The sequence below is a fragment of the Salmo salar genome, chromosome 12 (assembly GCF_965601325.2).
Source record: "Salmo salar chromosome 12, fSalSal1, whole genome shotgun sequence".
NCBI lineage: Eukaryota > Metazoa > Chordata > Actinopteri > Salmoniformes > Salmonidae > Salmo > Salmo salar.
This window is the reverse complement of record NC_138302.1, coordinates 67,521,017-67,665,195: the sequence shown is the minus strand read 5'-3', so window position 1 is coordinate 67,665,195 and position 144,179 is coordinate 67,521,017. Positions and strand designations below refer to the sequence as shown.

Below are 144,179 nucleotides of genomic sequence, written 5' to 3'. Positions count from 1 at the left end.
CTGCCATGGAGCGGGACTGGACACTGTGCCTGGACTGGGCATTGGCGCAGAGGAAGGCTCCGGCCATGGAGCTGGGTTGGACGCCGTGCCTGGACCGGGCACCGGTGCAAAGGAAGGCCCCAGCCATGGCACCGGCGCAGGAAGCTCCGGGCCGTGGACCGTCACTGGAAGCTCCGGGCCGTTTACCGTCACTGAAGGCTCCGGAACGTTGACCGTCACTGGAGGCTCCGAACCGTTGACCGTCACTGAATGCTCCGGAACGTTGACCGTCACTGGAGGCTCCGAACCGTTTACCGTCACTGAAGGCTCCGGAACGTTGACCGTCACTGGAAGCTCCAGACCGTACACACACACTGGTGGACGAGTGCGTGGAGCCGGCACAGGAAGTACCGGGCTGGGGAGGCGCACTAAAGGCCTGGTGCGTGGAACTGGCACAGGTTTCACCGGACTGATGACACGCTCTTCAGGACGAGTGCGAGGAACCGGTACAGGATGTACCGGGCTGTGGAGGAGCACTGGAGGCCTGGTGCGTGGAGCCGGCACAGGTGGCACCGGACTGATTACACGCTCTTCAAGGCGAGTGCGGGGAGCAGGCACAGGACGTACCGGGCTGGGGAGGCGCACTGGAGGCCTGGTGCGTGGAGCCGGCACAGGTTGCACGGACTGGTGACATGCTCTTCAGGGCGAGTGCAGGGAGCAGGCACAGGACGTATCGGGCTGGGGAGGCACAGTAGAGACCTGATGCCTGGATCCGGCACAGGTTGCGCCGGACTGGTGACACTCTCTTCAGGGCGAGTGCGGGGAGCAGGCACAGGATGTACCGGACTGGGGAGGCACACTGGAAGCCTGGTGCGTGGAGCCGGCACAGGTTGCACCGGACTGGTGACACGCTCTTCAGGGCGAGTGCCATTCAGAATACATCTAACTAACATTTCTCTCCTTTCTCTCTCCTCCAACAGCTGCATCATCTCCCCAGCGGTCTCTGGCTCTCTCCTCGGCTCGACCGACAGCCCCTTGTGCCCCCACCCCAAAAAATTATTGGGGTTTCTGTGGCAGCGGACTGAAGACACGCTAATCAGGGCGAGTGTGAGGAACCGGCACAGAACGTACCGGGCTGAGAAAGCGCACTGGAGGCCTGGTGCGTGGAGCCGGCACAGATGGCACCGGACTGGTGACACGCTCTTCAGCACGCCTGCGCTGCAGCATGCTCCTCGCTAACACCTCTCTCCGGTACCCCTGATTGAACTCCTCCACCGACTCCCATTCGGGCTCTGGCACTCTCCGCTGCTCAGCCGTCTGCCCTATGTGCCCCCCCCCAAAAAAAAAATCTTGGGGTTTCTGTGGCCGCGGACCCCAGAGTCGTCGCTGTCCTTCCATCTTCCTTGGTGTCTCCTTCCAAGGAAGGGTCTCACATCCTCACAGGATTTCTTCCCTTGTCCAACTCACTTTATCCTCCATGGCACGCTGCTTGGTCCTTTCGTGGTGGGATATTCTGTCACGATCGTCCAAAGGAGCAGACCAAGGTGCAGCGTGCGTATAGTTCCACATATTTTATTTCAAAGTAAACCTTAACAAAAACAACAAAGAATAAATGACCGTCCAGTACAGAGCGCACTTAGACACTAACTGAAAACAATATCCGACAACACAGGTGGGAACAATGGGCAACTTAAGTATGATCCCCAATTAGAGACAACGATAAACAGCTGCCTCTAATTGGGAACCATACAAATACCAACATAGAAATAGAAACGCTAGAAACCCCCCTAGTCACTCTCCGACCTATACACCATAGAGAACCCAGAGGGCTGTTTAGGGCATGACAGTGTGTGTGTGTGTGTGTGTGTGTGTGTGTGTGTGGTGTGTGTGTGTGTGTGTGTGTGGTGTGTGTGTGTGTGTGGGGGGGGGGGGGGGGCGTGCTTTTCCCATGCAATGGTAGTGTGGTATTGCAGTGTTTCACTAGTCCTGCACATGAAGAGGGGTGCGTATGTTTCTGCAGAGCTCAATGAGAGATAAAAGCACCCTGCACTCTTAGAAAAAAAGCTTCCAAAAGGGTTCTTCGGTTGTCACCATAGGAGAACCCTTTTTGGTTCCAGGTACTGTAAAAACATTTTTGGTTCCAGATATAACTATTTTGGGTTCCATGTAGAACCCTCTGTGGAAAGGGTTCTATATGGAAACAAACACATTCTACCTGGAACCAAAAAAGTGTTCTCCCAAGGGTTCTACTAGGACAGCCGAAGAACCCTTTTAGGTTAGAGATTTTTGGGCCTGGAGCCACCAAACTACACTCCTACTCTCTTTCTAAACCGGCTGAGGCCTCCCAGGTAGCTCTGGTTCAGACACTCGGACCCGACATCATCTACAAAACAAAGAAAAAAAACACTCCCTGATACTTCCCTTTGGTGAGGTGTCATTCTGTAACGAGTGCGCTGAGAGTCGGGAAGAAAGTTCAGGGAGTGAGTGTTTTTAATAAATAAACACAACATAATACAAAATAAGAAACACGAACAACGCACAGACATGACACAGGAACAGAAACAATGACGCCTGGGAAAGGAACCAAAGGGAGTGACATACAGTTGAAGTCGAAGTTTACATACACCTTAGCCAAATACATTTAAACTCAGTTTTTCACAATTCCTGACTTTTAATCCTAGTAAAAATTCCCTGTTTTAGGTCAGTTAGGATCACCCCTTTATTTTAAGAATATGAAATGTCAGAATAATAGTAGAGAGAATTCTTTATTTCAGCTTTTATTTCTTTCATCACATTCCCTGTGGGTCAGAAGTTTACATACACTCAATTAGTATTTGGTAGCATTGCCTTTAAATTGTTTAACTTGGGTCAAACGTTTCGGGTAGCCTTCGACAAGCTTCCCACAATAAGTTGGGTGAATTTTGGCCCATTCCTCCTGATAGAGCTGGTGTAACTGAGTCAGGTTTGTAGACCTTCTTGCTCGCACACGCTTTTCAAGTTCAGCCCACAAATTGTCAATAGGGTTGAGGTCAGGGCTTTGTGATGGCCATTCCAATACCTTAACTTTGTTGTCCTTAAGCCATTTTGCCACAACTTTGGAAGTATGCTTGGGGTCATTGTCCATTTGGAAGACCCATTTGCGACCAAGCTTTAACTTCCTGACTGATGTCTTGAGATGTTGCTTCTATATATCCATATAATATTCCTGCCTCATGATGCCATCTATTTTGTGAAGTGCACCAGTCCCTCCTGCAGCAAAGCACCCCCACAACATGAGGCTGAAACCCCCGTGCTTCACGGTTGGGATGGTGTTCTTCAGCTTGCAAGTTGCCCCTTTTTCATCCAAACATAATGATGGTCATTATGGACAAACAGTTCTATTTTTGTGTCATCAGACCAGAGGACATTTCTCCAAAAATTACGATCTTTGTCCCCATGTGCAGTTGCAAACTGTAGTCTGGCTTTTTTATGGTGGTTTTGGAGCAGTGGCTTCTTCCTTGCTGAGCGGCCTTTCAGGTTATGTTGATATAGGACTCGTTTTACTGTGGATATAGATACTTTTGTACCTGTTTCCTCCAGCATCTTCACAAGGTCCTTTGCTGTTGTTCTGGGATTGGTTTGCACTTTTCGCACCAAAGTACATTCATCTCTAGGAGACAGAACACGTCTCCTCCCTGAGCGGTATGACGGCTGCGTGGTACCATGGTGTTTATACTTGCGTACTATTGTTTGTACAGATGAACGTGGAAATTGCTCCCAAGGATGAACCAGACTTGTGGAGGTCTTCAAAAAAATTCTGAGGTCTTGGCTGGTTTCTTTTGATTTTCCCATGATGTCAAGCAAAGAGGCACTGAGTTTGAAGGTAGGCCTCCAAATACATCCACAGGTACACCTCCAATTGACTCAAATTATGTCAATTAGCCTATCAGAAGGTTCTAAAGCCATGACTAAATTTTCTGGAATTTTCCAAGCTGTTTAAAGGCACTGTCAACTTAGTGTATGTTAACTTCTGACCCACTGGAATTGTGATACAGTGAAGTATAAGTGAAATAATCTGTCTGTAAACAATTGTTGGAAAAATGACTTGTGTCATGCACAAAGTAGATGTCTTCACCGACTTGCCAAATCTATAGTTTGTTAACAAGAAATTTGTGGAGTGGTTGAAAAACGAGTTTTAATGACTCCAACCTAACTGTATGTAAACTTCTGACTTCACCTGTATACAGGGCAGGTAATCAAGGAGGTGATGGAGTCCAGATGAGTCTGATGAAGCGCATGTGCGTGTAACGATGGTGACAGGCGTGCGCCATAACGAGCAGCTTCGTGACCTAGAGGCCGGAGAGGGAGCACATGTGACAATCCCTCCCTGGCACACATTCACTCTCCCTATCCCTCTGCTCCTTGTATCCATCTGTTCAGATCCCTCAGTCATTCTCTCCTCCTCACCATCACTATTTTCTCTTTATAGTATCCCGCGCTACATTCAGCTGCTCATCTTCTCTATTACTATTCCTTTCCTCCTCCATGATCTCTTTATCCCTTTAGTTTCTTTTCAGTTTCACTTAATATTCAACACACACACACACACACACACACACACACACACACCACACACACACACACACACACACACACACACACACACACACACCACACACACACACACACACACACACACACACACACACACACACACACACACACACACACACACACACACACACACACACAGCCCTGCGTCACTAATGGTCAATATGTTCCTCTCAATGTGGTGATAAAGTCAAGCCTCATCACTTACCTCTTTCACACATACATTCTCTCATACCCTCCCTCCCATGCTCTCCTCCTTCTCTCCCACACTCTCTCTATCATCACAGACACCCTCCTACTCCTCTCTGAGTCTCTCTGCTGCAGTCTGGAAATTTCCAAGTAGAGTGCTGCAGTGTCTAGGCAGGGAACGAGGGAGGGAGAGGAAAAGAGCGAGAGAGAGATAAAGTGGGTGAAGGATGAGACTGCTACCTGACACAGAGCATGGCTAACCTGAGTTGCTCTTGTGAAGGACGCAGTCACGAAGCTTGTGTCTCATCAGCTTCCCCAGCACACAGTGGAAAACTACCCACACAGAGAGAAAGAGAGAGAAAGAGAAAAGGGTAGAGAGAGTCACCTTGTACTACACACAAACACAAACACAATGTCAGACATGCCCACAGAACTCGATATCCACCATTTCTATAAACGGACCCAAACTTATACAGCATGTGTACACAGTGAAATTATACAATCTGAAATGAGAACCAGAACTGAAATGGTAGCCTGAACTGAGCCACTAGAATAGGGAGTTCTCCTCCATGTAAAAAATAAGGTCATGTATTCTAGGCCATCGTTCCCATTCATGTCCCTTACATTCTCTGATCCCACATGATTTTTTTTTGATTAACCTGTATAATACGAGCCTTTCGACATCAACACACGAGGAGCTCATCTCTAGAAATGCCTGGGAGCCAGAATATAATGGAGAGGGATTTCTGCCCACATAACAAAGCTCTCTTCCCAACCTCAACCCACAGTTCCAGCCTCAGCCATAGTCTCAGCCCACAGCCCCAGGCTTAGCCTTAGCCAACAGCCCCAACCCCAGGTTCAGCTCCATGCTCAGCCTCAGCCCTAGTCTCAGCCCACAGCCCACAGCCTCAGCCTTAACCAACAGCCCCAACCCCAGGTTCAGCCCCATGCTCAGCCTCAGCCCTAGTCTCAGCCCACAGCCCACAGCCTCAGCCTTAGCCCATAGCCCCAACCCAGGTTCAGCCCCATGCTCAGCCTCAGCACATTCTCAGCTCTAGCCTCAGTCTCTAGCCAGGGAAACTGAACTGCAGTAAATCCATAGACAGGCTCCCATTTCAGAGCAATAACAATACAACATACTGGCATAAAAACAGCTAATGATGGCTACAGAGCTGTAGTATGCTGTCCAGCACTACATCTAACTGTGTGTGTGTGTGTGTGTGTGTGTGTGTGTGTGTGTGTGTGTGTGTGTGTGTGTGTGTGTGTGTGTGTGTGTGTGTGTGTGTGTGTGTGTGTGTGTGTGTGTGTGTGTGTGTGTGTGTGTGTGTGTGTGTGTGTGTGTGTGTGTGTGTGTGTGTGTGTGTGTGTGTGTGTGTGTGTGTGTGTGTGTGTGAGACTGTCGGTCTGTCTCTCTCTACCCGCCAATGAACATTCAGTCCCCACCAGACCATTTAGGCTATAGTTTCAGCCTGTCTGACTCTATATGTCTGTTGGATTATGGGTAGGTTGCATAACTGTGACCTCTTAGGCTTTGTCCACAACCACCACCAACACAGTTTAATCCCTCAGATTAAGAGAGGGAGTGAACAAAAGGAGGACACAGAGAAAAAGAGAGCGATGTGTAGGAAGAGCAGGCATTTGGACCAGTCGCTCAGAGAACACAGACCGGCTGAGAACAAAAGAGGACAGCAGACTGGGGGCATGCCAACCACAGAAGAGGGAGCTTCTTAACACACATACAGTACACACACACACACACACACGCGCACACACACACACACACACACACACACACACACACACACACACACACACACACACACACGCACGCACGCACGCACGCACGCACGCACGCACACACACACACACACACGCACACACACACGCACAAGCACACACCTTTCTCAATGAGTGTTTGTGTGCTATAGAGTTTGACTCAGTGCAATTGTGCAATGCCATAACAATGTGGATGAATCAAGTATTTAACTAACAAGTCATTTTTGCAACAAAGTGAGATGAAATGTTGTGCCATCCTCCACACTATGCCTCTCCACATTCCCCCAAACAATGCCTTCAGAAAGTATTCAGACCTCTTGACTTATTCCACATTTTGTTAGGTTACAGCCTTATTCTAAAATTGATTAAATAGTTTTTCCCCCTCATCAATATACACACGATACTCCATAATGACAAAGCAAAAACAGGTATTTAGAACTGTTAGCTAATTTATAAAAAATGTAAAACTGAAATATCACACTAACATAAGTAATTCAGACCTTTTGCTCAGTACTTTGTTGAAGCACCTTTGGCAGCGATTGCAGCCTTGAGTCTTCTTGGGTATGACGCTACAATCTTGGCACACCTGTATTTGGGGAGTTTCTCCCATTTATTCTTTGCAGATCCTCTCAAGCTCTGCCAGTTTGAATGGGGAGCATTGCTGCACAGCTATTTTCAGGTCTCTCCAGAGATGTTCGATCGGGTTCAAGTCCGGGCTCTGGCTGGGCTACTCAAGGACATTCAGAGACTTGTCCTGAAGCCACTCCTGTGTTGTCTTGGCTGTGTGCTTAGGGTCGTGGTACTGTTGGAAGGTGAACCTTAGCCCCAGTCTGAGGTCCTGAGCGCTCAGGAGCAGGTTTTCATCAAGGATCTCTCTGTACTTTGCTCCGATCAAGCAAAGAGGCACTGAGTTTGAAAGTAGGCCTTGAAATACATCCACAGGTACATCTCCAATGGACTCAAATGATATCAATTAGCCTAACAAAGCTTCTAAAGCCATGACATCATTTTCGGGAATTTTCCAAGCTGTTTAAAGGCACAGTCAACTTAGTGTATGTAAACTTCTGACCCACTGGAATTGTGATACAGTGAAGTATAAGTGAAACAATCTGTCTGTAAACAATTGTTAGAAAAATTACTTGTGTCATGCACAAAGTAGATGTCTTCACCGACTTGCCAAATCTATAGTTTGTTAACAAGACATTTGTGGAGTGGTTGAAAAACGAGTTTTAATTACTTCAACCTAACTGTATGTAAACTTCCGACTTCAACTGTAGCCATTAAAATATATATATATATTCAAAATCCTGTTTCTTATTTTCCATAATTAGCTATTAATATTTGTAGTAATGTAGGCAGTTTATGCAAATTATTTTTACCTCTCACCAGTCTCGCCATTACCAAAAGTACATTATGGCAAGCAATTATTATTTTAGCAAACAATTATTGTGATATATCCAATATTGTCCCTAACATCTTTCCTCCCTCGCAACAGTTGTGGGATACACACACACTCATACACACTCAACCCCTTTCCTCCACAACAACCATAGACTCAGATTCTCAACAGTTGCATCATCCCAGAGCCCAACTCGAGAAAGGTCTTGATTTTACGAATGCATATGCAGTTGCAGCTGTATGAGAAGGCCTGCAAAATTGAGCAAAAAATGGGCAGAAATGGGGAGATTTGATTAACCATTGTCACATCCTAGGTGATGGAGGTCAGATATATCCCCTTCCCCTGAAACACCCACACATGGTTCCCTGTAGTGACCATATTCCCAAGCATCTCTGTGCAGTCAAACCTTTGATTTTGTGCCACCATGGCTACAATAATATGCCCCCTCTCTGAATGTCCGAGTGTGGCCCCCTCCCCATGGGTTACTGCAGCTAGTGTTGCCAGCACTGCCACTGCCTGGGTGGGGGCACCCCACCGGAATCCCTACTGGCTAGGTACAAGGTCGTCAAGGTTCTCATTAGCAGCTTTGAGAATTTTCTTGTATATTATGCTCTCCCATCAGGAATTTTTAATTGAAATAATAATTATGTCCTTAATAATTATGGCCTTGCAGACCTTTGGCATTCTAGTTGTCAATTTGTTGAGTTCATCTGAAGAGATTTCACCCCATGCATCCTAAAGCACATCCCACAAGTTGGATTGGCTTGATGGGTACTTCTTACATACCATACGGTCAAGCTGCTCCCACAACAGCTGAATAGGGTTGAAATCCAGTGACTGTGCTGGCCACTCCGTTATAGACAGAATACCAGCTGACTGCTTCTTCCCTAAATATTTATTGCATAGTTTGGAGCTGTGCTTTGGGTCATTGTCCTGTTGTAGGAGGAAATTGGCTCCAATTAAGCGCCGTCCACAGGGTATGCCATGGCGTTGCAAAATGGAGTGATAACCTTCCTTCTTACCCCAAAGCACCCTCAGACCATCACATTGCCTCCACCATGCTTGACAGATGGCGTCAAGCAATCCTCCAGCAATCCTCCAGCATGTTCTTCATTGTGATCCAAACACCTCTAACTTCATCTGTCCATAACACTTTTTTCCAATCTTCCTCTGTCCAGTGTCTGTGTTCTTTTGCCCATCTTAATCTTTTATTTTTATTGGCCAGTCTGAGATATGGCTTTTTCTTTGCAACTCTGCCTAGAAGGCCAGCATCCCAGAGTCACCTCTTCACTGTTGACATTGAGACTGGTGTTTTGCGAGTACTATTTAATGAAGCTGCCAGTTGAGGACTTGCTTCTCAAACTAGACACTCTAATGTACTTGTCCTCTTGCTCAGTTGTGCACCGGGGCCTCCCACTCTTTCTATTCTGGTTAGAGGCAGTTTGCGCTGTTCTGTGAAGGGAGTAGTACACAGCGTTGTATGAGATCGTCAGTTTCTTGGCAATTTCTCGCATGGACTAGCCTTCATTTCTCAGAACAAGAATAGACTGATGAGTTTCAGAAGAAAGTTCTTTGTTTCTGGCCATTCTGAGCCTGTAATCTAACCCACAAATGCTGATGCTCCAGATACTCAACTAGTCTAAAGAAGGCCAGTTTTACTGCTTCTTTAATCAGAACAACAGTTTTCAGCTGTGCTAACATAATTGCTAAAGGTTTTCTAATGATCAATTAGCCTTTTAAAATTATAAAGGTTTTCTAATGATCAATTAGCCTTTTAAAATTATAAACTTGGATTAGATAACACAACGTGCCATTGGAACACAGGAGTGACGGTTGCTGACAATGGGCCCCTGTACACCTACAGTCGTGGCCAAAAGTTTTGAGAATGACACAAATATTCATTTTCACAAAGTTTGCTGCTTCAGTGTCTTTAGATATTTTTGTCGGATGTTACTATGGAATACTGAAGTATAATTACAAGCATTTCATAAGTGTCAAAGGCTTTTATTGACAATTACATGAAGTTGATGCAAAGAGTCAATATTTGCAGTGTTGACCCTTCTTTTTCAAGACCTCTGCAATCCGCCCTGGCATGCTGTCAATTAACTTCTGGGCCACATCCTGACTGATGGCAGCCCATTCTTAGATAATCAATGCTTGGAGTTTGTCAGAATTTGTGGTGTTTTGGATGCGTTACAGTTGGCATGACACAGGACTGATGGTAGCGCTCATCTTGTCTTCTCCGGACAAGCTTTTTTCCTGATGCCCCAAACAGTCGGAAAGGGGATTGATCAGCGGAAATGACTTTACCCCAGTCCTCAGCAGTCCAATCCCTGTACCTTTTGCAGAATATCAGTCTGTCCCTGATGTTTTTCCTGGAGAGAAGTGGCTTCTTTGCTGCCCTTCTTGACACCAGGCCATCCTCCAAAAGTCTTCACCTCACTGTGCGGGCAGATGCACTCACACCTGCCTGCTGCCATTCCTGAGCAAGCTCTGTACTGGTGGTGCCCCGATCCCGCAGCTGAATCAACTTTAGGAGACGGTCATGGCACTTCCTGGACTTTCTTGGGCGCCCTGAAGCCTTCTTCACAACAATTGAACTGCTCTCCTTGAAGTTCTTGATGATCCGATAAATGGTTGATTTAGGTGCAATCTTACTGGCAGCAATATCCTTGCCTGTGAAGCCCTTTTTGTGCAAAGCAATGATGACGGCACGTGTTTCCTTGCGGGTAACCATGATTGACAGAGGAAGAACAATGATTCCAAGCACCATCCTCCTTTTGAAGCTTCCAGTCTGTTAATCGAACTCAATCAGCATGACACAGTGATCTCCAGCCTTGTCCTCGTCAACACTCACACCTGTGTAAACGAGAGAATCACTAACATGATGTCAGCTGGTCCTTTTGTGGCAGGGCTGAAATGCAGTGGAAATGTTTTTTTGGGATTCAGTGAATTTGCATGGCAAAGAGGGACTTTGCAGTTAATAGCAATTCATCTGACCACTCTTCATAACATTCTGGAGTATATGCAAATTGCCATCATACAAACTGAGGCAGCAGACTTTGTGAAAATAAATATTTGTGTCATTCTCAAACCTTTTGCCCATGACTGTATGTAGATATTCCATAAATAATCTGCCATTTCAAGCTACAATAGTCATTTACAACATAAACAATGTCTACACTGTATTTCTGATCAATTTGATGTTATTTTAATGGACAACAACTGAGTGAACTGAATACTTTTGGAAGGCACTGTACGTACACTCCGGAGGGACATAGAGATAGAGTAGAAAAGCACAAGAACTGGAACAGCCATCTCCAGACGGGGGGGGGGGGGGGGGGGGGCGGGACAGATGAACTATTAATGAGAAGAGAAACTTTTCAAGATTCTGAAAGAGGGAGGGAGGGTGGACTAAAACCTTCAGTTGGAGTGCTAAAAACAGTTGGAGCGTTTAATAGGAGAGAAAGAGAAGTAGAGGTAGTGCCAGAGAATGAGAGTATGCTGACTGGAAGAGGGCAGCTTAAATATAGCCATGCCACTACCTCCACAGAGAGAGGGGGAGGGAGCGGGAGCAGGAAAGGGAGCGAGCAAAGTAGAATAGGCCACAGTCTTACTGCTGAAAGAGTAGAAATAGTTTCTGTATGTCATCGTCTGATCATGATCTGATCATGATCAGTGACAACCTCCCCTTCTTTCCAGTTACCACAATCCAACAACAACAGTCGCCTCCATCTCTCCCTGTATAAAAGCCCCCCTTCTTCTCTGTACTAATAATAGTCTAGACAGCCTCAATGAGTCATGGTAGTGAGATGTATCTAATCCTCTCTTCTTTTCCCTTTGCTTCTCATCCAGTTCCTGCTCAGTTCCCGCTCCCTCTATCGCCTTACAGCCAGTGCCCAGCAGTGGTGGCGCCACTAGGAATGTGTCATGAGTGTGTATGTCTCTGTGTGTATGGTTATAGCTGTAATGAGTACTGTAATCAGAATGTGAAAATAACATTTGCTGGTGGAGGTCCAGATTTTACCAGCCAATCAAATGTTTTACAAGCCACATTTCTTTTAGAAAAAAATCATAATGAAAATGTATCACACACACACACATTTTTTTTCAGAGTGGCTTTGAATCAGACTTTTCTTGGGCCTTTGTTCTCTGGACTAAAGATCCCGAAGTTTCTGCACATGTGCAGATCACGTTCTGTGCATGTGTTTATGCTCTACATGATGCAGTCTCTGGTTCTACTTGTAGAGGTAAGGCTACTCTGGCTATTGGTGCTTGTTTAAAGTCTGCATGATCACATAATAATAATATTCTACATAACATAACCGAATGTAAAAGCATAGTATTGCATTACTGTAAGACACAAACACCACCGCATTTTTCTCATGTGGCCAAAACTCAACAGCGTGCACCACTAGGCAAAATACACAGGTAGGCTATGCTACAGTTTGTTTACACCATCTGCTCTAAAATGTGCTCACTGTACATCATTCAAAACACTGTAGGCTACTTCAAACAACACTGTATAAAGATCTAAATGCATATATCCCCATGAAACTGATTAAAATCACATTATTGGTATGCAGATGCTCCATGGCCATTTCACCTGTAAAAATTATTATCATTATCATTCACAATTGACAGTGAGAAATGTGAAAGGAAGGAGACCACAAAAATGTGTGAAAAGTAGAGGTAAAGAAAACACGTGCAGAATGTTATCCGCACATGCACAGAGGCTTCGGGATATTTAGTCTTGAGAAAGAAAGGTCTGAGAAAAATAATCTGCGAAATCGGATAAAAAAACAACAACTGTGTGACCACCTGCCAACGTGGCTGGTAAGAATAGACAGTCTACCAGCCAATGCCAAAATCTACCAGCATTTGGTTGGTGGCTGGTGTTGATTTCCCACCCTGCCTGTAATTGCATAAGGGTCACAGATTAATACAGTTTTTCTCAATTGCTAAAACACTAAAACCCATTGGCTGAACAAAGTTCTCAGTTGCCTGGACTCATTTAGCTAATTATGCAGTCTGTTTTCAATACCTTAAACCATTTCACATGGTAAAACACAATTTGCAGATCTCACTTAGACTTTTCAGCAAAACTCTAAACACGTTCTCATTCTCAAAACACATTCTGCACTCTAATGCACATGTCATCCATACTGGTAAACACAAGTGGCAACAATCAAATACAAATAGAGAAAACATGTCATTGATTGAACACAACCACTCAAAATGGATTTAACCTGTTTCAAATGATGTGACACAACCAATATAAGCCAGTTCAGTGAGCAAACAGGTTGTTGAAGGTGGGAAGGAGAAAGTCTGAGAATGGATAGAAGAAACAATGTGAGAGGACGAGTGCGTATGCGAGGTGGGCGACGAGGAGGAAGAGGAGGGCAAGAAAGCAGAAGAGGAGGACGAAGATGAAGACAAAGAGTGGAAATATCTGATGAAATTCGAGCAACAGTTATTGACCATGTTCTTGTCCATGGACTGACAATGAGGGAAGCAGGACTTAGAGTGCAACCCAATTTGAGCCGATTTTCAGTGTTCACCATAGTAAGGACATTCAGAGGATAGAACAGGTACAGTATACTACTGTATTTTTGTAATTACAAATTTACTGTACTACACTATATGCAGCTGTTTCAATAGACATTTGTAAAGTTAATCACTGTATGTATTGTACTGCATGAATATGTTTTGTAACTGCACAACTACCTTTTGAGCGCAACTCACCAAGGGTGAAAGAACTGCGAGCTCAGTATGTGCAAGTAAGTGTATATTCAGAAACATTTACTGTAATCCAGATTGTCTACAGTACTAACACATACTATGTGAATGACATTACTCTTCAGTACATACAATGTATGTGAATCAGAAGTGCATACAGTAGGCCTAATTGTACTCTACAGTATAGCACTGTCTCTGTACGACTTACAAAATCCTACATACAGTATATTGTATTTCTACACAGACAATATTTGACTTGGAATCCTTAGACAGACCCCGTGAGTTCATCTTCGTCGATGAAGCAGGCTTCAATCTAACAAAGAGGAGAAGGAGAGGCCGAAACATGATTGGACAGCGGGCCAGTCCCTGGTCAACGAGGTGGCAATGTCACAATCTGTGCTGCTATCAGCAACCATGGTGTTCTACATCACCATGTTACACTCGGGCCATATAACACCCAGCACCTTCTAACATTTATTGCCAATCTAAGAGATATTTTATTTGAGCAGCAGGTTCAAGAGCAGCAGGGTCAAGAGCTAAATGAGAATCCCATTTCCACCTATGTGATAGTGTGAGACAATGCCAGTTTCCACCGAGCTGCTCAGGTAAGGGAATGGTTTAACATCAATGGGCAGTTTATGAACTTGTACCTCCCTCCATACTCGCCTTTCCTGAATCCGATTGAGGAGTTTTTCTCCTCTTGGAGATGGAAAGTGTATGATAGACAACCCTACACCAGAGTAAATCTGCTGCAAGCCATGGATTTAGCCTGTGGTGATATAGGTGAGGAATCATGTCAGGGCTGGATACGGCACACAAGAGGCTTCTTCCCCTGTTGCCTCAGGAGGGAGAATATTGCTTGTGATGTCGACGAAGTGCTCTGGCCTGACCCAGCCCAAAGACAAGAAGAAGCACATTGATCACTTTACTCCTTTGATTTTTGTCCCTTTTAGTATTGTATACTGTAGTACAGTGCATTGTAGGCTGTATACTGTACAATGGACAAATTGTATGGCCCTGAACATTGTGCTTTCCATTTATTAACAGTACTGACTGCTCAATAGATTTTGACTGGTTGCAGGTTCATATCAACAAAGAACAAGAATTCGGTGAAGTCAGGCTTCCCCCCCTAAAATTCCAAAATAAAATAAAAATCTTTAGTCTCTCTGTGCTTCATAATTTTCATTCAACTCGCAAGAGGCTGAATATATCTCACTCGAGAAAGCATACGAGCAAGTTAAACAGCGCACCTCTGTCTAAGAATGTGTAGCATATCTATCTGATGTTGTCTATTCAGAAGGAATATGACATTGTTGCCGCCCGTAGCATTGAATGCAAGGGAAGCCATAAATTCATACATTGTGCCCCTGGCCTGAGAGAATGGAAGTTCAATATGTAGCTAGATGTAATAGGTTAATGTTAACTAGCTGGCCTGGCACATCGTTGCCCATGAAAGGAAGTTAGGCTAGCGAGCAAGCATTTTAGCAGGTTAGCCTAGGACAACAAAAACTAAAAGCGTGTACTATATAAAAGAGTCATGAAAAAGAGGAAGATGGCATTGGCGTTTCTGGGTGAGTCAATATGTATTTCTCTACTTGCACACACACACACACACACACACACACACACACACACACACACACACACACACACACACACACACACACACACACACACACACACACACACACACACACACACACACACACACACACACACACACACACACACACACACACACACACACCAGTGCCATGGACAGCCATATCATATTAAGCTTACATTGATTGGACTAAATTGTTTTTGTTATCTTAGTTGTCACGGTATTAGACTAAGTACAAGTGATTTGATGATGTTGAAATATTGAATTTGAAATGGTGCTGGAATAGTGGAAGCAGTTCCTGTTCTCTTTGCGACTTGCGGTAGCTCTCCGTGGTTCTAAATCAATAGTTGTTTATTAGTCCGAATATGGCAGAAACATTAACTTGCTTGACCATGCTGTAGTAGGTCATGTAACTGGTTGTTTGTGGACTTCACTGAACAGATGTTGCTCTCGAGTTTTGTGATGAAACAAAGGTGCGGTTGGATTTATTCTGCCACTGTGTCTTCTTATTGTCTCAGCCTTAGGCTTACATATCACGGTGGGAAGGGATATGAACTAACAGGTTATAGAGCAAACAACGCAATTATCACAACACATGGGTTGTAATATGGCTTTTTTTTCTGGACCTCTAGAGAGAATTTGACAATAGATCCTGATAATTAGGACAGCAGCACTACTGGTAATTAGTGCCTTCAGCAGAGGACACGGCTGTCAGAGGGCTAACATTGTGCAATGCTACCAGCGCAACACACATGGATGGACAAACAACCCACAGAACACACACAATCTGTCTCTCTCTCTCTCTCTCTCTCTCTCTCTCTCTCTCTCTGTCTTTCTGCACCCCATTTATCTTTCTGTGTGTTTCTCCTTCCCTGTCTACTGTGTGTCCCTGGCTGAAGGAGATGTTGTCTCTGTGTAAACACATCCCAGAGCCACTGAGTACATATCATTAGGCCTACATAAACACACCGTGGGACCAAGAAGTTGAGCAGGCTTCACCAGACTCGGTTGCCTAGCTCACCTCACCTGCTATTTACCCAACCTCTCATCTGTAGCTTGTAGACGCACAGTCACACACACACACACACACTAAATGTCACCTCACAAAGCCACTGTGACATGTTCACACACTGTAATTCTTCTGGCCTTCTCAGAAATTACACCTCATCCTTGTGTCAGTGAAAACCCATGCATGAATCAGCATAGTGCATTACTGAGGTGTGGTGTGGTTGACAGTGGGACAGCTGTTTAGGATGGGCTAGCTGCCATAGCCTCTATATACTCTATGTCACTGTTACGGTTTGGTTTTGGACACCAGTTATTATCTGTCATCTAGGACTTATGGAGTGGTCACTATAGTCATATGGCCTCCCCACAGAGATTTAGGGGGGCTATAAGAGTTTGAGTTTCTGCTGATGTACACACACATGTACACACACATACACGGATATACTTCACACACTTCTCCCTCTCCACGCCCTGTTCTGTGCCGTCTTCATTCCCCAGCAGACCACGTCCTGTTCTAGTCGGTCTTCATTCCCCAAGAGCTCCAGGAGATATAATATGATCCTAAGGTCACGGCAATAGTAACCCGTGGAGATGTCCAACAGCAGCCTCTAGTGCCTGAGCACACGTAAAGTTCCTTTCCCATGTTATAAATACATGCAGTTTCCAACACAAGGGTCAATGGACAGACAGGAACATTTTTAAGGAAAACGTTGCACCCTGTTGCTCATGGTCCCTGACACCATACCACATTCATGAAAGAATGGCACCGGAGGGGATGGTTGCCGTTTTACTGGCTTCTAAACAACTATTTTGTGTTTTTTTTCGCATTGTTTGTAACTTATTTTGTACATAATGTTGCTGTTACTGTCTCTTATGACCGAAAAGAGCTTCTGGATATCAGAACAGTGATTGCTCACCTCAAACTGGACCAAGATTTTTACTTTAATGAGTCCGAGCGGGACAATAATCCGGACGCTTACAGTGAGGGAAAAAAGTATTTGATCCCCTGCTGATTTTGTATGTTTGCCCACTGACAAAGAAATGAGCACTCTTAAAGGGAGCACTCTTAAAGGGAGTGCTCCTAATCTCAGTTTGTTACCTGTATGAAAGACACCTGTCCACAGAAGCAATCAATCAATCAGATTCCAAACTCTCCACCATGGCCAAGACCAAAGAGCTCTCCAAGGATGTCAGGGACAAGATTGTAGACCTACACAAGGCTGGAATGGGCTACAAGACCATCGCCAAGCAGCTTGGTGAGAAGGTGACAACAGTTGGTGCGCTTATTCGCAAATGGATGAAACACAAAATAACTGTTTGGAGGAGGGGAGGGGAGGATGCTGCCTATGACCCCAAGAACACCATCCCCACCGTCAAACATGGATGTGGAAACATTATGCTTTGGGGGTGTTTTCTGCTAAGGGCACAGGACAACTTCACCGCATCAAAGGGACAATGGACGGGGCCATGTACCGTCAAATCTTGGGTGAGAACCTCCTTCCCTAAGCCAGGGCATTGAAAATGGGTCGTGGATGGGTATTCCAGCATGACAATGACCCAAAACACACGGCCAAGGCAACAAAGGAGTGGCTCAAGAAGAAGCACATTAAGGTCCTGGAGTGGCCTAGCCAGTCTCCAGACCTTAATCCCATAGAAAATCTGTGGAGGGAGCTGAAGGTTCGAGTTGCCAAACGTCAGCCTTGAAACCTTAATGACTTGAAGAAGATCTGCAAAGAGGAGTGGGACAAAATCCCTCCTGAGATGTGTGCAATGTCTGACCTCTGTGATTGCCAACAAGGGTTTTGCCACCAAGAACTAAGTAATGTTTTTCAGAGGGGTCAAATACTTATTTCCCTCATTAAAATGTAAATCAATTTCTAACATTTTTTGCATTCGTTTTTCTGGATTTTTGTTGTTGTTATACTGTCTCTCACTGTTCAAATAGACCTACCATTAAAATTTTAGACTGATCATTTCTTTGTCAGTGGGCAAACGTACAAAATCAGCAGGGGATCAAATACTTTTTTCCCTCACTGTATAAGAAATCCCGCTATGCCCTCAGACGAATCATCAAACAGGCAAAGTGTCAATACAGGATAAAGATTGAATCCTACTACACTGGCACTGACACTCGTCGGATGTGGCAGGGCTTGCAAACTATTACGGACTACAAAAGGAAACCCAGCCACGAGCTGCCCAGGAACGCGAGCCTACCAGATGGGCTAAATACCTTTTATGCTCCCTTCGAGGCAAGCAACACTGAAGCATTCATGAGAGCACCAGCTGTTCTGGATGACTGTGTGATCACACTCTCTGTAGCCAATGTGAGCAAGACCTTTAAACAGGTCAACATTTACAAGGCCGCGGGGCCAGACGGCTTACCAGGACGTATACTCAGAGAATGCGCGGACCAACTGGCAAGTGTCTTCACTGACATTTTCAATCTCTCCCTGATTGAGTCTGTAATAACAACATGTTTCAAGCAGACCACCATAGTCCCTGTGCCCAAGAAAGCGAAGGTAACCTGCCTGAATGACTACCGACCCGAAGCACTCACATCGGTAGCCATGAAGTGCTTTGAAAAGCTGGTCATGGCTCACATCAACCCCATCATCTGGGAAACTCTAGACCCACTCCAATTTGCATACCACCCCAACAGATACACAGATGACACAATTTCAATAGCACTCCACAATGACCTTTCCCACCTGGGCAAAAGGAACACCTATGTGATAATGCTGTTCATTGACTACAGCTCAGCGTTCAACACCATCGTGCCCACAAAGCTCATCACTAAGCTAAGGACCCTGGGACTAAACCCCCAGGTGGTAATGGTAGGCGACAACACATCTGCCACGCTGATCCTCAACACGGGAGCCCCTCAGGGGTGCGTGCTTATTCCCCTCCTGTACATCACCAACAAACTATCATGGTCCAAACACACCAAGACAGTTGTGAAGAGGGTAAGACAATGTCTTTTCCCCCTCAGGACCTCAAAAGGTTATACAGCTGCACCATCAAGAGCATCCTGACAGGTTGCATCACCGCCTGGTATGGCAACTGCTCGGCATCCAACCCTAAGGCACTACAGAAGATAGTGTGTACAGCCCAGTATATCACTGGAGCCAAGCTCTTGCCATCCAGAACCTATATACTAGGCGGTGTCAGAGGAAGGCCCAAACAATTGTCAAAGACTCAAGTCACCCAAGTCATAGATTGTTCTCTCTGCTACCACACAGTAAGTGGTACCTGAGCACCAAGTCTAGGTCCAAAAGGCTCCTTAACAGCTTCTACCCCCAAAGCCATAAGACTCCTGAACAATTAATGAAATGGCCACCCGGACTATTTGCATTGAACCCCCCGCCACCTTTGTTTTTACACTGCTGCTACTCTCTGTTTATTATCTATGCATAGTCACTTTACCCCTACCTACATGTACAAATTACCTTGACTAACCTGTACCCCTGCACATTGACTCGGTATATAGCCTCGTTATTGTTATTTTATTGTGTTACTTTTTTTAACTTTAGTTTATTCAGTAAATATTTTCTTAACTCTATTTCTTGAACTGCATTGTTGGTTAAGGGCTTGTAAGTAAGCATTTCACTGTAAGGTCTACACCTGTTGTATTCGGCGCATGTGAAAAATAAAAACAACATTTGATTTGACACATTGGTATTGGAAGTCCCTCTGAAGGAGAATTACAACCACCAAGTCATGCCACATAGCGTCTCACATTACACCTCCCTACATAAACAACACAAAGCCCTCACATCATCAAAGGAAGGTTGATGAAGGACTCACATGGGCTAGTAATGATGTGAGCCGCTGCTATCAAACGACCATTCAGAACTGATTCCTGTCACAGGCCCCACTCCTCATAAAATTACATCTGTGTTTAAAGTGTTGCATGTCTGTGATAAAAGGCCTGCCAATCAAAAAAATCTCTTGGTTGAGTAGCTAAAGGGGTTTTGGCATTTTCCCAAATATACCATGTAAATCGCCACAACAAAATGCAATCAAAGCTGCTTCTGCTGTGGTGATGGCGCTCATTTAGGAATCCTTTGAACTAAGATTACTATCCCAACCCCCCAGCACCCCTCCCCACCGCAACACAGCTCAGAGAGTATACTTCACAGGGCTCATCTGAGTTTCTCAGTAATGATACTGTTCATTTTATGCTGTTGCTTCCACAGTCAGGTTAAATTACATGCAGAAGTTCAACATTTTCAACATTACTAACCCTGACTCTCTCCACCCAGTTAACCAGGGGTGTCAAACTAATTTTGTCCCGGGGGCCGTATTTGGCCTGCAACAAGGTCCGGAGGGCCACAATGAAAATGTGTTATATTTTCTGTCCATCAAAATTTGCAAATAAGTTTTGATACTCCCTGACTGTCTAGCTTTCACTTGGTTAATTATTAGCGAGCTGGACACAGTCAAGAAACTGTATGAATATAGGTCCATTATCATTTCTACACAGTTTCCATTTGGTTTTAGTCATTTTTAAGTATATTGAGTTTGTTTCCCCAAAATAATGTTTTTTACATTTTTTTATACAAAAATATAGATATTTTTTCATGATTTACTTTAACCACCCGTGGGCCGGATTGGACCCCCATGTGGGACACAGTGGAAAGTTCTCTTGCTGCAGGTTGTGGAGGGACAAAGCATAAAGATATGCACGACACTGTGTACTGAGAACGGCTGTTAGCATAACTTAGCCATAAAGTGACCGAAGGCCACACCAAGTCTAAAGGTACAGATAAACACACACTGATTACCTTAATTGAAAGGAATATGAAAGGTTGACGCCTAGTGCAATGCACTGACTGATACTCATCAAACAGAATAAATCTAAAATGTGCTATCATTCTACGTATTTGTGACCTTTGAACACACACACACACACACACACACACACACACACACACACACACACACACACACACACACACACCCCCCCCCCCCCCCCCCCCCCCCCCCCCTGAGCGAGAAGTCTCAAAGATGTCAGTGTGGGAAAATTTGACTTGGTGCCATTTAAAAAAAATCCCCTTCAACCCCCCTCTCTTTCTCTCTCCCTCAACCCACCCTTTCCACAACAACATGTTGAGAGAATTTCCAGGAATCCCGTTTTTTTGTCTCTCCGTAAAAGAACATGTTGTACATCTGGCGTGTGATTGGCTAAAGTGACAGCTCAACTCTGCAGAGTTCACAAGCAGTGCACATACACTGTACCTGTGTTTGGGTGAGGGCTAAGACACCTAACTAAATAATTGCTTGATGTAGGCTAAGTTAGTTGTTACTGTCTAGCTCTGCAGCATCTTAACATAGACCTCCTTTAGATGTTGTTGTTGTTGTCAATGTTTTTGTATTATGTGTTTAGTCATGGCACCAGAAAATGTCACCTTTATAGTTCCTGGAAGCATAGTCAACCTGTCGTGGTGTGGGTGTCTAGACCTGGTTTTGTGCAGCAGTCCTTGTGTCACCAGGGAGCAAGACTTGCTTTTGTGTGTTTGTCTTCAGGGAGTGGGTTAAATATCTGTTTACAGGCTGCAGAGTGCTCTTGCTGCACTCACAGGACCTGCCCTAGCCACATAAGCAGACGCTGTGAGTTGGGGTCTCAATTTACTGTTGATAGTTAGAATAATAACATACACAAAGTGCAATTTGGTCGAAATTTGGTTGTGCATCAGTAGTTTTTCTCTCATTATGTCTGTCACTGACAGTCACTCAAATAAATACAGTATATCAGCTAAAAATGATTAGATTGGTAAATTATTCTAGCCAGCTATCTAAACTTGTAGTAATCATGGTGGAATACCAACCAGGCATGCAGGGCATGTGCCCAGGGGCCCTGACCACTATGGGTCCCACATTGATTTTGTTAGTCACTCTCACTCAGATATCATATTACCATGGCATAACTCATGGTAAAAGTGTAGATTTGCAGGAAAATAATCTTTAAACCTGCAAAAATATCTCTCCACCCTCTAATTGGGAAATGTAAGATTAATAAAGTTAACATTCAGTTAATAGTAATTAAGACAATGCTTAGCAGATTTATATGTTTTCCTTTTCTGTAATACACATGATTTCCAGTGTTCTATGTGGCACTCATTTATGTACATGTTGACGGTCACTAGACTTGATACAGAATGTTATGGATTGCTCTCATATCTGTTGATAAGGATTGACGCCAGACTGGAGGTACAAGGACCAAGGACACTGGTTGTTATTGTTTTCTGTGACACTGTGATTCTGTAGCAGCTGATGTTGTGACTTCCTACAAGCCTCTCGGCAGGTGTTCACAAAACATCCCCACTCGGCACAGACGTCAGTTCAACGTTTAGTTTTGATTTACATTTGCTTGATTTGTCAAGTAACGTGAATTCAACAAAAATGTCACCATGTCATTGGATTTAGGTTAAAAGTTGGGTGAAAAAAATACAAAATTCCCTTCCCTTAATGACTTTTTTCAAATCCAATCAGTTTTCCACCTTGATTCAACGTCATCACACCAGTTTTTGCCCAGTGGGTTGGTGATGTTAGATTAGAATATAAGGGCCTGCTTAGGCGAGTTAGACATTTTCTGTGCTCTAATGCTGGACGTCGTCTTCCTGTGGCAACTTGTATTCAACCATATTGGTTTTAATTGACTTCATCTGTGACTGCTCTTCTCTTTTATTCACCTTGGAAATCCCTACTACACACTCCTTGGCAAAATAGGTCGAATTTCAGGAATTCAGCTCTAAAACTGCTCTCTTCCCCATGGCAAAATCTGTAGACTTACTTAAAAGCTGCAACATTCTCTCCGCCATCAAAAGGGGGGCCACTAAAATGTTTAGCCCGCGAGGTGGGGGGCCCATAAAAAGCTAGGGCTGGCCCTGTGTGTGTGAGTGTGGGCTGTTGTCTGAGAGTAGGCTCTATTTTGCGAATAAAGATGTGGAATGTCTAGAGTATTGGATAGGAGATACATCACAGAGGTTATGTGTGCATGGCTGTGTATCTGTCTCTCTCTTCCCCTCTCTCCTGTCTAGGAACGTGATTAGCTGATACAGCTTAAACCATTTGACCTAAAGAAACCTCTCCAACTGCGAACCAGAAGTTGCCTCTTAGCTCAGCTCTGAGGCGCCAGCCATCCTGTTTCCTCTCCTGCTCAAGTACAAGGGTGACTTTAGAGTACGTGATTTATTTAGCCTTGTTAGTACAATAGGGTCTACACAAGTTCATTCTACCAGAAGCATGATAAAGGAAGTGTATTCAGATATAGGGTTTATGAGGAGGTGGGCCTATTAAGGGCGTCTGCTAAAGGAAACGAATGGTTCATCCTGTCCTCGCCATCCTGTCCTCGCCACCTACTCAGACTATTGTGTGACATTTAAATCCACTCTGAACATCTCTACACTACTTGACATTTAACAAATGGCTCTGTAGGAATGCAAATACAGGGAGGTTCCAAGAGTGCTTACATAATTCAACAGAATACAGTATCTCTGATCAATCCTCCACACTGCAATACAATGGCTATACACTAAGGGCTGGTCACGCTAGCTGTGTGTGAGCTATTATCCTTGCTTACCAGGGTTATTATAAGAATCATGGAACAGACAGCCATTTCCACTGTTAGTGTTGAGTGACTGTGGAAAAGTGGACATGTAAGCACTGGTTCAGAGTTTAAGCAAGTGACACTGAATTTGCAGCTGTGCTGATAAGGCCTTATCTATCCCTGCTATCTCAGGGCTTTCACACTCAAACTGTCATAGCATTAGTGTATCCCCTCTGATCTCTCTAAGCCCTTCTCCCTGCCCACAGCATGATGTGTACAGTAGCTCCACCACAGTTGAAGGTCAGGAGCTGAGTCTGCACTGAGTCAGCAGGCCGGCGGCATTACTAGTGTTTCTGATGATGGTGGTAGGAGTTGAATACTGGAATTGTACAGTACAGTCTAGCTACTGTAAACACCACTTCAATAGGATGTGTTATTGGCCAAACAAATGTTACATAGTGCACTAGGCTGTTTAAACAAAAAGAAACGTTTAAACAAAAACAAAAACTATAAGTCTGACATATGGCTGGATTCAACTCGCTGATGTCCTTCGAATGGTGTGTATTATACTAGACCACCTAGTTCCATAAGCGTGTATATTATGTGCCGTACTAGACCACCTAGTTCCATAAGCGTGTATATTATGTGCCGTACTAGACCACCTAGTTCCATAAGCGTGTATATTATGTGCCGTACTAGACCACCTACTTCCATAAGCGTGTATATTATGTGCCGTACTAGACCACCTAGTTCCATAAGCGTGTATATTATGTGCCGTACTAGACCACCTACTTCCATAAGCGTGTATATTATGTGCCGTACTAAACCACCTAGTTCCATAAGCGTGTATATTATGTGCCGTACTAGACCACCTAGTTCCATAAGCGTGTATATTATGTGCCGTACTAGACCACCTAGTTCCGTAGGCGTGTATATTATGTGCCGTACTAGACCACCTAGTTCCATAGGCGTGTATATTATGTGCCGTACTAGACCACCTAGTTCCATAAGCGTGTATATTATGTGCCGTACTAAACCACCTAGTTCCATAAGCGTGTATATTATGTGCCGTACTAGACCACCTAGTTCCATAGGCGTGTATATTATGTGCCGTACTAGACCACCTAGTTCCGTAGGCGTGTATATTATGTGCCGTACTAGACCACCTAGTTCCATAGGCGTATATATTATGTGCCGTACTAGACCACCTAGTTCCATAAGCATGTATATTATGTGCCGTACTAAACCACCTAGTTCCATAAGCGTGTATATTATGTGCCGTACTAGACCACCTACTTCCATAAGCGTGTATATTATGTGCCGTACTAGACCACCTACTTCCATAAGCGTGCCTGCAAAATGTTCATTGGCTCAGGGAGCCTCATTTGATTTCAACAGCTGTAGACAGACTTCTGTGTGAGGTAGAGTGAACTGCGAGGTACCATACCATTAAACATGTCTCGCTCGGGGCAAACCAAAGGCATGTATTTAGTCTCTGTAGGACTAGACATCAGCCCCCCCAAACCTCTTAAAATGTCAAATATGATATGGACACAAGTTGTAGCAAAAGAAGCGCCTGGGCCTCCCAAGTGGTATGGTGTATAGTTTGTCCGACAGAGCGGCCAATGCTACAGTCAAATTCATGAAACTAGTACCTCAGTATGTTTTTTTCCTTTTTATTATTACTCATAACTTCATAATGCATTTAAACAGTATAAGACACATACTCCTTCATGTCATGTGATGAACCCTGTGTTAGAAACAATATTTGTAAAGGATTCAAATGGTGAAAAGCCTTATTCATTCACACTAATAATTGATATCATTTTTTATTTGAATGTATTGAGCCTTTGCAATGCCAATTCAGTACATCTCACACACACAAATATGAAGCAGTCCACTGTACTCTACATCTCTCCAGCTTTCTGTGGATATAAGGGTTTACTAGTCTATTCTTCATGGCCCCCTCTATACTGTCTTTTATTCGGGCATAGCTAATATAGTCAAAAAAACGCTACAAGGCTGTCAGCTCAAGAGAATGTTCTTCTTTGGTATCATGGCGTTCACACATTTTGTTGGTGCATACCGCCACCTACTGTGCGGCAGTATGTGTTCAATCACATTACATTTTGTGATACAAAACCAAAAAAAGGAAAGGGGAAAATAAAAAATAAAACAAATGCACCACTAACTAACCCTACACATATAAACATTTAAATAAATAAAAAACACCATCCTATTCCACTACTTTGACACTATCTGCTCCTGCACCATGCCACCAGCCCTGGGAGGACGGGACACCACCACTCAACACACCTTGTAACTCTTCTCTGTAGCTGCCACCACAACATCTATTTTTTGTGATTGTTTTGCTATGAATGCTAAAGAAGCCAATCTTACTGAAGCATGTATCACTCGTTGGCCTATCCCTCTGTGCTGACACAGATCCACTACTTACAGGGATCCTCTCAGGATCCTTCAACCTTGACCCATCCTCTTCTACTTTCTTCACTGCCTCAGCATACGACCGTTCTGCACTACTCTGACTCTGGCCACCTCCATCTGCCTCTCTCGCACCGGACTTCCGATCCGTAGCAACATAGGCACGCCTACAGTTGACACACACAACTTTCTCCTCCAAAACTACACAATCCTTGGTCCCATGCCCTCTTGCACACTTCCCACATCTTGGAATCTCCCTTCCTACACACGGTTGCGACATGACCATAAACGTTGCACCTGAAACACCGCAGTGGATTCGGCACAAAAGCTCTAACAGGATAACTGATATATCTGATATACTATATACTGCTATAGTTAAAAACTCAGACTCAAAAACTCAAAACGACTGACAGGGATTCCTCTGTTTCACCACCGGGTCTGCGTCGCACCAAACGGCGGGCACCACAAACATCAGGAATCCTCAAGCGCAATTGCTCCATCTGTACACTACCCCAGAAATCACTCCTTTCATCAATGGTACCCTACTCCTAAGCGCAAAGCAAGAAACAGATATTGACGCAAGTTGCGTGACATGGAGCACCCGCTCCCTCTGGTCCGAAGAAACACAAACAAATATCATAAATCCACTACAGCTTACCTTCACTGATTCGACTGCACCCAACTCCTTTCCTACCCACCCTGAAACTAGAAATGGATCCGCCAAAAGGCAAGGATATACTTTCTCCAAAAATGTCACTCCTACTGGACCAGATTCTTCTTTATCATGTCCATCGATGCCAGTCTCCGAGCTTTACACCACACCTTCCACCTCACTTAACTCGCCCTCATTCCCTTCCATTTCAACTGCAGAACTCTGGCGCACAGCTCACTCTTTTTGCACTTGACACCAATCTCTTCGACACCCTGTCTCCATTTGTATCGTCATCTTCCTCAAATTCAAATCCAACCTCTGCTTCCTCTTTTTTCCCTCCATTCCTCCTCAGAAATCCACCTTTCTGTGTCCCTGTCCCAATATTCCTCTTCTCCCGACATTGCTTGCCACAGACTGCCTCATTCCCTGACAAATATGGCACTGGTCAATATTTGTGTTACACCAACTAGGAGGTTGACTCTGATGGGAACTCACCCAATAACCAGGAGTGATACAGTAAGTCTTAAGAAACAGGAACAACGGCTTAAGAAACAGGAACAACGGCAGCTAACAGAGTAGTGACAGTTTAAACACACACTGACCATGACCGTGGAGATCAACACTGCCACTGCCAACAGGTGCTCTCAGGTCAGAGGTCAAAAGTAAGATGGTAAGGAGTAGGGTGTCCACACAGCAAATTGACCAGTGTAACCTCGAGTAGATTTTTTTATGTAACATGTCTAGTGTTAACTCTCTAGTAGTGAAATTAACACTCAGTGGTATAAAAGGGAAAGGGGGATACCTAGTCTGTTGTACAACTGAATGCATTCAACTGAAATGTGTCTTCCGCATTTAACCCAACCCCTCTGAATCAAGAACCCCAGTGTTGATGTTAACCAGTGTTGAGTGTCAGGTTGTGATGGTTTCAGTTTTACTCTATCCATCATCATATTTCCCAGCATGCTCTATTGCAGCTAGATTTTTTTGGGGATTGTTTTTAATATCTGTGTTTTTGCATTTACATTGATTGATTAATATAATGCGACACAAAGATAAATAATATACATTTTTATAAACAAATCCAATCAGTTAGTTACAAATGGTTGTTCCAGTTTAAATGGGGTTTTTGACTCGTACCCTACTAGTCCGGAGCCTGCTGGGTTTCTGTTCTACCTGATCATTAAATGCACCCACTTGGTGTCCCAGGTCTAAAACCAGTCCCTGATTAGAGGGGAACAATGAAAAAACACAGTGGAACTGGCTTTGAGGCCAGATTTGAGTTTGAGGGGTTTAGGTCAATGTTCCTAACCCTGACAGGCATTCTGAATACAGGTTGCGAACGAATACAAATTCCAGCTGTTGGATATCTTAACTCTGGCTGGGTTCCAACGGGAATTACACATCACTTTGCAAGTCAGTATAATGTGACTTGCAGGCCGATATGTCGCTTGTAAACCAGGAGGTTGCTAACACCAATGTGTTAGGGTAAAACTTGGCCATGCAGTTGCCTAGAACCACATGTACTGTACACATACTGAGAAGAATAGCAGAAGGCGGTTTGAAATTCGGAATGCAAAAGTCTGGACAAGGAAAAATTATGTGTGTTACGGGTTGGGGAAAGATGCCAACTTAATACTTTCGCAAACCGTGGCTTTGGACAGGGGTTGAGACTGTTACATAATAAGACCCCAGTTATTAGAGGAGACCGATATAGAGTCAGGCTTTGCTTGGATTATGACCAAGATTGGAACTTTACACATGAGCCAGTCAGGGTGATTTTAAAGTAGAGCAACCCACCAAACACCTCTTCACAGTCCACACTAACAGAACACACACACACACACACCACATTTTCTAAGCCTACATCTAACCATTCCCACAAGCACATTCATAGACATAATACAGATGGATAAACATCTCTGTATTACACGCACGCATACAGACAGTCATCATGTCTCATGTCAATTCTAGGGTGCACTGGGTATAGTCTCTTCCTGGAAAGGTATGTATTAATTAACTAATGAGTGGCTCCCTAACACACACTGATAAAGAGACCAATAAGGAGAGAAACAAGCCAGAGAAAGAGAGACAGACAAAGGGAGGTAAAGAAAGTGAGAAAGAGAAAATAAGTCTCCAAGGGGACAAAGGGTGTGGGATAAAGAACAGCACGTGAAATGTGAGGAGAGGAATAAAGAGGGAGTCCCCAGGGACAGAGGTAAGGACATGGGAGAGTTCTGGATACGTTGGATAGCTGCTGGAGGAGGTGGGGTGTAGTCTGGTGATCTACAGTACGGTTGGGGGATAGTAGAGAGTATGGAGTAGTTTGCAGTTGCTGTTATGTAACAGAGTTTGGTCAGTGTGTTTGCGCTACCATGTGCGGACTCTATGAACCAAAGGGTAAACCTACATACAATTACAGTGTATAGTCATACAGACCACCACACATGAACCTACACAGGGTTTAAAAAGACACACACTACACCACAGCGAATTTCATTAACAACAAATAGAGTTAAAACATCACACAGATTCATTCACTAGGGAAGCTACAGTTTTTTCCTGGAAGAGGAGCACAAGTAGATGGCACACTGACATGCACAGACACAGCTATCTTTCTTTCTGTGTATGTCTGATATATAGGCTTATATCCCTCTTTGTCTCCCATCTCTGTCGGTATAGAGACGTATAGAGATGTGGCTGACAGCTTTCAGGACTTGGTTTTAACACCTACATCTGTAGGACAAAGGGGTCATGCAAATACACTTAAGATGTTGGAAATGACAGGCAAAGGTTGGGAGGACAAAACAAGCAAAGTTAAACAAATAATAGACCCAAGGCACTTTGTGTTGTTTAGTCAGTTTGCAAGCGCTGAGTGAGCGTGTGCGTGTGTGTGCGCGAGAGAGAGAGAGAGAGAGAGAGATGTAGATGAGTGGACACAGACACAATGGAGTGATGATCCAACGTGATTCAGCTAAATCTCACATTAAGCCAGACTGAGTGAATGCCCAAAACTCACACACTGATAGACACTAGCATATTAACCCTCTCTAACACAATGAGCAGGTTCAATGAGGGTACAATCAAACCATGAAAGGCACATATTTACTTACATGTAAATGTGGCACAAGAGCTGGACAAAAAAAGAACAGCAAATAAGGTACACCTCTCATAACGTTCTGCTCCCACAAATGATCTTTAATGAAGATTATCAACCAAAACTGTCTTCGTTAGGTTAGGTACAATCATCAACCCACCCACACTCAGAACAACATTCTCCCACAGGAGACTTGACAACAGACTACAGTATACTGCACAGAGGACAACAGACAGAGGTGAAGGTCAAGAGAGACAAAGAGTTAAAATAAATATATTTGAAGGGGTGGGTCTAATCCTGAATGCTGATTGGTTAAAACCGCATTCCAGTCGAAGTCTATTCAACAAGTTACCACTGGCTAAATCTATGACGTTAAAATGACTATTTAATTCACTATCTCATCAGCCCAGCCAAGCAATTTATAAACTTGATCTCCACTATAAAATGCATCTAGACATTATTTCACATTTCTTTTAGACTACCATTTAGTTTTCAACAGTGGAGATTTGTATAAATCTTGATGTCTGTCTCTCTGACATTTGCAACATTGTTTCAATATTCAAATTTGATCTCCAGCTGTCCCAGAGTAATGAATGTGTCAGGATGAGACAGAAAGGCAGGCAGTGTTTCTCAGCAAGTGGAAATCGTGAATCAGCTGGTATCATTTTTATGGATATATACAAAAATGTTAATTAAGAAAAGGTCAAACGAAACCAAGTGCAGTTTTGAAACCAAGTTTTTCCAGCTTCAGTTTGAAGTGATTGTGTTAGTGGTGTTGTTGGCTAGCTCCTCTCTGAACAACAGTGTCCTGATGAGTGAGCACATTTTCTATGCCAGGTGAAATCGCACCTCATTAGCTCATTGTTATGGATGTACCCAAATAAATGTCACTAGAAAACAGCTTAAACAAATGAAAATGCGGCTACTTTGCTGTTATTCTGGCTGCACTTTTTGACGTGAAGGTAAGTTAGCCGTAGTTGGCTAGCTAGCAAGTAAGGGATAAGAAGTTTGGCAATTGAATGTTTAGAACGAACGACTGGGTCGTGTCCATACAGTGCATTCGGAAAGTATTCAGACCCCTTCCCTTTTTCCACATTTTGTTACGTTACAGCCTTATTCTAAAATGGATTAAAGTAAATGTTTTCCTCATCAATCTAGACACAATACCGCATAATGACAAAGGGAAAACTGTTTTTATAAATGTTTGCAAATGTATTAAAATTCAAAAACAGATAAGTTATTTACATAAGTATTCAGAACCTTTGCTTTGAGTCTTGAAATTGAGCTCAGGTGCATCCTTTTTCCATTGATCATCCTTGAGACGTTTCTACAACTTGATTGGACGTGATTTGGAAAGGCACATACACCTGTCTACAGTATATAAGGTCCCACAGCTGACAGTTCATGTCAGAGCTAAAACCAAGTCGTGAGGTGGAAGGAATTGTCCGAGACAGGATTGTGTCGAGGCAGATCTGGGGAAGGGTACCAAAACATTTATGCAGCATTGAAGGTCCCCAAGAACACAGTGGTCTCAATCATTCTTAAATGGAAAAAGTTTAGAATCACCAAGACTCTTCCTAGAGCTGGCCGTCCAGCCAAATGGAGCAATCGGTGGAGAAGGGCCTTGGTCAGGAAGATGACCAAGAACCCGATGGTCACTCTGACAGAGCTCCAGAGTTCCTCTGTGGAGATGGGAGAACGTTCCAGAAGGACAACCATCTCTGCAGTACTCTACCATTCAGGCCTTTATGGTAGAGTGGCCAGACGGAAGTTGGAGTTTGCCAAAAGGCATCTAAAGGACTCTCAGACCATGAGAAACAAGGTTCTCTGGTCTGATGAAAGCAAGATTGAACTCTTTAGCCTGAATGCCAAGCGTCACGTCTGGAGGACACCGTGGCACAATCCCTACGGTGAAGCTTGGTGGTGGCAGCATCATGCTTTGGGGATTTTTTTCAGTGGCAGAGACTGGGAGATTAGTCAGGATCGAGGCAAAGATGAACGGAGCAAAGTACAGAGAGATCCTTGATGAAAACCTACTCCAGAGCGCTCAGGACATCACACTGGGGCGAAGGTTCAACCTTCCAGCAGGACAACAACCCTAAGCACAGCCAAGACAAAGCAGCCAAGACAAAGCAGGAGTGGCTTCGGATCAGGTCTCTGAAGTGGCCCAGCCAGAGGCCAGACTTGAACCCGATGATAGGAAGAATGATAGGAACCATTTCCCTGTTTGACCACTAGGTTTTATGGGTATTATGACTCATACTGTGGTACTCTATGGCCCTGTACATTTTTACATTTACATTTAAGTCATTTAGCAGACGCTCTTATCCAGAGCGACTTACAAATTGGTGTAGGCACTGTAAATATAATGTGCAACAGTAAATTAATAGGTCAAAACTGGTGAAATTGTGTAACTTCATATTTTGAGGCTGCTTTATTGACTACAGAATTTACAAGGGAATTACTACTTGATTAATTACATGATAGGATAGTTATTATGCAATGTAATAGGATTATTCAAAATTCCTAGCAACATTTGCTCCATTAGCTGATAATAGGGTAAATTCTTGAAGTAGGTCTAAATTAAAAACCTGTACTCAAAAACATATATGACCTACTGTGGTTATTACACAAGAGAAACGGGGTGGAAAAGGGTTGACACCGCTCTGCTGCCGAAACCCGGGATCGAACCAGGGACCTTTAGATCTTCAGTCTAACGCTCTCCCAACTGAGCTATTTCGGCGCTCTATATAGTAAGCCATCAGTAAGTATATTAAACGGTCAAATGTACAATACCGGGAGTGGCCACATGGTGCTGCTCAAACTCCAACAATAACCTGGTCGTCAACTTCAGAGCAAGGAAGGACACTTCGTAATATACACTAAACAAAAATAAACCGCAACATTTAAAATTTTGGGCTCATGTTTCACGAGCTGAAATTAAAAAAAAAATACAACATTTCCATACGCACAAAAAGCTTATTTCTCTCGAATTATGTGCACAAATTTGTTTACATCCCTGTTAATGAGCATTTCTCCTTTTCCATCCACCTGACAGGTGTGGCATACCAAGAAACTGATTAAAGAGGATGATCATTACACAGGTGCACCTTGTGCTGGGGGTCAATAAAAGGCCACTTTAAAATGTGCAGTTTTGTCACACAACAAAATGCCACAGATGTCTGAAGTTTTGAGGGAGTGTGCAATTGGCATGCTGACTTGACTGCAGGAATGTCCACCAGAGCTGTTGCCAGAGATGTAATGTTCATTTCTTTATCATAAGCTGCCTCCAACATCATTTTAGAGAATTTGGCAGTACTTCCAACCCGGCCTCACAACCGCAGACCACATGTAACCACCCAGCGCCTCCACATCCAGCTTCTTCACCTGCAGGATCGTCTGAGGGGGGAGCTGAGGAGTATTTGTCTGTAATAAATCCCTTTTGTGTGGAATAACCCATTCCTATTGGCTGAGCCTATCTCCCCAGTGGGTGGGCCTGGCTGCCAAGTGGGTGGGTCCTATGCCCTCTAAGGCTGCACCCCCTGCCCAGTCATGTGAAATCCATAGATTAGGGTCTAATGGATTTATTTAATTGGCTGATTTCCTTATAGGAACTGTAAATCAAAATGCAATTTCATTAATCAAGTGTGTTTGCTAGGGGTGAAGAAAAAGTGTGACACCAATCGGGCCCTAGAGAACTGATTACCCACTCCTGTGCTAAAGGCTTGAGCAGAGACCCCTTTCTGTGTTTGCAAACATTGCCGCACGAGGGCGATGCGCGCAAATTGGTGGCAGAATACGAAGGAGCTCTTATATAACGCCGGCAAAAAAAGAATCCTCTATTTACATGTCGTTTATGAGTGCATTTCACACTACTTTTGGATTATAATTGGATTTTCAGGCTCATTTCAAAATTCTGTTTAATGTCATTTTTTGGGTCATCATCGCAAATCAACTGCATTATACTTAAAAAGAACTTCCAACCAGTAAAATGTATCTTTGGCTAGCTTTTGCACAGCCTATGTCAATGAGCGTTAACATTCTAGCTAACAACTGCTGCATCCAAAATAGTTATTTTGCAAAGATCACAACCAAATATAATATTAGCGACTGTTCAAGCAATATTAAAAACATCATTGTAAGGATATGAGAACCTCAAACATGTATTTTGCTTAGAAGTAATACAAACGAAAATATAGGCTATGTTGAATGGGTGCAGATGGCGATGGCTTTCTTACTGTAGCAAAGAGTCGCGCGCATCTGTCAGTGTTTCGTGTACTGGAAAGGGGTCTAGTGTATTTTATTTACGCACCCTGACAACGGTGAGTCGAGGCTCGGAAATGTCTGGTAGCGACAATCAATGTCGTTCGCTTCCAAGCGTTGCACTCACCAACCAATCAAGAAGCTACCAACAATTGGCCAATCAGACCAGAGCTGTGGAATTGGCCAATTGAGTTAGAGCTAGGGCGGGACCTAGAAGGGGCGCATAGCTCCTCTCTTTCGTAGTGTTCCACAGGTCAGGCACAAATAGTACAATGGGACAGATATTTCACCGGATGTATAAATGTGAAGCATTCACTTGGCGTTTCCACTCACTACCAAATATGTTGGTGAGAGGAAGCCCGGTGGCCGGCAGTGGAAGATGGGATGAAACAAGATGGGATGGGATGGAACAAGATGGATTTTGGCCGACATTCTGCAAATGTTCTCATCGATGCAACATTTGATCTCAATACAGTATACTGTTCCCAAAACTAGAATATGTTACCAAAAGATTGGACTACGTTTTATAGACTTTACCCTTTGCCAAAGTTCCCAAAAATTACGTTGATTAGAAGGAGTGCAAGGGTGAATTGATTTTGCACACGCGCACCTCTGAGTAGACGTTCCCTAACGGAAATATGCAAATACATGCTAGAATGAGCAAATAGGATCTCACTAGCAGGCTAGATCGTTCTTGGCTCTGTCCCCCTCCTTGTTTGTTCTGCCCACTATGACTCATATGTTCCCATTGGAAACGACAGGCTGTGGTCTATCTTAGTTTAGATATAAACGTCTTTGGCTAAAGACAGATTACGCAACAACCAATGGTTGCGTACTACGTCATTGACTGTGTCATCGACTGACAAAATGCTATAACATATGATGTGGTTAGCTGATGATTAAAATACCTATCCAGGCGTTGTAAGATCTTTCACGCTTCAGAAACATCTAAGCCTAGGAACGTGGCTTTCCTGTTTCATGAATGCAATTCATCTTGAAAGTTTAAAACTTTAGCGGCTTATGCTATCTTTTTTTAGCACAATGTTGTATGTGTCTTGCAGGTCTTTACATGTTTGTAGTGTAAAGAGAGAAACAAATAAAACAGGGTAAAATCCTACAAATTGATCGAATACTCATAGAGCCCTCGGAAGATGTTTTGAGTTGGGGTTGCAGGGGTGAGGGACATAAAGTTGAGCACAGGTGTTTTTAGGATTTCCACACATGGGGATTCTTTTGTTGTCGCAGGGTTCCCCCAAAAATTATATTTTATTAACACATTTCATGCAATTCTACATAATTTACATGACAGAAGACATTAGCAGAATATTTTTTTAAATGACAGAAACGAGTGGCTACTCCGCCACTGACAAGCTGAGATCAACAGAAACGACCTGGTCTTGAATGTAAACAATATCCCGATATTGAGGGAATTTATAGGCTTACGAGTGTTTTAGCAATGCATCATTCTTTCAACGGCTGAAGATGTAACATGCGCTTCCCAAAACACCACGCAGAAAGATTGGTAACAGAAAGAACGTTTTCTAAGTGTATTGTTGGAGCATGTATCCATAGTGATAGGATTGAAAGAAAGGCAGCGATGCCCTCGGATCAGATTTCTCCGTTCACATCTTACCGGAACATAATTATTCCACAATACTGATGACGGATCAGCTACTATACTGAACAAAAATTAAAAACGCAACATGCAACAATTTCAAAGATTTTACTGAGTTACAGTTCATATAAGGAAATTAGTCAATTGAAATAAATTAATTGGGCCCTAGTCTATGGATTTTACATGACTGGGGTGCAGCCAAGCCATGTGTGGGCTTCACCTGTGGGATTGTCTGGAGGAGGTGGGGGAGGGTGCTGAGGAATATTTTTTCTGTCTGTAATAAAGTATTTTCGATTGCCTGGGCCTGTCTGCCCAGATGTGGAGGTCCTGGGCTGGCGTGGTTCAATGTGATCTGTGGTTGAGGCCCATTGGACGTACTACCAAATTCTCTAAAATGACATTGGAGGCAGTTTATGGTAGAGAAATTAACATTCAATTCTCTGGCAACAGCTCTGATTGTCAAGGCTCAGGACGAAGACCCATATGCAGACAGTTTCGAAGTAACAAAAGTTTATTACAAAAACGGGGGCAGGCAAACAACAGGTCCAGGGCAGGCAGAGGTCAGTAATCCAGAGCAGAGTCCGAAAGGTACAGAACGGCAGGGTCAGGGCAGGCAGATGTCCGTAATCCAGGGTGGTGTGACAAGGTTTTGAACGGCAGGCAGGCTCAGGGTCAGGGCAGGCAGAACGGTCGAAAACAGGAACCAGACAAGGACAGGCGTAAGGAAAAAAATGCCAGTAGGCTTTACAAGACAAAACGAATTGTCAACAGAGAACATAGGTATAAATACACTGGGGATAATGCGGAAGATGGGCGACACCTGGAGGGGGGTATAGACAAGCACAAAGACAGGTGAAACAAATCAGGGTGTGACACTGATGGAGATTCCTGCAGTCAGCATGCTAATTGCACCTGCCCTCAAAACTTGGTGCATCTGTGATCATGCTGTTTAATCAGCTTCTTGATATGCCACACGTGTTAGGTGGATGGATTATCTTGGAAAAGGTGAAAGGCCCACTAACAGGGTTATAAACAAATTTGAGAGAAATAAGCTTTTTGTGCATATGGAACATTTCTGGAGTTTTTTTTATTTCAGCTCAGAAATATATTATTGCCTATATGGCTACAAATATTGAGGCGGCTTATTCGAATGTTTAGCTTACCCTATAATAATGCACTAAATCGTAGATTTGACATCATTGCGCACGTTGTTACACAACATTAAATATATTGAGGCAAAAATTACAGATAGGAGCCTACAATTAGCTAAATCAAACTCAGTTGAATGAACATGAAATTGATTTCAATATGATTGAAATAGGCCTATCGAGCCTATTGTATTTATCTTTTAATGCAGTCATCTCAGGTTTCATTTCAAGCATAATTTTATTGTTAACTGGTTTGTAACAATTGCAAAGGCATTGGCAACTTTGTATGTATTTGTAGTCAACTTAGTTCTGAAGTGATCTGCTGTCAGAGAGACAGAGATACGTCTTGATTCTATGTCTAGTGGAGTTCTTGTGTGTGCACTACATGAAACAACAGATAGTCCCCTCCAAAAAATCTAAAGGAAGTTTGTTCTATATTGCGTTCGGAAATTATTAAGACCGCTTGACTTTTTCCACATTTTGTAACGTTACAGCCTTATTCTAAAATTGATTAAATAACAAAACATGTATTTAACCCATTATTTTTTACACTAAATAGTCTCCATGTATACTTCCATAGATTATTTCTTCAACTGGTACCACGGGACCGTCAGATGAGTCTTGTGAGGCCTGTGGGCATCCTAGAGAAAAACATGTATGTGTTTGTGAGTCTCACCTGCACACAGAGGGGTCGTATTAGTCTGTAGCCCAAACTGTTCGGACGCTACAGACAGAAGTTGGCAGATCGGCTGTACCAACGTCAGACGAATCCCAAGACGCGTGTGGGGGTCGTAGAGCAAAATGGAGGACACCATCGTGAGAGTCTCATCTTTCCACAGAGGAAAGAGTTTGTAGGCCAAACCGTTTGGACGCTACAGATGATTTTGTGAGGAGACCGATTTTCGGAATGTCTCATGGTCTGACAAACAGAGCTCTAGCTCTGTCACCTTTCACCACAGATGCGGAAGTGTTACATAGGCAGATGCGGTGGATTGAGAAGCATCCAATGTAAAAAAAAACAACAGGTATCTCTAGTTTAAACTGAGAGACTTTGATGGGGATTTTTTATGATGCTAATTAGATTTCCGCGGGGGCGCCGACATCGACTTTAGAGGGTTAACAATACTCCTACAAAGGTTCGTATGACGAACTTAGCCTTAAGATGATTTTGAGAAACCGGGCCCAGGCCAATGAAGAGACACACAGATTGTACAATATTAGGAGGAAATATATCAATTATAGGCTACAGTAGGCTACTAGATAAACTAGGCACTGACTTACCTAATGATGAAGATGAAGTCTAAGCTACTCACCGGTGATGGCCATTGTGCTTGTGCCAATAGCCTATCACAACATAAGCTACTTTGAAAAACAGTGCTGTTCGGTCAAATTGAGGTTGTTGACTGACATCCGCAACAAAACATAAAAGTATAATCCATAGATGGCAGTCCTTATACATGGCATTTTGTTACACAAGCATTTGGAAAGTATTCAGACCCCTTGACTTTTTCCACATTTTGTTACATTACAGCCTTATTGTCACATGTGCTCCTTCTCTGGCCTCTAGGTCACCAGGCTGCTTGTTATGGCGCACACCTGTCATCAGACTCACCTGGACTCCATCACTTCCCTGATTACCTTCCCTATATATGTCACTTCCTTTGGTTCCTTCCCCAGGCGTTATTGTCTCTGTTCCTCTGTCATGTCTGTGCGTTGTTTGTGTTTTCTTGTTTTGTATTATGTTACATTTATTTATTAAAACACTCCCTCCCTGAACTTGCTTCCCAACTCCCAGCACGCTCGTTACATTTATTCTAAATGAATGAATTAAAATGTTTTTCCCTCATCAATCTACACACAATACCCCATAATGACAACTAAAACCGATTTGTCATTTTTACAAATGCATGCATAAAATTAAAATAAACTGAAATAGCTTTTACATAAGTATTCAGACCATTAACTCAGTACTTTGTTGAAGCACCCAGCGATTACAGCCTCGAGTCTTCTTGGGTATGTCGCTACAAGCTTGGCACACCTGTATTTGGGGAGTTTCTCCCATTCTTCTGTGCAGATCCTCTCAAGCTCTGTCAGGTTGGATGGGGAGCGTCGTTGCACAGCAATTTTCAGGTCTCTCCAGAGATGTTCGATCGGGTTCAAGTCCGGCCTCTGGCTGGGTCACTCAAGGACATTCAGAGACTTGTCCCGAAGCCACTCCTGCGTTGTCTTGGCTGTGTGCTTAGGGTCGTTGTCCTGTTGGAAGGGGAACCTTCGTCCCAGTGTGATGTCCTGAACGCTCTGGAGCAGGTTTTCATCAAGGATCTCTCAGTACTTTGCTCTGTTCATCTTTCCCTCGATCCTGACTAGTCTGCCAGTCCCTGCCGCTGAAAAACATCCCCACAGTATGATGTGTCCACCACCAGGCTTCACCGTAGGGATAGTGCCGGGGTTTCTTCCAGACGTGACGCTTGGCATTCAGGCCAAATAGTTCAATCTTGGTTTCATCAGACCAGAGAATCTTGTTTCTCATGGTCTAATAGTCCTTTAGTTGCCTTTTGGCAAACTCCAAGCGAGCTGTCATGTGCCTTTTACTGAGGAGTGGCTTCCGTCTGGCCACTCTACCATAAAGGCCTGATTGGTGGAGTGCTGCAGAGATTGGTTGTCCTTCTGGAAGGTTCTACCATCTCCACAGAGGAACTTCAGTATGCTGTCAGAGTGATCATCGGGTTCTTGGTCACCTCCCTTACCAAGGCCCTTCTCCCCCAATTGCTCAGTTTAGCCAGGAGGCCAGCTCTAGGAAGAGCCTTGGGGGTTCCAAACTTCTTCCGTTTAAGAATGATGGAGGCCACTGTGTTGTTGGTGACCGTCAATGCTGCAGAAATTTTTTGGTACCCTTCCCCAGATCTGTCCCTCGACAAAATCCTGTTTCGGAACTCTACGGACAATTCCTTCAACCTCATGGCTTGGTTTTTGCTCTGACATGCATTATCAACTGTAGGACCTTAGGCACACACCTGTCTATATATCTATATAACAGGTGGACTCCAATCAAGTTGTAGAAACATCTCAAGGATGATCAATGGATACAGGATGCACCCAAACTCAATTTCGAGTCTCATAGCAAAGGATCTGAATACTTATGTAAACAAGGTATTTTTAAAAACCTGTTTTCTCTTTGTCATTATGGGGTATTGTGTGTAGATTGATGAGAAAAAAGATATACCGTAATTTCCGGACTATTAAGCGCACCTGAATATAAGCCGCACCCACTGAATAAAAAAATATATATTATTTTGAACATAAATAAGCCGCACATGTCTATAAGCCGCAGGTGCCTACCGGTACATTGAAACAAATGAACTTTACACAGGCTTTAACGAAACACGGCTTGTAACAAAAATAAAAAAAACAGCAGTAAGCTTTAGTTGTCTTTTTTTGCACTGAGTCAATTCCTCACGCTGCTGTTTCCAACGTCTTATCATCGACTCATTAAGACCAAGCTCCCGTGCAGCAGCTCTATTTCCTTTTCCAACAGCCAGATCAATCGCCTTCAACTTGAAAGCTGCATCATATGCATTTCTCCGTGTCTTTGCCATGATGAGGGTGACAAAATGACTACTTTAATCAGAATGATGGGAAGTTTGAGAGCACTCGATTTAATCTAAACAGTAAACAAAAAAGTTGTTTGACCTTAACCCGTTCGGCAATTTCATTGGTCTAATGAAAGCTTAATGCCGCCAAAAAACTGAGCACGTCACAGAATTAGTTTTTTTTTTTTTTTTAAATTGAAAGCGGGTAAAATCCATATATTAGCCGCGTCATTGTTTAAGCCGCGAGGTTCAAACCCTGGGAAAAAAGTTGCGGCTTATAGTCTGGAATTTACGGTATTCTACATTTTAGAATAAGGCTGTAACGTAACAAAATGTGGAAATAGTCAAGGGGTCTGAATACTTTCCGAATGCACTGTATATCATTTTGGCAAAATTATTTAAATTTATCAGAGGGTGCTGCAGCACCTCCAGCACCCCTACTTCCTGCGGCTATGCCAACATGGTGGTATCTTCTATAGTTAAATGGAATAAATCATCTGCAGATGTTCAACACATCCATGTTTGAGTGTGACAACAGTCAAGATGAAGAGCAGGCCCATCTCATCTTCCTGCTAAAAAAAAAACTATGTTGTTTAGATCTGTGTCATAATCAATGTAATTACCATAAAGATACATTCTATTGCATTCCTTTTCCATTAAAGGAACAGCCTGTAACCTGGTGATGTCATAAGTGGTCTACAAAACTATTTTAGCTATGCAGCTATTGGTCCTTCATTTTTTTTGTTAAGGTAAGACAGTTGTGCTCATATTCTCCCAAAATCAACGGGATGCTACATTAATTGAAATTACCAATGAACGGTTGGAAATCTTAGATTGTGGTTCAAAGAATATATAATTATCAATTGATAATACAGATGTTTGTCCATATCATGTAACTGTTGTTTCTTCACAATGAAAAACATAATTCTGATTAGAATCAAGGCACTGTAAATCATGATTTCCTAGTTTAGCAGCCTATGTGAAAATTGTATTTATGTGAACATTTTATGTATTGAGCACCTAGTCCTGTTTGAAGGCAGCTCTGTCAGGAAATGTCTGCATATGAGGCTGGGGTTGGGCAAGGAAAAACAACAACAAAAAAGAAATCACCAGATCTGTCATTGTGATGCGTTTTCTGCTTTAAAAGGAACATTTTACCATATAATGCTGCAATGTAATCAATCATGCTCACTCCACTCTGTCTCTTTGTCTGTACTCTGTCACCCCGCCCCCCTTAGCTGGATAAGAGTGAGGTGACAACGTTTGACCTGCCCCTCTCAGCCAGCCATGGCGCCACTGACGCCTCTGCCTCTAACATCAGCGTGGATGGAGCAGGGGCTGTGGCCGGGGTGGAAGCTCTGGCCGGGGGGGCTGAAGTGTCAGTGGTCGCCGAGGCCCAGCGGACACGGGCTGCTCTAGAGCAGCTACAGCAGAAGATCCTGAAGAGCATTGAGCAGATTCGGATAGAACAGGAGGCACGAAACGACAACGTGGCAGAGTACTTGAAGCTGGCCCACAATGCCAACAGACATCAGGCTTTTCGTATCAAACAGGTGTTTGAGAAGAAGAACCAGAAGTCTGCACAGACCATCGCCCACCTGCACAAGAAGCTAGATCACTACCACAAGAAGCTGAAGGAGATACAGCAGGTGTGTGTGTGTGTGTGTGTGTGTGTGTGTGTGTGTGTGTGTGTGTGTGTGTGTGTGTGTGTGTGTGTGTGTGTGTGTGTGTGTGTGTGTGTGTGTGTGTGTGTGTGTGTGTGTATGAGTAAAGAGAGAGAGAAAGAAAGAAAATGAAATGAGTCGTCCATGTCTCATTGGTCTACTTTTGCGTTGACACCTTTTCCCCCATCCACATTACCTCCCTCTCCTTATAGCAAGGTCTGGGCCGGCAGCCTAAGGATGTGCTGGGGGATATGCAACAGGGGCTGAAGGATGTAGGGGCTAACGTACGAGCAGGGATCAGTAGCTTTGGTGGAGGAGTGGTGGAGGGTGTCAAAGAGGGCATGTCAGAACTCACCCAGACAGCTGTGGTGTCTAAGCCCCTGGAGTTTGTCAGCTTGATCCGCAACAAATTCGGCAGCACACACTCGCTGGAGGAAGGTGTGGAGGAGCATTCAGATGATGTACCCCTGAGTAGCAGCGTCACCTTGGCCTCCAGCTCAAAGTACAGTAGTGACGACGAGTGCTCCAGTGACTCTGTGACAGGCAGTAATTATTTCGGGACTGGGGGAGGAGGGGGGATGTTGGGGTTGGGGCCGGCCAGGCTGGACGGGAACCACCACCACAGGTCCTGGGACACTCTGCTGGAAGGCCTGCAGGAGATCAAGGCCAGCCAGGCCCACATGGAGGATGCCATCGAGGACATGAAGAGTCAGCTGCAGAGTGACTACTCCTACATGACCCAGTGCCTACAGGAAGAGAAGTACAGGTATGAGCTACTGGAGGATCAGCTGAATGACCTGACAGAGCTGCACCAGAACCAGATGTCCAACCTGATACAGGAGCTGACCAGCATGGAAGAGAAAGTGACCTACCAGTCCTATGAGAGAACCAGAGACTCTCAGGTAAAGAGGCAAAAACCTGGATGTATAAGATATACTGACACACACAAGTATGAGTGCAGAAAGGAGCCTATAGTACCCGTAAAGCTGTTGGAACTTTATGTTTGCCTGTGTTTGTATTTGTATATACATATTATGTTATGTGTGTGTCTGTACAGGAGGCGGTGGAGTCATGCATGAACCGCATCACTAGGTTAGAGCTGCAACAGCAGCAGCAGCAGATGCTCCAATGGGAGGGTGTGGAGAACGCCAATGCCCACGCCCTGCTGGGAAAACTCATCAACATCATCCTGGCTGTCATGGCTGTAGCGCTAGTGTTCGTCTCCACCCCTGTTAACTTTATCACCCCGCTCATAAAGACCAGAGCGCGCGTGGTCGCCACTGTCTTGTTGGCCCTTTTTCTGTTTATCCTCTGGAAGTACTGGGACTTCCGGGAGCTTTGGCTACTGCCAGGCTGACCCCTCCATAGGCCATCACCCACACACATTTTTTGGACTTGACCTACCACCTACACTGAAAAAAATGAAGGTTCTTAAGGTTCCTTGGAGAACTCTTGCCCGATAAATAAACTTGGAGTTAAGAGTGAGGTTCTTGACGTGGCATCTACAGTTCTTCAGAATTCTAAAAGGTTCTTGACGTGGCATCTACAGTTCTTCAGAATTCTAAAAGGTTCTTGACGTGGCATCTACAGTTCTTCAGAATTCTAAAAGGTTCTTGAAATGTATGAAAGCCTGTAGATGTGTCCCTTTCATAGTACACAGCAAATTGGCCAGAGTTTTTCATTGTAACATTTCTAGTGTTGATTCAAGAGTTACATTAACACGGTAAAGAGTTAAATTAACACTAAGTGGTGTAAAATAGACCTAGTGTTAGTGTTAATTACCAGAGTTGAACATAAACCACACCCCAGCATGCTATATTGCAGGTATATTGTTTTAATTGTTTGTTTTAAAATCTAGGTTTTTCCATGTACTTTGATTAATTAATCTTACACTACTCAAATATAAATAGCATTGTGGCCTCCTTAGTGGCGCAGTGGTCTAAGGTACTGCATCGCAGTGCTAGCTGTGCCACTAGAGAGCCTGGTTCAAGTCCAGGTTCTGTTGCAGCCCGCCGTGACCGGGAGACCCATGGGGCAGTGCACAATTGGCCCGGGTTTGGCCGGCAGGAATGTTCTTCTGCTCTAGTGACTCGTGGCGGGCTGAGTGCAATGCATGCTAACACGGTGCCAGATGTATGGCGTTTCCTCTGACACATTGGTGCGGCTGGCTTCCAGGTTAAGCGGGCATTGTGTCAAGAAGCAGTGCGGCTGGGTTGTGTTGTGTTTTGCCTCTCCCGAGTCCGTAGAGATGAGACAAGACTAACTACCAATTGGATACCATGAAAAAGGGATAAACAAAAAATAAAATTATAAGAAAAAATAAATAGCATACAATTTTGTAAACTATTCCAATCTGTTACTTGAACTATTGTACCCGTTACTGAAATGGTTGTTCCAGTTTAGATGTTTAAGGTAGTCTCATATCTTAGTCTTCCCAACCCTGGCAGTCATTCTTAATGCAGGTTGCTGGTGAATAAAAATTGCAAATGTTTATTTGTTGGATTCCAATAGGAATAACACATCACTTTGCAAGCCAGCATAATATCACTTGCAGCAGGCCTGATGTGGCCTGTAAACTATGAGGGCACTGTATTAGGGTATAACTAGGCCCTCAAAAGACAGCCTTATGAAATATGTATTGTTCTGAAACAAATACCTTTGATGACAACTGTCATGAAGCGCATGTCCTTGACCTATAGACAATGGCACAAACATATTATAGCTTTGAGAAATACTCTATTGTATCTCGTCAAGGTATAGCCAAGAATCATGAAATAAAAAAGAATATGTTGGTTAGAGTTTCCGTTTTCCAACAATACTTTGACATAAGGCGCCAAAGTCAAGTGTTTGTTGTGGACTCCAGTAACTAAAACAATGTAACTTGTTAACCATGTTTCTACCGTGTACAGCTGCCCATCCTGCTCTAGCAATGTGAAATATATTATTTGAATAACGATGGAAGAGTTGGTAGAGAATAATCATATACTTTAACCTACCTGATGTGTTTGAAGTGCAGGTGTACATTACGCAAGATGGACATTAGTCTGCTTCTTAAATGGTGTTTAAATGCGGTTGGCATCCAATGTTAATACTGCATTACCTCCAACAGCTGGATGGGTATTGAATCCAAACAAAAACATTCTGGAAAAGGGGAAAAACGACATTGTACAAAATAGAACACGTAAAAAAAAAAACATACTTCTTCAATAGCACAGTCCACTCCAAAATATATCCCTACACAGGTTCAGGGGCCTGTGATGGGGATACATTCCTCCGACAGGATTTCTTGCAACGCCTCGGCTGTGAAATCACGAAGATCCCAAACATTTTCAGTGGCATTCACAATGATTGCAATTTTCTTAGACTTCTTCTCCACTTGTGCTGTACAGTTGATGACCATTGCAAAGAATAATACAAAGTCATCCCTCGGTTGATGAGAAACCTGCACTGGGTCCTCGTGGCTCTACTACCGTTGCTTCTTCCCCGCCACTCGTTCCTTCCAATTTTCTCACCGCCTCCAGATGGGAGACACGCTGGACACTCCTTAGCCTTGCCACCTCATTCTCCTTCACCCTAACAGGGCACTCCAAGAATTCAGGCTCATGTTCACCTCCACAGTTTCAGCACTTTCCTTAATTTGGAAAACTATATTCTTCCCTTTTGCACACACTTGACACATTACCAAATCTTTTACATTTATGACACTTCAGGGGCTTGTGCACAAAAGCTCTTACAGGGTAACTCATGAATACTCATTTATATCAAAGAACAGTAGCATGGATGAAATGAACTTCTTTTCTCCGTCCACCATACAGGTCAATCGACGTGCACCAACCACTCCATCGATGTCTTCAGTTATATCCTCTGCCTTTATTTCTAGCGCCACCCCAGAAATAACCTTGATAGGCACTCTGCTTCGAAAACCCATGCAGGAAACAGTCCACTCCGATATCTTTCTGAGTCTTAACACATGCTTCTAAAACCCACAGAAAATCAAAATAAGACCACTAATTGTAACTATCACCGACTCCACACTTCCTTCCAACACATTCCAGATTTTCCTGGAGACGTTAAATGGATTTCCCAAGTAGCAGTGATCCAAAACCCTGACTCTGACCAAAAACAAGTCTAGTGGTTTCCTATTTTCCACCATAGCTTTATTTCTCGTTTCCCTTTTTCTTTGCCACTGTAACCCACTCATTCTCACTTTCTGCACTATTAGCTTCACTCGACTCACTAGCGGTTTCAAACAAAACTTAAGTTTCCGCCATCTCCGTCCCCCACATCCGTTACCTCTCCACATTAGTCTGCAAGTCATACAGGAACATTTATTGGTTGATGGGATTAACCAAAGTGATCAATTATCCCGGGGGTGAATTACTTCATGAATGTATGTGTGACTCAAAGAAGAAGACATGGCACAAGTTATTGAAGTGTGGGTTTATGTAAAACTGTTATTTAGAATGTTATATGTCCATGAGAACTTATGCATTTATGGTAGAAATGTGTTTTGGGGCTATCATGATGGAACATTCCTAGCGGAAGTGAGTTCATGGAAAGAGTACTTATGTGCTCAGTTGGCCTTTGACTTGGAGGAGAGAGAGCAAGCTAGGCAGGTAACAGGTTGGTTAGAGTTGAGCCATACCTGAGTTTTGTTATAGGCAAGGAGTTGTTGCAGGAATAGTTTATGCTGAGAATGTCTTTGATTTATTCAAATCTTGTCAACACCCTCTGTGTTATTTTCTGTACAAAGTTTATTGGCCAATTCATCCTGCATCTGTTAATATTGTAAATAAAACCCTCTAAGAGAGGTGAGCACCAGAACATCCTGTCTGTCTCCTCACTGTCCAATCTACCGCGTCAGCTTCTGCTTCACAACAACATGTTTACTTAGAATCTCACTTGGTGAAGGCTACAGACCTGAAAATTAATAAATGCAACAACTATGTCTCTGTCACTGGCCAGCACAGTCATGGGTGACACTGGTAACTCAAAAAGTCACTTGAAAAGTAAACCTACAGCAGGGCTATTCATTCCTGGTCCTGGAGGGCCGAAACATTTCTGATTTTTGGAATTTTGTATGGTTCTTCAGAGACCCTGAAAAATTGTTCCCCTGCAGCACAGGTGTCAAACTCATTCCACGGAGGGTCGAGTGGCTGCGGCTATTCGTTCCTCCCTTGTACTTGATTGATAAATTAAGGTCACTAATTAGTAAGGAACTCCCCTCACCTGGTTGTCTAGGGCTTAACTGAATAGAAAAAACAAAAACCAGCAGACACTATGCCCTCCAGGGAATGAGTTTGACACCCCTGCCCTATGGCATTGCTCTTAAGATCCTTATTTGGTTCAAACGTGCACCTTTATTTTTAAGAGAGTATGAGACATAAATACATCTTGATATATGTGGCTGAGAAGATAAGGTTGTTTCATCCAACACATTTATTTGATAAATGTATAAAATATTATAAATATAAGTTATTTATTTTAAACACATTTTTATATAAACATTTGACCCCCTAAATAATATATATTAAATCATACATATTAAAACATGTTTTAATCTTATTAAACTGGGAAAATCTATAGTAACAAATCTAGGCCAAGGCTAAGCCTACAACTGCTAATATCAGCAGCTAATAACTTTTTGTAATCAATTTAATTCAGCACTTAATCAGATCTACGAGGAGCCTAACGAATAATTCAGCGTCGTCCTCTGACAACCTCCTGGGGTCAAAGACAAACGCTTATCTGACAGGCACCTAGCTGAGTCACACGACCGCACCACACAGCACACCTCAGCATAACAGCATCTGAACTTAAAAGTTCCCTGTCCTACTCTCATCAATACCCCATAAGGACAAAGCAAAAACACGTTTTTAGAATTTTTGCAAATATATTAAAAATGAAAAACAGAAATACCTTATTTACATACATTTTCAGATAGGTCACAACAATAGACAAACACAGTTTGCTTAAACTAATAACACAAACAATTATACGTTTTCATTAATTCATTGAACACACCATGTAAACGTTCACAGTGCAGGGTGGAAAAAGTATGTGAACCCTTGGATTTAATAACTGGTTGACTCTTTTTTGGCAGCAATAACCTCAACCAAACGTTTTCTGTAGTTGCTGATCAGACCTGCACAATGGTCAGGAGGAATTTTGGACCATTCCTCTTTTCAAAACTGTTCCAGTTCAGCAATATTCTTGGGATGTCTGGTGTGAACTGCTCTCTTGAGATCATGCCACATCATCTCAAATCAGGTTGAGGTCAGGACTCCAGGAGGAGTATTTTCTTCTGTTGAAGCCATTCTGTTATTGATTCACTTATTTTTGATTTTATTTTACCTTTATTTAATTAACTAGGCAAGTCAGTTAATAAGAACAAATTCTTATTTTCAGTGATGGCCTAGGAACAGTGGGTTACCTGCCTTGTTCAGGGGCAGAACGACAGATTTGGGTCTGTGTTTTGGGTCGTTGTCCTGTTGCATCACCCAACTTCTGTTGAGCTTCAATTGGTGGACAGATAGCCTAACATTCTCCTGCAAAATGTCTTGATAAACTTGAGAATTCATTTTTCCGTCGATGATAGCAAGTTATCCAGGCCCTGAGGCAACAAAGCAGCCCCAAACCATGATGCTCCCTCCACCATACTTTATAGTTGGGATGAGGTTTTGATGTTGGTGTGCTGTGCCTTTTTTTCCACACATAGTGTTGTTTGTTCCTTCCAAACAACTCAACTGTAGTTTCATCTGTCCACAGAATATTTTGCCAGTAGCGCTGTGGAACATCCAGGTGCATATTTGCAAACTTCAGACGTGCAGCAATGTTTTTTTTGGACAGCAGTGGCTTCTTCTTCCGTGGTGTCCTCCCATGAATACCATTCTTGTTTAGTGTTTTACGTATCGTAGACTCGTCAACGGAGATGTTAGCATGTTCCAGAGATTTCTGTAAGTATTTAGCTGACACTCTAGGATTCTTCTTAACCTCATTGAGCATTCTACACTGTGCTCTTGCAGTCATCTTTGCAGGACGACCACTCCTAGGGAGAGTAGCAACAGTGCTGAACTTTCTCCACTAACTCCAAAATGTTCTGGGACACTGTAAAGTCCATGGAGAATAAGAGCACCTCCTCCCAGCTGCCCACTGCTGAGGCTAGGAAACACTGTCCCCACCGATAAATCCGCGATAATTGAGAATTTCAATAAGCATTTTCTACTGCTGGCAATGCATTCCACCTGGATACCCCCGGTCAACAGCCCTGCACCCCTCACTGCATCTTGCCCAAGCCTCCCCCATTTCTCCTTCACCCAAATCCAGATAGCAGATGTTCTGAAAGAGCGGCAAAATCTGGACCCCTACAAATCAGCAGAGCTAGACAATCTGGACCCTCTCTTCCTAAAATGATCATCCAAAATTGTTGCAACCCCTATTAGTAGCTTGTTCATCCTCTCTTTCGTATCATCTGAGATCCACAAAGATTGGAAAGCTGCCGTGGCCATCCCCCTCTTGAAAGGGGGAGACACTCTAGACCCAACCTGCAACAGACCTACATCTATCCTACCCTGCCTTTCTAAGGTCTTCGAAAGCCAAGATAACAAACAGATCACCGACCATTTCGAATCCCACCGTACCTTCTCCACTATGCAATCTGGTTTCCGAGCTGGTCACGGGTGCACCTCAGCCACGCTCAAGGTCCTAAACAATATCATAACCGCCATCGATAAGAGACAATACTGTGCAACTGTATTCATTGACCTGGCCAAGGCTTTCAACTCTTTCAATCACCATATTCTTATCGGCAGACTCAACAGCCTTGGTTTCTCAAATGACTGCCTAGCCTGGTTCACCAACTACTTCTCTGACAGAGTTCAGTGTGTCAAATCGGAGGGCCTGTTGTCCGGACCTCTGGCAGTCTCTATGGGGGTGCCACAGGGTTCAATCCTCGGGCCGACTCTTTTCTCTGTATACATCAATGATGTCGCTCTTGCTGCTGGTGATTCTCTGATCCACCTCTATGCAGACGACACCATTCTGTATACTTCTGGCCCTTCTTTGGACACTGTGTTAACTAACCTCCAGACAAGCTTCAATGCCATACAACTCTCCTTCCGTGGCCTCCAACTGCTCTTAAATGCAAGCAAAACTAAATGCATGCTCTTCAACTGATCGCTACCCACACCTACCCACCCGTCCAGCATCACTACAAATACAACTACAAATACCTAGGTGTCTGGTTAGACTGTAAACTCTCCTTCCAGACCCACATTAAGCATCTCCAATCCAAAATTAAATCTAGAATCGGCTTCCTATTTCGCAACAAAGCATATTTCACTAATGCTACCAAACTGACTAACCTACCGATCCTTGACTTCGGCGATGTCATTTACAAAATAGCCTCCAACATGCTACTCAGCAAATTGGATGCAGTCTATCACAGTGCCATCTGTTTTGTCACCAAAGCCCCATATACTACCCACCACTGCGACCTGTATGCTCTATTTGGCTGGCTCTCGCTTCATATCCGTCGCCAAACCCAATGGCTCCAGGTCATCTATAAGTCATTCCTAGGTAAAACCCCGCCTTATCTCAGCTGACTGGTCACCATAGCAGCACCCACCAGCAGCACGCGCCCCAGCAGCTATACTTCACTGGTCACCCCCCAAAGCCTATTCCTCCTTCGGCCGCCTGTCCTTCCAGTTCTCTACTGCCAATGACTGGAACGAACTGCAAAAATCACTGAAGCTGGAGACTCATATCTCCCTCACTAGCTTTAAGCACCAGCTGTCAGAGCAGCACACAGATCACTGCACCTGTATATAGCCAATCTGTGAATAGCCCATCCAACTACCTCATCACCATATTGTTATTTATTTTATTTATTTTTGCTCCTTTGCACCCCAGTACCGTTACTTGCACACTCATCTTCTGCACATCTATTACACCAGTGTTTAATTTTCCATTCTGTAATAATTTCGCCACTATGGCCTATTTATTGCCTCACCCCCCTTATCCTACCTCATTTGCACATACTGTATATACACTTTCTCTATTGTATTATTGACTGTATGTTTGTTAATTCAATGTGTAACTGTGTTGTTGTTTGTGTCGCACTGATTTGCTTTATCTTGGCTCAGTCGCAGTTGTAAATGAGAACTTGTTCTCAACTAGCCTACCTGGTTAAATAAAGGTGAAATAAAAAAAATATATATATATTTTTTTAGACAATTTGTCTTACCGTGGACTGATAAATATCAAGGCTTTTAGAGATACTTTTGTAACCCTTTCCAGCTTTATGCAAGTCAACAACTCTCAATCTTAGGTCTTCTGAGATCTCTTTTGTTCAAGGCATGGTTCACATCAGGCAATGCTTCTTGTGAATAGCAAACTCAAATTTTGTGAGTGTTTTTTATACGGCAATACAGCTCCAACATATCCAATCTCGTCTCATTGATTGGACTCCAGGTTAGCTGACTCCTGACTCCAATTATCATTTGGAGAAGTCATTAGCCTAGGGGTTCATGTACTTTTTCCAACCTAAACTGTGAATGTTTAAAATATGTATTCAATATAGACAAGAAAAATACAATAATTTGTGTTATTAGTTTAAGCACACTATGTTTGTCTATTGTTGTGTCTTACATGAAGATCAGATCAAATTTGATGTCTAATTTCTGCAGAAATCCAGGTAATTCCAAAGGGTTCACATATTTTTCCTTGCCACTGTAAGGTCCCACATTTTTACATTTTTTTTTACATTTTAGTCATTTAGCAGACGCTCTTATACAGAGCGACTTACAGTAGTGAATGCATTTCATACATTTCATTTCATACATTTTTTTTTCTGTGCTGGCCCCCCGTGGGAATCAAACCCACAACCCTGGTGTTGCAAACACCATGCTCTACCAACTGCACAGTTGACAGTGCATGTCAGAGCAAAAATCAAGCCATGAGGTTGAAGGAATTGTCCGTAGAACTCAGAGACAGGATTGTGTCGAGGCACAGATCTGGGAAATGGTACCAAAACATTTCTGTGGCATTGAAGGGCCCCAAGAACACAGTGGCCTCCATCATTCTTAAATGGAAGAAGTTTGGAACGACCAACACTCTTCCGAGTGCTGGCCGCCCGGTCAAAGGGCCTTGGTAAGGGAGGTGACCAAGAACCTGATGGTCACGCTGACAGAGCTCCAGAGTTACTCTATGCAGATGGGTGAACCTTCCAGAAGGACAACCATCTCTGCAGCACTCTATCAATTTTATGGTAGAGTGGCCAGACGGAAGCCACTCCTCAGTAAAAGACACATGACAGCCGACTTGGAGTTTGCCTAAAAGGCACCTCAGACCATGAGAAACAAGATTCTCTGGTCTGATGAAACCAAGATTGAACTCTTTTGTCTGAATACCAAGCGTCACGTCTGGAGGAAACCTGGCACCATCCCTACAGTGAAGAATTGTGGTGGCAGCATCATGCTCTGGGAACATTTTTAAGCAGCAGGTACTGGGAGACTAGTCAGGATCGATGGAAAAACTAACGGTGCAAAGTACAGCAAGGTCCTTGATGAAACCCTGCTCTAGAGCATTCAGAACCTCAGACTGGGGCGAAGGTTCACCTTACAGGTGAAAAGGTTAACGACCCTAAACAAATTGTTTTGTATTCTTTAACGTGTCTCTTCCCCTTCATGTATACTAATTGAAGTGGATTTAGCAAGTGACCTGGATTCACCTGGTCATGTTATGCAGAGAGCACTCAGTATATACACACCATATACCAACTCACTCCCACACGAAACCCAAACACATTTACATACATGTCGTCAGACAAACCATCAAACAGGCAAAGCATAAATACAGGACTAAGATGGAATCCTACTACACCGGTTCTGATGCTCATCGGATGTGGCAGGGCTTGCAAACTATTACGGACTACAATGGGAAGCCCAGCCGTGAGCTGCCCAGTGACACAAGCTAACCAGAAGAGCTAAACTACTTCTATGCTCGCTTCGAGACAAGAAAAACTGAAGCATGCATGAGAGCACCAGCTGATCCCGGACGACTGTGTAATCATGTTTGCCCATAGCTGATGTAAGACCTTTTAACAGGTCAACATTCACAAGGCCACAGGACAGATTACCAGGACGTGTACTCTGAGCATGCGTTGACCAACTAGCAAGTGTCTTCACTGACATTTTCTACCTGTCCTTGGCCAAGTCTGTAATGCATACATGTTTTAAGCAGACCACCATAGTCTCTGTGCCCAAGAACACCAAGTTAACCTGCCTAAATTACTACTGTCCCATAGCACTAACTTCTGTAGCCATGAAGTGCTTTGAAAAGCTGGCCATGGCACACATCAAAACCATCATCCAAGAAACCCTAGACCCACTCCAATTCGCATACCACCCCAACAGATCCACAGATAATGTAATCTCTATTGCACTCAACACTGTCCTTTCCCACCTGGACAAACAGAATACCTACGTGAGAATGCTGTTAACTGACTACAGCTCAGTGTTCAACACCATAGTTCCCTCAAAGCTCATCACAAAGCTAAGGGTCCTGGGACTAAAGACCTCCCTCTGCAACTGGATCCTGGACTTCCTGACGGGCCGCCCCCAGTTGGTAAGGGTAGGCAACAACACATCTGCCACGCTGATCCTCAACATGGGGCCCCCTCAGGGGTTTATGCTTAGTCCCCTCCTGTACTCCCTGTTCACCCATGACTGTGTGGCCAAGCACGACTCCAGCACTATCATTAAGTTTGGACAGAGGAACTCTAACATAATTGCAAAAGGGTTTTCTAATGACCAATTAGCCTTTTAAAATTATAAACTTGGATTAGCTAACACAACGTGCCATTGGAACACAAGAATGATGGTTGCTGTTAATGGGCCTCTGTACGCCTATGTAGATATTCCATAAGAAATCAGCCGTTTCCAGCTACAATAGTCATTTAAAACATTAACAATGTCTGCACTGTATTTCTGATCAATTTTATGTTCAAAAACAAGGACATTTTTAAGTGACCCCAAACTTTTGAACGGTAGTGTACATCAATAAGCAATACATCCACCAGATATCCGGAATCAAGACCATCAAAGACAAACAAGCTATAGTAGTACAGAAATACCTGAACAGAGCAATCCACCAACCCATCATTCAAGAAAACCGTACAATAGTCCCAATGGGCCACAGAAACAACTCTGTCTATCATGCTCCAGGTGTCAAGGCCAGAATGATACAAACACGACCTCATATCTCACACAACATCAACATACCTCAGTTATAAACGCAACTTAACCACAATTAACATGTAACCTATCCCCTACCCCAAACCCTTTCACTAATCCCAATTTGTATCCTCTACACCCCCTTCTTGTTACCCTCACTCCTTAACTCCTTAACCTAGTCTGTATCCTCCCCCTCACCTCCCCTCCCACAAATTATTACTAACATCTACACACATTTTTTTCTTCACTTTTTCCTTTCTAAACTCCTTAAATATTTTAACTACACTAACTACGTTTAACTCATCTCGTTGGCACTCTTCTTTCCTTTATCAAAAAATAAATGCATCTTATCCTTTTCCTTTATTGTAACGGCTTTCTTCAGAAGAATGCGACCAAAGCGCAGCGTGGTACGTGTTCATGACAAAACTAAAACTAAAAGCCAAAGAGTGCCGTCAGGTACACTATACAAAACAGAAAACAACTACCCACAAACACAGGTGGAAAAAGGCTGCCTAAGAATGATTCCCAATCAGAGACAACGATAGACAGCTGCCTCTGATTGGAAACCATACTCGGCCAAAACAAGAAATAGATAATATAGAATGCCCACCCCATATCACACCCCGACCTAACTAAACAGAGAAACGGCTCTCTCAGGTCAGGGCGTGACAGTAGCCCCCCCCCCAAAGGTGCGGACTCCCGGCTGCAAACCTGAACCTATAGGGGAGGATCCGGGTGGGCATCTACCCTTGGTGGCGGCTCCGGTTCGGGGCGTAGCCCCCGCTCCGCCTGCTGATCCCTCCGCTGGAGACTCCGGACTGCGGACCCCCGCTGGAGGCTCCGGACTGCGGACCGCCGCTGGAGGCTCCGGACTGCGGACCGCCGCTGGAGGCTCCGGACTGCGGACCGCCGATGGAGGCTCCGGACTTGGGACCGCCGCTGGAGGCTCCGGACTGGGGACCGCCGCTGGAGGCTCCGGACTGGGGACCGCCGCTGGAGGCTCCGGACTGGGGACCGCCGCTGGAGGCTCCGGACTTGGGACCCTCGCTGCAGACTCCGCGCCATGGATCATCACTACAGGTTCCGCACCATGGATCATCACTGGAGGCTTCTTGCCATGGATCATCACTGGTTGCTCCGGGCCATGGATTATCACTGGAGGCTTCATGCCATGGATTATCCCTGGAGGCTCCGGGCCATGGATTATCACTGGAGGCTTCGTGCCATGGATCATCACTACAGGCTCTGGGCCATGGATCATCACTGGATGCTTTGGGCCATGGATTATCACTGGAGGCTTCGTGCTATGGATCATCACTACAGGCTCCGGGCCATGAATCATCACTGGAGGCTTCGTGCTATGGATCATCACTGGAGGCTCCGGGCCATGAATCATCACTGGAGGCTTCGTGCTATGGATCATCACTGGAGGCTCCGGGCCATGAATCATCACTGGAGGTTTCGTGCCATGGATGATCACTGGAGGCTTCGTGCCATGGATTATCACTGGAGGCTCCGGGGCATGGATTATCGCTGGAGGCTTCGTGCCATGGATCATCACTACAGGCTCCGGGCCATGAATCATCACTGGAGGCTTCGTGCTATGGATCATCACTGGAGGCTCCGGGCCATGAATCATCACTGGAGGCTTCGTGCCATGGATCATCACTGGAGGCTTTGTGCCATGGATCATCACTGGAGGCTTCGTGCCATTGATCATCACTACAGGCTCTGGGCCATTGATCATCACTGGAGGCTTCGGACCATTGATCATCACTGGAGGCTTCGTACGTGGAGCCGGAACAGGTCTCACCGGACTGGGGAGACGCACTGGAGAGCGGGTGCGTGGAGCTGGCACAGGAAGAAATGGGCTGTGAAGGCGCACTGGCGACACAGTGCGTAGAGCTGGTGCAGGATATACTGGGCGGGGCGCAGGCAACTGGAGATACAGTGTGCATCACCGCATAACACGGTGCCTGACTGGTCACATGTTCCCCACGGTAAGCACGGGGAGTTGGCTCAGGTCTCCAACCTGACTCTGCCAATCTCCCCGTGTGCCCCCAAACATTTTTGGGGGGAGGCTGCCTCTCATGCTTCTCTTGTTGCCGTGCTCCCGCTGCCTCCACCTGTTCCCATGGGAGGCGCTTTTCTCCTGCCCCTAATTCCTCCAAAGCCCTGGATATACTCCTCCTCAATAGACCAGGATGCCATTACCTCCTGGGTGTCTTCCCAGGTCCATTTCTCCGGACCACGCTGCTTGGTCTCTTGGTGGTGGGATCTTCTGTGATGATCGTCAAAAGGAGTAGAACAAGGTGCAGCGTGGTGAGTGCTCATGATACATTTATTTTAACTCAGAACACTAAATCAAAACAATAAACAACAGAAAACGAACGCCCCGTTCTGCAGGCTAAACTGAGCTATACAAAAACAAGATCCCACAACTGAAGGTGGAAAAAAGGGCTGCCTCTCGTGCTTCCGTCATTGCCGTGCTAGTTCCTCGTATCGTCGCCGTTCCTCTCTCGCTGCCTCCACCTGTTCCCATGGGAGGCGATCCCATCCGGCCTGGATCTCCTCCCACGTCCAGGATCCCTTGCCATCCAGGATGTCCACCTGTCCTGGCCACGCTGCTTGGTCCGTTTTTGTTGGGTAGTTCTGTAACGGCTTTCTTCGGAAGAATGGGACCAAAGCGCAGCGTGGTACGTGTTCATGATATTTATTATCAAATGAAACACTAGAACAAAAGAAACAAAACTAAAAGCCAAACAGTTCCGTCAGGTACACTATACAAAACAGAAAACAACTACCCACAAACACAGGTGGGAAAAAGGCTGCCTAAGTATGATTCCCAATCAGAGACAACGATAGACAGCTGCCACTGATTGGAAACCATACTGGGCCAAAACAAAGAAATAGATAATATAGAATGCTCACCCCATATCACACCCCAACCTAACTAAACAGAGAAACGGCTCTCTCAGGTCAGGGCGTGACATTTATCTCATCTAGGATTTTTTTTAAATACCTTACTTCTCATCATTGTTATCTTTTAGTTTATTAAAGTTTGTTTTAATAAACATTTTGTTGGGAAATAAGTTAGCTGATCGTGATCCTTGACCAACGAGCACCCAGATCCCAATCAAAGGTGTTATCAGGTGCTCCACTAAGGCAGTTATCTATTAACTTGTCCTTGTGGTCATTTTTTGGGGGGGCAAAATGAAGCAGCTAAAAGTTTGAATCTCTGAGCACCATAGCACCATTAAGTGCAAAAGCTCGACGTACCCAGTTGCTGCCCACTTTTTGGTTGCAAACCACCCTATTTTGTCCCTTTGCTATATCGGCATCGAACTCGCCACCCTCCCTAGGAGAGGGGGAGACCTTGACAATTTATTGTTAAAATGAGAGGCCACCTGGATCTTTAAATTAAAGAACCTCTTTACTTTTAGTCCCAAAGTGGAGATTGATCTGAAACTATTCCTTAGATTTTTCTCTTCATTGTAAATAATATTGTGCTTGTAGGCCTATATAAAATAGCATCATTTTTTAAATTCTAAGTTATCAATTCATGCTTTAAAAAAACATGTATTATCGATATTTGCAAACTGACCAATGAAATAATGCCACAGCCTGCCATGATTACAAACACCTGTGTGTGTCCTATGAAACCCTATATAAACTGGTGACCTGCAGTGTTTGACATTATACCCTGATGTTGGTGAAAAATAAATTATTGTTTCAGAGCTCCTAGCGTGTACAGCTTTTCCTTTTCTTTATAAATCATTTTCCTGCAGTCAAATTACCTAGTTGCCTCATACTTTTTATAATTTCCCAATTAATAAATATATTTTTTTTTGGAATGCAGAAAATCCTGTGTTTCTATGTCAAATGGTTTTGTTATATATCAGTCTTCTGTGATGTACAGTGAGGGAAAAAAGTATTTGATCCCCTGCTGATTTTGTACGTTTGCCCACTGACAAAGAAATTATCAGTCTATAATTTTAATGGTAGGTTTATTTGAACAGTGAGAGACAGAATAACAACAACAAAAAATCCAGAAAAACGCATGTCAAAAATGTTAGAAAATGATTTGCATTTTAATGAGGGAAATAAGTATTTGACCCCTTCTCAATCAGAAAGATTGGGGGGGTACTAAACTAACATACATAATTGTTTTAAGATGGTTATACCATGGATCATTTAGCTATTTGATTTAGAATTTCTGGGACCCGTTTAGTTATCCCTCCAACATTATTTTGGACGCTACAGACATTTTTGTGTCAAGACAGATTTTCATGTCTCATGGAATGACAAACACCATTGTACCTCAGCCACCTTCCACCGCAGATGTGGAAAGCCGCCATCCACGGATGCGGTAGATTGAGACAGCCCATGCGAAGCTAGCAAAAACGGAGGGATTTTGACGGGTATTTTTTGATTATGTTACTTAGATTGATGCACGGGTGCATCAATAGACTCGTAAGGACTACTAAGAAACATTCTGTGTGAAACTGATGTAGTCCACTGCAGTAAAAGGTTGAACAGGGCTATGTGCTGGAACAGGCGAGAGCTGCAGTAGTTGTGGGGGTGGTGGTTTAGCTCACAAATGCATCGCTATGCATCTACATTCTCATCAGTGTTGACTCTAACCATTGGTGTTTATAAATGCATTAAAGCAGAGACTCCTTCTCTCTCCCTCCCATCTCCTTGCCTTTCCCACTTATCCCCCTCTCTCCTATTTTCTCTTTCTTCCCATCCATACCCCCCACTCCTTCCTCTCTCTCGCTCTCTCCCTCTCTCCTGCTCATATTCTTGAATATTCTCATATTCTTGAGCAGCTAAGTTTCTCTCTCTCATATTTTTGCCAGTTCCTCTCTCTCTCTCTCTCTCTCTCTCTCTCTCTCTCTCTCTCTCTCTCTCTCTCTCTCTCTCTCTCTCTCTCTCTCTCTCTCTCTCTCTCTCTCTCTCTCTCTCTCTCTCTCTCTCTCTCTCTCTCTCTCTCTCTCTCTCTCTCTCTCTCTCTCTCTCTCTCTCTCTCTCTCTCTACTGCTCTTCTCCCTCTCTTCTTGCCAGTTTTTCCTTCATTTTCTTTTTCCCTCTCTCTCCTCCAAGGTGACTTTCCTTCCTCCACAGGCACTGCAGATGTTTTCCCTGAGTGTGGATAAGAAATGAGAAAGATGGGGGGAAAAGACTGAGGGGGAAAAGAGAAGGGGGGGAGGAGAGGCAGCATAGAGTGAGGTGTAGAGAAGGGGAGGGAGGAGAGGCAGTATAGAGTGAGATGTAGAGAAGGGGAGGGAGGAGAGGCAGCATAGAGTGAGGTGTAGAGAAGGGGAGGGAGGAGAGGCAGTATAGAGTGAGGTACAGAAGGGGAGGGAGGAGAGGCAGCATAGAGTGAGGTTTAGAGAAGGGGAGGGAGGAGAGGAAGTATAGATAGAGTGAGGTGTAGAGAAGGGGAGGGAGGAGAGGCAGTATAGATAGAGTGAGGTGTAGAGAAGGTTAGGGAGGAGTGGCAGTATAGATAGAGTGAGGTGTAGAGAAGGTTAGGGAGGAGAGGCAGTATAGATAGAGTGAGGTGTAGAGAAGGGGAGGGAGGAGAGGCAGTATAGAGTGAGGTGTAGAGAAGGGGAGGGAGGAGAGGCAGTATAGAGTGAGGAGAAGAGAAGGGGAGGGAGGAGAGGCAGTATAGATAGAGTGAGGTGTAGAGAAGGGGAGGGAGGAGAGGCAGTATAGAGTGAGGTGAAGAGAAGGGAGGAGAGGCAGCATAGAGTGATGTGTAGAGAAGGGGAGGGAGGAGAGGCAGTATAGAGTGAGGTGTAGAGAAGGGGAGAGAGGAAAGGCAGTATAGAGTGAGGTGTAGAGAAGGGGAGGGAGGAGAGGCAGTATAGATAGAGTGATGTGTAGAGAAGGGGAGGGAGGAGAGGCAGTATAGAGTGAGGTGTAGAGAAGGGGAGGGAGGAGAGGCAGTATAGAGTGAGGTGTAGAGAAGGGGAGGGAGGAGAGGCAGCATAGAGTGAGGTGTAGAGAAGGGGAGGGAGGAGAGGCAGTATAGAGTGAGGAGTAGAGAAGGGGAGGGAGGAGAGCCAGTATAGATAGAGTGAGGTGTAGAGAAGGGGAGGGAGGAGAGGCAGTATAGAGTGAGGTGTAGAGAAGGGGAGGGAGGAGAGGCAGTATAGAGTGAGGTGTAGAGAAGGGGAGGGAGGAGAGGCAGTATAGAGTGAGGTGTAGAGAAGGGGAGGGAGGAGAGGCAGCATAGAGTGAGGTGTAGAGAAGGGGAGGGAGGAGAGGCAGTATAGAGTGAGGTACAGAAGGGGAGGGAGGAGAGGCAGCATAGAGTGAGGTGTAGAGAAGGGGAGGGAGGAGAGGCAGTATAGATAGAGTGAGGTGTAGAGAAGGTTAGGGAGGAGTGGCAGTATAGATAGAGTGAGGTGTAGAGAAGGTTAGGGAGGAGAGGCAGTATAGATAGAGTGAGGTGTAGAGAAGGGCAGGGAGGAGAGGCAGTATAGAGTGAGGTGTAGAGAAGGGGAGGGAGGAGAGGCAGTATAGAGTGAGGAGAAGAGAAGGGGAGGGAGGAGAGGCAGTATAGAGTGAGGTGAAGAGAAGGGAGGAGAGGCAGCATAGAGTGATGTGTAGAGAAGGGGAGGGAGGAGAGGCAGTATAGATAGAGTGAGGTGTAGAGAAGGGGAGGGAGGAGAGGCAGTATAGAGTGAGGAGTAGAGAAGGAGAGGGAGGAGAGGCAGTATAGATAGAGTGAGGTGTAGAGAAGGGGAGGGAGGAGAGGCAGTAAAGAGTGAGGTGAAAAGAAGGGGAGAGGGGAGGCAGCATAGAGTGAGGTGTAGAGAAGGGGAGGGAGGAGAGGCAGTATAGAGTGAGGAGTAGAGAAGGGGAGGGAGGAGAGGCAGTATAGAGTGAGGAGTAGAGAAGCGGAGGGAGGAGAGGCAGTATAGAGTGAGGTGTAGAGAAGGGGAGGGAGGAGAGGCAGTATAGAGTGAGGTGTAGAGAAGGGGAGGGAGGAGAGGCAGTATAGAGTGATGTGTAGAGAAGGGGAGGGAGGAGAGGCAGTATAGAGTGAGGTGTAGAGAAGGGGAGGGAGGAGAGGCAGTATAGAGTGAGGTGTAGAGAAGGGGAGGGAGGAGAGGCAGTATAGAGTGAGGTGTAGAGAAGGGGAGGGAGGAGAGCCAGCATAGAGTGAGGTGTAGAGAAGGGGAGGGAGGAGAGGCAGTATAGAGTGAGGTGTAGAGAAGGGGCGGGAGGAGAGGCAGTATAGAGTGATGTGTAGAGAAGGGGAGGGAGGAGAGGCAGTATAGAGTGAGGAGTAGAGAAGGGGAGGGAGGAGAGCCAGTATAGATAGAGTGAGGTGTAGAGAAGCGGAGGGAGGAGAGGCAGTATAGAGTGAGGTGTAGAGAAGGGGAGGGAGGAGAGGCAGCATAGAGTGAGGTGTAGAGAAGGGGAGGGAGGAGAGGCAGTATAGAGTGAGGTGTAGAGAAGGGGAGGGAGGAGAGCCAGTATAGAGTGAGGTGTAGAGAAGGGGAGGGAGGAGAGCCAGTATAGAGTGAGGTGTAGAGAAGGGGAGGGAGGAGAGCCAGCATAGAGTGAGGTGTAGAGAAGGGGAGGGAGGAGAGGCAGTATAGAGTGAGGTGTAGAGAAGGGGAGGGAGGAGAGGCAGTATAGAGTGAGGAGTAGAGAAGGGGAGGGAGGAGAGGCAGTATAGAGTGAGGTGTAGAGAAGGGGAGGGAGGAGAGGCAGTATAGATAGAGTGAGGTGTAGAGAAGGGGAGGGAGGAGAGGCAGTATAGAGTGAGGAGTAGAGAAGGGGAGGGAGGAGAGGCAGTATAGAGTGAGGTGTAGAGAAGGGGAGGGAGGAGAGGCAGCATAGAGAAGGGAACTAATATGATTAACATAGGTTGTAGTAATTTATATTGCTTATTTATCGCACAAAATAAAAACATGCTGGACATCACACACACATGCACGCACGCACACATACACAGGACGTTAACAATCTGTCTTAATAAGGTAAGGAGGGTGTTAAAGGAAAACTCTAACCAAAAACGATTATTTTGGTATTTGTTTCATCAGTCCATTATTGACATAGTCCCAAAATGCATCATACAGGGATGATTTCAGTATTTAGACAGTTACATATCTTGAAAACTTGATTGCTGGCAAGCAAAACATTTTGGGACTATGTCAACAATGGTTTAATGAAACAAATACCAAAAGAGGGTTTTTGGGTGGAATTTTATTTTAAGAGGATAGGTGAGCTGCAGGGTATAGTGATGTAAGGTGTTGGTAGAGGACAAGTTTACCTGAACACCAGCAGTAATCTTCATTAGCTTCCTGTTGTCACAGCACTGGAGAGAGGGAATGAGGGAGGGATGGCGCTTATCTATTATTATTCAAGAAAAGCGGAGTGGCTGCAGTCAGCAGCAAATAGTGTAAGAATCTGGGACAGAGTTTCTAAATGAGGGATCAGAGAGAGAGAGAGAGAGGAGGGAGCGTGGTAGCAGGGGATGGAGAAGGAGAGGGACAGTCTGGGGTAGAAAGAAAGAGTGACAGATTTGGACAGTTGGAATGGATGATTATAAAGTCAGTCTAGGGCTCAGCAGACCTGGCAGGTCCTCCTATTGACTGAGATAGATTGGACTGCTGAGACACAAGCTGTGCATATTATCTCTGCAAGGTAGGTCAATCTTTCCACAAGTGTTAGTGTCATGGGTGGGATCTGAACCCAGGTCTCCAATGGGAGAAACCAACATCCGCTACATTAGCCTGCACAAAACATAATCAGTGTCAATTCTAGCAAAACTTGACTCAAAAACCAGCAAATGGTAAATGTATTATTTTACAGCATGTAAAGAGTGGTGTTACATCGATTGTCAATGACAGTTTTTTTTTGTGTCGATCTCATTGCAATATTCATAGAAATTGCAAGTCAATGGTTGTTAATGATTAATATTGTTGGCCCCATGTCGTCAAAAGGTTAAATACGTGACAAATTGGAGGAACCACTTTTCAATGAGTCCTGTCATAGATTTTAATCAACTACATGCAAATTGTAACTGAGATTGGTCATAAACGATAAGTGATAAACTTTAACAATCATCACATGCATCATACTGACTGCCTTAAGGTCCGATAAGAGCTATTCACACTAAACATCGAACAGCACCAATTCCTGAATGCTCAGAGCCACAGTCAAGGCTAACTGAGCAGCTAACCTTAATCGAAAATGGCAAACCATGTAGCCTACAATACAATGAATCAGGTCTCACCAAAATCCCAATGGAATGGTATAGGTGCTGTGCAGAGTTGATTGACAATAGAACAGGTTCATGATGGGACTGGGAGTGATCTCTCTCCCACACACACACTCAAGCTCCTCTCTCTCTGTAAGATACTCACTATGTAAATGAAAAGGCATGTGTCCACGTAGGCATGTGCACAGTCTTTTTTTAATTATTATTCCAGATTTTGTCATGTTCTAATAAGAAATACAATATAACAACACAATAGAAATCATGTACAATACTATCTCTATATACATGGCAATAAATGTACAGTACGGTACGCACATACAGAAACAAAATACATTTAGATGTTTGATCTCTTCCATGTGTGTTTTCTTACCCTCTCACTCAGCCCGGCTGATATTCTGGTCAGCAGATGACTGCTGCAACACAAAATAATCCTTCCACTCAAACCCCTAAGAGCTAGATATTAGAATATTTACATCCCTGAACATGTACATATATAAATACATAGGAATTAATTCCTTCCGTCTGGCTCCAAAGTGAAATAGGAGGGAAAAGGAGGACCTATATTATAGTAACCCACAAAAGAGACTGAAAAAGTTCCTTCACCCTTGAGAGCCATACATAGTCTACCCGAACTTTTGATCATACAGTACCAGTCAAAAGTTTACACACACCTATTCATTCATCTTCAATATTATTGTAGAATAATAGGAAAGACATCAAAATGATGAAATAACATATGGAATCATGTAGTAACCAAGAAAGTGTTAAAAAAAAAATCGAAATATATTTTATATTTGAGATTCTTCAAAGTAGCTACCCTTTGCCTTGATGACAGCTTTGCACACGCTTGGCATTCTCTCAACCAGATTCACCTGGAAGGAGTTCCCACATATGCTGAGCACTTGTTGGCTGCTTTTCCTTCACTCTGCGGTCCAACTCATCCAAAACCATCTCAATTGGGTTGAGGTCAGGTGATTGTAGAGGCCAGGATTCCTTCATGGTCAAATAGCCCTTACACAGCCTGGAGGTGTGTTGGGTCATTGTCCTGTTGAAAAACAGGACAATCATAGTTTTGATGTCTTCACTATTATTCTATGATGTAGAAAATAGTACAAATAAAGAAAAACCTTTAAATGAGTAAGTGTGTCCAAACTTTTGACTGGTATTGTATGCAGCCTACCTACTTCATGGCTATAACTAGGCTAATACCTATCACAATAACTGAGGGCTGGTGCAATGATGTAACTGTATATGTTCAACATGCTTCAGAGGGAGATACAGTGCATTTGGAAAGTATTCAGACCCCTTGACTTTTTAAAAATGTTCTTATATTACAGCCTTATTCTAAAATGGATTAAATAAATAAAAAATATTTATCAATCTACACACAATACCCCACAATGACAAAGTGAAAACAGGTTTTTAGAAATGTTTGCAAATGCATTAAATATAAAAAACACAAATACCTTATTTACATAAGTAATCAGACCCTTTGTAATGAGACTTTGCCATTATGGGGTATTGTGTGTAGATTGACGATTGAACGTAACAAAATGTGGAAAAAGTCAATGGGTCTGAAAACATTACAAAAGTACTGTATATACTGTAAAAAGGTCATTCTACTTGTTCTTTATCCAAAAGTCATTACCAGTTTTTTAATTCTTTTTTTTCTTCTTCAATTAAATCATTCAATAATCAAGTTCAAATATTAATTTTAGAAAAGTAAAAAATACAGAAACAAAATCAAATTCTAACACATGAAACATTAACAAATGATAACAATATAATGCTGTCTATTTTAGATATAAAGCCCTGAGGAGGAGGTAGACACAGATCGAAAACAACCTCCAAATGCTGCTCCAGGACCTGTCTAACTCTGGAGCCTGGGATGGTTCACAGTGGTGCAACCATCTGCCCCCTAAGAAAAACAGGGTTCCTCAAGGGTTCTTTGGTAAGGGTTATGGTTCTATGTGGAACCATAATGACTCAATGAACCCTTTGAGCCCTTCAATGGTTCTTTGCAGTTAATAAGAAAATCGTTCTTTCATCTTTTAGTGATAATTCAAATGTAGGGGCAGCGGCTCATTGGAATATACTTGGGGTGTGGTTTGCGCACAGCTCTTTTTGTGCAACCATGATTGAGAGTGCTATCCCAGTTGATCTTATCTGTTGTATTATGTCATTGCATATGAAAAAAAGACTGGTCAATAATGATGTCTTATGAAAGACCCACGTAAGGTTTTGTGTCAACTATGAGCTGTTGACTATATCAGTGTTTTTCATTTCTCCCCAAGGACCCTGAGCTGTTCCGGAGCTAGCACACCTGATTCAATTTGTGGATTAACACCTATGGAAATGTAACAATATCATATGGCTACTAACCACAATATAAAACCCTGTATGGTTCTTCAAAAGGTTATTTGTAGAACCTTTGACAAAGGTTATTTAAAACAGGTTCTATTTAGCCCCCAAAAAGGTTGTTACCATAGCGGAACTGTTTTTGGTGCTATATACTGTAGAACCTTATGAAATGGTTCTTTATAGCATCATAAAGGTTCTATTTAGAACCCTGTAAGCATGGTTCTTTACAGAACCTTCAAAAAAGGATTCTAGATAGCACCAAAAAGGGATCCGCTATGTTTACCACCCCAAGAACCCTTTATTTGGAACTATATAGAACCCCACACACGCACACTACACTCTTGTAAACACAAGACATACAGTAAAACATTCAGAATCATTTGAGAAAGGAAATTAAGGAGTTGTTTGTGTTACAACCAAATCTCTATTTTTTAAAATATAAATAGCATGTTATAGAAGGGTCCAGGCATGATTTCACATGTTTTTGAGAAACTTACCCCAAACAACAAATCACTTCCTCATCTTCTTTGTGTAGTATGGGGCCCCCCAAAAAACATGAACAAAGGCTACAAAAACACCCAAATACATCATTTTAGAAACTGCAAAGCTCTCAGTATAGTGATACAGGTCTTTAGATGTTGTAAACATGAAATTGTGTCATTCTGAACTTTATATGTAATGTTATACCCAATGTTGTTGTAACTCTACCGATACCTCTTGGTCTATTCTACAGGTAACTGACAAAATAAAGGAAACACTTGAGTATATGAGGGATACAAAGCATATTGAAAGCATAGGGTGCTTCCACACAGGAAGTTCCAGACACAATCTATGCTAAGGCGCATTGAAGCTTTTCTGGCCGGTCGTGGTGGCCCAACGCCCTATTAAGACACTTTATGTTGCTGTTTCCTCTATTTTGGTAGCTACCTGTAGCAGCAGACTACAAGGAGAATGGAACAGCTGGATAGGGGAAACAGATCCAGCCGCGCAAAAGGGAATATAACATTGCGGATAAAGTTCAGAATGGCACAATTTCATGTGTACAACATCTAAAGACCTGCATTACCATCCTTAGAGCTTTGCAGTTTCTAAAGGATGTACACATTACTGACAATCTGAAATGGTCCACCCAAACAGACAGTGTGGTGAAGAAGAAGCAGCAGCAACTCTTCAACCTCAGGAGGCTGAAGAAATTTGGCTTGGCCCCTAAGACCCTCACAAACCTTTACAGATGCACCATTGAGAGCATCTTGTCAGGCTGAATCACCATCTGGTATGGCAACTGTACCGTCCGCAACAGCAGGGCTCTCCAGAGGGTTGTGCAGTCTGCTCAACGCATCACCGGGGGCCCACTGCCTGCCCTCCAGGACATCTACAGCACCGGTGTCACAGGAAGGCCAAGAAGATCATCAAGGACCTCAGCCACCTGAGCCACGGCCTGTTCACCCCACTACCAAGCAGAAAGTGAGGTCAGTACAGGTGCATCAAAGCTGGGACCAAGAGACTGAAAAACAGCTTCTATCTCAGGGCCATCAGACAAATTAAATAATCACCACTAGCCGGCCACCACCCAGTACCCTGCCCTGAACTTTACTCACTGCGACTAGCCGGCCACCACCGAGTACCCTGCCCTGAACTTTAGTCACTGTCACTAGCCGGCTACAACCCAGTACCCTGCTCTGAACTTTAGTCACCGTCACTAGCCGGCTACAACCCAGTACCCTGCCCTGAACTTTAGTCACTGTCACTAGCCGGCTACAACCCAGTACCCTGCCCTGAACTTTAGTCACTGTCACTAGCCGGCCACCACCCAGTACCCTGCCCTGAACTTTAGTCACTGTCACTAGCCGGCTACAACCCAGTACCCTGCCCTGAACTTTAGTCACTGTCACTAGCCGGCTACAACCCAGTACCCTGCCCTGAACTTTAGTCACTGTCACTAGCCGGCTACAACCCAGTACCCTGCCCTGAACTTTAGTCACTGCCACTAGCCGGCTACAACCCAGTACCCTGCCCTGAACTTTAGTCACTGCCACTAGCCGGCCACCACCCAGTACCCTGCCCTGAACTTTAGTCACTGTCACTAGCCGGCTACAACCCAGTACCCTGCCCTGAACTTTAGTCACTGTCACTAGCCGGCTACAACCCGGTTACTCTACCATGCACCTTAGAGGCTGCTGCCCTATGTACATAACACTGGTCACTTTAATAATGTTTACACACCGTTTACCCACTTCATATGTATATACTGTATTCTGGTCAAGGCCTATCCTATTTAACTATTGCTGTACATATACTATTCTTCATATGTACTACATATTCGACCCATATAAAGTGCATTCGGAAAATATTCAGACCCCTTGACTTTTTTCACATTTTGTTACGTGACAGCTTAATTCTAAAATTGATTAAATTGGTTTTACCCCTCAATTTACACACAATACCCCATAATGTATTTTTTTGTATTTTTGCTAATTTATTTCAAATTAAAAAACTGAAATATCACACTAACATAAGTATTCAGACCCTTTACTCAGTACTTTGTTGAAGCACCTGTGGCAGCGATTACAGCATTGGGTCTTCTTGGGTATGACGCTACAAGCTTCTCCCATTCTTTGCAAATCCTCTCAAGCTCTGTCAGGTTGGATGGGGAGTGTTGCTGCACAGCTAGAGATGTTTGATTGGGTTCAAGTCCGGGCTCTGGCTGGGCCACTTATGGACATTTAAAGACTTGTCCCGAAGCCACTCCTGTGTTGTCTTGGCTGTGTGCTTAGGGTCGTTGTCCTGTTGGAAGGTGAACCTTCACCCCATTCTGAGATCCTGAGCGCTCTGGACCATGTGTTCATCAAGGATCTCTATACTTTGCTATGTTTATCTTTCCCTTGATCCTGACTAGTCTCTCAGTCCCTACCACTGAAAAACATTCCCATAGCATGATGCTGCCACCACCATGCTTCACCGTATGGATGGTGCCAGGTTTCCTCCAGACGTTTCATCAAACCAGATAATCTTGTTCTCATGGTCTGAGAGTCTTTAGGTGCCTTTTGGCAAACTCCAAGCGGGCTGTCATGAGCCTTTTACTGAGGAGTGGCTTAAAGGTCTGATCGGTGGAGTGCCGCAGAAATGGTTGTCCATCTGGAAGATTCTCCCATCTCCACAGAGGAACTCTAGAGCTCTGTCAGAGTGACCATTGAGTTCTTTGTCACCTCCCTGACCAAGGCCTTTCCCCCCAGATTGCTCAGTTTGGCCGATCGACCAATTCTGGAAGAGTCTTGGTAGGTCCAATCTACTTCCATTCAGGAATGATGGAGGCCACTGAGTTCTTGGAGACATTCAATGCTGCAGAATGTTTTTGGTACCCTTCCCCAGGTCTGTGCCTTTACACAATCCTGTCTCGGAGCTCTACGGACACTTCCTTCGACGTCATGGCTTGTTTTTTTGTTCTAACATGCACTGTCAACTGGGACCTTAGATACAGTCGTGGCCAAAAGTTTTGAGAACACAAATATACATTTTCACAAAGTCTTTAGAAATTTTTGTCAGATGTTACTATGGAATACTGAAGTATAATTACAAACATTTCATAAGTGTCAAAGGCTTTTATTGACAATTACATGAAGTTGATGCAAAAAGTCAATATTTGCTGTGTTGACCCTTCTTTTTCAAGACCTCTGCAATCCGCCCTTGTCCTCTGAATCATTCAGATGTTCATTGGCAAACTTTAGACGGGCATGTATATGTATTCTTGAGCAGGGGAACCTTGTGGGTGATGCAGGATTTCAGTCCTTCACGGCGTAGTGTGTTACCAATTGTTTTCTTGGTGACTATGGTCCCAGCTGCCTTGAGATCATTGACAAGATCCTCCCGTGTAGTTCTGGGCTGATTCCTCACCGTTCTCACGATCATTGCAACCCCACGAGGTGAGATCTTGCATGGAGCCCAAGGCCGAGGGATGTTGACAGTTCTTTTGTGTTTCTTCCATTTGCGAATAATCGCACCAAATGTTGTCACCTTCTCACCAAGCTGCTTGGCGATGGTCTTGTAGCCCATTCCAGCCTTGTGTAGGTCTACAATCTTGTCCCTGAAATCCTTGGAGAGCGTTTTGGCCTTGGCCATGGTGGAGAGTTTGGAATCTGATTGATTGATTGCTTCTGTGGACAGGTGTCTTTTTTACAGGTAACAAGCTACGGTTAGGAGCACTCCCTTTATGAGTGTGCTCCTAATCTCAGCTCGTTACCTGTATAAAAGACACCTGGGAGCCAGAAATCTTTCTGATTGAGAGGGGGTCAAATACTTACTTCCCTCATTAAAATGCAAATCAATTTATAACATTTTTGACATGTGTTTTTCTGGATATTTTTGTTGTTATTCTGTCTCTCACTGTTTAAATAAACCTACCATTAAAATTATAGACTGATCATTTCTTTATCAGTGGGCAAATATATATATATATATATATATATATATATATATATATATATATATATATATATATACACAGTTGAAGTCGGAAGTTTACATACACTTAAATTGGGGTCATTAAAACTCGTTTTTCAACCACTCCACAAATTTCTTGTTAACAAACTATAGTTTTGGCAAGTCGGTTAGGACATCTACTGTGTGCATGACACAAGTAATTTTTCCAACAATTGTTTACAGACAGATTATTTCACTTATAATTTACTGTATCACAATTCCAGTGGGTCAGAAGTTTACATACACTAAGTTGACTGTGCCTTAAACAGCTTGGAAAATTCCCAGAAATGTCATGGCTTTAGAAGCTTCTGATAGGCTAATTGACATAATTTGATCAACTGGAGGTGTACCTGTGGATGTATTTCAAGGCCTACCTTCAAACTCAGTGCCTCTTTGCTTGACATCAATGGAAAATGAAAATAAATCAGCCAAGACCTCAGAAAAAAATGTAGACCTCCACAAGTCTGGTTCATTCTTGGGTGCAATTTTCAAATGCCTGAAGGTACTACGTTCATCTGTACAAACAATAGTACGCAAGTATAAACACCATGGGATTACGCAGCCATCATACCGCTTAGGAAGGAGACGCGTTCTGTCTCCTAGAGATGAACGTACTTTGGTGCGAAAAGTGCAAATCAATCCCAGAACAACAGCAAAGGACCTTTTGAAGATGCTGGAGGAAACAGGTACAAAAGTATCTATATCCACAGTAAAACGAGTCTTATATCGACATAACCTGAAAGGCCGCTCAGCAAGGAAGAAGCCACTGCTCCAAAACCGCCATAAAAAAGCCTGAATACTTTTTGCAACTGCACATGGGGACGAAGATCGTAATTTTGAGAAATGTCCTCTGGTCTGATGAAACAAAATAGAACTGTTTGGTCATAATGACCATCGTTATGTTTGGAGGAAAAAGGGGGAGGCTTGCAAGTCGAAGAAAACCATCCCAACCGTGAAGCTCGGAGGTGGCAGCATCATGTTAGGATGATGGGATGAGGGGCGGGTGGGTGCTTTGCTGCAGGAGGGACTGGTGCACTTCACAAAATAGATGGCATCATGAGGTAGGAAAATTATGTGGATATATTGAAGCAACATCTCAAGACATCAGTCAGGAAGTTAAAGCTTGGTCACAAATGGGTCTTCAAAATGGACAATGACCCCAAGCATACTTCCAAAGTTGTGGCAAAATGCTTTAAGGACAACAAAGTCAAGGTATTGGAGTGGTCATCACAAAGCCCTGGTGGTTTGTCCTATAGAACATTTGTGGGAAGAACTGAAAAAGCTTGTGCGAGCAAGGAGGCCTACAAACCTGATTCAGTTACACTAGCTCTGTCAGGAGGAATGGGCCAAAATTCAACCAACTTATTGTGGGAAGCCTGTGGAAGGCTCCCCAAAACGTTTGACCCAAGTTAAACCATTTAAAGGCAATGCTACCAAATACTAATTGAGTGTATGTAAACTTCTGACCCACTGGGAATGTGATGAAAGAAAAAAGCTGAAATAAATCATTCTCTCTACTATTATTCTGACATTCTGACATATATATCTATTTCTATATACTCTGGATTCCGACATTGCTCGTCCTAATATTTCTATATTTCTTAATTTCATTATTTTACTTTTTAGATTTATTAGCACTTTTGTGTATTGTTATATATTATTGCACTGTTGGAGCTAGGAACGAAAGCATTTCGCTACACCCGCAATAACATCTGCTAAATATGTGTATGTGACCAATAACATTTTATTTTATTTGGGAGTTTTTGGAGCCTTTGTTCATATTTTTTCGGGGCCATTATACTATACAAAGAGGATGAGGAAGCAATTTGCTGTTTGAGGTAAGTAAAAAAATAAAAAACATGAAAACACAAAAAAGGTGTCAGGACCCTTCTATAACATGCCATTTACAGTACATCAAAAATAGGTTGTAAAAAAGAACACTTCTCCTTTAATGCATGACTAATCAAATGATAAACTGTTACTGGATATTGACTCTCATTGAGATCTGTGTGCAGGTAGATATTGTGTGTTCACTTGTTCCGTGAATGACAACAGGTCGATCAATGTGTGTGGATATTTTTGCTCTGTACCTGTACTGGGATTTATATCTACAGTAACTAAGGTTGCGGCAACGCAGGTGCTGTCACATATTGCTTTGTAGCTTGGCATTGCCATGGAGAAGGAGCGGCCATCTTGTCGTTAACTGGGGGACTAATGATGAGCTGTGTATATAGATCACAGAGGAGGTCTGATGTTAATTAGAGCTCTGGGCCCACCTGCCATCATCACACATCTGGGTGGAGGGAGGTGCTGTCATGTGATGCCGTGTGACCTTTGTCAACTATCACATACTGTACACCCATATACACATGCACGCTCGCTTGCACACGCACGCACACACACAGCTGCACGGCTTCTCATTCTCTCACAGCCACTGTTAGGCAGTTACTGGTGGCGTCACTGCCCTCCAGTCGGGGCTTGCGTCCCTTCCTCTGTCCACCCCCCTGCACCCAGGAGTTGTGAATAACAGCTCCCCCGTTGGGCGCCGGGTCCACCTGCAGCAGGGACACCACCCTCTTCTTGACATGGGTCTTCAGCGCTTTACGCAGCTTCTGCCTGGTGAAGGCATAGAGCAGCGGGTGGAAGATGGTGGTGCCGTATGCCATGGCCAAGAAGCAGAGCCTCACACGTACAAGGCCATCACTGGGGCCCAGACATAGTATCAACACGTTCACCATGGACAGAGGAGCCCAGCAGCCCAGGAAAGAGGAGATGATGATCAGGGACATCTTGAAGACTCTCCGCTGGCGCTCCCTCCGGTCCCGGTGGCGCCTCACGGCCCTCCTCAGGGCGATGATGGCCGACACAGAAGCCTGGACGCCTGGGCGGTCTGCCGCCGCCGGTGGGGGGGAGATGCCGTCAGTGGGGTTAGGGGTCGCTGGGGTGGTGGCGCTGGGGGTGGTGGCGCTGGGGGTGGTGGCGGCGGTGTTGGTGACCCCCGTGGCCCCACTGTCAGAGGTAACCAAGGGCATGGAGGAGAGGGGCGGCAGGGAGCTGGGGGATGGGATGAGGGGCGGGTGGGTGAGGCGTTGGTTCTGGCTGGAGGAACCTCTCCCCTCTGTGGCCAGACTCAGCCCCTTCCTCCTTTCTCTCCGCCTACGGATCCTGCAGCCTGAGTACTTATTGGAGGCCCGTGGGCCCCTCTTGATGTGGGTGCCGATGCGGATGTTGAGGGCCTGCAGGATGCGGGAGTATGTGAACAGCATGACGACCACGGCGATGAAGAAGCAGGGCACCTGCAGGAGGAGGTGGTAGTACATGGCCAGGCCCGTGTGGTAGCCCTGCCCACCCACACATAGCAGCGTCCGGTTCTGCCTCAGGGGGTGGGAGTAGTATGGAGTAGAGGGGGTGGAGGGAGTGAGGGTCAGCCCAGTGTGGTTTTGCCCAGTGGGGGTCAGTCCAGTAGGGGCTTCAGAATCAGACTCAGGGATCAGATCCCCCATGTCCATCTCCAACCCTCCTCCAATCTCGCTGTCCTCAGCGTCAGACCCCATTGAGAAGAAGTCCCCCTCCAGGAAGGGTAGGAAGAAGACGGCCAGTGATATGGCCCAAACGGCAGCCAGGAGGAGTGCAGCACGTCGCGGGGTCAGCAGCCGTGTGGCTGGACGGACGGTGATGTCGTAGCGGTCCAGGCTGATGACCAGCACATTGATGGCCGTGGCCACACTGGTGAAGGTGACGCAGGCCTCATGGAAGCAGCACAGCGTAGCCAGACTGCCCCCGCCACTACCGTCCACTGGGAGCAGGATGATCGCCACGGTCAGCGGCAGACACAGCACACACACCAGGATGTCCAGCACATGCAAGCTGACCGTAACCATGTTGCTGACTGAGTCAACCAGGTTGGACTGGGCGCAGTAGAGCACCAGCACGGTCAGGTTGCTGCTGAAGCCGAGCACCAGCTCCAGCATCAGCACAGTGGTGAGGGACACCTGGAAGCCCAGGGGTAAGGGGACGCTCCAGTCCTCCTCAGTCCCCGACATGTCCCCTCTCTCCAAAAGTCCCGACCCCTGCCCATCGCTGGTCTCCAGGAGGTCAGTATAGCCCTTGGTCTCCATGGACACCATGGCACTCGCTCATGCATAGCAACGGCCAAGCCAGTCCATGCCCCGCCCAATCCTTTTCTCCTGGCTTTGACTGGACGCTGATGAGGGTGATTGACAGGTCTGCACCTCTCTGAAGTTCTGTGGAGAGGAGAGAAGGAGGGTGAATAGCTCAGATGGTATCTATCACCTTATAGCTATAGGACCTAGATCTCCTCTTAAGCCTCCAACAACAAATATGCAGCAAGCATGATTAATTAACATCAAATCACATCAGGGGCGGAAATCCCGGGGGGGACGGGGGGGACACGACCCCCCCATCCTGGGAAAAATATGATTTGTCCCCCCCAATATATCCCTGAAACATAACTATGTAATTTAAATAATATTAATAATACGCAATGAAAGCAATTGTGCTGATTATAGACACTTAATAGCGCATTTTTAAGTTTCAAAAGATTGCGAACCCCCTGCCCTTTGCCTCACAATGGTTTGATCCACTGCCAGTTCCTTAGCTTGCTACGTAACTGCCGTGAGGTTCATCCAGTCAATCGCGCGCACACACACTAGCTGAATATGCAGAGCTAGCGCGCAAATATTAACTATTAAGCTAGCTAGTACCTATTCCATTTATGTGGCGTCGTCAAAGATGGAATCAGCATGCAGATGATGTAAGTTAGTGCTTCAAAGTCCCTGTGATAAGGTTAGCGATAAACTGAAGTCCAAACTGAACAGAACTACACTCTCATCTACCATTGTCTTAAATATATTTAATGGTCTCGTTGCAAAAGCTAAATTGTCGCAAGGGAACTTTTATTTATTTAATTTCACCTTTATTTAACCCGGGTAGCAAAGATTATAGCAAACACCACTGAAACTGAATTGGTGCTCGCTAGCTTTGCAAATTCAGCTATTGTTGGAAGCCAGCCAATATGAAACAAACTATTAAAATTACAAAAGGTTGCAGCATATGTTGTGTAAATGGTGAACTCATACATCTGTCAACTCTTGTCATTTTAATCCGTTTCACATTTGCTAGCTACCTTTTAGATCGAAGCCCATATAGAATGATTGAAGATGATAGAAGCCCATCTCCTACTGTAAATAACCTACACACTGTGTGTGTAGCCAGCCAGGTAGAAAAATGACAGAAAAATAAAAGACGGACATCAGAGTATTTTTCAATACACCAAAACGCATAGTAAGAACCCTAGTAGCCTAATATCTCAAAGACTAGTTGATAAAATGTTCATAAGAAAGAAATGAAATTCTAATGGAAATGTTTCACAATGATGTCATTAGGCAGAGCAGGCAACAGATGGCACACAGACAGCAGAGTTGGGGACAGATATGCAGGGACAGACTGGCAGAGACAGGGAGTCTCAGGTAAGTTTGTTGAGTCTTTGTTTGGCAACATTATGAAAGGTTCTCAATTTTTTTGACTTGTAAAATAGGAACATAATTGGAAAATGCCATGGATACCCCCACTCTCAACTTAAACTGGTGACTGAACTAAGATTTGTTAAAGGCAATGGTATTGCTGTTGTGATTAGTTGTGTAGTTTTGGGTACCGGTAGTTAGGAGTACGGCAAACACCTTATTTCTTTGGTTCCTCAATATACATTTACCATATTACAATGTAGGCTATGTGTCACAGCACTACTTTTGGTGTCCCCCTCAGGAATTGCTCTTGAGAAAATTTAATGTAATTGTCCCCTCCAAAGTGGATATCAGATTTTCGCCCCTGAATCACATTAACCGCTACTCTCTCGCAGGAAACCTTCACTCTTGCGCAGACATTTAGAAATGAAACATGACAATTTGAAAAATATGCCACGGGAGTGTTTTGAGCGAGAATAAAGACGACTTTCGAGTAGTAAGACATGTATAAAAGCAACAGATACCATTAATAAGAAGGGGCTAGAAGCGTCTTATATGGTGAGATACCGAGTGGCTTGGACAGGCAATCCCCATACTATTGTGGAGGACTTAATTCTTCCTGCTGCCGCGGATATGGCTGGGACAATGCTGGGGGAAAAAGCCAAAGAAAATATACAGACAATGTCTTCATCAAACAACACTGTATCACGAAGCATCAGTGACATGGCAGGAGATGTTTTGAAACAATTACTGCTTTGCATACAAGCCAGTGAATTATATGCGATTCAGCTGGCTGAGTCAACAGATGTGGCAGGCCTGGCACAGCTCTTGGTATATGTCCGTTCGTTTATGGGGGGTCAATTAAGGAAGACATCCTCATCTGCAAACCCCTGGAAACCTGGATTCTTTTTAAAGTACTGGACAGCTTTTTGACGTCAAATAAGATATGTCGGTATCTGTACTGATGGCGCAAAAGCCATGACAGGGAGACATAGTGGAGTGGTAACGCACGTGTAAGCAGTTACTCCCGACGCCACTTGGGTACACTGCAGCATCCACCAAGAAGCTTGAAAGACGTTTGACACTACAGTGAAAATTGTTAACTTTGTTAAAGCAAGGCCCCTGAACACTCATGTATTTTCTGCATTAGGCAATGATATGGGCAGCGACCATGTAACGCTTTTACAACATACAGAAGTGCGCTGGTTATCAAGGGGGAAAGTATTGACATATTTTTTTGAATTGAGAGACAAGCATAACATTTTCTTTAATGACCATAATTTTCACTTGTCTGACTGCTTGCATGATGACGGGTTTCTCACATGACTGGCCTATCTGGGTGATGTTTTTCTCGCCTGAATGATCTGAATCTAGGATTACAGGGACTCTCCGCAACTATATTCAATGTGCGGGACAAAATTAAGGCTATGATTAAGAAGTTGGAGATCTTTTCTGTCTGCATTAACAAAGACAACACAGGTCTTTCCATCATTGTATTACTTTTTGGGTGCAAATTAACTCAAGCTTACTGACAATGTCAAATGTGATATAGCAAAGCACCTGAGTGATCTGGGTGTGCAATTACGTAGGTACTGTACTTTCCCGAAACGGACGACACAAATAACTGGATTCGTTATCCCTTTCATGCCCTGCCTCCAGTCCACTTACCGATATCTGAACAAGAGAGCCTCATCGAAATTGCAAGAAGCGGTTCTGTGAAAATTGAATTTAATCAGAAGCCACTGCCAGATTTCTGGCAGGGCTGCACTCAGTTTCTTGCCTTGGCAAATCGCGCTGTTAAGACACTGATGCCCTTTGCAACCACGTACCTATGTGAGAGTGGATTCTCGGCCCTCACTAGCATGAAAACTAAATAAAGGCACAGACTGTGTGAAAAATTATTTAAGACTGAGACTCTCTCCAATACAACCCAATATTGCAGTTACGTGTATCCTTTCAAGCATACCATTAACCTGTGGTGAGTTATTCACCATTTTTGTTGATGACCAAATAAGGTTTTATATGTAAGATGGCTAAATAATGAGCAAAATGATTGATTATTATTATATTATTATTTGTGCCCTGGTCCTATAAGAGCTCTTTGTCACTTCATGCCCTGCCGAGCCAGGTTGTGACAAAAACTCATTCTTATGTTTAATCAATGTATCGTATATTGTGTGGCAGGCTTACAATGATGTAAAAAAATAATAATATTTGAGAGTGTGCTGACCCTGGTGCTAGAGGGGGTATGCAGTTGGAGGTTGAATGTTTTAAGGGGTACGGGACTATAAAAAGTTTGGGAACCACTGGACTAGAGGTATGATGTATGATCAGAGCTGAGACAACAACATGTGTCATGGAGGCACTGGAAATAGTTCTGGAGGGTGGAGGGTGGTGGGAATACTTCTCCCTCTCTGAGGATGGCACGGAGTGTGGTGTGTGTGTGTGTGTGTTTATTTGTGCATGTGTGTGTGTGTGTGTGTGTGTGTGTGTGTGTGTGTGTGTTTATTTGTGCATGTGTGTGTGTGTGTGTGTGTGTGTGTGTGTGTGTGTGTGTGTGTGTGTGTGTGTGTGTGTGTGTGTGTGTATGTGTGTTTGTGAGTGAGTGCCGTGAAGTTGGAGGTGAGCAGATGGAAGTGCCACAAGCAGCCCCCACAGCTTTTTAACAAGCCAATGGGGAGATATTGGCCTAAAGAACTCCCTACCTCCTGTATTCTACCGCCTGGCTGTATCCCTGAACTAGTAAGGAGGAGCTGCATATCTCACTGCCCAGATTCTGAGAGAGTGGGTGGGCGGTTCATCCTTACACAACATACACCCTCCATTAACTAGGTCAGATAACATGCATACGTTATGGAAAACTCCTCTTTTCTTAAACAAATACTCATAAATACATATCCAGATAGGAGACACATTCAAGCACTGTTCCAATGATGATCAATCTTCATATGAGTCCAGCCAGTCTTTCTCTGCCCACAGATGATGAGGAGGTGAAACACAGTCAAACCTTTTTACAAAACAAACACCCTCCAAATCTCTTGTTAAATCCCACGCTTTCATTGCTTAATTTCAACCGTGGATAGCTAATGAGAGGAGAGGTTTCACATGTTGATGAGCAGGTTTCATCGTTCCTTGATGGGGTGCGTTATAGAGCGTACAGGGCTTGTTGACATAGCCCAGGGCCAACTGAGTGTGGCGACAGTTAATAGTTTTCAGAGGGGTGCGTCGGAACATAAACAAGGCTAGAAGGAACCAGCAACACCCCTCCCTCCCCTCCATCTCTTCCCTACAACGCTCATCTGTCTGGTTTTTAGATCCATGCCTTGCCTCCCTCCAGCTTATGTTGCCCTAGTTGGCACATATCTCCTTTTCAAGTTTGATTCTCTCACAGACAAGGATCTGAGCCACATGTGCAGTTTGCTCAGATGTGGCTCAGAACGTTATGTAACCAAGTTGAATTGGTTAAACTAACTCCTCAGCTTGAAATACCATCAATTCTCTGGTGGACCTTTTCATGTTCAAACTGCATGAGAACACATACGGGCCATAAGGGCCAAATTCATTCTGGTCAGATAAAATGACAATACATAACTCACTTAGGGCACTTTAGTGTTGAGTGTTGTACTGTTTGTCCTCTCTCCTGCATGCGTCCTATAGATAATGTCTTCTCAACCTTTCTATTTCTATACCATGGCATAAACAGTATACTATGGTGTAAATACTATAGTACTCACTGTAGTGTTTTTGCAGACTTTACTGTAGTATTGACAGTGGTAACTAAGTAGAACTACTTTGAAGTACTACTTAAGTCGTTTTTTGGGGTATCTGTACTTACCTATCCTATGTATATTTTTTACTTTTATGCCACTACATTCCTAAAGAAAATATATACTTTTTACTCCCATAAATTTTCTTTAACACCCAAAATACTTGTTCAATTTCAGTGGGGTAAAAATTACAAAAATAATATATATTTTACTGGGTGACTTTCACTTTTACTTTTCTATTAAGGTATATTTACTTTTAAGTATAACAATTTGGTACTTTTTCCACCACCGAGTATTTACAGTTAACTACATTATAAATACTAAAGTAAAAGAAAACTAGTATATACTATTGTAATTAATGTAGTGTTTTGCATTTTGTAGTATTTAGTGTAGTGTTTCTGACATAGAAGTGGAAGCTTTCTCCTACAGGAGAATTATTAAATAGCGCATTTTCCATAATCTATGCGGATGACACGCAGCTCTTTACCAATCAGACCAAGTGACCAAGCTAGCTTAGCTACCCTTCACAAATGTCTTGCTGATATAAAATGTTGGATGTCTGACAATTTTCTCCTGCTCAATGATAAGACATCAGAGGTTGTTGTATTGGGCCCACAACTATTTCCTCGTGCCTAGATTACTGTAACTCTTTGTATACCTGTCTCAGTCAGAAATCACTCCATTGTCTACAGCTCGGCTTTTAACCTCTTGGGGCTAGGTGGGACGCTAGCGTGCCACCCGTGGTGCACTCCATCAACAGCAGGTGCATTTCAAGAGCGGCAAATTTGAATCCAAATAAATGTCAAAATTCTAATTTTTCAAAAATACAACTATGTTACACCATTTGAAAGATAAACATCTCCTTAATCTAACCACGTTTTACGATTTCAAAAAGGTTTTACGGCGAAAGCATAAATTTAGAGTATGTTAGGACAGTACATTTACAAGAGTTGTGTGTAATGTTTTGTCAAGTCAAAGACAGGGTCACCAAAACCATAAAACCAGCTAAAATGATGCACTAACCTTTTACAATCTCCATCAGATGACACTCCTAGGACATTATGTTAGACAATGCATGCATTTTTAGTTCTATCAAGTTCATTTTTATATCCAAAAACAGCGTTTTACTATGGCATTGATGTTGAGGAAATCGTTTCCCTCCAATAACCGGCAGTCAAGTCAGCGTCAGAAATTAAATAATTAAAATTAGAAAACATTGTTAAAATATTATATTGTCATTTAAAGAATTATAGATTTACATCTCTTGAACGCAATCAACTTGCCAGATTTAAAAATAACCTTACTGGGAAATCACACTTTGCAATAATCTGAGCACTGCGCCCAGAAAAATACGCGTTGCGATACAGACTAGACGTCATGTTGGGGAGATCTAAAATCGAAAATACTATGTAAATAATCCATTACCTTTGATTCTCTTCATCAGATGTCACTTCCAGGTATCACAGGTCCATAACGAATGTAGTTTTGTTCAAAAAAGCTCATCATTTATGTCCAAAAATCTCCGTCTCGTTAGCACATGATGTAAGCCAGCCGGACTTCTCGTCATGAACGAGGGGAAAAAATATATTTCCGTTCGTTCAAACATGTCAAACGTTGTATAGCATAAATCATTAGGGCCTTTTTTAACCAGAACATGAATAATATTCAAGGTGGACGAATGCATACTCTTTTATAACGTATTGGAACGAGGGTACCCAACATGAACTAGCGCGCCAGGTGTCTAATGGGACATCACCGTTCCATGGCTCTTGTTCGGTCAGATCTCCCTCCAGAAGACTCAAAACACTTTGTAAAGGCTGGTGACATCTAGTGGAAGCAATAGGAAGTGCCAAAATATTCCTAAACCCCTGTGTTTTTCAATGGGATAGGTTTAAAGTCAATACAACACATCAGGTATCCACTTCCTGTCAGAAAATGTCTCAGGGTTTTGCCTGCCAAATGAGTTCTGTTATACTCACAGACACCATTCAAACAGTTTTGGAAACTTTAGAGTGTTTTCTATCCATATATAATAAGTATATGCATATTCTAGTTACTGGGTAGGATTAGTAACCAGATTAAATCGGGTACATTTTTTTTATCCAGACGTGCAAATGCAGCCCCCTAGACCCAACAGGTTAACAGGCACCAGGAAACGTACAATATTACACCAATTTTAGCTTCTCTACACTGGCTACCAGTCACGTTTAAAACAGATACAAATTATTGTATTAATCACGTTTAAGGCTAGGCTTGGTTTAGCCCTGTGATAGAAAAATTACGTATTTACCTGATTTGATTGATATTAATAGTTAGCAATTAATACTTAACAAATGGGAAGACATTTCTGTCATACTAATGCTGTGTTTTTATGGTCTCCACTCTAGTAACCCTGCAGCTAATATGGGTGTATGGTCACTAGAGATGGCTTGAAGTGACAAATGAATTAACAACCTGCATTACATAGACAATGTGTTTTATTAGAGATAACTTAGGAGTAGAACAATCCCTCATTGTCTCAAAATCATCCTTGCAACTGGGAAACTAAGCCAGAGTGGGGTTAAGACAACAACCCCATGCAGATAATGACTGAATTAACCCAGAGTGGGTTATGATGCCCCTTGGCCTGCATGGGAGGGGTGGAACCAGCCATGACTAAGCATTCTTAGTGTCAGCTATATAAAGGTTAGGCTCTCGGCCCATTGACCAGTCTCATTATTGAAATCATTAATCGATATTAAATGAAGATGATTGTTTGAAGAAATGACAGTCTCTCTCAGTATGAATTTCCACGACAGCTCCATCCTACATCTCAGATATTTTATCTCCCGATGAGCCAGGATGCAGCCAAAGTCTAGCTTGAAAACGTAAGGAGATCAGACATTTGCCATTAGGGTCTCTAGTGGAGATCAGACTTGCAGATTCAGAAAAGATGGTCTTTATAGACAAAAACGTGATGTTATGTGATAACAAATTGTATATTTTTCACATCCTTGATGTACACAGATATTTTGGTCAGTTGATCCAGTGTTACATGAATGAATATACAAGGACCACCAATAACAGATCAGATGTATGTTTATTGTAACACATTTTTTGTCCCACATTACTTGTCACTTGGGTAGTACCCTGTAAGGTCCTCCTTTGAGGTTTTAGTTATAGTTACATAATTGTACCCCAGTTCATACCTCAGATAGTACCTTTCTCCACAGGTAGAAAATCCTTAATTTTGCCTTTATATAGTACCACCATAGTGACAAAGCCATTTGTTATCGCAGGAAAATATACTCACAATAATATCAGCATTACAAGTTAATGTTGAGCTAATTACAGAAAACATCTTATGGTTATGAGTGTTACGAAATAAAAACATAATATGCTAATTTGACTTTGGTGCAGGTCATGTTGTTCTTCACATTACCGTCTCTGGTAAACACACACTATATCAAATAAAATCAAAGTCTATTTGTAACATGAACTGGATAATGAAGGTGTAAACGGTACCAGTGATGTAAAAAGTACTTAATTGTCATACTTGAGTACAAGTAAAGATACCTTACTAGAAAATGACTGAAGTAAAAGTGAAAGTCACCCAGTAAAATAAGTCTAAAAGTATTTGGTTTTAAATATACTTATGTATCAAAAGTAAAAGTATACATAATAAAAAAAAAATATATTAAGCAAACCAGATGGCACCATTTTCTTGTTTTTTATTTATTTACGGATAGCCAGGGGCACACTCCAACACTCCGACATCATTTACAAACAAAGAATGTGTGTTTAATGAGTCCACCAGATCAGAGGTAGTAGGGATGACCAGGGATGTTCCCTTGGTAAGTGTGTGAATTGGACCATTTTCATGTCCTGCTAAGCAATCAAAATGTAACTAGCACTTTTGAGTGTCAGGGAAGATGGAGTAAAAAGTACATTATTTTCTTTAGGAATGTAGTGAAGTAAAAGTAAATTTTGTCAAAAATATAAATAGTAAAATACAGATACCCCCCCCCCCCCCCAAAAAAAAAACTTCTTAAGCAGTCCTTTAAAGTATTTTTACTTAAGAATTTTACACCACCGAATGGTATAGTGAAATGGTAACTTGTATAGTGGAGTCTTTTGTTTAGACATGTAGCTAGCTAGCTAAACAATGAACCATAATCCCAACTCATAACATTACTACCCTGCATAAATCTGCTGGTAGCTAATGCTAACCAACTAGCTAGGTTCAATGTTAGCTAGCTAGCTAACATTAGGCTATAACTACATTTACATTACATTTAAGTCATTTAGCAGACGCTCTTATCCAGAGCGACTTACAAAATGGTGCATTCACCTTATGATATCCAGTGGAACAACAACTTTACAATAGTGCATCTAAATCTTTTAACTAGCAATGCAAATGGCTCTGAGATACGAATAATATTACTACAGAGATCACACACGTAACGTTAGCTAGTTAGCAAACAGTATGCTTTCACTTGCAATGAAAATTACTTTCTAACTAAATTAGAAACGTATAATATCTGAAAATGTAGCTAGCTAGACTCTCTTACATGGATGAACGCTTATCCCTCTCTGTCACGGATTCCATTGCTAACCTTACTTTGAAGATGTAATCCGGAGACAGGTGTTTAATACAACAGCCTTTTTCAGTGTGTTCTCTTTTTGACTTGAACTGACAAATGAATTAACGACCTGCATTACATAGACAATAATGTGTTTTATTAGAGATAACTTAGGAGTAGAACAATCCCTCATTGTCTCAAAATCATCCTTGCAACTGGGAAACTAAGCCAGAGTGGGGTTAAGACAACAACCCCATGTAGATAACGACTGAATTTGCAATCCAACACCAGAATTTTCTCCATCTCCATAGCTATCATACTCTGCATCCACCAGGCATTCCACTGATTTCAAAACTTGATCCTCCAGAAAGTGGAGAGCATTAGTAACACTTATGCAGTTCTTTGTGATATCTTTCAAAATAGCCACATTAGAAAGGGTTACCTACACATACTGAGCAGATTATGTAACAATCAGAAGAGTGCTACAAAGTAGACCAATCCGAATTCATCTTTCGGCATGTCCAGCCCATCCGTTATCTCAGCCAATCATGGCTAGGTTCCTGTCTTTTTCCGTGGCAAAACCAACTAGTTTCGTAATTTAATGTTTTATTCATATTTACAGATGGCATATACGTTTGCTATTAAGGCACATGAAACTGAAAGTCACTGAGCTCTTCAGTAACGACCATTCTACATGTTCCAGAAAGCATATCTTCCAAAAAACACATTTTGATACTTCAAATGCCTCTCCTGTAAAGTAGTGGTGCACAACATACAACTAGTTTCCTGAAATAAGACACATTTGTTCCTTATAAGAGGTAAAACTCTACCTCTACCATAGACCACCTAAACTGGTACAACACCTCCACTCATGGTTGGTAAAAAGTACCATCAGAAAGTCACGCCCCCATTAAGACACACATTTAAAATACACTACATGACCAAAAGTGTGCGGATACCTGCTCGTCGAACATCTCATTCCAAAATTATGGGCATTGCTTCCATTCAGCCACAAGAGCATTAGTGAGGTTGGGCACTGATGTTGGGCGATTAGCCCTGGTTCGCAGTCGGCGTTCCAATTCATCCTAAATGTGTTCGATGGGATTGAGTTTAGGGCTCTGTCCAGGCTAGTCAAGTTCTTCCACACCAATCTCAACAAACCACTTCTGTAAGAACCTTGCTTTGTGCATGGGGCATTGTCATGCTGAAACAGAAAAGGGCCTTCCCCAAACTGTTGCCACAAAGTTGGACGCGCAGAATCGTCTAGAATGTCATTGTATGCTGCAGCATTAACCACGAAAAATAGCCACAGACCATTATTCCTCCTCCACCAAACTTTACAGTTGGCACTATGCATTGAGGCAAGTAGCGTTCTCCTGGCATCTGCCAAACTCAAATTCATCCATTGGACTGCCAGATGGCGCTGCGTGATTCATCACTCCAGAGAAAGCGTTTCCACTGCTCCAGAGTCCAGTGACAGGAAGCTTTACACCACTCCAGCTGACGCTTGGCATTGCGCATGGAGATCTTAGGCTTGCGTACGGCTCTTCGGCCATGGAAACCCATTTCATAAAGCTCCCGACGAACAGTTCTTGTGCTGACGTTGTTTCCAGTGGCAGTTTGGAACTTTGGTAGTGAGAGTTGCAACCGAGGACAGACGATTTTTACGAGCTACGTACTTCAGCACTCGGCGAACCCATTCTGTGAGCTTGTGTGGCCTACCACTTTGCGGCTGAGCTGCTGTTGCTCTGAGACGTTTACACTTCACAAAAACAGTGCTTACAGTTGACCGAGGCAGCTCTAGCAGGGACGAAATTTGACAAACTGACTTGTTGGAAATGTGGCATCCTATGAGGGTGCCACATTGAAAGTCACTGAGTTCTTCAGTAAGGGCCATTCTACTGCCACTTTTTGTCTATGGAGATTGCATGGCTTTGTGCTCGTTTTTATAAACCTGTCAGAAATGGGTGTGGTTGAAATAGCCGAATCCACTAATTTGAAGGGGTGTCGACATGCAATACTATATATACAAAAGTAACACACTTAAAACAATAAAATAAAAAAACAAGCACGCCAATAAAGGATTGTTGGTCTTCTGTTTACCTCTGAAAACATTTGGTTGCTGAAATAGAAAGCACCAGAAACCATATACTGGACCATAGTCCAAAATGCATTTCTTCAAGTGCATACAATGCATTCAGAAAGTATTCAGACCCCTTGACTTTTTCCACATGTTGTTACTTTACAGCCTTGTTCTAAAATTGATTTAATTACAAATAGAAAAACAGAAATACCTAATTTACATAAGTATTCAGACCCGTTGTTATGAGACTCGAAATTGAGCTCTGGTGCATCCTGTTTCCATTGACCATCCTTGAGATGTTTCTATAAATTGGAGTCCACCTATGGAAAATCCAATTGATTGGACATGATTTTGAAAAGGAACACAGCTGTCTATATAAGGTCCCACAGTTGACAAAAAGCAAGCCATGAGGTTGAAGGCATTGCCTGTAGAGATCCGAGACAGGGTTGTGTCGAGGCACAGATCTGGGGAAGGGTACCAAAACATTTCTGCAGCATTCAAGGTCCCCAAAAACACAGTGGCCTCCATCATTCTGAAATGGAAGAAGTTTGGAACCACCAAGACTCTCCCTAGAGCTGGCCACCTGGCCAAACTGAGCAATCGGGGGAGAAGGGCCTTGGTCTGGGTGGTGACCAAGAACCTGATGGTCACTCTGACAGAGCTCCAGAGTTCCTCTGTGGAGATAGGAGAATCTTCCAGAAAGGCAACCATCTCTGCAGCACTCCACCAATCAGGCCTTTATGGTAGAGTGGCCAGATGGAAGTCACTCCTCAGTAAAAGGCACATGACAGCCCGTTTGGAGTTTGCCAAAGTCACCTAAAGACTCTCAGACCATGAGAAACAAGATTCTCTGCTCTGATGAAACCAAGATTGAACTATTTGGCCTGAATACCAAGCATCACGGCTGGAGGGAACCTGGCAGCATCATGCTGTGGGGATGTTTTTCAGCGGGAGAGACTGGGACACTAGTCAGAATTGAGGGAAAGAAGAATAGAGCAAAGTACAGAAAGATCCTAGACAATGCAGGAGTGGCTTGGGGACAAGTCTCTGAATGTCCTTGAGTGGCCCAGCCAGAGCCTGGACTTGAACTCAATCAAACATCTATGGAGAGACCTGAAAATAGCTGTGCAGCGACCTCCCCATCCAACCTGATAGAGCTTCAGAGGATCTTCAGAAAATTCATGGCAGAAACTCCAGGTGTGCCAAGCTTGTAGCGTCATACCCAAGAAGACTTGAGGCTGTAATCGCTGCTAAAGGTGCTTCAACAAAGTTGAACTGATATCTCAGTTTTTTTATATAAATTTGCCAACATTGCTAAAAAACTGTTTTTGATTTGTCATTATTGCGTATTGTGTGTAGATTGATGAGGGGGAAAAAAACATTTAATCCGTTTTAGAAAAAGGCCGTTTCATAACAAAATGTGGAAAAAGTCAAGGGGTCTGAATACTTTCCGAATGCACTGTATTTGTTGTGCAATACTCTTTCCCATACATCCTTGCAAAGCTCACACAGAACTGTTGCGATTAGCTTCTCCAACTTGCGCCATGGTGATACATCTTGTACATAAGATGGTACAAGCTTTGACAAAATGGGTCCAGCAATCATAATGGGCATATTCATGTCCCTTAAGGGCGAATAAGGAGTAAACGCATTTCCAATTTTTCCATTCTTGTGCATTGAAATACTGCTGTCTGCAGTAAAAGATTATGCATATGGTCCAAGACTAGTGTTTCACGGTGTTGATCAGTACAAAACAATTATAAACTCAGCAAAAACAGAAATGTCCTCTCACTGTCAACTGCGTTTATTTTCAGCAAACTTAACATTTGTAAATATTTGTATGAACATAACAAGATTCAACAACTGAGACATAAACTGAACAAGTTCCACAGACATGTGACTAACAGAAATGGAATAATGTGTCCCTGAACAAAGGGGGGGTCAAAATCAAAAGTAACAGTTGGTATCTGGTGTGGCCACCAGCTGCATTAAGCACTGCAGTGCATCTCCTCCTCATGGACTGCACTAGATTTGCCAGTTCTTGCTGTGAGATGTTACCCCACTCTTCCACCAAGGCACCTGCAAGTTCCCTGACATTTCTGGTGGGAATGGCCCTAGCCCTCACCCTCCAATCCAACAGCTCCCAGACGTGCTCAATGGGATTGAGATCCGGGCTCTTCGCTTGTCATTGGCAGAACACTGACATTCCTGTCTTGCAGGAAATCACGCACAGAATGAGCAGTATGGCTGGTGGCATTGTCATGCTCGAGGATCATGTCAGGATGAGCCTGCAGGAAGGGTACCACATGAGGGAGGAGGATGTCTTCCCTGTAACGCACAGCGTTGAGATTGCCTGCAATTACAACACACTCAGTCCGATGATGCTGTGACACACCGCCCCAGACCATGACGGACCTTCCACCTCCAAATCGATCCCGCTCCAGAGTACAGGCCCTGGTGTAACGCTCATTCCTTCGACGATAAACGCCAATCCGACCATCACCCCTGTTGAGACAAAACCGCGACTCGTCAGTGAAGAGCACTTTTTGACAGTTCTGTCTGGTCCAGCGACGGTGGGTTTGTGCCCATAGAAAACGTTGTTGCTGGTGATGTCTGGTGAGGACCTGCCTTACAACAGGCCTACAAGCCCTCAGTCCAGCCTATTGTGGACAGTCTGAGCACTGATGGGGGGGATTGTGCGTTCCTGGTGTAACTCGGGCAGTTGTTGTTGCCATCCTGTACCTGTCCCGCAGGTGTGAGGTTAGGATGTACCGATCCTGTGCAGGTGTTGTTACACGTGGTCTGCCACTGCGAGGACAATCATCTGTCCATCCTGTCTCCCTGTAGCGCTCTCTTAGGCGTCTCACAGTACGGACATTGCAATTTGTTGCCCTGGCCACATCTGCAGTCCTCATGCCTCCTTGCAGCATACCTAAGGCACATTCACGCAGATGAGCAGGGACCCTGGACATCTTTCTTTTGGTGTTTTTCAGTCAGTAGAAAGGCCTCTTCAGTGTCCTAAGTTTTCATAACTGTGACCTTAATTGCCTACCGTCGGTAAGCTGTTAGTGTCTTAATAACGACCGTTCCACAGATGCATTGTCACAAGCGTCGAAATGAGTAGACCAAGGTGCAGCGTGTATAGTGCTCATATTAAACTTTTAATGAAGACACTCGAACCAAAACAACAAAACGACTGACAACAGCTCTGTAAGGTACACTGACAAAACGGAAAACAACTACCCACAAAAAAACAAAGGAAAAACAGGCTGCCTAAGTATGGCTTCCAATCAGAGACAACGATAGACACCTGCCTCTGATTGGAAACCATACCCGGCCAAAACATAGAAAACAAAACATAGAAATAGAAATCTAGAAAAAGCCCACATATAAACAGAAAACCCCAAACCACCCAAAACAACCACCTGTCACACCCTGACCACTCTACTATGGAAAATGACCTCTTACAAGGGTCAGGACGTGACATGCATGTTCATTAATTGTTTATGGTTCATTGAACAAGCATGGGAAACTGTGTTTAAACCCTTTACAATGAAGATCTGTAAAGTTATTTGGATTTTTACGAATAATCTTTGAAAAGGGGACGTTTCTTTTTTTGCTGAGTTTATGTTACTTAACAGTAGCCAATAAAATAAGTCCTAAATGGAAGGGATTATTTGTCATCTGCAGCCCCATGAAATCAGCTAAAACAAGCTCAATAATATTATGCATTCACCTGTATTGTGATTAGAGCTATTATGTATCTTGATTTGCCCAGTTTATCAATAGAGATTTATCTTTCAACTAAATGATTACCATTGTGGTTTTGTAGTTAGATTGTTTTTACCAAAGTCAAATTGATTGTATAATTGATTAATTAATGCATAACATGGCTGTCTCTAAAAAATTTACATAAAAATGTTCAAATGTAATGATACTGAACTCAAAAGATGCCCCACAATTGAACAAAGCAGAAGCTGAGTTTATCTGTCTGGATCAAGAGCCATTCTGTGACTTTGGCTAATACGCCTTATTTTATTGTGGTATCGTTTTGGAATCAAGTATCGTGATGATATCGCGTATCGTGATACAAAAAATTATGGTATCGTGACAACACTATCCACTACAGCCATGTCTATGAGCATGAAATGTGGGAATTTAAATAGCTCAGAGAATCTGGCCCCAGTTTCAGTCTCTATTGTTTTTCTCTCTGCCTTGGTCTTCACCTCTGTCCACATACTCCCATTCATTTTGTTTAGTTCATTCTGACGTTGCAGTACATGGTTGTCCGTCCACTGCATGATGGAGTAATCTGCTTTTTCACCATATTTCTGTGGATATGTCTGAAGGCATTTGTTGCAACCTGTGTGAGCTTGACCTGGATCTGTGTTGTTGAACAGATAAAAAGATGGTGGTGAAATCACAAGTCTGCTACATGAAAGTTAAAAGTTGGAGAATAGGCTACTGGAGGACACGATTATGAATGCTTTTACAGAGACACAAACAACTCCATAATAATAAACAAACACCATGTTCATCCTGTCAAAATATCTCCTGTCTCTGGGCTTGCTGCAGTGGCTGTGTCTTGCTGTTCAATTGTCCATTGATGAGTGAATTTATCATAGAACTTTGTGTTCAAAGTGGGCTGTCTTTCCCAAAGGTCTGAGGCGGTGCCCACACTCATTCATGGGCCAAGTCCTGGGTTTGAGATTATCTGCCATGATAGCGACACTAAATCTATTCTGACAGTCAATCGTCAAGAAATAATATGAGGCAGAGATATTCTATTTAGAATTACCTATACAGGCTTTGAGCGAAGTCTTGTGGACCTGTGCACCTAGAGCCAAGATTGTGGATAAATAAAGACGTCTTACTCAGGCCGTTTACTATAGAAAAAATGGCCACTGTTCCGGTCTACATAAGGGGTGGCTCTTCCATAGACACCAATGAGATAGCAACAGGGTCTGGCCTATTTGTATATGAACTGAATTTTTTTGCCAGTGAGATGTCTTGCTTCCTCTCTGCTGGAGCAACCATATACAGTAAGTGGGATTGACACACTTGTATCACCGAGATTCTATTTTGATGGGACAGGAAGTGTACTTTCCCAGACCACTTCGCTTTATCCCTTCTAGCCATGACACAATTTATTGGGGGTATTTTCTATTCATTCCTGTAGCTAACAATGTAGCTCCCAGAATTTCTATTCATCACACCAAGCCATGGAAATGTTTACGGATCAAATGTATAACATACTCAGAGTCTGCAATACTCTACACCCTACAGCCACGACTTCCGAATGCGACTCCGCAACAATGTAAGAAGCAGTCCTATTATTTGTCAACAAAGCGATCTAGCTAGGTGGCTAGCTAGCATAGCTTGCTAGCTAGCACTGTAGCAGCTGTTATGTTAGCAGAGGTAGCTAATGTTACCTAGCTAACATTAGTTAGCCAAGTTAAATTACTACAGTCAATAACTAATGTCACTAGCTAAAGGAAAGGGGGATACCTAGTCAGTTGTACAACTGAATGCCTTCAACTGATCATGTTACCTTGGTAGCTAGCTTTTCTTACTGTACAAGCCTAGTAAAATACAGCAAAGAAGACAAGCGGCCATTGAGTGTTTTCTTTCTTTTTTCATTGATACAATTAGTTTGTGGTACCAGTGGGCCCACCAGGAGCCTCTTCGTGCGAGGGAACGATGCATCACTAAACAAGAGCATGGAATTAAAACAACTCAGGCCAGGCTAAATCAGATGCCGGACTATAACACGGTGGCTGATACTGTATGAACAAAAGGCTAATGACTCAAGTAGCTAAACTATTCCAGAAATAGCTGGAGCACTCCTCCAGCGCATGCACCGGAATGGCCGACAGGCATTCATTGAGCATATAACCATTTCAAATACACTACACTGACTCCTCGGATACAGCTGCAAATTGGTATTGGACTGAAAGAGAGGCATCGGATGAGGGAGCAATTGTATATTTTTTGTATTTAATTGTACTTATTTAATTTCTTATTTTTTTGGAAGGGGGTTAGGGATATCATTTTTTACTTATGTCTTGGCTTATCTTGTACACATACGGCAACCTTGTGCACTGGTATCTACCATTGGGGGTCCAAAATGTGGTGAGGTAACTACTCTCTTCATCCAAACTACTCACAATCACCCGACCTCAACCCAATTGAGATGGTTTGGGATGAGTTGGACCGCAGAGTGAAAGAAAAGCAGCCAACAAGTGCTCTGTATATGTGGGAACTCCTTCAAGACTGTTGGAAAAGCATTCCAGGTGAAGCTGTTTGAGAGAATGTCAAGAGTGTACAAAGCTGTCATCAAGGCAAAGGGTGGCTACTTTGAAGAATCTCAACTATAAAATATATTTTGATTTGTTTAATTAACACTTTTTTGGTTACTACATGATTCCATATGGGCTACTGAGTGGCATAGCGGTCGAAGGCAATGCATCTTAGAGCAAGAGGCATAACTACAGTCCCTGGTTCGAATCCAGGTTGTATCACATCCGACTGTGATTGGGAGTCCCATAGGGCGGCACACAATTGGCCCAGCGTCGTCCGGGTTTGGCCGGGGTAGGCCCTCATTGTAAATAATAATTTGTTGTTAACTGACTTGCCTAGTTAAATAAAGATTAATTGAAATATATATATATGTTTTATTTCATAGCTTTGATGTCTTCACTATTATTATACAATGTAGAAAATAGTAAAAATAAACAAAAACCCTGGAATGAGTAGGTGTGTCCAAACTTGTGACTGGTATTGTATGTGCTAAAGTTTCAAGTGGTGAAAACCTGGCAAAAGCCTGCCTTTTCAGAAAAAAACGTGTCAAAAGCTTAGGTTGCTACAGCTCAACCACCAACATGTTGTTCATCATGTCAGCCCTAAAGAAAAACAAAAGGTCCCATCAGACTTGAAAACCTGAGGCAATACTGAAACCATTTGAGGACGTTTTTGAAGGGATGGGGGCTCTGCCAGGTGAGCTCCACCTGGTGGTGGATGAGTCTGTTAGACCAGTTTAACAGCTTCCCTGCCGAATCCCTATTCCACTGAAGGAAAAACACTAAAGGCTGTTGATTCAATGGAGGAACAGGGTATCATTACGAAGGTCACCAAAAATACTAAGTGGATAAGCAACATGGTTGTGGTGGAAAATCCTGGCAAAATAAGTCTGCCTCGATCCAAGTGCCCTGAACAAAGCCTTATGTAGGGTGCATTACCAAATGCCTACCATTGAAGAGGTACTGCCAAGCCTGGCAAAAGTGAAAATCTTTTCGGTTATTTATGGAAAAAATGGGTACTGGCAGGTATGTTAGGATGAAGAGAGTAGTTACCTCACCACATTTTGGACCCCCAATGGTAGATACCGGTGGACAAGGTTACCTTTTGAAGTGAAACCAGCTGCAGAGGAATATCAGCGAAGGCAACATGATGCACTTCAGGGACTGCCAGGAATAAGTGTCCTAGCCAGAAATAAGCGTCATAGCTGATGACATCCTGGTATACGGTTGTGGTGCTACAATGGAAGAAGCAGTGCAAGACCATGACCACAACCTGACTCAGCTCTTACAAAGAGCAAGGCAGATGAATCTAAAGCTGAATAAAGACAAAGTTAAGCTCAGGCTCACAAGTATTACATACATGAGACATCTTCTAAGCCAGACCCCAAGAAGGTGGAAGCAGTACAGCAAATGCCGCCGCCTACAGATGCAAAAACAGTGCAGTGACTGCTTGGTTTTGTAAATTACTTAGCCAAATTCTTACGTCATTTGTCTGACATATATGAGCCATTGTGTCGACTGACCAATAAAGATGTGCTGTGGGCATAGCTTCCTCAACATAAGGCTGCATTGAAGCAAATCAAGAAATTGGTAAGCAACCAACCAATCCTGAAGAAGTGACGCTACAATGTGATGCAAGTGACAAGGGCCTAGGGGCAGTGCTCCTACAGAAGGGGCAGCCCATTGCATTTGCTTCAAGGACATTGACACCCACAGAGCAAGGACATGCCCAAATTGAAAAGGAGTGCCTAGCCATAGTGTTTGCCTGTGACCATTTTGATCAATACCTTCACGGTAGGGACTTTATCACGGTGCACACTGATCACAAGCCACTTGAGGTTATCTCCAAACAGCATCTTCTGTCTGTCCCGAAGCCACTTCAAAAGGATATTGCTAAAGCTTCAACATTATCAACTACAGGTAGTATACAAGAAAGGAATAGAGATTCACATTGCATATTTCTTGTCTAGAGCAGCACTACCAACAACTAGTCACCCGCAATATCGGACAAATGAGACTGTATATGCTCTACAGGCTGAGCTTGAAGATGTGAACCATGCTACTGATCAAAACAGCTCCCCGCAGACACGGGATGGTATCAAAACTCATTCAGCAGAGGATAAGACTTTTTATTTAACTAGGCAAGTCAGTTAAGAACAAATTCTTATTTTCAATGACAGTCTAGGAACAGTGGGTTAACTGCCTTGTTCAGGGGCAGAAAGACAGATTTTTACCCTGTCAGCTCAGGGATTTGATCCTATAACCTTGCGGTTACTAGTCCAAAGCTCTAACCACTAGGCTACCTGCCACCTCATGCTTCCGTCTTTTATCCTAAGAGGCTGGCCGGACACAAGAAAGAGTACACCCATCCTGGTGAGGGACTACTGGACATTCAGAGTGCTAGTGCCAGAAACTCTACGCCCATAGGTGCCCAATATGCTGACAGTGCGACACACTAGGACAAGGGCTAACATAAGACAGCCCCTGCGGTACGGGGACTATGTCTTTTAAGAGATTAAGGCTTTTTTAATATTGTATAATAAATAAAAAAATAAAGGTGTTGATAATGTAAATATGTATTTTTACTGTGGTATTAGAATGGTATAAAGTGCTCGAGCCAATTATATATGAAAAGGAAGATGTTAAGATAATGGGCATAATGCCAACCCAGAGATGGAGCTAGTGGGGCACCTACCTAGGATATATAAACAGGTGCCTTATGAGAGTCTGATAAGGATGTCATGACCTGTAACATGTAAATCAAATCAAATTGTATTGGTCACAGAAAAAGAAAGAAAAAGACATATCTCAGACTGGCCAATAAAAATAAAATATTAAGATGGGCAAAAGAACACAGACACTGGACAGAGATATGGCTTTTTCTTTGCAACTCTGCCTAGAAGGCCAGCATCCCTGAGTCGCCTCTTCACTGTTGACGTTGAGACTGGTGTTTTGCGGGTACTATTTAATGAAGCTGCCAGTTGAGGACTTGTGAAGCGTCCGTTTCTCAAACTAGACACTAATTTTTCCTCTTGCTCAGTTGTGCACCGAGGCCTCCCACTCCTCTTTCTATTCTGGTTAGAGCCAGTTTGCGCTGTTCTGTGAAGGGAGTAGTACAAAGCAATGTATGAGATTTTCAGTTTCTTGGCAATTTCTCACATGGAATAGCCTTTATTTCTCAGAACAAGAATAGACTGACGAGTTTCAGAAGAAAGTTTTTTGTTTCTGGCTATTTTGAGCCTGTAATCGAACCCACAAATGGTGATGCTCCAGATACTCAACTAGTCTAACGAAGACCAGTTGTATTGCTTCTTTAAATCAGCACAACAGTTTTCAGCTGTGCTAACATAATTACAAAAGGGTTTTCTAATCATCAATTAGCCTTTTAAAATGATGAACTTGGATTAGCTAACAATGTGCAATTGGAACACAGGAGTGGTGGTTGCTGATAATGGGCCTCTGTACGCCTATGTAGATATTCCATTAAAAAAATCTGTTGTTTCCAGCTACAATAGTCATTTACAACATAAAAAATGTCTACACTGTATTTCTGATCAATTTGATGTTATTTTAATGGACAAAAAAAATTGCTTTTCTTTCAAAAACAAGGACATTTCTAAGTGACCCCAAACTTTTGAACGGTAGTGTATGATAGTCTAGCTAGCTACATTTTCATATATTACACAGTTCTAATTTTGTCAGAAAGTAGTTTTCATTTCAAGTTAAAGTGTACTGTGAGCTAGCTAGCTAACGTTAAGTGTATGATCTGTGTTGTAATATTATTCGTATCTCAGAGCCATTTGCTTTTCTATTTATAGCTTAGTGCTAGCTAATGTTGAACTTGGTTGGTTAGCTACCTGCAGATTCATGCAGGGTAGTAATAGCATGAGTGGTTCATTGTTTAGCTAGCTAGCTACAAGTTTTAACAAAAGACTCCACTATGCAAGTAACCATTTCATTAGAATGTTAATGATGTCACTGCGGAAACTGTTGATAGACGTAGCTGGTAAATTCGCTCCGGCTATCTACTACGATTTCAGAGCACTCTCGTCTGAGTGTGCCAAAGCGCAGAATAACTGAAGAATTTACGAACGCCCAACACCCACTGAATATGGCCGGTGTCTAAACTTTGACAAAAAAAAAACATAAATTGTTGCCAGCAGCACAGTATCTGTCACCAACACTCTGGATAACATAAAAACAGCCAAAACAGCTCTGCTAGGGCAAGTAAAATGGTCAGTGAGCTTTTCTCTCATTTGTGTCTGGAAGTAGCTAGCAAGCTAGACAACATTAGCCAGTTAGCTTGGGTGCTTCACTGCTGTTGCTAGGACAGAACACTCGGACCAAACCTTAAAGAGATGGGTGGGGCTAAAGCTTAAGAGGGTGTAAACGATGCTGAATGGGTGTAGACAAAGAAGGGCTCTCCAGTAGATGTACCAAAACATTCCAACGCCATTTTCGCAAAAGGTTACAAGTTTATCGACTTTCAAAGCAGAATTACTTTCCCATTGTTCCTCAACTGTAGTGTATAATATACAATTTTCTAGCACTGAGTCTCTACTTTTATCTAATGTAAAAAACACAATTTCAAATGTTGCTATATACTGTAAGACCGAATCAAGCCGGTCGGTCACAAATAGGATACTTGCGACTTACAGCCCATTACATAAACAAAGAGTGGGTGCTTGTGGAGAGGGTGATATTCACCATGGAGTGGGACAGTTCCCAGCTCAAAACTGCAGATAACATGAGGCCAGATATTGTGAATGTATACTTGTGGATCTTGTTGATTTCATCTATCGTCTCAAAGAGGCCACATTCGCCTTAGAGGCAAGCAAACAGCCTACTCTACACCTGGTAATTGTGTGATTCCAAAGGATAAAGCGTCACCTACAGCTGGATTTGTGGTGTCAGAGAGGAGAAGCCAGCTGACCACGATCTGTGGATGACATCCTCTTCCTGCAACGCAATTTGAGAAATCAGAGTGATGGACTATTTTTGAAATTATTGTTTTAGTAGCTTTATTTGTTTGTAGGCTCGCATCACTGGGCAGCTAGCGGCTGGGTTTCCGTTTGTAATCTGTGATAGTTTGCAAGCCCTTCTGGTTGGGATATGTATGTACGGTCACTGGGGATGACGTCGTCGATACACTTATTAATGAAGCTAGTGACTGATGTGGTAAACTCCTCAATGCCATCGGATAAGTCCCAGAACATATTCCAGCATGTGCTAGCAAAACAGTCCTGAGCTTAGCATCCGCTTCATTGGACCATTTCTGTATTGAGAGCATCACTGGTACTTCCTGTTTGAGTTTTTGCTTGTAAGCAGGAATCAGGAGGAGTTATGGTCGGATTTGCCAAATGTAGGGCGAGGGAGAGCTTTGTATGCGTCTCTGCATATGGAGTAAAGGGGATATAGAGTGTTTTACCCTCTAGTTGCACAGGTGACATTCTGGTAGAAATTAGGTAAAACGATTTCATTTTGTTCTGCATTAAAATCACCGACCACTAGGAGCACCACCTCTGGATGAGCATTTTCTTGTTTGCTTATGATCCTATACAGCTCGTTGAGTGCGGTCTTAGTGCCACCATCGGTTTGTGGTGGTAAATAGACAGCTACAGAAAATATTGGTAAATAGTATGGTTTACAGTTTACCAGATCGCGTACCAGCTGTTTGTTTACAATGAGACACACACCACCCCCCTTGAACTGACCTGACAATGCCATTCTGTCCAGCTAGAATATTATCCATGTCCTTGTTCAGCCAAGTTTCTGAGAAACATAGGATATTACAGTTCTTCAGGTCCCGTTGATAGGATAATCTCGAACGAAGTTCATCCAGTTTGATCCCTAGTGATTATACATTCGTCAATAGAACAGAGGGTACTTGTCGCCGTAATTTCATCAGGCTACCCCCACGCCGGCCTCTATATTGCCGTGTCTTTGAGTGTGTGTGTGTGTGTGTGTGTGTGTTTGGTTTTACTATCCTTGTGGGGACCAGAAGTACTCACAAGGATAGTAAAACAACGAAAAAGTGGGGATGGTTTCTTGTCATCCTTGCTAGCAATGTGGCCATCCAGAATCACAACAACACGTTGACTTCTGCCCCATGGAAGCGCGCACATTGTTTTCGTGACGTTATCAGCTAACCCATCTATTAAGGTTGTAGATCTATAAAATGGCCACTATGGGAAAAAAGATAAGATATATATGCCATGAAGGCAATCAACCAATCATGTTTAATGAGGCTGGGGACCAGTGCTTAATTTGTAAATCGGGAGGTACCAGAACAAAAAGTGAGCACTAGACGAGGGTGACCTGGGGAGCTATGAGGTACCGGAATGCATTAAAAAAAAGCATTGCAAACATATCATCACATTTGCCTAGAGGCATAACAGTAGAGGCACTTACAGAAGTTTCACATATGGGGAACATTTTTAGTAGCATAGGTTCCTGGAAAAAGGTGCCCTTTTATACAATTCTACATAATTTTTCATGACTGGAGACTTTGACAGTATCTTGTAGGAGGAAATTATAGTATATCACGACTCAGGATATGACCCAGATGCAGACACAGGAGGCGGATCGTACAGATCTCAGATAATTTATTATAAACACGGGCAAAGGGCAGGTTGTGGAAAGGCAGAGGTTCGTGATCAGGTCAGAGTCAGGCAGGTACAGGACGGCAGGCGGGTTCGGGGTCAGGGCAGGCAGAGGTTCGTAATCGGGTCAGAGGCCTGCAGCTGGGTCATGCAGCTGCAGACCTGGGCAACTTCAGTCTTCGGGGACCTGATTGTTGTCACACTTTTGCCCCATCCCTAGCAAACACAACTGATTTAAACTAATTGCATTTTTAACTGAATATTATGATTAGTTGATTATTGGAGTCAGGTGTGTTAGCTGGGGCAAAAGTGTGACACCAATCAGGCCCCAGAGGACTGCAGCTGCACGACCCAGCTGCGCTTCAGCTTCAGTTCACAGACAGATGGCCTGACATTCTCCTGGAAAATTCTCTGATACAGAGCAGAATTCATGGTTCCTTCTATTAAGGAAAGTCCCCCAGGTCCCGAGGCAGCAAAGTATCCCTAAACCATCACACTTTTCGCCACCATGCTTTACCGTTGGTATAAGGTTCTTACTGTGGAATGTAGTGTTTGGTTATCGGCAGGCATAATGCGACCCATGTTGTCCAAAAAGTTATACTTTTGAATCATCTGTCCATAGAACATTCTTCCAAGAGTCTTGATGATCATCCAGGTTCTTCCAATACTAACACACCTGATTCAACTAATTAAGGGCTTGATCATTAGCGAATTGGTTGAATCATGGGTTAGCAGTAGTAGTAGTAGTAGTAAGCGTTTCACACTAAAGACTACATCTGTTGTATTAGGCTCATGTGACAACATTTGATTTGAGTAGTAGTTGTACTGGGCTGGAACAAAAGGTCCCCATGACCAGGAATGGACAACGCTGTTTTGGTCTATTTAATGAAAACAATGAAGGTAGAAAGACATTGAATAGTTAGGAATATAATGAGTGTTGTGTCAAGCTAACGCATACCTCATTAACTGCACTACTACAAAGCTGATATAGCATGCGGGGAGCTTATGTGAATGAACTACGAGCAAGGTAAAAATACTAATTGAAACATTTGAGTACATGGACAGGGTAACATCTCGACAAAGTGATGAGAAGATTGGTGTTGTCCCCTATGATGATTTGGACAACATGATAGACATCCTCTATCTTCTCTTAACGAAGCCACTCCATTAATTTAGGGGATAATTGCATGCTGACGCTGTGAGTGAACTGCAAACTATCACCTACAGAGTCATCTGATGATACTCATACACACATCTATGTATACAAGAGCACACAATCACATGCCAACACACACACACACACACACACACACACACACACACACACAGATTATTTGTAGATTTAAAAAAATAACTGTAATAGAAGTGTGGTTTGGGGAGCCCAAAATCTGATAACCTTCACTTTTTCTATGAGCAGCTGTGACTACGACCTAAAAACTAAAATGTTTCCTTTTCACAAGAGACGATAAGGCAAAGAAAGTACCGAGAGGCAAATAGATAATGTTGAGACATGGAAGAGAGAAAATTCACATATAAAAGGGGTTGACAGAATGAAAGTTCTCTACACGCGAGCAGTAAGCAAGAGGAGAAGTCCAGTGCTAAGCTGTTCAACTTCATATTACTGATCAACAACTTGTGTTTTCTACTTCTAGTAGTAACCATCTGTAGTTACCATGCTGATCTGGCTCATTTGAGGTGAAATATCAATTCTCCAGCTGACCAGAGGAAGTGGGATCTTGTTTTCCAGACAGGTAAACAAGCTGCCTCAAGAGAACCCTGAAATGAGACAATGCCTTTCTGTCTCTGTCCACCTATTCTAAAAGAGGCTGCGTTTACACTAACACTTGTAGGCTGCAGTGCTACTCAGTCCATCTTGCATTGACATGCAACCGGTTCTGACTCTTACCTCTGACAAAGGCACAGTGCAAAATCTAGTTCCAGCCTGTGCCTTGTTTATGTGTGTGTGTGTGTGTGTGTGTGTGTGTGTGTGTGCAAATTTGATTTGTCACGTTTTGTAAAACAACAATGAAATGCTTAATTAACGGCCCTTCCCAACAATGCAGAGAGAAAAAATAAAAAATACAAATAATATGCCGAATAAATACACAATGATTAATGATAGCTTGGCTATATACACGGGGTACCAGTACCAAGTCAAATGTGCAGGGGTACAAGGTAATTGAGGTAGATATGTGCATATACTGTAGGTAGGGATAAAATGATTAGGAAACAGGATAAATAATAAACAGTAACAGCAGCGTATGTGATGAGTCAAAAGAGTTAGTGCAAAATGGGTCAATGCAGATAGTAAACCAAATAGCTACCCACACTATTTAACAAACTATACTGCTCAAAAAAATAAAGGGAACACTTAAACAACACAATGTAACTCCAAGTCAATCACACTTCTGTGAAATCAAACTGTCCACTTAGGAAGCAACACTGATTGACAATACATTTCACATGCTGTTGTGCAAATGGAATAGACAACAGGTGGAAATTATAGGCAATAAGCAAGACACCCCCAATAAAGGAGTGGTTCTGCAGGTGGTAACCACAGACCACTTCTCAGTTCCTATGCTTCCTGGCTGATGTTTTGGTCACTTTTGAATGCTGGCGGTGCTTTCACTCTAGTGGTAGCATGAGACGGAGTCTACAACCCACACAAGTGGCTCAGGTAGTGCAGATCATCCAGGATGGCACATCAATGCGAGCAGTGGCAAGAAGGTTTGCTGTGTCTGTCAGCGTAGTGTCCAGAGCATGGAGGCGGATGCTTTAGTCCAGGTCTGGGAGGAGATCCCTCAGGAGACCATCCGCCACCTCATCAGGAGCATGCCCAGGCATTGTAGGGAGGTCATACAGGCACATGGAGGCCACACACACTACTGAGCCTCATTTTGACTTGTTTTAAGGACATTACATCAAAGTTGGATCAGCCTGTAGTGTGGTTTTCCACTTTAATTTTCAGTGTGACTCCAAATCCAGACCTCCATGGGTTGATAAATTGGATTTCCATTGATTATTTTTGTGTGATTTTGTTGTCAGCACATTCAACTATGTAAAGAAAAAAGTATTTAATAAGATTATTTCTTTCATTCAGATCTAGGATGTGTTGTTTAAGTGTTCCCTTTATTTTTTTGAGCAGTGTATTTAGTAGTCTTATGGCTTGGGGGTAGAAGCTGTTGAGGGACCCGTTGGTTCTAGACTCGGTGCATCAGTACCGCTTGCCATGCGGTAGCAGAGAGAACAGTCTATGACCTGGGTTGCTGGAGTCTATAACCATTTTTTAAGGCCTTCCTCTGACACCACCTGGTATAGAAGTCCTGGATGGAAGGGAGCGCAACCCCAGTGATGTACTGGGCCGTTCACACTACCCTCTGTAGTGCATTGCGGTTGGATGCCAAGCAGTTGCCATACCAAGCAGTGATGCAGCCAGCCAAGATGCACTCAATGGTGCAGCTGTATAACTTTGAGGACCTGAGGACCCATGCCGAATCTTTTCAGCCTCCTGAGAGGGAAGAGGCATTGTCGTGCCCTCTTCACAACTGTGTTGGTGTGTGTGGACCATGATAATTCTTAAGTGATGTGGACCTGCTCCACTACAGCCCACGATCAGCTCCTTTGTCTTGCTGACGTTGAGGGAGAGGTTGTTGTCCTGGCACCACACTGCCAGGTCTCTAATCTCCTCCCTGTAGGCTGCCTCATCGGTGATGAGGCCTACCACGTTGTGTTGTCGGGAAACTTAATGATGCTGTTGCAGTTGTCCTCACCACCTGGGGGACAGTCCGTCAGGAAGTCCAGGATCCAGTTGCAGAGGGAGGTGTTTAATCCCAGGGTCCTTAGTTTAGTGATGAGCTTGGAGGTCACTACGGTGTTGAACGCTGAGCTGTAGTCAATGAAGAGCATTCTCACTTAGGGTTTCCTTTTGTCCAGATGGGAAAGGGCAGTGTGGAGTGCAATAGAGGTTGTGTCATCTGTGGATCTGTGCATACACACGCCCCTTTGTGTGACATGGCTAGCCCTCAGGCCGTACAGAGTTAACAGTGAACAGTATAGCTGGAAGTAAGGTGACTCCATGGAGACAAAGCCAAGCAGACATGTGATTGACAGGCCAGACAGAGATGGAGGGGACAGGGTAGAGATGAAGACACAACCAGCCTCATGTTCTATTTAAAAATAACCCAAATAGAGCGGCAAAAAGGGGAAAATGCTCCGAGGTCATTAAAGTTTCATGACAGATCCAGCACATCTCCCCAAGAAGGACAAAAACTCCAAACAAAAGACATGCAACCAAATCAACTGGTTTGGCCAAGGTTAAAGGAACCAATAAGATCCCAGTTGCCTATGAGAGTCCCCTCAATACCTATCAGAAGCTTAATTTGCAGGGGGTGACATCAGTGTGTCGTGTGTTCCTCTGTGCCCTCTTCATTATTTTGTCTCTGTTCAGATCGATGTGTTTTGGGTACAAAGTATTCAATGTCATCATTGTTCTCAGAAAGACAGCAAGTTCTACCACCTCACCTAGCAGGCTACCAATGGACCTTACTTATGGCTATCGAGCTCATGACATTCAATTTGATCAAACCTTAACCAGCAGATTGTTGGCAGATTTAACAAATAAACACAGTCTTTATTAGAGGCTTGTCACTCTGTCCAGAGAGAGAACTCTGCTCCATCTATTACAGTTACTGGGCTCTGGCACAGGTGAGAGTTGACTGACAGCTAGTCAAGCTCCTATAGTTCCACTAAGACAGGAGGCAAATCTATAAACAGATCTGGCTGTCAGGTTCTCATCAGCACTCACAGCAGTGGCATTGGAGACAGTCCCCAGTAAGTCCACAAAATGGTGTGGTATCTGTAAAAGGAGAGACCACCACTAAATTGAGAGTGAAAATCGAGTGATAAAGTTTATTGATAAAGCTAGGTATTGACCAGTGGAGGTTGCTGAGGGGAGGATGGCTCATAATGGCTGGAACGGAGCTAATGGAATGGCATCTAACACATGGAAACCATATGTCTGATGTATTTGATACCATTCCACTCATTCTGCTCCAGCCATTACCACGAGCCTGTTCTCCCCAATTAAGGTGCCACCAACCTCCTGTGGTACTGACAGAGAGACGGAATAAGGGGGAGGGACCAAAAGAGAGTGAGCTCGACAGAGAGCCATTGAGGAAGGGGGGTGGAAGAAGAGAGCGATTTAAGAGTGAAAGAGAGAGTAAGAAAGACGCAGAGCGAGAAAGAGAGTAAGAGGGCGAGAGAGAGAGAGAAATATGGGAAAAGGGTGGAAAGACTGCTGACTCATCGCTGTCTTAGGTGTTTCTAATGTCCGCAGTGAGACAATCGATCAAAGGCTTAATTTTCCCACTCAATTCATCCCGCAGCGCAAACCGCTAGCAGCCACAAGCTGGGCCAGCAGCCTCCCTGGCAGCCAACCAATGCCTAGCAGAACAACCAGCCTGTCCAAGCCGCAAACAGAGCATGACATGGCTACAGCCAGCTCAATGCAAAGAAGTCAAATAAGAACAGAAATGTAGCTGCCCATTTCAATTGACTTTCTATGAACAGTCATCAATAGTAAACAGAAATACATATTCTTACTACAGCTATTTTGATTAGCGCTACTGGGATATTCCATTTAACAATGTGACAGTAAAATAATAGAATACGCTCCACCTGTCATTTTCACTTCTGCCCAGTTGGCTCAATGCAATCCCCCACCGCCCAACCCATACACGGATAACACACTCACATGTACAGTACACACACACTGCCTACTGCCTACCGTCTGATGGATGACTATGTCACATGCACGCACACACACCATATGCCATATTGTGCCACCAATCCACCCACACACATCCTATCCCACCACTGCACTGCCTCAGACCCCCCACACAGGAACGTATCATCTATCCCACACCACACTACACCACCACCAACCAACCAACCAAATCCACTGTGCCATATGCAGATAGAGCTGAAATGATCACCATTGCCTCTGAAGCTAAGCAAGGTTGGTCCTGGATGGGAGACCATATATTGCTGGAAGTGGTGTTAGAGGGGCCAGTAGGAGGCACTCTTTCCTCCAGTCCCCCAAAATAATATTGACTATATGCAAAAGTATGTGGACACGCCTTCAAATTAGTGGATTTGGCTATTGCAGCCACACCCGTTGCTGACAGGTGTATAAAAATCAAGCACACAGCCATGCAATCTCCATAGACAAACATTGACAGTAGAATGGCCTTACTGTAGAGCTCAGTGACTTTCATTGTGGCACCGTCATAGGATGCCACCTTTCCTGGTCAAATTTCTGCCCTGCTACAGCTGCCCCTATCAACTGTAAGTGCTGTTATTGTAATAGTGGAAACATCTAGGAGCAACAATGGCTCAGCTGTGAAGTGATAGAACACACAAGCTCACAGAACGGGACTACCAAGTGCTGAAGCGCGTAGTGTGTAAAAACCATCTGTCCTCAGTTGCAACACTCACTACCGAGTTCCAAACTGCCTTTGGAAGCAACATCAGCAGAATAACTGTGTTGGGAGAGTCATGAAATAGGTTTCCATGACTGAGCCACCGCACACAACCCTATGATCACCATGTGCAATGCCATGCGTCAGCTGGAGTGGTGTAAAGCTCACCGCCATTGGACCCTGGAGCAGTGGAAACGCATTCTCTGAAGTGAGGAATCACACTTCACCATCTGGCAGTCCGACAGAAGAATCTGTGTTTGGCGGATGCCAGGAGAACACTACACGCCCGAATGCATAGCGCCAACTGTAAAGTTTGGTGGAGGAGGAATAATGGTCTGGGGCTGTTTTTCATAGTTCAGGCTACGCCTCTTAGTTCCAGTGAAGGGAAATCGTAACGCTACAGCACACAATGACATTGTAGACAATTGTTATCACCAACAATCGGATGGCCTAACACCCCACAACACAAGTTAAATAAAGGTTAAATAAAAAATAAAATACAAATAAACACACCCACATGCCTGAGGTGAACCAAGATCCTGTCCAAAATGGCCCTGGTACAGTAAGGCATAGAGGCCACAGAGGAACCCCTGAGGATAGCAATAGATTAAGAGGACCTTGATCTCCAAGCAACCCTGGGGTCCTGGAGCAGTGTCATCAATATCTGGTGACTGTTTATCGGATTATTGTCTGTAGAAATTGCTCTACGATCCGTTATAAGACCTTCACAATCACATAACTATCGCTAGCCCTGAGAGCCCAAGCCTGTAATTTAGCCATTACATGTACCAGCCCATCAGTAAGGCCAATCAAGACTGCAGCACAATCAAGCCTTTTAAAGAAGAGAATTAATACAAATCAAGCACCACTGAGTCCCTGTATAATTAAGCTATGATGGACAGGGTTTAAGCATAGCAGGCCGTGTGGAGAGGAATGATGATGACGCTGGTAGGTTGTGTATTCTAACATAATGTGACATGTAGTACTGTTACATGTCACATTATAATAACATGCTTAAGATTCTATTATTTCAATAATTACTCCCACATTACTTAAGGGGTTTTAAGTGCTAAGAGGTGCTAAGCAACGGTGGCGTCAGTTTGTGGCAACCTTTCTGTCATCAGGAGTTAGTTGATTCCCTGAGTGCCGTCTTGGGGAAAAATTGCCATTTTAATTAAAAAAAACATGACTACGTCATAAGTTGTGTAACCAGATTCACAGAAATGTCACTGTTTTCCAAGAAGAGTATTCAAATCCTGTGTATTTTTCAGACCTGTTTCAAATACTTTGAAAATTCATTCAAATACTTTGAGCGTTTGCTTGAGTCTGCCTGGAGTGCCAGATGTGCAGGTTTGCAGTTTTGGTACTTTTCTATTGGTTTATTAAGCCAGACAAGCTGAAACAGACATACATATACATATATATATATCTCAAGTATTTTAATCAAATTCTCAAGTATGAAACCCAGGGATGGTATTTTCCCCTTTGACATTACATGTTTCCCCCCTCCCACATGAAAACTAAAGTTTTTGCAGGCAGTTTGCCACTTTCACGGAGTGTTTATTCACCAATTTGTCCCAGATAAGCAGGCTGCTGGCGTTGTGAGGGAGGTGTTATTTTTTTCTTCTCCCCTCCAGCCCTGCGTCATCCATTTTGTTTTATCCCACTCCTCACTCCCTAGCTAACGGTAATCCAATCAGTGGATCAATGTCACCAGAGTCCCATTGTAGCATCAGTTTAACACCTGCCTGACACTACAGTAAACAAGCCAAGCTAAGGGAGAGATAGAGGGAGAAGAGAGGAAGAGGAACAGAAAAAGAGGAACAGAGAGATGGGTAGATCAAGAGAGGTTAAACTTAAAAGGGAGAGAAAGAGAAAAGGACCAAAGTGGACAGACACAGCAGCAGAAAGAGAGAGACAGTCAGCGAGATGAGAGGCTTAAGCATGGTTAAAGTAATGAAGTTACAGTATGTCTCTCCAGAAGGCAATAAGAGCTCAATTAATACTATTTTTCTCTTGCAAACAGGGCATCATTTGGGCAGGAGGGGGGTCATTGTCACCTCCCTCAGCAAGACTATCACTCTGCAGTGACAGACCTCAACACCAGAGGCAGAGGGAAACCAGTACCATATCGTTCTGCATGTGGCCTGGCCACACGATACATATACAGTGAGGGGGAAAAACGTATTTGATCCCCTGCTGATTTAATACGTTTGTCACTGACAAAGAAATGATCAGTCTATAATTTTAATGGTAGGTTTATTTGAACAGTGAGAGACAGAATAACAACAACAAAAAATCCTGAAAAACGCATGTCAAAAATGTTATAAATTGATTTGCATTTTAAATGAGGGAAATAAGTATTTGACCCCCTCTCAATCAAAGATTTCTGGCTCCCAGGTGTCTTTTATACAGGTAACGAGTTGAGATTAGGAGCACACTCTTAAAGGGAGTGCTCCTAATCTCAGCTTGTTACCTGTGTAAAAGACACCTGTCCACAGAAGCAATCAATCAGATTCCAAACTCTCCACCATGGCCAAGACCAAAGAACTCTCCAAGGATTTTTTTGTTGATATTCTGTCTCTCACTTCAAATAAACCTACCATTAAAATTATAGACTGATAATTTCTTTGTCAGTGGGCAATTGTACAAAATCAGCAGGGGATCAAATACTTTTTCCCCTCACTGTACCACAGGAGGCTGGTGAGGGAAGGGTGGCAAAAAAATTCTGGAATGGAGTGAATCGAATGGAAACTCTGTGTTTGATACCATTCCATCCGTCTTCTCCAATTAAGGTTTCACCAGCCGCCTGTGACTACTGTTGCAAAGGGTCAGAAACTTTCTGGGAAATTTCTGGAAATTTGGTAATTTTGCTTAAATTCAAAAGTTAGCTTATAACAGTGAACCTTTTTTTATGGGATAAACATAAGGCAATTCTAGGTCTTGTGGCATATTTTCGTTAAACTATCCCCAATTCAATGGAATTGGAACTCTCTGCATGCAGAGTGCATTCTTCTATCATATATGCAGGGCACACTTCCATCACATGTACGTACAGCTGATTTTCAAGATCTTGCACACTAATGAGATGCTATTGAGCCCACACTACAACACTGTCTGATCCAAGGCCTACATGCTTTCTGGTAAGTTTTGATTACAATACTGGGTGAGGTGAATATATTTTATATGACATACATAATTTTTTAGTTAACTTTTTTTAGATTTAGATTAGGATAGAAAACACTCTGAAGTTTCCAAAACTGTTAAAATAATGTCTGTGAGTATAACAGAACTGATATGGCAGGTGAAAACCTGAGGAAAATCCATCCAGGAAGTGGGATATTTTTAATGTGTCTAGTTTTCAATTGAATGCCTATACAAGTATCCGTTGGGTTAGGACCTAGATTGCAGTTCCTATGGCTTCCACTAGATGTCAACAGTCTATAGACATTGTTTCAGGCTTGTATTCTGAAAAACGAGGAAGAATGACAGCATTTTCTATGTGGCATGCAGAATGAAGCAGAGCTCCTTTGCGAGCGTGACCGATAGCGCGCCCTTCGTTCTTTTTCCTTTCTATTGAATACGCTATTGTCCGGTTGAAATATTATCAATTATTTTGACAATAGACAACCTGAGGATTAATTATAAACATTGTTTGACATGTTGACGAACTTTACCGGTACTATTTGGATGTATTCATCTGCCTGTTGTGACCACCTTTGAGCCAGTGGATTACAGAATAAAACGCGCCTTTAAATAGAGTTTTTGGGACATAAAGAGGAACTTTATCGAACAAAATGAACATTTATTGTGTAATGGGGACTCTTGTAAGTGCAACCAGATGAAGATCAAAGGTAAGTGATTCATTTTATCGCTATTTCTGACTTTGTGACTCCTCTACTTGGCTTGAAAATGTTTGTATGCTTTTGTAAGCGGGGCGCTGTCCTCAGATAATCGCATGGTGTGCTTTCGCCGTGAAGCCTTTTTGAAATCTGACAGCGGCAGAATTAACAAGAAGTTAAGCTTTATTTTGATGTATAACACTTGTATTTTTATGAGTGTTAAATATTTATAATACTGTATTTTGAATTTCGGCTCTGCAATTTCACCGGATGTTGTCGAGGTGGGTCGCTAGCGGCACGCCTGCGCCAAACAGGTTAACTAGTAAATAGTAGCCTACAGCAGTGTTTAAATCATTACTAACTTGTTAACAATTTCTGCTAGTTAGTTTTCGCTACCATGTGGGTTTTAGCTTGCTTGGGCCTGCTAACTGAGGAGTGTTAATTCACCTGTTTCCATACATGGTTCATTTTAAAACATTTATCTTACAAAGGAGTTTTTTTAAACTAACTGCTTAACTATTTATCTGTACATGGAAATGTATTTGGTTTTTTTTTTAACTCATTTTTTTCTCATCTTTACAGGAAAATGCCACGGGCACTATCATATGTGAAGAATACAACAAATATGCAGAATCATCTGGCCAAGTGCATAAAGTTCCCTCAGCGCTCACAACAAGCAACCTCTGACAAAAGTCCCTCTACTTCTATTCGAGGTGAAAATTATGAATCAGACACCTTATCCATAGCAACAGCTCATGGTCCTCCTGGAATCAGAATTGTTTTGACTCAATGGAGGAACCTAGTCAGAGAAATGCTGATGAATGTCTTGTTCGAGCTGTGTATGCATCTGGTTCACCTCTGATGCTCACAGGCAATGTGTATTGGAAGAGATTTCTGAATGTTCTTCGCCCAGCATACACCCCTCCAACCAGACATGCTTTATCTACTAATTTGCTGGATGCAGAGTTAAACAGAGTTCAAGTGAAGGTCAAGCAAATCATAGAGAATGCAGACTGTACTGCAATCATCTCTGATGGGTGGTCGAATGTTCGTGGGCAAGGAATAATTAACTAAACTCAGCGAAGAAAGAAACATCCCTTTTCAGGACCCTGTCTTTCAAAGATAATTCGTAAAAATTCGTAAAAATCCAAATAACTTCACAGATCTTCATTGTAAAGGGTTTAAACACTGTTTCCCATGCTTCCTCAATGAACCATAAACAATGAATGAACATGCACCTGTGGAACAGTCGTTAAGACACTAACAGCTTACAGACAGTTGGCAATTAAGGTACACCCGAACATCACACCTGCGGGACAGGTACAGGATGGCAACAACAACTGCCCGAGTTACACCAGGAACGCACAATCCCTCCATTAAGTTTGATGAAAATAAACGCAGTTGACAGTGAGAGGATCTCCACCCCTCAACCAGTATTCTACAAGAGCACAGACACAAGGGACAACAGACACACCAGTCTCTACATTGCAGATGAGCTGAAGGCAGTCATCAATGACCTTGGACCACAGAAGGTATTTGCACTGGTGACAGACAATGCTGCGAACATGAAGGCTGATTGGTCTAAAGTGGAGGAGTCCTAGCCTCACATCACACCCATTGGCTGTGCTGCTCATGCATTGAATCTGCTCCTCAAGGACATCGTGGCACTGAAAACAATGGATACACTCTACAAGTGAGCCAAGGAAATGGTTAGGTATGTGAAGGGTCATCAAGTTACAGCAGCAATCTCTCTCACCAAGCAAAGTGAGAAGAATAAGAGCACCACATTGAAGCTGCCCAGCAATACCCGGTGGGGTGGTGTTATCATGTTATACATTCCCCTGGAGGGGAAGGAGTCTCTCTCCAAAAAAATGGCCATATCACAGTCTGCCGATATGGACAGCCCCATCAAGAGGATCCTCCTGGATGATGTATTTTGGGAGAGAGTGGTAAGCAGCCTGAAACTCCTGAAACCTATAGCAGTAGCCCTAGCACGTATTGAGGGAGACAATGCCATCCTGTCTGATGTTCAGACTCTGCTTGCAGATGTAAGAGAAGAAATCCGTACTGCCCTGCCCACTTCACTGTTGCTCCAAGCAGAGGAAACTGCAGTTCTGAAATACATCAAAAAGTGTGAAGACATCTACCTGAAGCACACACACACCGCAGCGTACATGTTGGACCCCAAGTATGCTGGCAAGACATCCTGTCTGGTGCAGAGATCAACAAGGCCTATGGTGTCATCACTACCGTGTCTCGCCACCTTGGCCTGGATGAGGGCAAGGTTCTTGGCAGTCTGGCGAAGTACACTTCCAAGCAAGGGCTTTGGGATGGAGATGCAATATGGCAGTCGTGCCAACATATCTCATCAGCCACCACGTGGAAGGGACTTTGTGGATCTGAGGCTCTTTCTCCTGTTGCCTCCATCATCCCACCAACATCAGCTGTCTCAGAGCGCAACTGGTCCTTGTTTAGGAACACACAAACCAAAACTCGCAACTGGCTGACCAATACAACGGTTGAAAAATTTGTGGCCATCCGGGAAAATTTGAGGCTTTGAAACTGACAATGAGCCATCCTCAACAAGGTTGGAAAGTGACAGTGAAGATGAGGCCTCAGGGTCTGATGTTCAAGAGGTGGACATTGAGTCCAGGGAGAAGACATGGAAGCCTGAGAGGAGGACAAGCAAAGCTTTAGTTTCTAGACTATCATTTTACAGTTGTATGTTGAAAACGTATTTGGGAGATGCGATGGATCATTGGGGATCATTCAATACTCCCTTTCTTTTGTTGTTCAGTGAAATCATCCCATGTGAAGAGTCAACTCATTCAATTAAAGTTCAATTTGTAACTAAATTGTTTTTTTTGTTTTTTCCATTGGAAGGATTTAATCATTTGCAATTATGTATACATATGGTAAGGTAAAAGGTTTATGTTTCTGTCTCCATTTGATATGGTAAATATATCCAATGCAAAAAACATCTACTTTTAAATGGTTTTACTATTATTTTGCAAATATTTCCATTAATTCCCATATATTCCCGTTAATTCCCACGGAAAGTTTCCACCTCTGAATATTCCCCAAAATGTGCAACCCTACCCGTGACATATACATACTCATGCACGCACACACACTCACACCCATGAACGGATGCACATGGGCACACATGGCACGCACGGACACACATTCACACTCACGTGCACACATGGCACACAGCGTGCACAAATTATGCCCTCACACACATCCATGAACCGATACAAAAACACACACACATACATTTGTGTTTTTTCTCCCTACTCTTACAGCTCTCCCCCTCCTTAATGGCATATCTCCCTAGTGTCTCCCTCCTCTTCACTGGTGATTTACTGTATCTTTCCATCTCTCTATTTGGTCTGATTTTCATGTGTCCCTCCAATCCACCCCCTCCCCTTACTTTTATCCTTTGTAGCTTGATTTACTTATTGTGCGGTGGATAAATCTCCTCTCGTCACTCATTATCTTGGATCAGTAAATTAATTGCAATGTGTTTTTAATTTCACATTGCCACCTCACTGCTTTACTCAGGGGAAAAGTCTGCACAGCGGAACTACGTAAAACTCAACCCACTTCGTATTGGTCTATATTCATCCAACCCTGTTGACACCCTCTGAGTCAGAGGGATAGAGAACATTAGAGGTGCTTGCGGAGGTGCATGGGGCCCTGTGGTTCATGGATTAATTTAAATGTCAAACCATTAAGAATAATAGTCTGCCAACAGTTTTAGGACAGAAGGAATACCTGGAGCCATTGAGTCTGTATTGGCCCTTAGATTCACCACACATAAGCCCATCAGACATACTAACACAGATGGAAACACACTGTATGAACACATTCAAAACCACAACTGGCCCTGGCGTAGACAGCTGCTTATAGAGTACTGAAATATCCTACTCAAGTAGAAGTACTGTTACTCAAGTAAAGTAAAACTACTGGTGTATAAAACTACTCAAGTAAAAAGTACCTAATTTACAAAGTACACAGAGTAAAAGTAATTTAGTTACTTTTAAAATAAAATAATTTACCTTATAGCTCATCTCGCTAAGGTTACCTGAACATTGTTACACATGATCTTTTCCATGCAATAAATTGAAAAAGGAAGAGGAAATTAATTTACAGTATGAACTAAATGAATGTATTGTTTGAATTGCAGCGAGGCACATCTATATATAAAAAAGATTTGTCAACACTTAATATTTGAAAATAGATTAAACATTCAAAGCAATTAAAATGTATTGATGAATTAAAAGCAATGCAAAATAAAGTACATAAACAAAAAATCCCCCATCCATTGCCTCACTCATTTACTACCTCACTCCCTCCCTCTTTCCTCGCTCGCTTTGCAGTGAAGAGCAGTCCAACACAGCTTTAAAAAACACTCACAGGCGGCAGAGGTAGGCAGGCCGTGTTCAGTTTGAGGAACGGCTTCTTTATGTATGGAAAGGAATGAAGCAAGTCCATCTTGTCTAACACACAGGCAAGGTACCCAACCAGTGATGAAAATAAATCCTCTTCATCAGATGAATGCTGCCTCTGTTGCTCTGTGTCCTCCTCTGTCATTGTGTCAAGATGATGCTTCATGTAGACCAACCCTGTATAGTGGTACAACAAACACATATTGAATATTTCATAAAAGTCTGCTTTATGTGGCAACTCAGTTCATCGTATCACTGACATTAAAATAGCCCAAACACAGACTTTCCATTCTTATTATACTCAGATACTGAAGTGAGCTTGTCAGATGTTTTCAGACCCCCCAAAAAATTCTAATGTCTAGCAGCACCTATTGTGTAGACTCACACAGTTATATACACAGTTAGACTTACTGAGTCTTTGTCTTTTAGATGAATGTTATCCTAATTTACACAGACAAAGTACAGTACATACAAAAAAATCCTAGGTCTCTCTAAATACTGTATGTCCTGACCAAGCAAGCGAAACACTTGCTGACATTAGCCTAATATTGTTAGCTACCCAGATAACTCAATGACTAACTAGCTAGATCGCCACCAACACACAGTGACATTGGCGTGCTAGCCATAACAGCCATCACCATGAGGTGGTGGTTAGCCATGTAACTTATTTAGCTGCAAGAATAGCGTTAGCCTAGTTATCTAGCAAGCTAATGTTCATAAGTTAGACTGTTAGATAGCTAGCTATACTAGCTGCTAAAATCCTCGATAGCAATTTCTTTGTATAAATCATAGCTAGCTAACTAGCTAGTCATCTTACCTCTACAATGTTTCCTCAAGTTCGAGGCAGAGTTTTTGTAGGCTTCCACCTCCCCCCTCCTGGCTAAGCAAAGCTTGTATTGCATTGCAAAAAAACTTTATTCTCTTTCACAATACATCTCAAACTAAAATACGTTATTTTTGCCCTTTTGAAAATCTTCCGACCATCATCGTTCAGTTTGTATGCACAGGTTGATTTGATGCGTGAAATTTGATTTCATTGGTCACTGACTAAACAACGATGAACAATTTTTTTCTGGCTCTGAGCATCTCTCGCAAACTTTCCATGCCCTCAAAATGGTAGGCTACTCTGTAACGGATGGTTTAAAAAAGGTAGTGAAGGACAATACTTAATTCAAAACATACTTAAGTAAACATGTCGTCCCCCACGAATGATGGGGCACCCCCCATTGGGTTAATTACTATTGCTCCTGCCTTGGGCAGATCAGTGTAATTCTGAAAATGCAGGATCTCTATGGCAAGACAAATCCTTCACCCAAAATCGGGCCAGTGCTTTCTGAGATATTGCGTGTATTTTGTATTTGTATTTATTAAGTATCCCCATTAGCTGCTTCCTGGGGTCCAAACATATTAAAGCACTTACATTACATATAAATCAAAAGATAAAACAGTACATCATATAACATTATTACAGAACTACATATATACAATACAAAATGTTTGATACCACTATACAATAATATCACAATGCATGCGTGAACATGTGTCTGTACCTTTGTGTGTGTCTCTTCACAGTCCCCGTTGTTCCATAAGGTGTATTTTTACCTGATTTTGAAATCTGATTCTACTGCTTGCATCAGTTACCTGATGTGGAATAGAGTTCCATGTAGTCATGGCTCTATGTAGTACTGTGGACCTCCCATAGTTTGTTCTGGACTTGGGGACTGTGAAGCGGTGTCCGAGCTGTGTGCAAGTATTTTAACCTCTACAGGATCGGTGTCCCCCATGCTATTGTTTGAGGAGAGTGCACAGTTATGTACTTGAAAATGTATCAATAAACCAATTAGGCACATTTGGGCAGACTTGATATAAAATGTTGAACCATAATGCAATGGTTCATTGGATCAGTCTAAAACGTTGCACATACACTGCTGCCATCTGGTGGCCAAAATTTAAATTGCACCTAAACTGGAATAATACATTGTGGCCTTTCTCTTGCATTTCAAAGATGATGGAACAAAAAAATATGCATGTTTTTTCTTTATTTTATCTTTTACTAGATCTAATGTGTTATATTGTCCTAAATTAATTTCACATTTCCACAAACTTCAAAGTGTTTCCTTTCAAATGGTATCAAGAATGTGCATATCCTTGCTTCAGGTCCTGAGCTACAGGCAGTTAGAGTTGGTTGTCATTTTAGGCAAAAATTGAAAAAAACTGTCATATCCTTAAGAGGTAGCAGACAGCTCAGTACATTCGGCTTGTCAACACCTCTAACAAAAACAAGTATTGATGAAGTCAATCTCTCTTCCACTTTGAGCCATGAGAGATTGACATGCATGTCATTAATGTACTTTAAGGGCCAACCGTTCTGCCCTGTTCTGAGCCAAGTGCAATTTTCCTCTTTTTTTTTTTCTCTTTTCCCTCTTTGTGGCACCTGACCACACGACTGAACAGTGGTCTAGGTGTGAAAAAACTAGGGCCTGTAGGACTTGCCTTGTTGTTAGTGTTGTTAAGAAGGCAGAGCAGAGCTTTTTTATGAACAGACTTCTCCCCATCTTAGCTACTGTTGTATCAATATGTTTTGACCATGACAGTTTACAATCCAGGGTTACTCCAAGCAGTTTAGCCACCTCAGCTTGCTCAATTTCCACATTATTCATTACAAGATGTAGTTGAGGTTTAGGGTTGAGTGAATGATTTGTCCCAATTACAATGTTTTTAGTTTTGGAAATATTTAGGACTAACTTATTCCTTGCTACCCATTCCGAAACTAACTGCAGCTCTTTGTTAAGTGTTGCAGTCATTTCAGTTGCTGTGGTAGCTGACATATATAGTGTTGAGTCATTCGCTACCTCCACCCCTTCTTTACTAACAACGTGCCACTGGCTTTGCGTTAAGCCAGTGTGTCATTACACACTGGCTTAACTCAAAAAGTAAGGGGCCTAAACAGTTTTCTATTGTTAATAGAAAACAATATTTTTTTCACCTCTTCCACACTGACTTTACAGAATTCAAAAGTCCAGTTTTTGTCTTTCATAATTTGGTCAGATATACTTCGATGTGTAGTGTCAGCGTTTGTTGCTGGCATGTCATACCTAGGTTTGCTTATCTTGCCAATGAAAAAGTCATTAAAGTAGTTGGCAATATCAGTGGGTTTTGTGATGAATGAACATACGAATGAACGAACGGAGAGAGAGATATCCACAGTCCCCTCCCCAAGTTCATTGTGTTGGAAAATTACTGATTTAGAAAAATACTCAAAAACTACAAGTACTCAGAAAAGCTACTCAACTACAGTAATGAGATCATTTGTAAATCGCTACCTCCACCCCTTCAAATGCTGCCATAACAACAATAAGCCTTTCTTATTTCTAATTCCCCTAGACTTCCATGCAAACTGTGACTCTCACAATGTAGTGAAATCTTAGGATAGTGAGTGCATAAGCTTCTACATCAGGGATGGGCAACTTTGATGGGGGTGGGGGCCACAAAAAAATCTGAACTCATCTTTGGGGGCCGCAGTGGCTCGCGGGGGTCTGCGTACCCACATCCATACCCACACATGCAGTCAGAGCCAGCTGTAGCCTTTTGGGGGCCCTAAGCAACATTTTGATCAGCGGGCCTAAAATAAAAGGCACGCCATTGGCAATCCCTGCTTTACATCAGAACATGCAGTGCAGTACAGAACAACTGTAGGATGGAGCAATCCTCTACTCGCTGTGCAAAAATCTATTATGAGAGCTTCCCTGGATTACTGCAGCAGCAGCTGTAGTGACACACTTTGTAGAAATATATTCCCCCACCACCTCCTACATCAGCCTCCATAAATACACACACACACACCACATCGTGCACAGAAAGACAAACACCAAACACACTAACAAACACACACTTGTGTGCACACTTTCTCCCTCTATCTCTCTCACGCCCCCCCTCTCACACCCACACACACACACAGGGGAAGTAGAGTATCTGAGTGAGCAGAATGGGACTAGGTCTTCAGATACAATCCCTTTGAGTTTCGCAGCAGGGAATAGGCAGAGATGGGCCGTATTTCTGTTACATCTATTTGAAATATGCATTTCAATTACTTTTTAACATTTTGTAATTTGTATTACACTGGGCTGAACTACACTTCAATGTATTTTGTAGCAAGATACTTTCGAGAGCTTTTCTATACCCTTTTTTATAGTGGTTCACAATTTTGTGGCCTCCTCTCACCCTACATTGGTATCAGAAGTCAGATTGCACTAAGGTGTGATAAGAGCATCCACTAAATTAACAAAATATAATTGTATATGTAAAAATTGACAATTGCAACGCATTCTGAGTATTATTCTAATGGACTCCACCTGTCACAAGGCCAATAATAATATCAGTGTGTTTTGCAGTTCATTTTGATATATACATTTCCATTTTGGTCATTTAGCAGACAGTCTTATTCAGAGTGACTTACAGTCAGTGCATTCAACTAAGATAGATAAACAACAACATATCACAGTTATAGAAAGTAAATTGTTTTTTGTAATTGTTACTGAGAATGTTGTTGCTGTTTGGGCCAGCTATTTGCAAATGTATTTCTCTATTTTAAAATACATGTATTTTAATTAAATACATTTCAAAATACAAATATTTCGTAGTTTAATTTGATACATTGATCTTTATGGTATTTTGTAATTGTATTTAGTCATTTTTGCCAATCCCTGCCTATATCATATGTAGATATACTTTAATCTAGTTATCCATAGGCTAGTTCTGAAATAAAACACTCAGATGCTATTCACTGTAAACCCCAATGTGCTGTCATTAGTCAAAACATTCAAGGAAATCTGTTACGCTTAATATATCTGAGTAGTACAGATTTTGAAGTCATTACTCAAACTGATAGTCACTGTGAGCCTGTAGGGCAGGGGTGTCAGACTCATTCCATGGACGGACTAGTGTCTGTGAGATTTGGGTTTTTCTTTCAATTAAGACCTAGACAACCAGGTGAGGGGAGTTCTTTACTAATTAGTGACTTTAATTCATCAGTCAAGTAGAAGGGAGGCCCTCCGTGGAATGAGTTTGACGCGCTATAGGGGGTCCAGATTTAAATTGTATCAGCTTGGTAAAAAAATGGTAACGCCCCATTAAACCACCCCTCCAATATAATTTCCCAGTGCTTCTTGCCTTTTCGAGTGAGTTGTAGAGTTAGCACCCATTGGTCTTCAAAATTATTGTAAATACAACAAGATATATTATGAAATATCGCTGACTATCTGGATAAGGCCACTTCAATACTGAGATATTCACAGTAACTTGATGCCAGAGCAATGAAACAGTACAATACAGTAAAAGTGACTATTAAACGGTGAGAATATTATTTCTAAAGTATTTTACTGTAATTTTAAAGGGATTAGTGCAAGCAAGTTATCTGTAGGAATTTGCATATTACGTAGGTAATGTACACGAGGTAATGTACGTTTTTTCCTCGTTTGACCTGCGTTTACAATTTCAGTTTGTGTTGTTGTTGGGTTTAGCTTTCTGTAACTTTGGAGCATGTACGGTCTGCATGTGTGGGCGCATATCGCGTCATGAATGCAAGGTGTCCCAATGTCTTTTCCAAATTTCCCGATATCTTTTCCAACTGTCCAGTTATCTGGTGTAACGGTTTCAGGGGTTGTGTGGTGAATGGACATTATATGCCTACGAGGATTCTTTGTTTTTTGGCTGCCAGGACTACGGATAACTAGTCTGCAGCAGAACAGCCACACCTGCCTCCAGTTGTAATCTGAGCCAAACTACAGACAGGTGAAACCAATCAGTGTCTCCAGTTAACTAGGCCCTGGGTTTTCTTTCGTTGTCTTTTCTTTGACCCCGGCAGGTGAAGGAGTAGGAGGTTATTGGAGAGACAGAGCATACAGTAGAGAAGGAGGTTTTTAAGAAGAAAATAAATTATGACTTCAAGAATGATTTAACCCCCAAAGACCAAGATTGGAAGACCTTCCACTGGTGATGAAGTGTTTAATCTGTTTTGAGTTTTGTATATCAGGAACGCTAACGATGCCTGATAGTAATAAACCGGTTTAACCCTTCACTTGGACTGGTGGTGTGTGCTTGTATGCGTAAACCATGCCTTACAAAGATCTTGGTGCCGAAACCGCAACACTGGTTTTAATGTCCATTCTAGAATGCCCTTCTAGCCAATCAGAAACGAGTATTCAATGCTGTGGTATAAAGCATATTAATGAATACTAGGTGTTTCATATCACTTGCAGTTCTACAAGTCGAAACTGGCCGTAATTAGAGGGCAAAACCAGGCCCCCAGTGTCCGGTCTGGAGTCTGAAGTTACAAGCTATGCTGGTCTGCTATTGCGTAGCAACCTAGCAGTGCCAAAAGCCCTGTTCTGCCCTAAAAAGTCTATGTAAATTACGATCGCCAGAAAAAAATTGTTTCTTATCATCTATATTTTTAGGACAAGGTTTGTAGAATTCCTAAAATACAGTATATTACTGTATTCTGTGGGGGTAGAGAATGATCACTCATGCATGTGACAAATATAGCCTCTTACAAGGCACGCCTTATGTTAATTAGCCATTCCCTGCCCATAATTTTTCCACAATGCACCATAGTAAATACTGTAAAATACATTTAAGGTATTTTACTGTGCATTCTACAGTGTTTCACTGTTGAAATTACAGAAAAGTCTTACAGTGTGCTGTAAAACAAATGCACTGTATTTTACTGTGCATTCTACGGTAATCTACTGTATTCAGTTTATACAGTCAGTGGCGGTTCTAGCTTGTATGGCTCCCTGGGCGAACCCCCCCTTCGCCCCCCCCCCCCCCCCCCCCCCCCCCCCAAAAACACCATTCTTCACTAACTGTAATTTTAATTCAGACATTTGAAACAACACAAATAAATAATCATAACATTTAAAACCATATAAATATAAAAGTAACAAAGACAAATAGAAACAAATTGTAGTATATAAATACAAATATAAAAGAGAATCAAATTATTACACTATCACCCTATTGCTAACAAAAAACACACAAATAAAACTAAATTGCATAAATCCTATATCACACAAATACACAAATAGAATAACACACTTATAAAGAAGAGAACCTGATTATTACACTATTGCACTTCAAACAAGAAACACACAAACTAAATTGCACAACTGCCATCTAAACCCTGACCTTTATTGCCTTCCTTGATGCAAAGTCATCAATTACATCATCATAAGAAATCTGCCCAGCAATTGCATGGTTAATACTGATGACAGCAAGGCCACTAAGGCGTTCCTGTGACATGGTGGACCTCAGGTAGGATTTGATGAGCTTCAGCTTTGAAAAGCTCCTCTCTGCTTCAGCTATGGTCACTGGCAGAATAAGATAAATTCTGAGAGCAGTCCACAAATTTGGATACAATTCTGAGTGCTCCCTTTCATGTATTAATATCAGCAGCTCAAGCAGGGTCATGGTCTTCAATGGCAGGTCAGGCAAGTTCTTCAGTTCCTGTGCAAGCTCTCTGCCATCCAAGTCTGAGTGTTCTTTATAGTGCAGTGTCATACTAAAGGCCCCACATTGTTCTGTCAGCTCCTCATTTGAGAGACTTTGGAAGGTTGATAGCACTCCAAACTTCTCTCCCACATTTTCCAATGTGGCAAATCTTTCCTGAAGAGCTGAGGTTGCAACATCAACAACGACATTGAAAAATGTCACCCCCAGCTTCTTCAGGGCATTACTCAAAGGCTCATCAAATAATCCGTATGAAAAGTGCCGCTTTGTGGACCTCAGCCTTTTTCTTTTTCCGTGTAGAACAGCCTCTACATTCATACCCTCACAATATCCTTGGCTGACGTTTGTGCAGTCATAAAGCCTGTTGCCCTGTAGCTGCTGAGACCTCTCTCTGTCTTTCTGAGAGGACTGACTGCTACATCCACATGCATACTGGGAGACTGCATCAGCTTGCTAACATGTTGGATCTGGCTCAAGATGTCATAACACACCACTGTACAGATGCTGAAGCAATATGATCCCACCTCCTCTGACAAGGACTGGGCTTCAATCTTTATCACAGGGTCTTTGGTTTGATCCCTCACCTCAATCAGTGCCTCTCACCGCTGCTGCATGATACCTCAGTGGCTCGACACTCTTAACTTCACTCTGCCACCTTGTCTCAGTCCACATCTTCAAAGTGATGTCCACATGGATGGCCCATCGCTGTGTGGAGGCTGAGAACAAGGTGTACAGTTTGTGTAAGATGCCAAAGTAACCTGTGGCATCGACAGAACTTTTAGCAGCATCAGCCACAACCAGGTTCAATGTGTGAGCCCCACATGGCACAAATAGAGCTCTTGTATTCCTTTCCAGGAGTTTGGCTTGGACACCTTTATTTGTGCCTCTCATGTTGGCCCCATTATCGTAAGACTGTCCTCTACAGTCCTCAAAAGAAAGTTTTAGCTCCTCTAATCTTTTGAGAATCAGGGATGCCAAATGTTGGCCCGTGGACTCCTCTGCATCCAAAAACCCCATAAAATGATCCTTTATGTGGGGCTCCTCCTTCAGTGACACAATTATAATCACAACTGACAACTGTTGAGTGTGGCTGACATCTGAGGTGCAATCTAGAATTATAGAGAATAATTTTATCAGCTTGATGTCACTCCCCGTTATTGAAATGACCTTGCTGCTCAACAAATCAATGAGTTCATTCTGCATTTGGTGGCCAAGGTAGCTGGTGGTGTGACTCGAGGTCCCTTTTTGGACACGGTTAAGGTGCTCTTTCATGACTGGATCAAATTGTGCCATCAGATCATCCTCATTGAGGAAATTTCCATTTGATGAAGAGTACAGTGTTTCTGTGTGTTCCCTTAGTGCCAGATTTCTAATTCCCAGAGACTGCACAATAGCAGTCAGACATGTCAACACCTCCCTCCATCTTATCCTCTCAGCCTCCATAAGTGCCATCTCATGCTTATGAATTGTTTCCCCTTTTTTGATCCTCATAGCCAGTTCTTTCCATGTCTTCATGCAGTTTTGGTGTTCTGGACTGCTGTCGTGTGAAATCAGCAAAGAACTTGCATGTTTCCAGTCTGTCAGTCCTGAGTTTGCTAAATACATTTTCTTCTTAGAAAAGAGTTTGCAGCAGAAGCAGAAAAGGCTGTTGTTTCTTTCAGAATACACCATCCAACTTCTCGGGATTTTTTTACCACTCACCAAGGTCTTCCTGAAATACTGGTAGTAGCAACTTCGTCCATCACTCTCATTCCTTGGGGAAACAAAGTTGGTGGTACCTCACTTGGTCCTCTGCAAACTAGTTGTGTCCAAATTCTGTCAGTCAGAACTGAAGGCCAGTCAGAAAGGTTAGTAGACAGGGTCTGTAGACAGTGGTTCATGCTCAGCAGCAGGATTTGGTGGGGATGCTGCTACAGGCATTTCTAATGGAGAGCACATGGGCATTAGTTTACCTACATTATTCACCATATTTATAGTGGTGGAACATCCAACATAATTAATTTCTTTACCTTTATTTAACTAGGCAAGTCAGTTCAGAATAAATTCTTATTGACAATGACGGTCTAGGAACAGTGGGTTAATTTCCTTGTTCAGGGGCAGAACGACAGATTTTTACCATGTCAGCTCTGGGATTTATTCTAGCAACCTTTTGGTTACTGGCCCAACGCTCTAACCACTAGGCTACCTGCCGCCCCATACATATCCAGTAATAATAAATTCATCATTGTTACCTACAATATGGAAACTTAAAACTTTGCAAAGGGGAAATTATTTATTTTGTTTGTTATGCAAGGATACACACATAAACACAGGTGCGTGTACCCCCCCCCCCCCCACACACACACACACACGTGCGTGTCCGCACAAACACACCTGAAGAATCCTGCTGGAGAGAAGTGGAAGCAAATGGGTCTTCATCCTCATCCTCAGGCTCAGACAACATTTGTGAAGACACCTGTGTGGCTGAGGAGGTATATGGCTCCTCATCCTGGCCAGTGCCAGAGGGTGCTCCAAAATATTTCAGAAGTGCCCCTGAATTTGCATTGAAATACAGTATATGAGTCTGACACCCTAAATACACTTGTTGCACAATTAAATATTCATGTCATTATGCACAATTTATCAAACTTTCAGAATAGGAACCAAATGAAACATACAACCTCCTTGGCTAATTCTAGGCATAAGACATCCCAAAAGACTCAATGTATCACAAAAGATACAAAATCTCAGCATAATATAGACATCTCACAAGTTAGCCTACAGCATTGGAAATTCCCCTTACTGAGTTCAGGACCTAGTCAATACAATCACAGAAAACCTTTATGATGTCACCTCAATGAAAGTTAACCAAATCAATAATGTGCTACATTTAACATTTAACATTTAAGTCATTTAACAGACGCTCTTATCCAGAGCGACTTACAAATTGGTGCATTCACCTTATGATATCCAGTGGACAACCACTTTACAATAGTGCATCTAAATCTTTTGGGGGGGGGGGGGGGGGGGGGGGGGGGGGTTGGAAGGATTACTTTATCCTATCCTAGGTATTCCTTAAAGAGGTGGGGTTTCAGGTGTCTCCGGAAGGTGGTGATTGACTCCGCTGTCCTGGCGTCGTGAGGGAGCTTGTTCCACCATAGGGCTAGTTAGGTTGTAATCGTTTTGCTGCAGGCTACACACATTATCATGATGAAACTGTGTGAAATGATATCCAATGTTATGTAACCTAGTTGGACAGAAAACTGAATATTGTCGCCCTATGTGTAATAGCATAGCAAGCAACATAGTAACATAGGTTAACAAACAGAAGTGTTATACTAGCCTATTTCATTACATGCATAATACACTGCTCAAAAAAATAAAGGGAACACTTAAACAACACATCCTAGATCTGAATGAAAGAAATAATCTTATTAAATACTTTTTTCTTTACATAGTTGAATGTGCTGACAACAAAATCACACAAAAATAATCAATGGAAATCCAATTTATCAACCCATGGAGGTCTGGATTTGGAGTCACACTCAAAATTAAAGTGGAACACCACACTACAGGCTGATCCAACTTTGATGTAATGTCCTTAAAACAAGTCAAAATGAGGCTCAGTAGTGTGTGTGGCCTCCACGTGCCTGTATGACCTCCCTACAACGCCTGGGCATGCTCCCGATGAGGTGGAGGATGGTCTCCTGAGGGATCTCCTCCCAGACCTGGACTAAAGCATCCGCCAACTCCTGGACAGTCTGTGGTGCAACGTGGCGTTGGTGGATGGAGCGAGACATGATGTCCCAGATGTGCTAAATTGGATTCAGGTCTGGGGAACGGGCGGGCCAGTCCATAGCATCAATGCCTTCCTCTTGCAGGAACTGCTGACACACTCCAGCCACATGAGGTCTAGCATTGTCTTGCATTAGGAGGAACCCAGGGCCAACCGCACCAGCATATGGTCTCACAAGGGGTCTGAGGATCTCATCTCGGTACCTAATGGCAGTCAGGCTACCTCTGGCGAGCACATGGAGGGCTGTGCGGCCCCCCAAAGAAATGCCACCCCACACCATGACTGACCCACCGCCAAACCGGTCATGCTGGAGGATGTTGCAGGCAGCAGAACGTTCTCCACGGCGTCTCCAGACTCTGTCACGTCTGTCACGTGCTCAGTGTGAACCTGCTTTCATCTGTGAAGAGCACAGGGCGCCAGTGGCGAATTTGCCAATCTTGGTGTTCTCTGGCAAATGCCAAACGTCCTGCACGGTGTTGGGCTGTAAGCACAACCCCCACCTGTGGACGTCGGGCCCTCATACCACCCTCATGGAGTCTGTTTCTGACCGTTTGAGCAGACACATGCACATTTGTGGCCTGCTGGAGGTCATTTTGCAGGGCTCTGGCAGTGCTCCTCCTGCTCCTCCTTGCACAAAGGCGGAGGTAGCGGTCCTGCTGCTGGGTTGTTGCCCTCCTACGGCCTCCTCCACGTCTCCTGATGTACTGGCCTGTCTCCTGGTAGCGCCTCCATGCTCTGGACACTACGCTGACAGACACAGCAAACCTTCTTGCCACAGCTCGCATTGATGTGCCATCCTGGATGAGCTGCACTACCTGAGCCACTTGTGTGGGTTGTAGACTCCGTCTCATGCTACCACTAGAGTGGAAGCACCGCCAGCATTCAAAAGTGACCAAAACATCAGCCAGGAAGCATAGGAACTGAGAAGTGGTCTGTGGTCTCCACCTGCAGAACCACACCTTTATTGGGGGTGTCTTGTTATTGCCTATAATTTCCACCTGTTGTCTATTCCATTTGCACAACAGCATGTGAAATGTATTGTCAATCAGTGTTGCTTCCTAAGTGGACAGTTTGATTTCACAGAAGTGTGATTGACTTGGAGTTACATTGTGTTGTTTAAGTGTTCCCTTTATTTTTTTGAGCAGTGTATTATAATCATAAAGAGATGACATAGCTGCATACCTTTATCTTTTGCGCATTTCTCCTCTTCTTTCCTCTTTTTCCTAAACTGGTCACTGATGGCTTAGACCTTTTCTTATCCATTTGTGTTGATTTGGTACTCGAGCATCAATACATTACCCATCCCCCAACACTGTCAACCAAGAGTCAAGACTAAACCAATTCACCTTGGTGGTGTGCAGACTGGTTTTATATTATTCTTCACGATTTCGCACAAACCAGAAAAAAATGCAACAATATGTCTCTGAATCTATATATTCACAGTATTATGAATGAATTGTGGTTTATTTGGTAGCATTTCGTAGTGTGACTAATTTGACTAATTGCATTAGTACTGTACAAAGTTAGAGGTGCACTATTTGATAGATTCCCCCGCTCCCCCTACCTCGGCTTCCAGTGGGGAGACCTGAGGTCAACCTACCCCCGCCCCCCTCCCCATCTCGTACTTCTGAGTGGGAGACCTTCCCAGGCATTAGCCTGCCGAGCTCACAAACTAGAATCAGGGAGCCCACTCCGACAAGTTTAATTGACCCCCAGTCCCACACAGTGACATGATATCATTGACGTGACGTGCAAATGAGCGATAGAAAACCGATCGTGCAAATGTCACCATTGCAAATGTTTTTGTGCGTGCGCCCTGTGCCGCCACCAGCAAGATGCCGCCCTGGCGGCTGCCCATATCGCCCATACCTAAATCCGCCACTGAATACAGTAAGTTACTGATTAAATTACAAAAATGGTTAACAATGTAGAGTTGATGTGACTTATTTAGTTTTGAGTCAGTACCACAAACATTTTAAGCAATAATTATGTTTCATTGACTTTTAGTTCAACATACTAGGTGTATTTGAGTTACAAATTCCTTAAGGTTTACAGTGTAAGCTCACATTCATATAGTAAACAAATACACAGTAGTCTATAGGGCAAGGCTAAAATATGGAAGTGTGATTGTCTGACAGTACTCTATACATTTAGGTGATAAACGGCTGCATGAAAACAAAGCTGTTTTACTACAGTGATGCCCCTGACCACCTAAAGGACTGCTCTTAGGACTGAGTGCTACTAGTCCATCCAGTCTATTATGCTGTAGCAGGCCAGGGCTCTTCTCTCATTCGCCTTCATTTGGCCTCTATGGGAAAAACTAAAATAAACAAAATGCATTCATTGAATGATATGAAATCAACAAAAGGTAGCCATGCTATATGACAGTCAGTGGGGTTTGCAATGACAGTTGGTCTCTATAACATTTACCTGCCACAATGTAGCATACAATAAACATCTAGATCATGTAGCCTACTAATACAGTATACAGTAATAACAATGCACTTGGCCCACTTTAAATATACATCGGTTTAGTTGTCATTCCAAAGCATCCTGAAAAACAACCATTCGATAGACAGACTTCTCAGCAGGACAGTCTTTTGGCAAACATCCCATACACTGAGCTGGTAATGGCACTCTATGGACGTCTCCTCCCGAGCCACTAAACCAAGTGCACACTTCTACTGACTCAGATTACGTTCTGGGTCCGTGGTATCATAGGGGGTAGTGCTGCCTTTTTAAAGGGGGTGTGATGATAAAATATTTGTGCCCGACTACAGATTAAAGGCCCAGTGCACTACTTTTGAGAAAAATAATTTTCTTAAAAAGATATTTCGATATTTTATTAACATTTTTTTATTATGATTTTTCTGGGGGTGCTGCAGCACCCTCAGCCCCCCTACTTCCTGTGGCTATGTGTGGCATATGCCTATGGCTTCTTTTGCTCCCTTTTTAAATGTTTTATTTAATTTAAAGGGGGTGTGCTGAAAAAATATTTGTGCCCGAGATACAGACGCTATGTAGGACGGCTAATACAGTAGTATTAAAGGCCCAGTGCACTACTTTGTGAAAAATAATTTTCTTAAAAAAATATTTCGAAATTTTATTAACATTTTTTTATTCTGATTTTTCAGGGGGTGCTGCAGCACCCACAGGCCCCCTACTTCCTGTGGCTATGTGTGGCATATGCCTATGGCTTCTAATGCAAAATGTATGTTAATGTTGCATAATTCAAAATGTTAATTCAACTATTTCTTCGACCTTCTTTAATATATATCAATGTATAAAACAAACAAATAATCATTCAAGACATAAATGAACCATAAAGATAAAAAAATATATAGTGGATGAAATGGTGGTGGGCTAATGGTAGGCTATAACCTATATAGAATCATAAACATAATGTAAAAGGATAGATATCTTCCGAGATGTTTTTAATTAACTTACCTTCTCTGGACGGTTTACGAGGGGAATTCCCGCTACATTTACTGCAGGTGTCCGCGCGCTGCGCTATCTCTCGCGTGCACGGAGCACCTATTCACTTCAGCGGGCTCCAGGACAGCTGGTTGTTGCGCGACGTGACCGGAATAATTTCGCGCCTTTAGCGCGGGATTGGAAAAAAAATCATCCACGGGACAAGAAAGAGTAGTTACTAGTGACCTTTTTTCTGTCCATAAATCAGTTAATTCCTCCAATTTTTTTACGTTTTCCCTCTCAGGACGCTATCAGCTCCTTGTCTCTCCACAGAGAGTGAAGAATCCCATACATAGATCAGTCAAACGTTAACACATGCACTGCAGCGGGTAGCGGTTCTTGGGAGCACAGCGGCGCATCCCTCATCCAATACGGTCACGATCTGCAGGCAGGAGGGAAATCGAATGCTTTAGTTGAAGAGGGAATGGAATAGAAGCGAGGGAGGTGTGATGGGTAGCATTTCAAGGAGGACCTGAGATTCATGAAGGGCGAACGCTCCCTTGTAGTAATTCCGTGTAATTCCCCAAATCCTGAAATATCTTCTGCTCCCTCTCATGTATAGTACAACACTCTACTCCACCCCACCACCCTCTCTCAGAGCGGGGAATTATTGTGAGGAGATGATGCAAGAATAACAGGTGCGCTCGAGCATTAAACCGTCGACCTTTTCATACTCTATTAAACACATTGTATTCAGACATTTTTCCTTTTAATCTGGTTATTTTCCTTTATTTCCCCCTGTATTTGCTAGACGGAAGGGGTCCACTCAATCAATCACACTGATTTGAATATGAACAGGTATCAGTAGGCTAGTGAAAACGAAATTACTTTATTCAGTACATTGTCTGAATATGTCAGACACTTGCACAAAAAATGGCAGTCAGTAGCTAGGTTTCCATCCAATTGGTGACAGGTGTTCATGCAAATACTCTAGAATCCGCATAAAGAAATTATGCGTATTTTCCCACAAGTGGTGTGTTTCCACCAAATTAACTTTTTGTGGATAAAAATCAGTGCGTGATGAAGTAGTTCACACCTTTTCGCTTAAATGTTCGCGTACAGAATACAAATCTAAAGTTCTATATGTTTCCATCGCATTTTCAACTCTACCATTAGTTTTGTCACAAAAACACCAAATGTGCCTACTCTGGTCTTGGCACGTGCTCTATAACCAACAGCTCGCAGATAGCCTACAGTGCGGGTAGGCTGGACGGATAGGCAAATCTACATGATGAGATTATTCTGGAAAAGAGCCGGAATATTTTTATTTGTCAAATGGGAGTCAAGTATAGTTCATGTCACCAGAGTAAGACCCTCAATATTTATCGGAAATGAGCATCAAGATCATAGTGCACTTTCACCACCCTGTGAAGTTCATCATTTATTCAATCTGTATCATAATAAACTGCATGGTATCATCGCGTGACTCCAAGTTTACTTTGATTTGATGGTTATTATATCAACATTTTTGCATAATGTCGTTTCCACCGCCACTTCTCCCATAAGTACATTTACTGACAGATAATTATCTATAATTATCCATAATAATCTCATCATATAGCCTAGACTAGACAACCCGCACAGCCTACCCGCACTATATCTGCAAACTGTTGGCTAGAGCGCATTTGCCAAGACCTGAGTAGGCACATTTGCTATTTGACTCAACCGTCTTTGTGACAAAACTATCGGTAGTTAAGAATGCGATGGAAACACATTCAATTTTAGATTTTTATTCGGCACATGAAAATTTAAGACAACACTTAAACCAACAAATACATTGTGTGTGCACTACCTCATCACGCACTGATTTTTATCAAATCCATTTGGTGGAAACATAGGCCTACCACTGGTGGGAATATGTACATATTTTCTTTATGCGGAATACACAATATTCATATTAAAATCTGTCGCCAATTGGATGGAAAAGATACTGTCAGTCCATATCCGACCATTTCAATCTCTACATGTGAGAGGGTGAAACGTTAACCTACATAAATTATGAGATGTGTCAACGTGTTTGAGGGATGAATAAAGTGAAGGATAAAATAGGTGACATATAAAGGGGAGAAGGCATGGGGATGAGGTTTGTATGGGAATCTGTCAAGCAGACCTTGAGCGAACATATGCATTTCAAAGTATTCATACCCCTTGAATTTTCCACATTTTGTTAAATTACAGTTTATTCTAAAATTGATTCAATAGTTTTTTCCCCTCATCAATCTACACACGATACCCCAGAATGACAAAGCAAAAACAGTTTGTAGGCATTTTTAAACATTTATAAAAAAAAACAATATCTGAAATATCACATTTACAAAAGTATTCAGACCATTTACTCAGTACTTTTTTGAAGTAACTTAGGCAGCGATTACAGCATTGAGTCTTCTTGGGTATGACACTACAAGCTTGGCACATCTGTATTTGGGGAGTTTCTCCCATTCTTCTCTGCAGATCCTCTCAAGCTCTGTCAGGTTGGATGGGGAGCGTCGCTGCACAGCTATTTTCAGGTCTCTCCAGAGATGTTCGGTCAGGTTCAAGTCCGGGCTCTGGCTAGGCCACTCAAGGACATTCAGAGACTTGTCCTGATGCCACTCCTGCGTTGTCTTGACTGTGTGCTTAGGGTCAGTGTCCTGTTGGAAGGTGAACCTTCGCCCCAGTCTGAGGACCTGAGCGTTCTGGAGCAGGTTTTCGTCAAGGATCAATGTGTACTTTGCGCCGTTCATCTTTCCCTCAATCCTGACTAGTTTCCCAGTGTCTGCCACTGAAAAACATCCCCACAGCATGCTTCATCATAGGGTTTCCTCCAGACCTGCCGCTTGGCATTCAAGCCAAGCAACAGGGGATGTTTTTCAGTGGCAGGGACTGGGAGACTAGTCAGGATTGAGGCAAAGATGAACGGAGCAGTACAGCGAGATCCTTAATGAAAACCTGCTCCAGAGCGCTCAGGACCTCAGACTGGGCGAAGATTCACCTTCCAACAGGGCAATGACCTTAATAAGCACACAGCAAAGACAACGCAGGAGTGGCTTCAGGACAAGTCTCTGAATGTCCTTGAGTGGCCCAGACAGAGCTCGGACTTCAACCAGATCGAACATCTCTGGAGAGACCTGAAAATAGCTGTGCAGCAACACTCCCCATCCAACCTGAGAGTGCTTGTGAGGCTCTGCAGAGAGGAATGGGAGAAACCCCCCAAATTTAGGTGTGCCAAGCTTGTAGCATCATACCCCAGAAGACTTGAGGCTGTAATCGCTGCCAAAGCTGCTTCAACAAAGTACTGAGTAAATGGTCTGAATACTTATGTGAATGTGATATTTCATGTTGTTTTTTTTATTCATTTGCACACATTTGTAAAGACATGTTTTTGCTTTGTTATTATGTGTAGATTGATGAGGGGGAAAATATGTAATACATTTTAGAATAAGGCTGTAACTCAACAAAATGTGGAAAAAGTCAAGGGGTCTGAATACTTTCCGAATGCACTGTACATGAAAATGAACATACCAAAATGAACTGCAAAGCACACTGGTTGTTATTGGCCTTGTGTTGGACAGAGGACATTAGAATAATACTCAGCGTGCTTTGTAATTGTCCATTTTTATATAACTATATTTAATTCATTTAGCAGATGCTCTTATCACAACGTAGTGCCATCAGACTTCTGACACCAATGCAGGTTGAAAGGGGCCCACAAAATTGTGAACCGCAATAAAAAATTAAATATAGAAAAGTATTTTGCATTTTGAAAATACAAATGTACAGCTCTCAAAAGTATCTTGTTACAAAATACATTGGAGTGTATTTCAGCGCAGTGTAATACAAATGTAAAAAATACTCCGAAGTAATTGAAATACATATTTCAAATACATGTAACAGAAGTACTTCCCATCTCTGCGGCTGACCCCACTTTGAGAACCCCTTCTCTAGTCTGTATCCTGCACTCTTATAAGTAAAGGAGTCTGGAAGGACCTTTCGGGGTTCTAAAAATGAAAATGGCCATACAGAGGGAACCTTTTCCAGTTCAAAAAAATCCTTGAACCCCTCTGAACATAGCTGCGGGAAGTAGTTTGGTGTTGGTGCGACTTTTTTTTACAGAGGGGGGAGGTGGATGCAGAAGTTTTTTGTTGTTGCCTGCACTGAAGATGTCTATATCAGCCACTAATACAGGACTAATAAAGGCCCAGTGCACTACTTTAGTGATATTTTTTAAATTAAATGTATTAACTAGCATTTGTAACTTGAGTCTGATAATTATCAGTACAAAAAAGTGAATCTGATAATACCTGTGGAATATAAAAATCCTTGCTTGATATATGTTTTCAAGTTTCTTGAAATACTTTGCAAATGCAACTTATTTAAGTGTGAAAACTGAAATGATATATTAATTCCTTTTCTAAAGTAGCTCTTATTCAGAGAAACAGACAGTAGTGAGTCAATACATGTTCATACTGGTCCCCCGTGGGCATCAAACCTACAGCCCTAGCATTGCAAACACCATGCTCTATCAACTGAGCCACAACATCACAAACCACTTGATGTCTCAATGTACTCAATTACCTTATTGTGCATTGTTTTTCTTCATGGTGATGGAAAGTCTACAGGTATAAACCTAGATCACCAGCCTATGTACAATACAGTAATGGACATTTACATTAAGTGGTTTGTAAGGATGGTAAATTAATACTGCACAAAATGTGATTGTTTTCCATGTTATTTGATCAAGAAAAATATTTAATTTGATGTGGGTGTTTTGTGTCTTTGCCCATAACTCTGCACCTTTTGATGTAAATGTTTGAGGACAGGGTTTTGCTCTTTCTGAATACTGTACATGAGAATGACAATCGCAGAGAAAGGGAGAGGGCAACAACTCTTACAATTCCAACTATTGAATCCTGCAAGATACTGTAGTTAATAATACAACTACCTTTTTGCCAAAGCTGAGATGCTACAAAACAAATGTGTGCATGCTACTGAAGTCTACATTGGTTCGCTAATAAGTAAAGGCCTAGTGCACTACTGTTGTGATTTTATTTATTTATTTATTCATATACATTTTTTTCTTCAGACTTTTCAGGGGGTGCAGCACCCCTACTTCTTGCGCCTATGCCTCTGAAAAGGCTATTCGAGGAACCCATGTGTAAAGAATCCTACTCATTACTCCTTGTGCTTAATACATCACATTTGTTTTAAGCCGAGTTCGCTATGGGCTTTGAACGGGGCACCTGGCTCACAAACTCCCCAGTTCCAAAAGGAATGCAATGAACTTTCACTCTGTGCAAAACACACCAGATTAATCAAATCCACTCACTGGAAATACAAAGATGGAAGGCAGGCGGGAGAAGAGATCAGGTGGGACCATTCTAGCCAATACGAGGGCAGATATGCATGTGAACAACAGGCCATAGAGTTTACTTGTCTTTGTATCTGTGCCATTATAGCGCCTGTGACAGCATGGGCAGTGCCATTGAGTCTATCTCCATTTTAAAGTATTACATTTTCTTATTCTTCCCCACTGACTGCTCCCAACTATTAGGAATCTCCACCCAGTTGACTACTTTAAACTGGGGGAAGCCCTCAATAGCAATGTCCATGATAAAACTGGTTATATCCATCTCTATTTTATTTTTTATATTTTTTATTTAACCTTTATTTAACCAGGCAAGTCAGTTAAGAACAAATTCTTATTTACAATGACGGCCTACACCGGCCAAATCCTATGACAACAGCCACAACTCCGATATAAAGTTGTTTTTTCAAAGTTGCAGAAATGCCACGTGCGTCCACTTATATCAGAGCATTTGTAACAACCTAACCATTACAAAACTTCTAATTTGATCAAATAAGCCCCACGTAGCAACTGAACAATTACATTTTTTGTTGACAAAATTAGACATTTTCTCATTGAGTTCCATACAAAAATTCCTAACTTCATGGGATTTTTCTTTTTGTGTACATATTATTCGATCGGGTTAAAACCTCTTGTTTAGCTTCTTCCTCTGGCTACATTGAACCATTAAAGGTGTCTCCAAGAACCCCTCATCTAACCAAAGGTGCAAATTCAAACCATTGACTAGCAATGGTTCCTTGACAAACTCCAGGGTTTCCTTGAGGATCTCCAGGGTTTCTTCACTAGTCACCACTAATTCTAAGAGTGTATCATGCTCTCTCTCTCTGTCTTGCACATACGCACACACACACACACACACACACACACACACACACACACACACACACACACACACACACACACACACACACACACACACACACACACACACACACACACACACACACACACACAAGTAGTACTCAAATACACGAGTAAACAAAGACGTTCTCTAGCGTCTACCTGTCTAACTATCAAACCCTCGCCGTCGCCACATGTGCACTAAACTTCACAAAGCAAGGAATTAGTGTAGTGTATATACACAGTAGTGTATTCAGAAAAAAGCGAGAAGTACATACTAAGGGAAAATGAGGGGAGAGAAACAGAGAGAGAATACAAATCTGCAGAAGCCGGAGGGTGCTGCTGGGGAAATTATGGTGAGGTTGGAGACTCTGAGTAATTTAATTGGATTTTAGATTAGAACACAGTGGTTTGACTGACATCTCTCTGCAGCTCTCTCGCTCGCTCGCTCTCTCTCTCTCGCTCTCGCTCTCTTGCCCTGTACATGCCTAGATCTTTGTCGCTACGGGAGGTTTTTCAAGGCCATTTCCCGGTGTGCTACACACACACACACACACACACCACCTCCAACACATGACTTGACAAATAAAAGGAGCTTGAAAAAGAAATGGATAATTGGATATTTTATCAAAGTCTAATGGGAGACAATTTGTTCTTAACTAAGACAAAATAATTTATAACAGAATTTTTCCAGTACAATATACAGTATGTTCCACCAATCCCCTTATTGTTTGAGATACTTTTAAATGTACCTTCAGAGGTCATAAAATTCATTATTTATCAGTAAAGAAAAAACAGTTTCTGTCTAAAGAGACAAGACTAACAAGAGAAATACAGGAACTAACAGTACAGGTAGATGGCAATAAAAGCAGTAGAACAGAGGTACAAAACAAGTTAGAGGAAAAACAAAAAGAACTGGAGGAATTTATTCAAGAACGATCTAATGTATGGGGTCAATTTCACGCCATTTGTATTGAATTCAAAATAAAATAAATCATGAACATGAAAAATAAAGTTGAGAATGTAAACATTATATTTTCGAGGACGGGTGAAATAATGGATGTGGATATCAAAAACCAAATAATTTAAAGTAAAATGTATAGAATTGTAAACAAAAATAAGACATCAAAAGCAAAACGCCAAAACTTGTTGCAAATTATTTTAAAGCGAGAACAAAACTATATGACAAATTATTTTTTTTAATATTTGAAAATGAGTGCAACATTTTTTTCGGTTAAACTTTCCGAGAAACCTATCATATTGAATACATTTTGCCTATGCTCTTGCCTGCATGTACTACCTTTTGGTTACGCTCCTCGTATCTTTGCGTTCGATGTCTATTTCTTTGCGAGTTTTGGCATTATTTTTCCATGAAGGGTGGGGTTTAGAGGGAGGCGTAGACAATGAGTCTCCATTGGTCTGCTAGTTTTGGAGTGGCGGTTCGTCTTAACCCACTCAATGAACATGATAGACAGGCTTTTTAAAAAAAAATATATTTTTTATTTTTATTAACAACAAATCAATACAAATCAATACAGGAAGTACATGTGGGAACACAAGTATACACAAGTATATATGAATAATATACAATGGACAACTGGGCTAGGGGGAACAATATCACATTACACAAGGACCTTATTAACTTGTTATGGATAGGGGGCAGTATTTTCACGGCCGGATAAAAAACGTACCCGATTTAATCTGGTTATTAGTCCTGCCCAGCAACTAGAATATGCATATAATTAGTAGCTTTTGATAGAAAACACTCCAAAGTTTCTAAAACTGTTTGAATGGTGTCTGTGAGTATAACAGAACTCAAATGGCAGGCCAAAACCTGAGAAGATTCTGTACAGGAAGTACCCTGTCTGACCATTTCTTGGCCTTCTTTGTCATCTCTATCCAAAACAGAGGATCTCTGCTGTAACGTGACACTTTCTAAGGCTCCCATAGGCTCTCAGAAGGCACCAGAACGTTGAATGATGACTCTGCAGTTACTGGCTGAAAAACATTAGCGCATTTGGTAAGTGGTCGATCTGAGAACAATGAGACGGGTGTGCGCCTGCACGTGAAGAGTCCATTTTACTTTTTCAGTCTTTGAACGAAAACAACGACTCCCGGTCGGAATATTATCGCTATTTTACGTGAAACATCGCATAAAAATTGATTTTAAACAGCGTTTGACATGCTTCGAAGTACGGTAATGGAATATTTTGAATTTTTTTGTCACGATACGCGTCCGCGCGTCACCCTTCGTTACCCTTCGGATAGTTTCTTGAACGCACGAACAAAACGCCGCTATTTGGATATAACTATGGATTATTTGGAACCAAACCAACATTTGTTGTTGAAGTAGAAGTCCTGGGAGTGCATTCTGACGAAGAACAGCAAAGGTAATCCAATTTTGAGTTTGGTGAGTACCAAACTTGGTGGGTGTCAAATTAGCTAGCCTGTGATGGCGAGCTATCTACTCAGAATATTGCAAAATGTGCTTTCACCGAAAAGCTATTTTAAAATCGGACACCGCGATTGCATAAAGGAGTTCTGTATCTATAATTCTTAAAATAATTGTTATGTTTTTTGTGAACGTTTATCGTGAGTAATTTAGTAAATTCACCGGAAGTGTTCGGTGGGAATGCTAGTTCTGAACGTCACATGCTAATGTAAAAAGCTGGTTTTTGATGTAAATATGTACTTGATTGAACAAAACATGCATGTATTGTATAACATAATGTCCTAGGAGTGTCATCTGATGAAGATCATCAAAGGTTAGTGCTGCATTTAGCTGTGGTTTTGGTTTTTGTGACATTATATGCTAGCTTGAAAAATGGGTCTGATTATTTCTGGCTGGGTACTCTGCTGACATAATCTAATGTTTTGCTTTCGTTGTAAAGCCTTTTTGCAATCGGACAGTGTGGTTAGATAAAGGAGAGTCTTGTCTTTAAAATGGTGTAAAATAGTCATATGTTTGAAAAATTGAAGTTTTCGGATTTTCGAGGAGTTTGTATTTCGCGCCACGCCCTATCATTGGATATTGGAGCGGTGTTCCGCTAGCGGAACGTCTAGATGTAATTAAGGGACATACATACACTTATAATTCTAACAGCCTTTTTGTTAGTAGAGTATTTAATTGTCTTAAAATACTGTTCAAATTCTTTTTGTAAGGTAAAAAAAGGTGTTTTTTTGTTTGTATATTTACATTTGTGAATATGAAATTTGGCCAAAAGAATAATGAAATTAATTACATAAAAATGTTTCAGCTTATTTCTATCATAGGTAAAGAATCCAAGCAGTACATCTCTCCACAATAGTGTAAGATCTTCATAAATGTGTTCAATTATAAATCTACTGATGTCTTGCCACAGTTTTCTTACATGAATACAATGCCAAAAAAGATGCAACACTGTTTCTGGGTGGTCATTACAAAAGGAGCAATTTGAGTTGATGTTTTCCTTAAACTTTTTCATATAGTGGTTGGCAGGATAATATGTCTGAATAATTTTAAAGGAAACTTCCTTAATTTTGTTAACAAGTAGGTATGTATGTGGCAACATCCAAACTTTTTCCCAACAGATATTATCAATAAATCCATTCCAATAAGGCATGACATAAGGTATAGATACAACATCCTGCTGAAACAAGGTTCGTATCGCTCTGTTGTTGAATGGACCAAAAGAGAAACAAATCTTTCCTACTGATGAGTCAACAGGGTTAATGGAAGGTAGGCTCTGAGGGTCAGGTCTTGACATGTTCCTGAATAATAAAGCAACACCTGAGGGAATGGCATCTAAAACAATTGCAAAATCTTTAGGTGTTACAGGGACCTTGTAAAGTGATAAGAATTCCTTATAACTAAGTAAAAGACCCTCTGCATTTACCAGTTGGCTCCAGATGTTTTCTTTTCTGTCTCCTCTTCACCCTTTGAATGACGCCGATTACAGTAAGGAATTCTTTCCAAATAATATCAAATATGACACATTTACAAATGCACAAAAAGATCCGTGCGAAGGCCGAATTACATAGGAAGCACTCTTTGAGGTTATTAAATCCTTTCAGACTGGAAGAACCCCAGAGCTTGATTGCATACCAGTAGAGGGACTGTATATCACGCCTTTTTTATATACTCAAAGCTACATTATTATCTTGTTTTAACTACTCCTATAGAAACGGTAGTCTGTCAGGTACTCAGCAGGAAGGTCTGATTTCACTACTATTAAAACAAGACCCAAATGGCAAATATAAAGATCCAGTATGCCTCTTCCACTTCAATGTTGTGATGTAAAAATACTAGCAAAATGCTTAGCACTCAGAATTAAAAAGGTTTTGCCAGGTATTGTTCATCCTGATCAGACAGGGTTTTTACATGGACGATACATTAGAGAAGATATACGACAACTACTAGAAATAATAAAACAGCATGAAACATCTAAGAAGCCAGGCCTGGTATTCATAGCGGACTTTATATATACACTACAGGTCAAAAGTTTGGACACACCTACTTATTCAAGGGTTTTTCTGTATTTTTACTATTTTCTACATTGTAGAATAGTATTGAAGACATCAAAACTATGAAATAACACATATGGAATCATGCAGTAACCAAAAAAGTGTTAAACAAATCAAAATATATTATATATTTGAGATTCTTCAAAGTAGCCACCCTTTGCCTTGATGACAGCTTTGCATACTCTTGGATTTTTTTGTTGCTTTATCTGGGATGCTAAACCAGACAAGATAAAGCGGGCATGTCTATATAAGGAATATGAACTGGGTGGGCTGAGATGATTACATATGAAAGCAACAAACTTCTCTCTAAAAGCTTCACTTACTTGAATCCAAAATGGTTCTCAAGTACAGTTGAAGTCTGAAGTTTACATACACTTAGGTTGGAGCCATTAAAACTTGTTTTTCAACCACTCCACAAATTTCTTGTTAACAAACTATAGTTTTGGCAAGTCGGTTAGGACATCTACTTTGTGCATGATACAAGTAATTTTTCCAACAATTGTTTACAGACAGATTATTTTACTTATAATTCACTGTATCACAATTCCAGTTGGTCAGAAGTTTACATACACTAAGTTGACTGTGCCTTTAAATAGCTTGGATTATTCCAGAAAATTATGTCATGGCTTTAGAAGCTTCTGATAGGTTAATTGCCATAATTTGAGTCAATTGGAGGTGTACCTGTGGATATATTTCAAGGCCTACCTTCAAACTCAGTGCCTCTTTGCTTGACATCATGGGGAAATCAAAATAAATCAGCCAAGACTTGTTCAATCTTGGGAGCAATTTCCAAATGCATGAAGGTACCACGTTCATCTGTACAAACAATAGTACGCAAGTATAAACACAATAGGACCACGCAGTCGTCATACCGCTCAGGAAGGAGAAGTGTTCTGTCTCCTAGAGATGAACGTACTTTAGTGTGAAAAGTGCAAATCAATCCCAGAACAACAGCAAAGGACCTTGTGAAGATGCTGTAAGAAACCGGTACTAAAGTATCTATATCCACAGTAAAATGAGTCCTATAATGACATAACCTGAAAGGCCGCTCAGCAAGAAAGAAGCCGCTGCTCCAAAACCGCCATAAAAAAAGCCAGACTACGGTTTGCAACTGCACATGGGGACAAAGATCTTACTTTTTGGAGAAATGTCCTCTGGTCTGATGAAACAAAAATATAACTCTTTGGCCATAATCACCATCGTTATGTTTGGAGGAAAAGGGGGAGGCTTGCTAGCCGAAGAAAACCATCCCAACCGTGAAGCACGTGGGTGGCAGCATCATGTTGTGGGGGTGCTTTGCTGCAGGAGGGACTGGTGCACATCACAAAATAGATGGCATCATGAGGAGGAAAAATTATGTGGATATATTGAAGCAACATCTCAAGACATCAGTCAGGAAGTTAAAGCTTGGTCGCAAATGTGCACCAGGGTCTTCCAAATGAACAATGACCCCAAGCATACTTCCAAAGTTGTGGCAAAATGGCGTAAGGACAACAAAGTCAAGGTATTGGAGTGACCATCACAAAGCCCTGACTTCAATCCTATAGAACATTTGTGGGCAGAACAGAAAAAGTGTGTCGCTTGCAAGGAGGCCTACAAACCTGATTCAGTTACACCAGCTCTGTCAGGAGGAATGGGCCAAAATTCACCCAACTTTTTGTTGGAAGCTTGTGGAAGACTACCCGAAATGTTTGACCCAAGTTAAACAATTTAAAGGCAATGCTACCAAATACTAATTGAGTGTATGTAAACTTCTGACCCACTGGGAATGTGATGAAAGAAATGAAAGCTGAAATAAATCATTCTCTCTACTATTAATCTGATGTTTCACATTCTTAAAATAAAGTGGTGATCCTAACTGACCTAAGAAAGGGAATTTTTTGTAGGATTAAATGTCAGGAATTCTGAAAAACCGAGTTTAAATGTAATTGGCTAAGGTGTATGTAAACTTCCGACTTCAACTGTAGATTGCTAAGAAAAGCTCATCCGTTGTTTAAAAATGCCCATTTTCGATTAATTGAAAATGAAACGTTCTCAGTACATATTTTTCAAACAAGCAATGTGTAGCTGGTTACAATTTAAATTTCACCCCCTGAAAAGATAGAACAAATTTTACAACAAATATAATGGTTGAACTCAAATGTGCTGGTTAATAAAATACCTGTATTTATGGAAAAGATGTTTGAGAAGGGTATTGTGTTTTTAAATGATATTGTAAATTGGAATGGTAGAATTTTGTCTTTAATGGAGCTATTATGGGAAGGTCTGCTCAATCCAAGATTACAACCAATAGATTACAGCACTACACCAAAAATGGAGAGGGAGGAAGTAGGGAACTGGTCTGTCTGCCCAATATAAAGGATCAAAACTGTCGGAGGAACAATATACCAGTTACCTTAGGGGACCAGAATGTTGACAGCTGTGTCATACAGATTGTTCCATACAGATTTTTGATGTTCCTATTCCATGGCACAGGGTGTATGAGTTGATACAGTATATAAAATGATGCAAGATTCAAGATTTCGTGCTTTTCAGCTAAAATTATTGTACAGAATTCTTGCCACCAACAACATTTTGAATATTTGGGGCATACAACCATCGCAGCTCTGCAGTGTTTGGTGTGAGGGTACAGAATCAATAGACCATTTGTTCTGTTATTGCCCTCAGGTAGCCTGTTTCTGGTCTCCCCCAAAAGCATAACATTAATCTAAAATTTACCCTAGAAATAAAAAAAATTCTGCAGGGACTTGTGTGTGGGGGGGGGGGGGTCTTGGATGGTTGAAGGGCAGCTCTCGAGGGGAATTGTGGGGGGGATCTTGAATGGTTGGTGGCCTGGCGGTTGGGAGCTTGGGCCGGTGGCCGAGAGCTTGCTGATTTGCGTCCCCGATTCGACCGGGTGGGGAATCTGTCCTTGTGTCCTTTGGTGGGACGCTTGACCCTGGTTGATCCTGTTGGTCGCTCTGTATGGGAGTGTCTGCTAGATGACTGAATGTAATGTAAATGTTGAGCGGCTTCACTGCAGGTAGATTGTATGTTTTCAAATTCAATAAAAAATTATAATAAATAAAATGAGCTTGATGAGTTATCCCACAAAGACAATAGCAAATTATTATTGAATTGATACTAATAAAACAGTCTACTCAAAGAAATTACATTCAGGAGGAGTGGATGGGTTTTTCTGAAGATGACTGATCTTTTTCACAAACGACTAAAATATTAATCCCACACCTAGTCAATAAAGCCATTGAGAATTAAATTAGGATGTGCTTAAGCTTTGATTTACAGTACATTCAGCCCCAGCTTGCATCGCCCTTGAAGGCTGAAATGCAGCATGAGTCTGACCTTATTAGTGCAGCAGAAAGATCAGCTGGAGGGGACATCAAAACTGAGACTGTGCCATTTAAAATACAACAACACTGTAACATGTCACCCAGCGACTCAGACATACAGTACCAGTCAAAAGTTTGGACACACCTACTCATTCAATGGTTTTTCGTTCTTTTTTTTCTATTTTCTACAATGTAGAATAATAGTGAAGACATCAAAACCATGAAATAACACATATGGAATCATGTAGTAACCAAAAAAGTGTTAAACAAATCAAAACATATTTTGTATTTTAGATTATTCAAAGTAGCCACCCTTTGCCTTGATAACAGCTTTGCACACTCTTGGCATTCTCTCAACCGGCTTCACCTGGAATGCTTTTCCAACAGTCTTGAAGGAGTTCCCACATATGCTAAGCACTTGTTGGCTGCTTTTCCTTCACTCTGCGGTCCAACTCATCCCAAACCATCTCAATTGGGTTGAGGTCGGGTGATTGTGGAGGCCAGGTCATCTGATGCAACACTCCATCACGCACCTTCTTGATCAAATAGCCCTTACACAGCCTGGAGGTGTGTTGGGTCATTGTCCTGTTAACCTGTTGGGGCTAGGGGGCAGTATTTGCACGGCCAGATAAAAAACGTACCCGATTTAATCTGGTTACTACTCCTGCCCAGTAACTAGAATATGCATATAATTATTGGCTTTGGATAGAAAACACCCTAAAGTTTCTAAAACTGTTTGAATGGTGTATGTGAGTATAACAGAACTCATTTGGCAGGCCAAAACCTGAGAAGATTCCTTACAGGAAGTGGCCTGTCTGACCATTTCTTGCCCTCCTTGATCATCTCTAACAAATACAGGGGATCTCTGGCATGACGTGACACTTCCTACGGCTCCCATGGGCTCTCAGAAGGCGGGTAAAAGCTGAACGATGTAATTCCATCCCCAGGCTGAAACACATTAGCGCGTTTGGCAAGTGCTCTGTCAGAGGGCCATTAGACTGAGGCTCGTGCATGAGGGGATAGCATGCTTTTACTTTCACTCTCTTTGTAATAAAAAACGATTTCCCGGTCGGAATATTATCGGTTTTTTTACGAGAAAAATGGCATAAAAATTTATTTTAAACAGCGGTTGACATGCTTCGAAGTACGGTAATGGAATATTTAGATTTTTTTTGTCACGAAATGCGCCATGTTCGTCACCCTTATTTACCCTTTCGGAT

General features: G+C 42.8%; 2 protein-coding genes and 1 non-coding gene across 3 annotated transcripts; 1 reads left to right on the top strand and 2 right to left on the bottom strand.

The window, feature by feature from the left end:
* Window positions 1-27,529: 27,529 nt before the first annotated feature.
* Window positions 27,530-43,753, top strand: LOC106565603 (transmembrane and coiled-coil domains protein 2). Its single transcript, XM_014132907.3, has 4 exons — window positions 27,530-27,574; window positions 41,875-42,285; window positions 42,513-43,202; window positions 43,358-43,753. The coding sequence occupies exons 1-4, from the start codon at window positions 27,530-27,532 to the stop codon at window positions 43,655-43,657; spliced, it is 1,446 nt and encodes a 481-aa protein (XP_013988382.3). The 3' UTR covers window positions 43,658-43,753.
* Window positions 32,691-32,763, bottom strand: trnaf-gaa (transfer RNA phenylalanine (anticodon GAA)). Its single transcript has one exon. It is a non-coding gene; the product is annotated as a tRNA-Phe (tRNA).
* A 26,893-nt stretch (window positions 43,754-70,646) lies between the features above and the next one.
* On the bottom strand, window positions 70,647-129,537 carry LOC106565563 (G-protein coupled receptor 22). Its single transcript, XM_014132825.3, has 2 exons — window positions 128,917-129,537; window positions 70,647-74,864 (listed from the first exon to the last, which is right to left on the bottom strand). The coding sequence occupies exon 2, from the start codon at window positions 74,745-74,747 to the stop codon at window positions 73,038-73,040; it is 1,710 nt and encodes a 569-aa protein (XP_013988300.1). The 5' UTR covers window positions 74,748-74,864; window positions 128,917-129,537; the 3' UTR covers window positions 70,647-73,037.
* Window positions 129,538-144,179: the final 14,642 nt, after the last annotated feature.

What these genes read in the sequence shown, in the direction of transcription:
- LOC106565603 (XM_014132907.3), top strand. Translation starts at nt 27,530, where the DNA reads ATGACCGTGGAGATCAACACTGCCACTGCCAACAGGTGCTCTCAG. An exon ending in AGCTGAAGGAGATACAGCAG is followed by an intron (nt 42,286 to 42,512) that starts GTGTGTGTGTGT and finishes CTCTCCTTATAG; the next exon opens with CAAGGTCTGGGCCGGCAGCC. An exon ending in AGAGAACCAGAGACTCTCAG is followed by an intron (nt 43,203 to 43,357) that starts GTAAAGAGGCAA and finishes GTGTCTGTACAG; the next exon opens with GAGGCGGTGGAGTCATGCAT.
- LOC106565563 (XM_014132825.3), bottom strand. Translation starts at nt 74,747, where the DNA reads ATGGTGTCCATGGAGACCAAGGGCTATACTGACCTCCTGGAGACCAGC.